General features: G+C 35.2%; 4 protein-coding genes and 2 long non-coding RNA genes across 11 annotated transcripts in view; 2 read left to right on the top strand and 4 right to left on the bottom strand.

Annotated features, from left to right (window-relative positions):
* Window positions 1-31,588: 31,588 nt before the first annotated feature.
* LOC149944129 (LIM/homeobox protein Lhx9-like) lies at window positions 31,589-67,481 on the top strand. The gene is made up of 5 exons (XM_090176289.1): window positions 31,589-31,821; window positions 59,810-60,184; window positions 62,390-62,631; window positions 65,302-65,582; window positions 66,995-67,481. Exons 1-5 carry the CDS (start codon window positions 31,589-31,591, stop codon window positions 67,328-67,330), a joined length of 1,467 nt encoding a protein of 488 aa, XP_090032415.1. The 3' UTR covers window positions 67,331-67,481.
* A 2,092-nt stretch (window positions 67,482-69,573) lies between these two features.
* Window positions 69,574-104,372, bottom strand: ida (anaphase promoting complex subunit 5 ida). 2 transcript variants are annotated; one of them, XM_090175609.1, is made up of 15 exons: window positions 104,356-104,372; window positions 103,957-104,283; window positions 103,544-103,893; window positions 103,317-103,488; window positions 103,061-103,257; window positions 102,919-103,000; window positions 102,771-102,854; window positions 102,438-102,505; window positions 100,016-100,129; window positions 96,549-96,681; window positions 95,089-95,285; window positions 93,980-94,093; window positions 89,314-89,722; window positions 85,438-85,568; window positions 69,574-70,108 (listed from the first exon to the last, which is right to left on the bottom strand). In XM_090175609.1, the coding sequence occupies exons 2-14, from the start codon at window positions 104,188-104,190 to the stop codon at window positions 85,452-85,454; spliced, it is 2,271 nt and encodes a 756-aa protein (XP_090031735.1). In that variant the 5' UTR covers window positions 104,191-104,283; window positions 104,356-104,372; the 3' UTR covers window positions 69,574-70,108; window positions 85,438-85,451. The 2 variants fall into 2 exon arrangements, with proteins under 2 accessions (XP_090031735.1, XP_090031736.1); XM_090175610.1 differs by lacking the exon at window positions 69,574-70,108 and adding an exon at window positions 82,913-83,057.
* Window positions 104,373-116,952: 12,580 nt separating this feature from the next.
* LOC149944127 (uncharacterized) lies at window positions 116,953-117,435 on the bottom strand. The gene is made up of 3 exons (XR_016480783.1): window positions 117,362-117,435; window positions 117,176-117,287; window positions 116,953-117,107 (listed from the first exon to the last, which is right to left on the bottom strand). It is a non-coding gene; the product is annotated as an uncharacterized LOC149944127 (long non-coding RNA).
* Window positions 117,436-132,332: 14,897 nt separating this feature from the next.
* LOC149944126 (uncharacterized) lies at window positions 132,333-135,087 on the bottom strand. Its single transcript, XR_016480883.1, has 4 exons — window positions 134,553-135,087; window positions 134,423-134,469; window positions 133,659-133,715; window positions 132,333-133,569 (listed from the first exon to the last, which is right to left on the bottom strand). It is a non-coding gene; the product is annotated as an uncharacterized LOC149944126 (long non-coding RNA).
* A 1,648-nt stretch (window positions 135,088-136,735) lies between these two features.
* LOC149944125 (uncharacterized) lies at window positions 136,736-138,003 on the top strand. Its single transcript, XM_090175715.1, has 2 exons — window positions 136,736-137,056; window positions 137,127-138,003. The coding sequence occupies exons 1-2, from the start codon at window positions 136,825-136,827 to the stop codon at window positions 137,930-137,932; spliced, it is 1,038 nt and encodes a 345-aa protein (XP_090031841.1). The 5' UTR covers window positions 136,736-136,824; the 3' UTR covers window positions 137,933-138,003.
* A 5,351-nt stretch (window positions 138,004-143,354) lies between these two features.
* The window catches only part of LOC149944124 (uncharacterized), a 5,139-nt gene continuing 4,314 nt past the window's right edge, over window positions 143,355-144,179 (bottom strand). For all 5 annotated transcript variants that reach the window (XM_090174876.1, XM_090174875.1, XM_090174878.1 and 2 more), the window contains one exon: window positions 143,355-143,912. In XM_090174876.1, the coding sequence (XP_090031002.1) occupies window positions 143,786-143,912 (127 nt within the window). In that variant the 3' untranslated portion in view covers window positions 143,355-143,785. The remainder of the gene's footprint in view (window positions 143,913-144,179) is intronic.

Below are 144,179 nucleotides of genomic sequence, written 5' to 3'. Positions count from 1 at the left end.
AAGGGCAAGACATAATGGTCCAGTATAGGAACCAATTTAAAAATAATAGGAACGTAGAATCCAAATAACACGCACCAGAATATCTTAAAAATTTCGACGAATCGAAATAGACCACCTTAATTTAAATAATAACTCCAGAAACCTTGACTTTTTTATCCTAAAAAGCGACAGCAATTAAACAGATAAATTAAATTGTAAAAAATCAAATGCCATATATTAAAACAGGGAGGCATAAAGTTATAACATTTCAATAACTGATTTAACCCTTGATTCGCGCGACCCTGAATCCCCTCGCCCCACCTCCGACTAGAATTAAAGTTAACATTTAAGTACCAGCGACTTTTCTACGATTAATAATTTTCTTTATTTTTAATGAGTAGCTTTCAATGTTTCATTAGTCGCGAGTCTGGATTGGTGGAAAGGCGGGAACCAATCAGCGTTCGGGAATTGACGTTTTTATTTGCACAAAAGTATATAGTTAATGGGTTATAATGGCTCTCAAAGGGTGCATATTTATCGGAAAAAATAAAAACTGAAATTAAACCGTCTCGACTTTGGCGAAGAGGCGGTGCTTTGAGCTGAAGGAAAAACGAGCGAAATTTCGATTTGGGATTTAATTGGCTTAAATATTTAATTTCGTTTCCCGTTTAAATATAGAGAGGGTACATCTATAACCCTTTCCCTCATTTCAGCAGCGACAATTTTTGGTGCGAGACTGAAACCTATTACTTTTTACTTTTTTTTTCGAGCTATTTTTCTACAACTCGAGAAAATTGACTTTCGTAATTATCCTCTCAATTCGTAAATTAAAACTACGAGAAGGTGACTTATTATATTGCAGTTTTTGTCTGTGTCATCAGTTTGTAAATATCATGCCAAATCAAGGTTGGCTGATTTAAATCAAGTGATTTAAAAAAAAATCATTGATTTAAATAACACAAGGTATTTCAATGGTGGAATAAAAATAGGTTCTTAAAAAATTAAAATACTTATATTAATATTAATTAGTAATTAAATTTAATTCAGATTTCATTTAATTCAAGATTAGGTAACTTATAAAAGAAAAATATCCGTTAATTATACAGGAAAAGAGATATTAATTTAAAAAAATCAATAAAAAAAACGATTTAGATTAAAAAATCGATTTATTTGATTTTTATTAAAAGAAATAGAAAAGTGCCAACCCTGTGCCAAATTCCAATTAATTGTTCAGTTCAAATTTAAATCGATTTGATATAGCAAAAATTCATTGCTTCAAGTAAAAGTGGTCAATCCCACTGCGTTTAAGCAACGAAGTATTTAAATTAAATTATATATTTATTTTAAAATAAATTTTTGGATAAGGATAAGAAAATATTCTGGTAAATATTCGGATAATGAATATTTTTGTTGTTTATTTAGATTTTTTTAATTGTCTTTATTCAAACTTTGATTTAGTTAAATTCACTTCATTGTTTTATTTTTATTTCATCGAATTTTTAGAATGTCTTGGGGAACCATTTAAATAGTAAGTTGAAAGATTAAGATTCACGTGTTAAATTTATCCACTGATGTTTAAAATTAAATCTACGCACTGTATCTATTATATAGTCAAATATAAGACAACTATCACCTTTATTACTATCAATTAGTTTAAAATCCATCCAACTGTCATATCAGAAGTTTACCGACAAACTGAAAATGACTAAATTTTTCGTTTAAAAAGTATGCCTAAAAAACCTCAACGAAATTTCTTTAAAAATAGGGGGCCATTTGAGGCCATTTTTATTTAAAGGTTGGCCGTTATGGAAACCTCAATTATATCAGACAATTATCTTGTTCTTTATTTTTACCATGTAGATTTTTACGTTGAATTATAGTTTTAAAACCTAAAAGTAATATATTCTAAATCGAGACATGTTTTGAAAGCAAGTAGTGCCATTTCATCAAACGTATATGAAACTTGGTGCGGCTCAACAGTGAAATTAGGTAATTTACCATAAATATGAGATTTTATAAACCTATTAATGGATTAGACAATTTTTAAATATATATGTAGTAGTTAATCTTATTTTTAACTTTCTGACTGAATTTTATTTATAGTAATTTAGGCATGACAGTTAAAATGATTCTCATAATCTGGATTTATATAGATAATATAACATGTTCATCAACTTTATATTATCTAATCAGATAAGACCTATTACCCTAACAGATTTACTTTTTAATTTGAAAGAACCGTTAATCAAAGAGTTATATGTGCTACAGATTTTAAAACCTGTTGACTTACTAGTAAATAATAGAAACATTTCGTGTAAGGTTTTAATTTTAAGCTAACACGACTTTTGTAAAAAGCATTACCTCAGCTAAAATAAACGTAACATTTACTTTATTAAGATTACTATAAACCAGCTAACTGTTACCTGCAGATGGTAAAAAAAACTGGGTTTAAATGATTGGGATACAGTGTAAAATGTGATCTTGGTTGGAAGCGCCAGTAAACTAGAAAACAATGAAGAATTTTTACTCCGACTATGCTAAAGAAGGCGCTACACAACACTATGCGTACTTTCCCGCTTCTAATTAGTAACAGCTAGGAGCAATAAATAAAAACACCCCACACAAAGAGAACGCAACCCGCCAAAAGTCGGGCATTTTCTTGCGTACAGTTTTCATTGGTTAGACGCATTAGCGCCTGCTGCCGTCGGAAGGGGAAAATTCGAAAATTGTCTTCCCCCTTTCCGTAAAACGTTCAGCGTAAAGGCTCATCCAATGAATTTTGTACACAACACCGCGTTAGCGTGTTTAAAGGCTAGCTGCGTTCTCCTTGTGTTTGTTGCTCCTAGATGGCACGTTGCAATTGCCACGAGACCCCGAGCGTGCGTCGCGCGCCGTTACTAATTAGAAGCGGGAAAGTACGCCTAGTGTCGTGTAGCGCTGGCATCTTCAGTAAAAATCCTCGTGATTAAACCTCATGGCGACCTCTTGTTCGATATGTCGGGATACAGGCTATTAAGGTCTGGTTGGATATCACCTTACTAGCCGATATAAAGCTCTTAATTTATTCCACGAGCATCCCAACGAGACGACCAGGACTCGAGGGGACACTTTTATTTCATTCTCTTCATATCTCTCCGCCGATTCATAATTATTAAATTACAATAAAGCGAGAGAGAATTAAATATGGAGGGTATTTTAGCCGCCAGTCATCATATACCCATTAATGGCGTATAGAAAAGATATGGCTATATGGAATGGTAAAACACCCAATGATATCGCGGCGTGATATGCCCCGCTAACCGCGATGATGATATCGACATTTGACGATTAGTAATTCGACATTTTCGTTTAAAAAAATTAAAATGTTTTGTAGCTTTTACAAAGGTCTCGAGAACGATTTTTTTCCGCGTCATTAAGTATTTAAAAATGTTTAACTCAAAAAATATTATTCGGCGGAATGTTATCTTATAAATGTCACATTCGTCATTGCTGATTCAATATCTCGTATATTCGTGTCGACGCGCGTGGGCAGAAATTCGGGAAATTCCTAAATGCTTCTATCTCGCAAATCGACCTCTCAAAGCAGAAATAGTTGGCTAAATTAATTGATAAGAAAATGCTGCTTGTTTGAGAAAATTACGGAAGTTTTGTGAATAAAGTTCCACCATTGGGTAACATTCAAAAAGTAAAACCACTGAAACTTCGATAAATTACAGAAAATGCATTTATTTTAAAAGTGGTACCATAGCGTAAATTTGGAAATTGTAAATTGCAAAATAAAAATCTTTGGAGATTTCTTCTTAAGTAGTGTATTATTATAACTTTGATTACCATATATATTTTCTAACAAAAGAAAAATATTTTGAATATTCAATATTATAAAATCTTCGCATTCCACCAGATGTTTGCGTAAAAATTTGAGATTCAAAATAAGGTAACTTTTTAAAAACTAAAAATAAACTATATCAATTTTTTTAAACAAGGAATACCTCTGCTCATGAGAGGTATAACATATATTAAATCAATTAACTAATTTTTTAAAGACGATTTGCTCGACAAATAATTTACCCTTCTCTTGAAGTAAATTTCTGTTACATACCTTTGCAACACGTACGGATATCCAAGTTGAATAACCAAAATAAACACATAAACTGAAAACAATTTTTTGGGGACTAGCTAGAAAGAAAATCAGAGAATCTGCGTATAACTACAGTGATATAACGCAGTAAGAAAGTTTGCATGTTCGACGGATTCAAAACTGCGAAACGGATTAGATTATTCTCACGGATCTAAAAGTGTTGCAATTCGGTCGTACAATACGGTATAAGTCACGAATAATTATGCCAAATCAAATATAGCTTATGGGAGAATTAAGTAGAGTATACCACCACTTGGTACCTTGGTCACCTTTCAAATGGAATTCCAAGTTCAAAACCATCCCAGTGCGAATAAAACAACACCCCATTGACCCTATCAGAACCTAACACGACTTGGCACAAACGAAAATAATTCCAAGTTCGCTACAGTCTCACCGCGGCAACATTTTACAAATTATAAATAAATCCTTCGAGTCAAACACCGTGAATATTTAAGCGTCCAAATTGTCACCGTTTTCATTGGTATATTCCGTACAAAACCCAATATTTCCCACGCGAAAGCGACCCAATGCCTACGGTAGATATAAAGGTAAGCCACCATCATCGATATCCGAGACAAATTACATAAACAGCCCTAAATATTTACCACCACACTGATTAAAAAATGCCACACCGAAAATGACCCAAAGCCAACGGAATTTTCATCACAAATCATCAAAAACATTCGAGTCAAATAGACCATATATGATTAAGTCCAAAAGGCAAGGGACATCAAAGAAAATTCCCTTCGACGAAACCGGTACCTGAGCGAACTCAGTGAGCAGCGTCAATTAAAGTTTAAACATTTCCCACTCGTTAAAATAGATCGTTTGAAAAGTAACGAATTGGATGCCGAAAAAGTTCATCTTCCCAAGAAACGAATCGAACTTTGAGTCAATGTTTAGCGAGTTATCGCCGGAGAGCGGATTATCCGCGAAAGAGGGAGAGTATCTTCCGCGTTCATCAAGACGCCACTCGTCATTAACCCAATTGCGGCTCTCGTTGCACCGTAGGCGACTGGCGCGTGCCGCCTTAATAGGCGACCAATATGGTTCATTAATAGTCAGATACCCGAACGAGAGCGAAATCTCGGGACGGGGTAGGGCCCGGAGGCGATGCCCCAAATACGACGCGAACCGGTAAAGCACCACCACCGCCACCTTAAGTGATAGTTCTTTTAAGCGGGAGATGGGTCGACGCCCGTTTGGGAAGCGAGTGTCAGGCGAGGTGGGGCGAGAGGATATTTAAATGGGAGCGCCCAAAATCAGAAAGGCACCTCACCCGTGGATGGGTGGAACGCTAAGCGATAATGACTGAGACGTTTTGGAATATTGTTATTAAAAGCTTTGGGGAAAGAGATGATTTTAGAAGTTGTCAAAATAACACGCTTTTCCTTTTAGTGGCGACTTAATACTGAACAGTTGCCAGATTGGTCGTTTTATTTATACGATTACGTTCGGTTTTATTTCGTTATATGATAATTTATAACCTTATTTTTCTGTTTTATCCTGATTAACTAAATCTATTTTCTCAAAAAAAAGGTTGACATTTTAGCGATACATCAATTAAGATAACTTTATTTTTTGGTGAAATTCTGTTAAGTACTTTTTGAAAAACGTTAAATGACACATTTATGCGTAGAGAAGTGCCTCCAAAAACATTTTCCATAAAATAAATGACTAAATTAAATTAAATCTTACGCATTTGCATCGTTTCAGCTGTAAAATCATTTGAGAAATTCAGCCCAAAACTTTCAACTAAATAATTAATAAATCAAATTTCATATTGACAATAGTGGTATATTTCGTATTAAAAAGTGTAATTGGCGTCCACGATGTTAAGATCCATTTATTACAAAATCGTACAACTCGAGAATAATAATAGAAAGATTAACCTAGCGCCTGGAAACGTGTGGTTGAAACTGGTAGAGCTGCAGTGTAGTTTTATTGTGTACAATCTAGACCTCTACAAGTTCTTCGTACACGTTTTCGAGCAGTGGCTTAACCACTCTATTATTGTAACGGACGAACATATTTTGTTATATATAGCCAGTTTTGGCCAGATATTTTGCTATAATAAAAACAAAGGAAAACGTATTATGTATTTTCCGAAAGACCTAGGTAAAATTTCTAAAAAAAAAAAAGTTTCTTTCCAACTTGAGATATTTTCATTCAGAGGTAAACAGCTCGAACCGATCGCATTTTTGATAATATTTAAGCGCAGTAAATAAGCCAAATAAGCTATTTTTCAGCTCCAACGTAACACACAAATGTAAGACCTATATTTGGAATTTTTCTGGCGGTAACTAACACAACGGCAATTAGCCATTTCAGTTTATTTAGAGCCACCAACGCGAGTTCTAAGCTCATCAACGGGTGGATTTTCGTTTGCTATAAGTAGACGCTTTGGGGTTTTATATTGTCCAATGGTCAACTATAAGTAGACGCTTTGTGTTTTTATAATGTCCAATCGCCAACTATAAGTAGACGATATGGGTTTTTACAATGGCCAATCGTTTGCTAAGTAGACGCTTTGTGTTTTATAATGTCCAATGGTCAACTATAAGTAGACGCTTTGTGTTTTTATAATGGCCAATCGCTTGCTAAGTAGACGCTTTGTGTTTTATAATGTCCAATGGTCAACTATAAGTAGACGCTTTGTGTTTTATAATGTCCAATGGTCAACTATATGTAGACGCTTTGTGTTTTTATAATGTCCAATCGCCAACTATAAGTAGACGCTGTGTTTTTATAATGGCCAATCGCTTGCTAAGTAGACGCTTTGTGTTTTATAATGTCCAATGGTCAACTATAAATAGACGCTTTGTGTTTTATAATATCCAATGGTCAACTAAAAGGAAACGCTTTGTGTTTTATAATGTCCAATCGTCAACTATAAGTAGACGATATGGGTTTTTACAATGGCCAATCACTTGCTAAGTAGACGCTTTGTGTTTTATAATGTCCAATGGTCAACTATAAATAGACGCTTTGTGTTTTATAATATCCAATGGTCAACTAAAAGGAAACGCTTTGTGTTTTTATAATGTCCAATTGCCAACTATAAGTAGAGGATATGGGTTTTTACAATGGCCAATCGTTTGCTAAGTAGACGCTTTGTGTTTTATAATGTCCAATGGTCAACTATAAGTAGACACTTTGTACTTTATAATGTCCAATGGTCAACTATAAGTAGACACTTTGTGTTTTTAAAATATCCAATGGTCAACTATAAGTAGACGCTTTGTGTTTTTATAATGTCCAATGGTCAACTATAAAGACCCATTTTCATGATCGCTGGTAGCGGATAAAAATCATCAAAATTCGCATCCGCCACTCGCAAGCGTGAAAATAAAGCTAAAATATTTGTTTGAAACAGATCAACGCGGAAAGTGAAAAAGTGTGTAGCGGAAGCGGATTTTGTCGATTTTTACCCGCTACCAGCGAGCATGAAAATGGGTCTTAAGTAGACGCTTTGTGTTTTATAATCTCCAATGGTCAACTATAAGTAGACGCTTTGTGTTTTATAATGTCCAATGGTCAACTATAAGTAGACGCTTTGTGTTTTTATAATGACCAATCGCCAACTATAAGTAGACGATATGGGTTTTTACAATGGCCAATCGTTTGCTAAGAAGACGTTTTGTGTTTTTATAATGTCCAATTGCCCGTTAAGCAGGCTAAAATCGAGCATTTCATAAGCTTCTCGAGTTGGCCGCTAAGTGTCTCTATGTAAACCGAAAAGCCTAGTTGTCCGTACTGCTGTTACTCGAAGATATTCGCGTGATTGAAACTGGCTTATTCAATAAAAACTAGCTTTACTGGACCTGTAGATAAAAACAACGCTAATGGCCGGTAATACCCACAATGACAACTCCCAATTCTAGTTAAATCCCCGAATAAACGTCAATTACCTAAAATGACATATCCCAGGGCCATAAATTCATTGGGAGCAAACGCGCTTCAAATACCTTTCCAAATGGATGAGAGATTTCCAGAAAGCGAATCCGTGGGAGACGAAACCGCGGATCGAGTCGGGTCTACATCATTTCCGCAGTTGCCACCAGAAGAAAAAATTAAAAATAATAAAAATGCGAAAAACATTATTTTCCAATAAAGACACTGCAGATAAGACTGTAGGGCAAAACGAAACTGATAAGATTTGGCAATGGGAAACTATACTTTAAAGCGGAAAACACGTAAGTGAAGATAATGTCTTCTACCCCATTATGAATTTCACTTAAATTTTGGTATCAATAGGCACGCGAAAAACGGAATAAAAATTTTGATTTAACTAAAAATGTAGTATCTCTCCAAAAATTGCCTATTTTATTGTGATACCGAATGGCTCGCAAAAAACGAAAATTTTGACTACACCAAAAACGCGGAAGCTCTTAAAAAGTTGCCTATTTTATTTTGATACCAAAGGGCTCGCGAAAAACGAAAATTTTGACTACACCAAAAACGCAGAAGCTCTTAAAAAATTGCCTATTTTATTGTGATACCAAATGGCTCGCGAAAAACGAAAATTTTGACTACACCAAAAACGCAGAAGCTCTTAAAAAATTGCCTATTTTATTTTGATACCAAATGGCTCGCGAAAAACGAAAATTTTGACTACACCAAAAACGCGGAAGCTCCCCAAAATTGCCTATTTTTTTTTTATATAAAATGGTTCGCGAAAAACGAAAATTTTTACTAAACCAAAAACGCAGAAGTTCTCCAAAAATTGCCTATTTTATTGTGGTACCAAATGGCTCGCGAAACACGATAGTAAACTTTTAGCCTACACTAAAATGTAGACGCTCCCAAAAATTTCCAATTTTATTGTGGTACCAAATGGCTCGCGAAAAACGAAATAGAATTTAACACTAAATTAAAAATTCAGAAGCGCCCATCAAGATGCAAAAACATTACACACAAGATAGAGCGTAAACAAGTTATTAACAAGCTATTTATTTGAAGATTGTATTACGCATTTTCAAGTTTCACGGGATTTTAAAATCGCTTTTCTGGATTTTTGTCGTTATTTTTATCTCCCTGAGAAGTTTTTTTTTAGTTTATTTTATCTTGAATTGTAATGGGGTTGGACGTGCGCTGAATTTCGACGAATCTCCGACCACTTGCCAAAATAGCACATTTTCCCAAAGTAAATGAAATTCACAAAAAACACATTTCCACGAAAGCCCAAAAATAAAGCACAATTTCCCAAAATAAAAAATTTCACAAAAATTCACATTACTCCCAAAATAGCACATTTACGTACATTCGCCCCAAAAGTCACATTTCGCTCAAAATATCGCAAAATAGCACATCTCCCTACAAAATGGAATTTCACTCAAAATATCACAAAATACCAATCTCTCTACAAAATCACATTTCCCTCAAAATATCACAAAATAGCACATCTCCTTAAAAAATCAAATTTAAGTCAAAATATCACAAAAAAGAGCACATTCCCCAAAATAGTACATTTCCACCCAAAATAGAGCATTCGCCTCGAAAAAAATGATAACAGTAGTTACGCGATATTGGCTCCAAACTGACGATAGGTTCTGAAGAGAAAAATGTTTCTCATGCTGGCGACTTTTACACGAAGAAGATGGAATAGTGTTTCCCTTGGCAGGCCATCTCGGCTTGGCCCGTACTTGGTCTCAGGCTAACGCAGTTGCCGGGGGTGCGTAGCCAGGAGGGAAGGCAACTTGTCGTTAATCACTTTTTCACAGTTTCCGGTGATATCGAGAAAGTATAAAAATAAAAAAATATTTATCGTCTTCTGTCTCAATCTCTTTGACTGCAGCGTGGGTCTTCGAACTAGAGATGATTTTCGTATACTCCGAGGCGGTGGATAGTAGAGCATTGGCACAGGATGCGACGACTGGACCTACAATGATGGGAACAGATTTCTAGAAATTATATCTGCTTCTCTTTTTTGTTTTAGAAACTCGGATCTTCAAAGACTGCTTGGCGCTGTTGCCATTTGAGAAAAATGATACCAACTCTTTATCAGCCAGCGGCAAAAATTCCCAAAAATTAAAGCGATAGTCTGACTACATCGTTTAGTTGGTTATTATACCATCAGCCTGCGATTCGTCGTTTATTCGCGGCTATTAAATGAAAGGGGAATTCCATATCTCTGAGGGTGGTAAATGACACCAGGCGCGATTCGGTTTGTTGCTAATTTCAAATTCTGAAGCATAATTAGACCTCACCGATTTTATCAAAAATGTACGCCTAATGCCCTACACAAAAAAATTCAAGGTGCCAAATATAAAAGTAATGATTTGGTAGCACAAATCAATTAACTAACAAGGAGAGTACCCGAGGTGTTTATTGCCGATTTTGTTCAAAGTCGGGCGTAATGTAGACCTATATGAGATATGAAATTTCCCAAAAGGAGACGTTGCACTACCCATTCGATTTGCTATGGCAACCGAAAATGTTTTTGATCACTTAAAACAAAAAATCTCCATTTAAAAATGCATGGGATTTTCTCGGTTTCACAGGATACTTCCTACGAATTTTTTTTTAATTTGAAAATTTCGAAATGGGTAATTTGGACCACATTTAGGTAAATTTCATCAAGTTTGGGTAAATTGGAACCTTTTTGGGGTAAAATTGTAACGCTTTTTGGGTAAAATAAGGAAAAACTCTTACTTTTGTTTTAAGTGGTCAAAAGCATTTTCGTTGGCCATGGCAAATCGAATGGGTAGTGCGACGTCTCCTTTTGGGAAATTTCATATCTCATTACGCCCGACTTTGAACAAAATCGGCAATAAACACCTCGGGTACCCTTCTTGTAAGATATCACGGATCTGAAATACCTTGTCAATGATGTCAATGTCATATTTCTAAGGCGATGATGTTCCAGGCCACTCGCGGTTTTAAAATATATCACCAAATATCTCAATGTTTCTACAGTTCCGAAATCCCAAGGTTATATTTATGATATCACAGATCCAGGGATTATATCGCAAATCTTAAAATCACAGCCCAATAATATTATGGATGATAACACAGACCTTAAAATGACCAACGTGGTGTAATCACAGATTTAAAATCATCAATGCAATAATATCATGGATGATATCACAGACCTTAAAATGACAAACGCGGTGATATCACATATCTTAAAATCACAGTGTAATAATATCATGGATGATATCACAGATCTCAAAATGACAAACCCTATAATATCACACATTCAAAATAACAAACACTTTGAAATCACAGATTCTAAATATCAACCCTATAATATCACACATTCAAAATGACAAACACTTTGAAGTCACAGATTCTAAATATCACCCCTATGATACCACAGATCTTAAAATCAGATAATAACACAGGTCTTAAAAAGTCAAACGCGATATTTATGATTTATCAGGTCTTAAAAAGTCAAACGTGATATTTTAACCGGTCTTAAAATGACAAACTCGATAATATCACGGATCTTAAGATGAAAACGCGATGATATGACAGATCCTAAGATGAGAAACGCGATGATATGACAGATCCTAATATGAGAAACGCGATGATATGACAGATCCTAAGATGAGAAACGCGATAACATGACATATCCTAATATGAGAAACGCGATGATATGACATATCCTAAGATGAGAAACGTGATGATATGACATATCCTAAGATGAGAAACGCGATGATATGACATATCCTAAGATGAGAAACGCGATGATATGATGGATCCTAAGATGAGAAACGCGATGATATGATAGATCCTAAGATGAGAAATGCGATGATATGACATATCCCTCGATGAGAAACGCGATGATATGATGGATCCTAAGATGAGAAACGCGATGATATGATAGATCCTAAGATGAGAAATGCGATGATATGACTTATCCCTCGATGAGAAACGCGATGATATGATGGATCCTATGATGAGAAACGCGATGATATGATAGATCCTAAGATGAGAAATGCGATGATATGACATATCCCTCGATGAGAAACGCGATGATATAATGGATCCTAAGATGAGAAACGCGATGATATGATAGATCCTAAGATGAGAAATGCGATGATATGACATATCCCTCGATGAGAAACGCGATGATATGATGGATCCTAAGATGAGAAACGCGATGATATGATAGATCCTAAGATGAGAAACGCGATGATATGACATATCCTAAGATGAGAAACGCGATGATATGATGGATCCTAAGATGAGAAACGCGATGATATGATAGATCCTAAGATGAGAAATGCGATGATATGACATATCCCTCGATGAGAAACGCGATGATATGATGGATCCTAAGATGAGAAACGCGATGATATGATAGATCCTAAGATGAGAAATGCGATGATATGACATATCCCTCGATGAGAAACGCGATGATATGATGGATCCTAAGATGAGAAACGCGATGATATGATAGATCCTAAGATGAGAAACGCGATGATATGACATATCCTAAGATGAGAAACGCGATGATATGACAGATCTTAAGATGAGATCAGCGATGATATGACAGATCTTAAGAAGAGAAACGCTATGATATTCAAACTCTGAGAAACGGGATGATATCAAAACTCTGAGAAACGCGATGATATCAAAGGTCTTGAAACGACAAACTCGATAATATCACAGAGCTTAGAACGACAAACGTAATGACATCAGAAGTTAATAAACATTTGATGGTATCACATTTACAAAATATAATATTGATTTTAAATCTCAGGCCAAGATGCCAAGTTAAATCTTTCACACCATCAAAAAATAGTAGTCATCAATTCACCACTGACACAGAATCTCTTCAATTCACCACCACAATTCTCGATAAACTAACTTCTTAATCCAGTTACTGGTTTACTTCGATCGGACATCCTCGATTCGATTTGAAGAGTGCAATAAGTCAAGGACACGAGAGCCACGGACAGGGCCACGAGGAAGATGACAACTGGGATGGGATCGTTGAGGGAGCCCTTGTGGATTGGGTTACGGCGGAACTGAATGAACAATATGTAGAAGAAGGATAAACACGGACGCGTGAGGAGGAGAAATAGGGGTCCGTGGACACAATGGGAGTAACAGGGGCGCAACTGCACGCTCGGGTGGCCCACTAGACCGAAGACTCCGTTTGCATTTTATCCCGCGGAGAGAGAACGGAGCGCTCAGTCGGAAAATTGCTAGGAAGGGGGACTGGTATAATAGTGGCAAATCGACTACGTAACCGAACACTTCATTTACCATATGTTTAGCAAAGAGGAGAGAGGCCTATCTTGGCAAAGGGGAATTTGCCGAGGCTTTTATTTACGATTTAGTTCCTCGTGTTGGACGCGAAAATTTATATCGTTGAAGCGTCCTTTTCACTTTTTCTCGGCATTTTAATGGGTTCCGATAAAAAGAAATTACAGTTTCGACTCTCTTTTTATATTTGTACCCCGTGGGTACGAAGGTATCCGTGACCTTGAAATTGACACGCCATCGTTTTAGCTAGACAGGACAACCGCTGGAAATATTTATCGTGATTTTAAAATGATTGAATTTTATTTAAACGACCATTTAACGTAATAATGAATGAACCATTTTTGGAAGCATTTAATTATTGATAGTAATCGTAATCTTAAAATAGAATTTATGCAAGTATGGTTGTTGTGTTTTGGCTTTTTATTGATTACGCAAACTAAACTTCAAATTAATATTATTTAAATTTAATTACAACGTGAAATTTTGGTGGCTTTGAATTGGAAACGTTTCTATGTTTCATCATTTCAACGTTTATATGTATTGTCATTTTCAATGATAATTATCAGACTCGGAAGTTTGAAAAAAAAAATTAAATTGGACAAATTACCAGACTCAGAATTTTGAATAATGAAAAAAAGAAAATTTATTATTATTTAAAATTATTATATTCAAAAATTTTAAAAATGATAAAAAAAATGTAAATTATCAGTCTCCGAAGTTTCAAAAATGGCTATACTCGGAAATGAGCAAATTGCATTAAAATCGGAAATTTGCCATATTGTAAGACATAGAAATTTAAAAAATATCCAACTGGGAAATTTGACAAATAATAACATATAACATAGGAGTAGTTCTAGATTATCAGACACAGAAATTGGATAAATTATCATACATTGAAATTGGCTAAATTATCATACATTGAAATTGGCTAAATTATCATAGTTTGAAATTGGCTAAATTATCATACATTGAAATTGGCTAAATTATCATACTTTGAAATTGGCTAAATTATCATAGATTGAAATTGGCTAAATTATCATAAATTGAAATTGGCTGAATTATCATACATTGAAATTTTCTAAATTATCAAGCACTGATTTTTTTAAATTATCAAGCATTGAAATTGTTTAAATTATCCGGCATTTAAATTGGCTAAATTATCAGACACGGCAATTTTCTAAATTATCAGGCATTGAAATTTTATAAATTCTCAGACAGGGAAATTCGTCAAAGTATCACACTGGAAACTTTCTATCGACTCCTCTAAGCATTCTAGGTTCCAATAACGGATTTATAAACTTGTTGAATATATAGTTTCCATGTAGAATTTAAACGACGTCTGAAATTTAATATCTGTGGAAAGCGATCGAGTGCACGCGTGTCATCGATCAAAAAACGTCGATATCGACCGCAAAATTTCTTCTCAGAAAATTGCGCGAGCCCGGAGCGAGAATATTTATTTCATCAATATAAAATACAGTCAAAATGGGAAACTAGTTTATAGCACACGCAGCGGCTGTTTATCAAGGTTAAAAGAGATTTATTTTTTGCTGATAAATAACTAATTTTTGAAGCTAGCCGCCCAAAAACTTGGAAAGTGAAGAACTATTTAATAAACAAGAGGGTGGTCCCGTGATTCGTCAATTTTCGGAGAAATTTAATCATCTGGTAAATATGTAATAAATAATATTCTGTTTATCGCCGTCGCTTTCATGTGGCGACGAACCAGTAAAAGTTGCCGCCAATTATCCTACCGACTTATAGGTTAATAGTTATTCCGCTTCTACTTGGCTCTTATTAATTTTCTAAATATCGGAAGTTTAATGAGTCTGATACTTCTATGATAGTGTTTACGAAATATGTCGAAAATAAGTTCAAAAGGTTGCCGTAAACAATAACATTTAAATGACAGTGATGAAAAGCGTTTGTATCATTACAAACCTGCATTCAAAGATGGATATGGTATATAGAATCTATATGATCGAATAACTATTTAGAAGAAAGTTGTGGGGAAATTCAAATTTTTTAATAATATTTAAAGCTATATTCCTTGTTTGGTTATTAAGATGGCTTTCGGTGTAACGGTAAGATAAAATGTCAAAAGCTTTGCATACATGCAAAAAAAAATGAAATTTGCTGATGAAGGACCGCGGTTTGAAAGCTCCCGAAAACTTTAATAAATACATTTCATATCCATGAAGTATCAGCTCCTTTGATATTTATTTATTTTTAATGTATAATGAATTTTGATTTTCGAATTGTGACCTGATAGCATATTCCATTGGTAATGTTTTAGCAATAGTTTATCAAACATGTAGATAACATCAAAGTGTAGTATCTACTTTGATGAAAAGAAACAGTTGAAATTCTGGAGGCGAAAGGTTTTGATCCCGTACACTCACAGAAAAAAATGTTTTTAGATAAATCAGCTTGAAAATCTCGAAATCGTAGCGGAAATCAGCCTAAAAAACAGACATCAACACGAAAATCATGCTTTGAAATCTCAAAATCAGCTTCTGATTTCTGAAATCAATTTCGCAAAATTTGCAAATGTCGGACCCTTGGTATTGATTACGCCAAAAATAAAATTTTACATTTTTAAAAAATAAAAAGGCAACTATGACCTATAAGATATTTAAAATGAAAATTTCCCGGTCTGGTCTCGGGTAATATATTACGAAACAAAGTAAGGAATACACCGCATATTTTATCATGTGCTTTGTTCACATTTTTATGTTTGAATGTTATGTATTTAATAATCTTCAGTTATTCATGAAGAAAACATGAATATTATTTAATAATCTTCCGTTATTCATGAAGAAAACATGAATATTATTTAATAATCTTCCGTTATTCATAAAGAAAACATGAATGTTATTTAATAATCTTCGTTATTCATAAAGAAAACATGAATGTTATTTAATAATCTTCCGTTATTCATAAAGAAAACATGAATGTTATTTAATAATCTTCCGTTATTCATAAAGAAAACATGAATGTTATTTAATAATCTTCCGTTATTCATAAAGAAAACATGAATGTTATTTAATAATCTTCCGTTATTCATGAGGAAAACATGAATGTTATTTAATAATCTTCCGTTATTCATAAAGAAAACATGAATGTTATTTAATAATCTTCCGTTATTCATAAAGAAAACATGAATGTTATTTAATAATCTTCCGTTATTCATAAAGAAAACATGAATGTTATTTAATAATCTTCCGTTATTCATAAAGAAAACATGAATGTTATTTAATAATCTTCCGTTATTCATGAAGAAAACATGAATATTATTTAATAATCTTCCGTTATTCATGAAGAAAACATGAATATTATTTAATAATCTTCCGTTATTCATAAAGAAAACATGAATGTTATTTAATAATCTTCCGTTATTCATGAAGAAAACATGAATATTATTTAATAATCTTCCGTTATTCCTGAAGAAAACATGAATATTATTTAATAATCTTCCGTTATTCCTGAAGAAAACATGAATATTATTTAATAATCTTCCGTTATTCATAAAGAAAACATGAATGTTATTTAATAATCTTCCGTTATTCATAAAGAAAGCATGAATGTTATTTAATAATCTTCCGTTATTCATAAAGAAAACATGAATGTTATTTAATAATCTTCCGTTATTCATGAAGAAAACATGAATATTATTTAATAATCTTCCGTTATTCATAAAGAAAACATGAATGTTATTTAATAATCTTCCGTTATTCATGAAGAAAACATGAATATTATTTAATAATCTTCCGTTATTCCTGAAGAAAACATGAATATTATTTAATAATCTTCCGTTATTCATAAAGAAAACATGAATGTTATTTAATAATCTTCCGTTATTCATGAAGAAAACATGAATATTATTTAATAATCTTCCGTTATTCATGAAGAAAACATGAATATTATTTAATAATCTTCCGTTATTCATAAAGAAAACATGAATGTTATTTAATAATCTTCCGTTATTCATGAAGAAAACATGAATATTATTTAATAATCTTCCGTTATTCATAAAGAAAACATGAATATTATTTAATAATCTTCCGTTATTCATAAAGAAAACATGAATGTTATTTAATAATCTTCCGTTATTCATGAAGAAAACATGAATATTATTTAATAATCTTCCGTTATTCATAAAGAAAACATGAATGTTATTTAATAATCTTCCGTTATTCATGAAGAAAACATGAATATTATTTAATAATCTTCTGTTATTCATAAAGAAAACATGAATGTTATTTAATAATCTTCCGTTATTCCTGAAGAAAACATGAATATTATTTAATAATCTTCCGTTATTCATAAAGAAAACATGAATATTATTTAATAATCTTCCGTTATTCATGAAGAAAACATGAATATTATTTAATAATCTTCCGTTATTCATAAAGAAAACATGAATGTTATTTAATAATCTTCGGTTATTCATAAAGAAAACATGAATGTTATTTAATAATCTTCCGTTATTCATGAGGAAAACATGAATATTATTTAATAATCTTCCGTTATTCATGAAGAAAACATGAATATTATTTAATAATCTTCGGTTATTCATAAAGAAAACATGAATGTTATTTAATAATCTTCCGTTATTCATGAAGAAAACATGAATATTATTTAATAATCTTCCGTTATTCATAAAGAAAACATGAATGTTATTTAATAATCTTCCGTTATTCATGAAGAAAACATGAATATTATTTAATAATCTTCCGTTATTCATAAAGAAAACATGAATGTTATTTAATAATCTTCCGTTATTCATGAAGAAAACATGAATATTATTTAATAATCTTCCGTTATTCATAAAGAAAACATGAATATTATTTAATAATCTTCCGTTATTCATGAAGAAAACATGAATATTATTTAATAATCTTCGGTTATTCATAAAGAAAACATGAATGTTATTTAATAATCTTCCGTTATTCATGAAGAAAACATGAATATTATTTAATAATCTTCCGTTATTCATAAAGAAAACATGAATGTTATTTAATAATCTTCCGTTATTCATGAAGAAAACATGAATATTATTTAATAATCTTCCGTTATTCATGAAGAAAACATGAATATTATTTAAAAATCTTCGGTTATTCATAAAGAAAACATGAATGTTATTTAATAATCTTCCGTTATTCATGAAGAAAACATGAATATTATTTAATAATCTTCGGTTATTCATAAAGAAAACATGAATGTTATTTAATAATCTTCCGTTATTCATGAAGAAAACATGAATATTATTTAATAATCTTCCGTTATTCATAAAGAAAACATGAATATTATTTAATAATCTTCCGTTATTCATAAAGAAAACATGAATATTATTTAATAATCTTCCGTTATTCATGAAGAAAACATGAATATTATTTAATAATCTTCGGTTATTCATAAAGAAAACATGAATGTTATTTAATAATCTTCCGTTATTCACGAAGAAAACATGTATATTATTTAACAGGAATCCATACCTCTACTTGGAATGCTTATCGCGGCAAATTTTCGTCTCGATGTGGCTGACGGTTTTTTTGACGTCACTATGTTAACTTAACAAACAACAACGTGAGAGGGGAGCGCGCGCCAAGGGGATTAATTCTCTCGTAGGAGGGGACAAAGCAATCCGGTTAAGCATTCCAAGTAGAAGTATGGATTTATGTTTTTAATAAAATAAGTTCTTATTAAAATTTAACGTTAGTATGTTCCCACCATTTGTATGACAAAAGAATACATATATTTTACATTTTACAGTTGTTAAAAGTGTTTTGCAATATACGTAATCATTTGAATATAATTACTGCTGAATTTATAATTAGAAATAGTACGTACAGTAATAAAATTTGAATATAGATTTGATTAATAGAAAGTGAATTTGAAATTTGTGGTCTGTAAGTTTGTTTCAGTTCATTCATGCCATCAAAAAAAAGGGGGGGGGGGTTTCCGCCAAAGTCTATTACCAATATTTGCATGTCAATTCCGACACCTCTCTAATTTTACATAGTTGAACTCCTCCATTTGATGAATTTATAACTACAGCACTGATCCGTGCCAATTTAAAAAATTACGTTTTTACATACATAATAAGCATAATAGGTCGATTACAAAAATCATTCACTTTAAATTTTGACATTTTTATCGTTGCATAATTTCTCAAAATTTCCGAAAAAATTCCAAACATATTTTCTTCTATTGTCGTGAAGCAAATACATAGGTATCTTGTGTTAAATAACGTGGTTTTCGAGGTTTTTATAGTTTATTTACATTTTCCATACATAACCGGTCGGTTACGAAACTCATTGACTTTACATTTTGGCATATTTCTCAACATTTCAGAAAAAAAATTCCAATATTGAAAATGTTTTGCAAAGTATTTTCTAACACTACAAATATTTTCTTTGAATGTCTTAAAAGCATATTATTTTAAATGATTTGAAACGGATTTCCAATACCTACAATATTTTCTCTAAATGTCTTAAAAGCATATTATTTTAAATGATTTGAAACGGATTTCCAATACCTACAATATTTTCTCTAAATGTCTTAAAAGCATTTTATTTTAAATGATTTGAAACGGATTTCCAATACCTACAATATTTTCTCTAAATGTCTTAAAAGTATATTATTTTAAATGATTTGAAACGGATTTCCAATACCTACAATATTTTCTCTAAATGTCTTAAAAGCATATTATTTTAAATGATTTGAAACGGATTTCCAATACCTACAATATTTTCTCTAAATGTCTTAAAAGTATATTATTTTAAATGATTTGAAACGGATTTCCAATACCTACAATATTTTCTCTAAATGTCTTAAAAGCATATTATTTTAAATGATTTGAAACGGATTTCCAATACCTACAATATTTTCTCTAAATGTCTTAAAAGCATATTATTTTAAATGATTTGAAACGGATTTCCAATACCTACAATATTTTCTCTAAATGTCTTAAAAGTATATTATTTTAAATGATTTGAAACGGATTTCCAATACCTACAATATTTTCTCTAAATGTCTTAAAAGTATATTATTTTAAATGATTTGAAACGGATTTCCAATACCTACAATATTTTCTCTAAATGTCTTAAAAGCATATTATTTGAAATGATCTATAAACGTTAATAAAAATCATCACTTTAGGAGTGAATAGCTTCGCAAATTCTCCCCGCTAGCAGGTAATTAACGAAAACCACAAAAACGTGTTCTTCTGAAATCTCGCCGAGAAGCACCGTCGAAAGAAGAATAATTATAGCCCTTTTAAAGTAAATTAATTTGGGGAAGATGTTTTGGCAAGCACCCTTAATGAAAAAATAAAAAATAAACCAAATATGATGACTTATAAAGAGTACAAATAATAACTTCAATTTATTTTTTCTGAAATTTTCCAGTTTTAAGATTTGAACAGCGTCGTGGTCTTGTCGGGGCCATGCCCTATGGCCATCGACAATTTTATTCTTGGCGTGTAGCGACGGCGCAGATATTGTCACCGTATAATGAATTTGCGTCGGGGAATTTTTAATGTTCTCGTTAATATTCGGATGACAAAAGGGGGGAGGGAAACAGGGGGAAGCGGGAAACCACGATGCTCGAACATTGGCGGTTTTTCTTATGTGTAAAATGACATTTTACGTTTTTTTTTAATTCTTACCTCAAATGTCAAAAACAAGTTGACCTAATTTTCAACGACAAAATCATTTTTCATTTTTAGAAAATTTTGAAATAACGACGTATATTTTTTGGCCGTTTTTTTAAAACCAAAACTTATCAACGTATATTCATCTTGAATTTACAATTAGTTAAAAATGTCGCCCAGATTTGTATGGATGACTCAATGCTTTAATTAGGAATATATAAAACGTTAACGGTAATTACGTACACTATTCAGATTGGTCAATAACGTGGCGGTCGTGTTCATTATTTTCGATTTAATGCGAAAATTTAAACTGGGAAATAATTTCCATGAATTTTAAATTTTTGTAAATCACTATTCTAGTGAAATTTCTTTTAAAACCCTACAAACAAAGACTAATACTTTAGATCAACTTTGTTGTCCAACACAGTTTTCGAATCGAGTTGGGAAAAAGTATTAACAAATGTCGTGGTAATTTTGCGAGTAAACATTCACAGGTGTACTACAAGTGTGAGTAATATAAACATTTTATTTTTGTTTAATCAAAAATTGTATTATTTGCACCTCGCTCATAAAAACGATTGTTTTTTAAACGTGTTCAATAAGCGCAACAAGTTATCAACATCTACACATTCAGACTGAGCAACCGTGTTGGAAATGTTGGCTCGCTTGAATAAATTATCTCCTTATCAATAGACGACTCCCGATCTGAAAATGCGTCTTCATCTCCTTCTCAATAGACGACTCCCGATCTGAAAATGCGTCTTCAGCTCCTTCTCAATAGACGACTCCGGATCTGAAAATGCGTCTTCATCTTCTTATCAATAGACGACTCCCGATCTGAAAATGCGTCTTCATCTCCTTCTCAATAGACGACTCCGGATCTGAAAATGCGTCTTCATCTCCTTCTCAATAGACGACTCCCGATCTGAAAATGCGTCTTCATTTCCTTCTCAATAGACGACTCCCGATCTGAAAATGCGTCTTCATCTCCTTCTCAATAGACGACTCCGGATCTGAAAATGCGTCTTCATCTCCTTTTCAATAGACGACTCCCGATCTGAAAATGCGTCTTCATCTCCTTTTCAATAGACGACTCCCGATCTGAAAATGCGTCTTCATCTCATTCTCAATAGACGACTCCGGATCTGAAAATGCGTCTTCAGCTCCTGCTCAATAGACTACTCCCGATCTGAAAATGCGTCTTCAGCTCCTTCTCAATAGACGACTCCCGATCTGAATATGGCATCTTCAGCTCCTTCTCAATAGACGACTCCCGATCTGAGTATGGCATCTTAAGCTCCTTCTCAATAGACGACTCCGGATCTGAAAATGCGTCTTCATCTCCTTCTCAATAGACGACTCCCGATCTGAAAATGCGTCTTCATTTCCTTCTCAATAGACGACTCCCGATCTGAAAATGCGTCTTCATCTCCTTCTCAATAGACGACTCCGGATCTGAAAATGCGTCTTCATCTCCTTTTCAATAGACGACTCCCGATCTGAAAATGCGTCTTCATCTCCTTTTCAATAGACGACTCCCGATCTGAAAATGCGTCTTCATCTCCTTCTCAATAGACGACTCCCGATCTGAAAATGCGTCTTCATTTCCTTCTCAATAGACGACTCCCGATCTGAAAATGCGTCTTCATCTCCTTCTCAATAGACGACTCCGGATCTGAAAATGCGTCTTCATCTCCTTTTCAATAGACGACTCCCGATCTGAAAATGCGTCTTCATCTCCTTTTCAATAGACGACTCCCGATCTGAAAATGCGTCTTCATCTCCTTCTCAATAGACGACTCCGGATCTGAAAATGCGTCTTCAGCTCCTGCTCAATAGACTACTCCCGATCTGAAAATGCGTCTTCAGCTCCTTCTCAATAGACGACTCCCGATCTGAATATGGCATCTTCAGCTCCTTCTCAATAGACGACTCCCGATCTGAGTATGGCATCTTAAGCTCCTTCTCAATAGACGACTCCCGATCTGAATATGGCATCTTAAGCTCCTTCTCAATAGATGACTCCCGATCTGAATATGGCATCTTGAGCTCCTTCTTAATAGACGACTCCCGATCTGAAAATGCGTCTTCATCTCCTTCTCAATAGACGACTCCGGATCTGAAAATGCGTTTTCATCTCCTTCTCAATAGACGACTCCCGATCTGAAAATGCGTCTTCATCTCCTTCTCAATAGATGACTCCCGATCTGAAAATGCGTCTTCAGCTCCTTCTCAATAGACGACTCCGGATCTGAAAATGCGTCTTCAGCTCCTGCTCAATAGACTACTCCCGATCTGAAAATGCGTCTTCAGCTCCTTCTCAATAGACGACTCCCGATCTGAATATGGCATCTTCAGCTCCTTCTCAATAGACGACTCCCGATCTGAGTATGGCATCTTAAGCTCCTTCTCAATAGACGACTCCCGATCTGAATATGGCATCTTAAGCTCCTTCTCAATAGATGACTCCCGATCTGAATATGGCATCTTGAACTCCTTCTTAATAGACGACTCCCGATCTGAAAATGCGTCTTCATCTCCTTCTCAATAGACGACTCCCGATCTGAAAATGCGTCTTCATCTCCTTCTCAATAGACGACTCCCGATCTGAAAATGCGTCTTCAGCTCCTGCTCAATAGACTACTCCCGATCTGAAAATGCGTCTTCAGCTCCTTCTCAATAGACGACTCCCGATCTGAATATGGCATCTTCAGCTCCTTCTCAATAGACGACTCCCGATCTGAGTATGGCATCTTAAGCTCCTTCTCAATAGACGACTCCCGATCTGAATATGGCATCTTAAGCTCCTTCTCAATAGATGACTCCCGATCTGAATATGGCATCTTGAGCTCCTTCTTAATAGACGACTCCCGATCTGAAAATGCGTCTTCATCTCCTTCTCAATAGACGACTCCGGATCTGAAAATGCGTTTTCATCTCCTTCTCAATAGACGACTCCCGATCTGAAAATGCGTCTTCATCTCCTTCTCAATAGACGACTCCCGATCTGAAAATGCGTCTTCAGCTCCTTCTCAATAGACGACTCCGGATCTGAATATGGCATCTTGAGCTCCTTCTTAATAGACGACTCCCGATCTGAAAATGCGTCTTCATCTCCTTCTCAATAGACGACTCCGGATCTGAAAATGCGTTTTCATCTCCTTCTCAATAGACGACTCCCGATCTGAAAATGCGTCTTCATCTCCTTCTCAATAGACGACTCCCGATCTGAAAATGCGTCTTCAGCTCCTTCTCAATAGACGACTCCGGATCTGAAAATGCGTCTTCATCTCCTTCTCAATAGACGACTCCCGATCTGAAAATGCGTCTTCATCTCCTTCTCAATAGACGACTCCCGATCTGAAAATGCGTCTTCAGCTCCTTCTCAATAGACGACTCCCGATCTGAATATGGCATCTTCAGCTCCTTCTCAATAGATGACTCCCGATCTGAAAATGCGTCTTCATCTCCTTCTCAATAGACGACTCCCGATCTGAAAATGCGTCTTCATCTCCTTCTCAATAGACGACTCCGGATCTGAAAATGCGTCTTCATCTCCTTCTCAATAGACGACTCCCGATCTGAAAATGCGTCTTCATCTCCTTCTCAATAGACGACACCCGATCTGAATATGGCATCTCCAGCTCATTACCAATAGAGAACTCCCCATCTGAAAATTATGTCTACAGCTTCGAGTGTATAGATAACTCCCGGTCTGATAATGACGTCTCCAGGTTCGACTAAATAAACAACTCCCGTTCTGAAAATGGCGTCTTGAGCTCCGGTTCGCATCTCTTAAAAGGCTTAAACCAATTGACCTTTTCAATAAACCACCATCTGAATCAAATACACGAATACCAACAACACCTTGTCTAATTATTATACAAAACCAAGCAAACCACGTGGCAAATATCGAGATATAATATATACAATTACCCCTTCGTTGGCTGGCGAATAAATAATAAAGGCGAGGCCTTAGCTACCGCTAATAAAACGGATCACGTACGGGGCCATTGCGAAGAAAGCGCGCGTATCAGGGTCAACTCATTAGACCCCGCTAATGAAAAACTCCATCCAAAATCCTCCCCTTAATCTTACAAAAGACGACGTTCGAGTCGCAACGCCATTAATCAGCCCCGGAATTAGATTGGAAAGCGGCATGCGTATATTATACACGAAAGAGTCGTGTCCCAACGGTTCCGACTGGCCCAGCTATACGAAGCTGATTTCCATATCGGAGGCCAACTGTGTCCTGTGGTACCCGAAATTCTCTCACTCTCCGCTGCCGTTGTTTTTCCAATAACCAGATATTGAAATAATCCTTAAAGGCTGGTTTACACTAGGGCAAAAACGCCACGACGGTGAACGTCGACGCGAAAATTTCCCGTTAGGCCTAGTGCAATATTTTTGCGTCGACTGTCACCGTTGTGGCGTTTTTGCCAGTGTAAACCAGCCTTAACTCGTTCGGCGTCGGAAGATCACGTCGGAGGAGTCGGATCTCAATTTCTCAGGACTCGGATTCAGCGCTGCCAAGACTGGTTTTCAAAATAGAGCTATTTTACACCAGCTTATTAAAAATTTCCACTTCGATATCGACGCTTTTGTCCCGTTATTCTCATTAGGTTTGCCAAATAACGAGTTTCCGGGTTCAAACCGAACGCGCGAATATGCGTTTTCAATTAAATTGAAGGATTTTGGTCGTCTAAAAATAAAGTTGGACAGTAAAGTGACCTTGATTTGAGTTCTGATTTGTCATCGTATAGAAGATGACGAGGAAGATTCTTTGACGCCCATTATTTGATCAAAGCGTCGGGAATTTATCTATTTCGGTTATCAGAAGAGCATTTGAAATTACAAATCGATTTGCAGATTTTGATATTTGAAATTGATTTGAAGATTTTGATATTTGAAATTGATTTGAAGATTTTGATATTTGAAATTGATTTGAAGATTTTGATATTTGAAATTGATTTGTAAGATTTTGATATTTGAAATTGATTTGTAAGATTTTGATATTTGAAATTGATTTGAAGATTTTGATATTTGAAATTGATTTGTAAGATTTTGATATTTGAGATTGATTTGGAAGATTTTGATATTTGAGATTGATTTGAAGATTTTGATATTTGAAATTGATTTGAAGATTTTGATATTTGAAATTGATTTGAAGATTTTGATATTTGAAATTGATTTGTAAGATTTTGATATTTGAAATTGATTTGGAAGATTTTGATATTTGAGATTGATTTGAAGATTTTGATATTTGAAATTGATTTGGAAGATTTTGATATTTGAGATTGATTTGGAAGATTTTGATATTTGAAATTGATTTGTAAGATTTTGATATTTGAGATTGATTTGAAGATTTTGATATTTGAAATTGATTTGGAAGATTTTGATATTTGAGATTGATTTGTAAGATTTTGATATTTGAGATTGATTTGGAAGATTTTGATATTTGAGATTGATTTGAAGATTTTGATATTTGAAATTGATTTGAAGATTTTGATATTTGAAATTGATTTGAAGATTTTGATATTTGAAATTGATTTGGAAGATTTTGATATTTGAGATTGATTTGAAGATTTTGATATTTGAAATTGATTGGGAAGATTTTGATATTTGAGATTGATTTGGAAGATTTTGATATTTGAGATTGATTTGAAGATTTTGATATTTGAAATTGATTTGAAGATTTTGATATTTGAAATTGATTTGAAGATTTTGATATTTGAAATTGATTTGAAGATTTTGATATTTGAAATTGATTTGGAAGATTTTGATATTTGAGATTGATTTGAAGATTTTGATATTTGAAATTGATTTGGAAGATTTTGATATTTGAGATTGATTTGGAAGATTTTGATATTTGAGATTGATTTGGAAGATTTTGATATTTGAAATTGATTTGGAAGATTTTGATATTTGAGATTGATTGGAAGATTTTGATATTTGAAATTGATTTGGAAGATTTTGATATTTGAGATTGATTTGGAAGATTTTGATATTTGAGATTGATTTGGAAGATTTTGATATTTGAAATTGATTTGGAAGATTTTGATATTTGAAATTGATTTGGAAGATTTTGATATTTGAAATTGATTTGAAGATTTTGATATTTGAAATTGATTTGGAAGATTTTGATATTTGAGATTGATTTGAAGATTTTGATATTTGAAATTGTTTTGAAGATATTGGTATTTGAGATTGATCCGAAGATTTTGATATTGCAGATTGATTTGAAGATTTTGATTTTGCAGATTGATTTGAAGATTTTGATTTTCGAGCTGGATTTGAAGATTTTGATATTGCAGATGGATTTGAAGATTTAGATGTTTGAGATTTATTTGAAAATTTTGATATTTGAGATTGATTTCAAGATTTTGATATTTGAGATTTATTTGAAAATTTTGATTTTTAAGATTGATTTCCAGATTTTGATATTTGAGATTTATTTGTAAATTTTGATATTTGAGATTTATTTGTAAATTTTGATATTTGAGATTGATTTGAGATGGATTTGAAGATTTTGATATTGCAAATTGATTTGAAGATTTTGAAATTACAGATTGATTTCAAGATTTTGATATTGCAGATTGATTTCAAGATTTTGATATTTGAGATTTATTTGTAAATTTTGATATTTGAGATGGATTTGAAGATTTTGATATTGCAAATTGATTTGAAGATTTTGAAATTACAGATTGATTTCAAGATTTTGATATTGCAGATTGATTTCAAGATTTTGATATTGCAGATTGATTTGAAGAATTTGATATTGCAGATTTTGGAATTTGAGAGTAAGGAGAGATTTTGCAAACTCAACGCGGAAGGAGTAATTTCTAGTTTTAATATTTTTTGTATAGGAACTTAATTAACATTAATTCTTAATTGCACATTAATTTATTTCAAAGACTACTACTACGAAAAGTATTATTTAAATGTACTATTAATGTTTTAATTTAATAATAATAATCAGCTAGGCTCCTCTCGCTGCGAGGCGAAAGTGCTAACCACTCCACCACCCCACTGAATCATGAACATTATTATTATCATCATTATTAAACATTGATTATGGCATATTTTTAAGTATTATTTGAACTTCATTTACTTTAAAGTAGCCGATACCTTAGTATTTATAAAAAATAAATAATTTTAAATCGTGATTTTTGGAATATCCGATTTTCAGTTCGAGGTCTTTTGGGAATTTTTTTCAGACATTGTTTCTTTCAAAAGTCACGTATCTGAAACTTGTTTGAATTTTCGCTCTCAGGTAGCGACCGGTACGTAATACTTTGAATCTGAAGCCATCCTATCGTCCCGCGCATCTTCATTACGTTCACATCCCTCCCTGTTGGCGTCCGTATAATACGGCATCTCCCTGGGACCAGAGAGACAGAGCCTTCTCATCAAACCCGCTTAACATTTCGAACATGTCCCGCGTGTGAGTTGGATCTCTTCGCCGAGATGCCCCCCAGCTACGAACGCGCTGTTTTTTTTTAATTCTTCTTACTAGAGTGGTTCGCTATTGAAATCACCGGCGAAACAATAGCAGTCTCTCATTTTCTTCTCGGCGTATACTTATTTTATTTTTCCGTTCTTCAAGCCTTGGTTTCATCCTTGTAACGGGTTAGGCGAGGATGAAAACCTGTTACCTTTTGTGGGTGCGAGCTAAGAGAGACACTAGTTCTATACGCGCCCTCTTTGGCATTATTTTAGGAGTGTTAAAGGGGGGGACGAGATTAAAGTGTAAATTACACCTATATCGATTACGTTTCTTTAATGTATGTTTGATCTACGTGAAATGTATAATAACTTCCTGGTTTACTTTGAATAAATAAGATCAATCACGAACAAAGAGTGGACCACACAAAATCATCTTGAACACTCGCGTGAAATGCGTTAATTTCTGGTATTTTTATACGATTTGTTTTCACGTTTACGGTTAAAAATGAAGTAAAATATAGATTTATTTGATTTAATTTTCATTTTTAATTTTCATTTGTTTTTGATTGTGGATTTAAAAACTAAAGTATGGATTCGTGTGATTTAAATTAGATTTTTTACGTTAGTTGGTTTGGTTTTTGATTGTTGATTTTAAAAATAATATAGTATGGATTTATTTAATTTTTAATTTTTTTTAAATAAAACATTTTCAAGATAATCGCCAAGAAGTAATATTTCCGAGAGCCAGGACCTGCAAGTTACTGTTTATATAGTGCTGGTTGAAATAATGGAAATTTTTTCACCTGTACGTTGACATATTAAGGTTTTGCCAATTTTCTTAAAAATATTTGAGTAAAAATCATAAATTCCAAACGTAAAAATTGAACTGCCCACAGACTTTACATATATAGTCGAGGATTCTAAATAACTTTTCGAATCCCGTTCGCAAACGTAAAACCATTCTATACTTAAAATAAAACTTCATTATTTTTATTATTACAAATAATTTGGTTTGCTTTGAACGTCTTTTGTATATTTTCACAAATACATTGAATATTTAAATTAATTTTATTTAAATCAAGTTACCCGTTTGTTTTGGAATTTTGAAAAAAAAAGGTGTACAATAGATTATGTGGCGTATGAAAGGCAATAATTGATAGTGAAATTGGTTTATAATTTGTACGTTCGAGGTAATAAAACTTCTCGATATTTTTTAGCTTCACTGTTTCAAATTTTAATTAATAGTACAATTTGTAATGTATTTTTGTTAATACGCAGGAATTTATACAATTAGAAGTTCCATTTAAATTATGGAATACCTCCGCGTGTGGTGCCATACCAGAGTGACTGAGAAAAATCATATCACCTCGGGCAGGAATCGAACCTACGACCTTTGGGTTACCGTCCCAAAGCCACTACCATTGACGTAAAATGCTACGGCACCGTCAACAACGGGTTAGATGTATCCCGAAAATAATGTGAACCAGATTAGCTTAGCTGATTATTGATAATTCGTGGCCTCGGTAGTCCAATGGTAGTGGCGTTGGGACGGTAACCCAAAGATCGTAGGTTCGATTCCTGCCCGAGATTATATGATTTTTCTCAGTCACTCTGGTATGGCACCACACGCCGAGGTATTCCTTCGTTTAAATGAAACTTCTAACAGTGCAATTTACTTGGTAGAAGTGATTTCGCAGAGTAGCTTGAAATAAGTTTTCAAGATTAGGGTATATATAAAGAAAACATTAACGCTTAGTGCGGTTAATTTTGGCTTTTAATAATCTTAATTAGGTCACAATAACCACTATTTCACAAACTCCCAATTAGTTTATCAATTTCGTGATCGCAATTTGCGTGTTCGATAAACAAGGAACCCAAATATTACTTTTCTTTCTCAAAGAACATTTAAAATATAAAAACTATCTCCAAAAAATGCAGTCTATGGCCCAGTATCCCAGAAAGGGATGGGGTTGATGCAATTACAGAAAGAGGCGCAATTACTTTCAAAAAAATTCAATATTCAACAAATCCCCGCATTTAATGATCACCCACAGAAATAACCCTCGAAAATAATTCAATCCCATAAAATAAAAAAAACCAACTGTTTCTTACATTGAAATCTGAGAGGGAAATTAAAAGTAAAAAAAAAATCTAAATTTTAAATCCCCCCTCTCTAATAACCACCATCTCCATCAAAACCAAAATTTCATCATATGGAATCGGGGAGAATAAAGAAAAAGACTTTAATGAACATTATAAAAAATCTAAATCTACCGAGTTGGGTGGGAGGCGAAAAAGATACCTTTTTCAACCCCCCCTCTATAATAAGAGTGCCTCCAGCCTCATATAGCACACGGCGTGATGAGCAGGGGGAAGGAAGGGGGGTGGGAGTCCCATTCCACGCCGTGGGGGGGGCGAAATGCCAAAGGGGGAAACTTCGAGTGCGCGAGGCAGAGAAAGAAAGTTGGGAAAAAGCGCGCGATTATATATATATATTTTTTTGTTGCTTATTTCGCAGTGGCGAGGGTTCGGGGGTGAAAACGGTGACAGCGTGGCTGGAGCGTAGAGTGGCGCGCGCGCAAGTCAGGGAGCCGTGAAAGGCGTAGGCCCCGCCTTGGGAAAATCGCCCCTGGGGTGCCGCTCAACACTGACGTCAAAAACAACGGGGGAGGAGTTTTTCGCTAGCGGCGGGTCGCGCTTCGTGGTCGGCAGCGGGAACGCCGGAGACACCGCCGACGCACGTCGCTGACTCGACGACTACGAGAGTCGGGAATCGTCACGCACCTCATCCGAGCCAGCCGATTTCTCTCGGCGGCGGTAGCGGCTCATCAGCCGACGGCGATTTCGATCCGATTGGACCGGTAAAAAACGCTCCCGGTGTCGGGGATACCAAAAAAATAACGCTAATTAATCCCGAATATTCCGGCGAATCTCCCGATCGCTCCGCGAGCGTACAATCGTCACCCGCGGTGATTTGAATTTTGAAATAATTTCCGTGATCCGCGGTGTTTTTCGGTTCGGGCGTCCCTCTAACCATAGCCCTGACGGTGCCGGCCATCTCCGAGAAGCTCTCGGGCTTCGTTCGAGGCGACCCTCGGGAGGCGGTCGCGGCGGGAAGCGCCACGACTACCCGCGGCGGCGACACCGTCATGCCGGCGATCTCGGCGCTCGACTACGAGCACGCCCTGCAGCAGCCGGCGCCCCCCGCCGCCTCGTGCGCCGGATGCGGCGGAAAGATCCGCGACAGGTACTATTTGTTGGCCGTCGATCGGCCCTGGCACGTCGCTTGCCTCAAATGCTGCGAGTGCAAGTCGCAGTTGGACACGGAGTTAACGTGTTTCGCCCGCGATGGGAATATCTACTGCAAGGAAGACTACTACAGGTAAGGCGCACTATTTTTATTACTTATTATTAGTATATTAATACTCTTGAAATGTGTATAGAATTTAAAGTTGTCATTGTGTGGGATGCCATATTAATATAACGGATATAAGATCATTTTCTTCATTTATTTAAAATATTACCCACGAATAAATATTTCTTAGTTTCGCGAAGTTAATATAATATACAAAACCAAGCAGCGGGGACTTTAAATACTGTTTAAGTTTACTTTCTTACTTGGTTACTTCGATTTGTATACAAAGTCCTTTTTCACCTATCACAAGAACCCAAACCTTAATGTTCGCGTTTCCCTGCTGCTTGGTTTCGCGCTGGTTGCAGCCTACTTCCAGGGGCTAGTAGGCCACACTTTGAAGCTCTCTGGCGCTCTTTTCACTCATCGTAGGGAAATGGGGAAAAACCGGCATACTTTTCAACTCACCCCCTACAACTCCTTAAATGTTTTGCATAACCTTTTGAAACACCCTGTATAATGGTACTTATAATTAACAGTAGTCGAAAAATAGGTCATATCCCTGTATTGGTGTTCAGCCCGCAATACACCCCTGATACCATATACTGATAAATGCTACTTTGAAAATTTAATTTAATGTTTATTAACTAATTAATTAATTAATTTGTCCATATCTAATATTTAGTAATAGAATTATCGTATTAATGTTATTGTACAACATAAAGTGGATCACCTACTCAACGTTTTTCCTCAAAATTTGGAGTTGATTACTGTTTTAATGCTTTTAATGATTGATAAACTCTAAAAATCAAAGATAAATTTCAATCTCATTTTATCATGTTTGATTTATAACTCGCATTTGATTTGTAGCGATCGGCAAATCAAGAAATAATTCATAGAACGGACATAAATAGAAATTTGACAACAATAATTAGTGAGAAATGGTTTAGATAAAAAGTAACATTTCACGAATCATCTGGGAAATATTGGAATACATTTTAAATCACGAAATATATTTTAATATATTTTATAAATATTCTAAAAAAGGCCATTGAGTTTTATCTCCCTTTTGGAAACGGTATACATTTAAAATCCTTAATTATATCACTTCAAACTATTGTCACAAGCGAAGAAAATGTAAATTTTAATGTCTGGAATAAGCTATATAATCAACATATATTATACGTTAATATTTCGAAGCGCTCTCGACTATACGCGGGCGGCCCTTTAAACGATGGAATCTGGCAAGGCCGTAAGGTCTCTCTGCAACATAATAGCTCTTCCTAAAGTTTCCTAGGCTGCATCCAACGAAAACCCTTTTTTTGGCATCCAGGGTCGCACTACCAGAAGGCCCCTCTGCTTGCAGTGCGCCAAACTGAGTTGTGTTTTGTCTCATAGCGGATCTGACAAACGTCGATTTTTTCATACCCAACGCGAAAATGATGATGGTACAATGAATATGTTTTATTACTCCGGCTTAAATCGAGATATTGAATCGGCGTTTGATACGCTGTTACGCCCGCATTGTGGTCTGCTCATTAACGAATGTGATATTGATTTTCATTTGCCCTTTTCTGAGTTTTTTCTGACAAACGTTGGTGTGATCACCTTTTGTTATACGTTGCTAAGACGTCTAGGAATTATATTGCAAACATATCTATATTAAACATTCGCCTGTTCTCGGACTAAAAGTGTACTCTTTATACCCTAAAACGTTTTATTCGCTTGTTCCGGGGATGAGAATTACTCCGGCCCATAAACTATATTATCTTGTTCCGGAGTATTAGGGCTACTCTTTTTACTCCTTCTGAAAAGGAGGTGTAAAGGAGCAAATCAGATTTGGTCGTCTGATAGCCAGAATTTATCTGCTAAAAACGAGGCTAAAACGGCCACAGGCAGCCATTTTGGAAGAACATTTTTACTCCGACTCGAACTATTTGCCACTGCACAGAATCGGAGTAAAATGACGTCATAGCCTTACTCTTCTTACCCTACTCCGAAATTAAATATATTAAAAATCAGATAAGATATTACAACTTAATAATACAATATAGTTATTCAATATATCAAAGTTCAAAAACAAAAGTCAGAAAACAACTTTATAGGCTGTTTCAATAAGTAATATGATATAAAAATTTAAGTCACCATATACAGTCAAAGCTACGTATTTTAATCCAATTTAATCATAATATAATAATTTATGGTGACAATAAAATTAATTTAACTTCCTAAAGTTGAATGCAACAGGTCAGATAGAATGAAAAAATTATAAAATTCTAATTTATAAACATTATATATCAATCCTATATGGCAAAATACTGATAATTTATTATCTATAATAGGTAAAATTGTAAATGAAATATAATTTAACAAAGTTTTCCCTGGGAATTACCACCAAAATGGAAAAATCTTAATTCTAAACGCGAGCGGATTTTATCGAAAATGTTTGTAGTAAAATCTGTTTTCTAGATTTAATTTGAGATTTGAAACTGGGTTGAAACTTCGTAAAATACGTTTAAAAACCTCGATGAAGAGATGGAAATTTTTCCGTCGAAGTTGACAAACGTGTGTGGAAAAAGTTGGGAGCTGTCGCCACATGTGTCCATTTATCTACGCGAACACCTCGTGTTTTCACGTAGCATGGTACGATAGTTTTATCACGCTACCAGCATTTAAAATAAATATTACAGCCATGTACACTTTACCAAGAACCCATTCGTGTACGCCTAAGAGATAATTTAAAGCGTGTTCATATTTTAACATTTATTTTGGTAATTTGTTAATATTTTGACATTTATTTTGGTAATTTGTTTTGGTGATTTGTTAATATTTTAACATTTATTTTGGTAATTTTTCATTTCTGTTTTATATAATTTATAAATGACAGTTGTAAAAAATAACATTAACGATACATGAAACATATTATATTTTTTAATTCTCAACATGACCTATTTTTCTCGACACGTGTAAATTTTCACATTTAGTGCAACCAGAAGTATATCAATTATCTCTTATAGATAAGTATTCTTATCCCGCTGATATTTTCAAAATACTTTTCGGAATCAGAGGTACCATAATTATTGTACAATTCCATATTTCTAGCTACGAATTATGGTCGTACCATAATTTAACCAGTGTACCATATGGTACGCCTTTTTGCAATCATTTTAACATACCGTGCCATACTAATTATGATAGGACACATTTTATTGTCAGTAATTTTCCAACTGACAAACATTTTGCAATCATGTTCAGCCCAAAAAGGTTATTAGCCGCCGTCGTTTAAAATAAATCTTGACGTTGACAACGGCAATTTTTGTCGTTTGATCTTTAATATTAACTCACAAAATTCTCGAAACAAGCCTAAATAATGCTAGTGAAATAATTTTGCAAAGAATTCAATAATTTTGGAGTTGGTATACCATCATTTCCATTTTTACATCTGGCAACGCTAGTTCGTGTGAAAAATCGTTATCTAAAACTTTTACATCCGAAAAGTATGCTTTATAATTAAATAAATATGCCTAGACTGTATAATGTTTACATTTTACATCGTAAGGTGGAGTAACGCCTGCGCTAAATTGAAAATTATCCAATATAACGGTACCACTTGTAACACTATACACCCAAATACGAGCCTAAACCTTTCTCCTATATATCAAGCGAAGTTAATATTTGGCCTACTTTCGGCGATAAATCGCGTTAAACCCTCCGCGGTAAAAAAAAAGCCGCCGGTCGTAACGTGGGACGAAATTCAATTCAAGCGTGCATTCATTGAATAAGTAGTGACGGCCAGGGAGCACACCGCGAAAGCACGCTGCAAATCCCACGTGGCTCTCCATCAACATTTATCCGAGCCCTACCGCGCCATCTAGGGTTACGAGCGCGCACTAAAAGAGGGGAAGAAGCGGCCGTCGTCAACGCCACTTCGCGAGATCCCGTTTACCGCGAGCCTTCCGGGTCGGGTTCCGGCCCGCTGCCAACCGGCATTGACCAGTAGGATGGGGTGACACTAGGAGCCCTCGGTTGACCATATTTCAAAGGGGGCACTCGGCGGAGTGACTTCTTCCCGGAGAGTTCCCTCGGCGAGCGTTCGAGCGTGGCGACTGAGAGGACGGGGAAATAAAGAATAGATGCTTATCGCGCTGAGAGTCTATAACACGGGAGATATTATTTTCCACGGGCCTTTTTGTAACCCTCCGCCTCCTTCTAGCACTCTTCACGCTCGACCGAGCACCGCGCGCAAAAAGAAAAATTGATATACACTCTTTTTGCACGTCTTGGAAAATTGGAGGCTTTTATCTCTATAGCTGACAATGCGTGTGGATTTTTTTAATTTCTTCGCACGCTTTCGAAATAATAGTTATTATTCCGTATTTTCTTTTTCTATCTAGTGGTTATTTTTTAACTTTCTTTCTGAAATCTCTCGTGTGAATGTGTGGAGGAAGCTCGTTATGTTGGTAGGAGGTGCTTGTTTATGATAGGTTCCGGTTGCAATCAATTTGAAGGCGCTAAAATACGACAATATCGCAAAAATCAAGTATACCCTTACGACAATAAGGAATCAAATTTGATTCAAAAATTACTATCTAAAATTAGGCAGGTTCAGATACGACTTTAATCGAAAATTACTATCCAAAATTAGGCGAGTACAGATTCCCCTTTGATCGAAAATTACTATCCAAAATTAGGCGAGTACAGGTACGACTTTGATCGAAAATTACTATCCAAAATTAGGCGAGTACAGATACGACTTTGATCGAAAATTACTATCCAAAATTAGGCGAGTACAGATTCCCCTTTGATCGAAAATTACTATCCAAAATTAGGCGAGTACAGGTACGACTTTGATCGAAAATTACTATCCAAAATTAGGCGAGTTCAGATACGACTTTGATCGAAAATTACTATCCAAAATTAGGCGAGTTCAGATACGACTTTGATCGAAAATTACTATCGAAAATTAGGCGAGTACAGATTCCCCTTTGATCGAAAATTACTATCCAAAATTAGGCGAGTACAGATACGACTTTGATCGAAAATTACTATCCAAAATTAGGCGAGTACAGATACGACTTTGATCGAAAATTACTATCCAAAATTAGGCGAGTACAGATACGACTTTGATCGAAAATTACTATCCAAAATTAGGCGAGTACAGATACGACTTTGATCGAAAATTACTATCCAAAATTAGGCGAGTTCAGATACGACTTTGATCGAAAATTACTATCGAAAATTAGGCGAGTACAGATTCCCCTTTGATCGAAAATTACTATCCAAAATTAGGCGAGTACAGATTCCCCTTTGATCGAAAATTACTATCCAAAATTAGGCGTGTACAGATACGACTTTGATCGAAAATTACTATCCAAAATTAGGCGAGTACAGATACGACTTTGATCGAAAATTACTATCCAAAATTAGGCGAGTACAGATACGACTTTGATCGAAAATTACTATCCAAAATTAGGCGAGTACAGATACGACTTTGATCGAAAATTACTATCCAAAATTAGGCGAGTACAGATTCCCCTTTGATCGAAAATTACTATCCAAAATTAGGCGAGTACAGATACGACTTTGATCGAAAATTACTATCCAAAATTAGGCGAGTTCAGATACGACTTTGATCGAAAATTACTATCCAAAATTAGGCGAGTTCAGATACGACTTTGATCGAAAATTACTATCGAAAATTAGGCGAGTACAGATTCCCCTTTGATCGAAAATTACTATCCAAAATTAGGCGAGTACAGATACGACTTTGATCGAAAATTACTATCCAAAATTAGGCGAGTACAGATACGACTTTGATCGAAAATTACTATCCAAAATTAGGCGAGTACAGATACGACTTTGATCGAAAATTACTATCCAAAATTAGGCGAGTACAGATACGACTTTGATCGAAAATTACTATCCAAAATTAGGCGAGTTCAGATACGACTTTGATCGAAAATTACTATCGAAAATTAGGCGAGTACAGATTCCCCTTTGATCGAAAATTACTATCCAAAATTAGGCGAGTACAGATTCCCCTTTGATCGAAAATTACTATCCAAAATTAGGCGTGTACAGATACGACTTTGATCGAAAATTACTATCCAAAATTAGGCGAGTACAGATACGACTTTGATCGAAAATTACTATCCAAAATTAGGCGAGTACAGATACGACTTTGATCGAAAATTACTATCCAAAATTAGGCGAGTACAGATACGACTTTGATCGAAAATTACTATCCAAAATTAGGCGAGTACAGATACGACTTTGATCGAAAATTACTATCCAAAATTAGGCGAGTACAGATACGACTTTGATCGAAAATTACTATCCAAAATTAGGCGAGTACAGATACGACTTTGATCGAAAATTAATATCCAAAATTAGGCGAGTACAGATTCCCCTTTGATCGAAAATTACTATCCAAAATTAGGCAGATTCAGATACGACTTTGATCGAGAATTACTATCCAAAATTTGGGAGGTACAGATTCCCCTTTGATCATAAATTACTATCTAAAATTAGGCAGATTCAGATACGACTTTGAATCTTTGATCGATAAGTACTATCCAAAATTAGGTGGATTCAGATACGGCTTTGATCGATTTCACATTAACTAAATATTTTAGACTAGTTTGGCCAAAATTATCATTGTATAAAATTAGCTTTCACAATCTATCTTAGCTTAAGCTATGCTATGGTGAAATAGGTACGTTCTGTGGTCTACTCTGTTAATAAATACTACCAACATATAGAATGGTTTGAAGTTGGCCTAAATTTTCTTAGCTCAATCCCAGTATAGAAATAGATTAATTTTTCAAATCATCTTTTTTGAACACAATTGGTCAGTGTCAAATATGGCTTGAAGAACCACCAATTATTTAAAATGGTCAATTATCCCAACTTCAATTTCATTCAAAAAACCGGTTTCACAAAGTTATTTCTGTCCGTTCATACAGAACTAAGTTGATTATGTAAATAAATAAGTGAAATCGATTCCAACAAGTCTGCCCTTTTATTAAAATGGTCAGTCATTATAACAAACTAAAACTGTAACTTTCGAAACATTACCATCGTCGATCGTTAAAAATATACCATAATCAACTTAAAAGAACACTATTTTCACTCTCCAAGCCAACCATCCGACAAATCAAACGTAATCGTCAAATCCGGGATTCTATCAACAATAAGTCAAGCAACCTCCGCCTCGTAAACACACCCTAAACAAGTACCAATGAGACGACAAAAGTGATGTCAGTCTAGCGTATAAAAATTTGGCGCAAAAATCTTCGCGTGTTTAAATAATAGAGCTGTTTCGTATTCCGGCTGATGAAAAATGGGATCCTCGCACATGGCCTTCGTCTAAGATTTCGGCCGTGTCGCCACGAGATTTCTCAATTTCAAAAAATCGGCGCGAGTGTCTCCTTTTTGCACGGCTGACTTACGATGACGAAAAATGATACGTTTGATGTTTACCAAAAAACTTTTCTTAAAAATTGTCTCGAAATAGATAGATTAGCGGTCTGGTACTGATCAACGTAGATTAGCTAAGGCCGAGGGGGAACGCGGGGTGGCTCAACATTATCCAAGCATGGATAAATGTTGTTTTCAACCGCAAAAAAAAATATATATATGTATTTCTTCGTATTCCGTAATTACATCGACGGTCGATTCATTTGGGGTTTTTGGATTTCAGCTGCCGCCTCGCCCCGGTGGCCTAACGAGGTGTCAAGCGAGTGTGTACTCGAGGATAAGTTACTCAAGTACATGGATAAATCCTTTCGGCTCGGTTGCACGCAACATTTGTTTTTATTTTAGCGTTAATGGCCCTAATAAAGGGGAGTGACGTAATTACCCTGTACACGTCGTGCTAATTTCCAATGCTCTTCTACCGTTTTGCATGGTTTATTCACGCTATTTATTTTCTGTTGGATTTGGATTGAAGGATAATTTTAGTGTTTCTCGCTTAACTTAAGCCGGTAGGTGGTGCTTATCCTAACATGATTAGAAATTTATTTTTCAAACGCACGAAAGATTATTAGTGATAAATATTATTATGTTCGGTGTATTTGCTCGCAAGTTTAGTCCATATTATTAAGTTCAATGTATTTTCCTGCAAACATAGTTCATCTTAATATGTTCAGTGTTCTTGCCTGCAAACGTAGTCCATCTGATTATGTCCAGTGGTTTTGCCTGCAAACGTAGTCTATCTGGTTATGTCCAGTGTATTTGGCTTTCCGGGTCCCCCATATCATTATGTTCAGTGTATTTGCCTGCAAACGTAGTCCATCTAATTATGTCCAGTGTATTTGGCTTTCCGGGTCCCCCATATCATTATGTTCAGTGTATTTGCCTGCAAACGTAGTCCATCTAATTATGTCCAGTGTATTTGGCTTTCCGGGTCCCCCATATCATTATGTTCAGTGTATTTGCCTGCAAACGTAGTCCATCTAATTATGTCCAGTGTATTTGGCTTTCCGGGTCCCCCATATCATTATGTTCAGTGTATTTGCCTGCAAACGTAGTCCATCTAATTATGTCCAGTGTATTTGGCTTTCCGGGTCCCCCATATCATTATGTTCAGTGTATTTGCCTGCAAACGTAGTCCATCTGATTATGTCCAGTGTATTTGCCTGCAAACGTAGTCCATCTGATTATGTTCAGTGTATTTGCCTGCAAACGTAGTCCATCTGATTATGTCCAGTGTATTTGCCTGCAAACGTAGTCCATCTGATTATGTTCAGTGTATTTGCCTGCAAACGTAGTCCATCTGATTATGTCCAGTGTATTTGCCTGCAAACGTAGTCCATCTGATTATGTTTAGTGTATTTGCCTGCAAACGCAGTTCATCTTATTATGTTCTTATTATGTCCAGTGTAATTGCCTGCAAACGTAGTCCATCTGATTATGTTCAGTGTATTTGCCTGCAAACGTAGTCCATCTGATTATGTCCAGTGTATTTGCCTGCAAACGTAGTCCATCTGATTATGTCCAGTGCATTTGCCTGCAAACGTAGTCCATCTGATTATGTCCAGTGTATTTGCCTGCAAACGTAGTCCATCTGATTATGTTCAGTGTATTTGCCTGCAAACGTAGTCCATCTGATTATGTCCAGTGCATTTGCCTGCAAACGTAGTCCATCTGATTATGTCCAGTGTATTTGCCTGCAAACGTAGTCCATCTGATTATGTTCAGTGTATTTGCCTGCAAACGTAGTCCATCTGATTATGTCCAGTGCATTTGCCTGCAAACGTAGTCCATCTGATTATGTTCAGTGTATTTGCCTGCAAACGCAGTTCATCTTATTATGTCCAGTGTATTTGCCTTCCAGGGTCCCCCATATCAATATCTTCAGTGTATTTGCATGAAAGTCTCGAACAAATTTTCAGGTGTTTCGCAATCACACCAAAGTTAATATTAACCTGTTTCTGAAATTTCATTGTAAATAAAGTCTAGTTAAATTTTATTTTGGGATAGTTTACGTATTAAAATACTGCAAGTTTTATCGAAATTTTGTCAAGTGCAGAACTATAGAAAAACAGAATGTCCAGTGCAGTTGTTTAGTGTTTTTTGGGGAGCAATAATTTGATATTCGTGTAACACTAAGAATTGCCGACTAAATTTATTATTATTATTATTAAAGCGACAGTCCATAAGCAAGGTTCCAGTGCCGTTGTTTAGTGTTTTTTGGGGAGCAATAATTTGATGCTTTAGTGGTTTTCGGAGTAATAATTTGATGCTTTAGTGGTTTTCGGAGTAATAATTTGATTTCGTGTAACACCAGCTAAAAGTGACAATCCATTGGCCAGTTTCCAGTGTAAATGCTTTAGTGGTTTTCGGAGTACTAATTTGATTTCGTGTAACACTAGCTAAAAGCGACAGTCCATAGGCCAGTTTCCAGTGCAGATGCTTTAGCGTTTTTGGAAGCAATAATTTGATTTCGTGTAGCAATAGCTGAAAGTGACAGCAGTCCATAGACAAGTTTCCAGTGCAGATGCTTTAGTGATTTTGCAATCAATAATTTGATTTCGTGTAGCAATTATAATTGAAAGCGACAGTCAGGCAAGTTTCCAGTGAAGATGCTTTAGTGTTTTTGGAAGCAATAATTTGATTTCGTGTAGCAATTATAATTGAAAGCGACAGTCAGGCAAGTTTCCAGTGCAGATGCTTTAGCGTTTTTGGAAGCAATAATTTGATTTCGTGTAACACTAGCTGAAAGCGACAGTCCATAGCCAGGTAACAAACACTGACGTGTACAAAATCAAAAAGCATGAATGAAGCCAAACAGCAACTTCATTCACGGATGAAACATGAACGTAATTTGTCCAATTCATCCCGTTTTGATTTCCTGGAGCTTAAGTTCCGGTAGCAATAAATAATTAAAAGGTTTAACCCCCCACACAGATAAACACAAAGAGAAGCCGAACAAAAACGGACTATTGTGCTCTTTTCAATCGCTAACGAACGTGTGGCGCAGAATTATAGCCCTCACGAAAACAGTTCCGCTTTGTGGACATGATGCGCGCCGTTTTTCACGTTCGTTGGTTTATTCTATTTTCTGTTCAAAATATTTTTGTCACCAGCGAATTCTGATTGGTCGATTGCGGGGAAGAGAGCTCCCTCTTTTCGGTTTAATTGGTTCATTCCATCAGGCGAAACTAAAACAAAGCCTCTTTTGTGACGGGAAAGATAGCGTTGGAAATTATAATAGCCGAGGAGTAAGATCCATTTCGAAGGTATTCTTTTGTGTCGTAGTTGCCAAAAAAATAAATAATGATTTTGCACGAGCTCGGTCATCGTTTTTTCGTTTCATTTTTCTGGTATCCTGCTGACGGTGAATCAAAGAGATGAATACACGTAACTATTTCAGCGTTTGCTCACCAAAGCTTCGCCTTCTCCGTCCTACACAATGGGATGCACCTAATTGGATGAGGACGAGTTCGCACCACGGATGGATTTCAAAGGCTCACTTTTGGGAGGTTCATTCTCCTTTGAGTCTAATAGTTAACTCTCCTCCGAGGCTAAAAGTTTACTTTTTTAAGTCAATTTTCTTTTTTTGAGTCTAAAGGTTCATTTTCCTTTGAATCTAAATGTTTATTTTATTTTGAGTCTAAAGGTTCATTTTCCTTTGAATATAAATGTTTATTTTATTTTGAGTCTAAAGGTTTATTTTATTTAAGTCTAAAGGTTCATTTTCCTTTGAGTATAAAGGTTCATTTCCGTTTGAGTCTAAAGGTTCATTTCGCTTTGAGTCTAAAGGTTTATTTTAATATGAGCCTAAAAAAAGGATAACTAACTTTTAAGACTCAAAGGATAACTAACTTTTAAGACTCAAAGGATAACTAACTTTTAAGACTCAAAGTATAACTAACTTTTAAGACTCAAAGGATAACTAACTTTTAAGACTCAAAGGATAACTAACTTTTAAGACTCAAAGGATAACTAGCTTTTAAGACTCAAAGGATAACTAGCTTTTAAGACTCAAAGGATAACTAGCTTTTAAGACTCAAAGGATAACTAACTTTTAAGACTCAAAGGATAACTAACTTTTAAGACTCAAAGGATAACTAACTTTTAAGACTCAAAGGATAACTAACTTTTAAGACTCAAAGGATAACTAACTTTTAAGACTCAAAGGATAACTAACTTTTAAGACTCAAAGGATAACTAACTTTTAAGACTCAAAGGATAACTAACTTTTAAGACTCAAAGGATAACTAACTTTTAAGACTCAAAGGATAACTAACTTTTAAGACTCAAAGGATAACTAACTTTTAAGACTCAAAGGATAACTAACTTTTAAGACTCAAAGGATAACTAACTTTTAAGACTCAAAGGATAACTAACTTTTAAGACTCAAAGGATAACTAACTTTTAAGACTCAAAGGATAACTAACTTTTAAGACTCAAAGGATAACTAACTTTTAAGACTCAAAGGATAACTAACTTTTAAGACTCAAAGGATAACTAACTTTTAAGACTCAAAGGATAACTAACTTTTAAGACTCAAAGGATAACTAACTTTTAAGACTCAAAGGATAACTAACTTTTAAGACTCAAAGGATAACTAACTTTTAAGACTCAAAGGATAACTAACTTTTAAGACTCAAAGGATAACTAACTTTTAAGACTCAAAGGATAACTAACTTTTAAGACTCAAAGGATAACTAACTTTTAAGACTCAAAGGATAACTAACTTTTAAGACTCAAAGGATAACTAACTTTTAAGACTCAAAGGATAACTAACTTTTAAGACTCAAAGGATAACTAACTTTTAAGACTCAAAGGATAACTAACTTTTAAGACTCAAAGGATAACTAACTTTTAAGACTCAAAGGATAACTAACTTTTAAGACTCAAAGGATAACTAACTTTTAAGACTCAAAGGATAACTAACTTTTAAGACTCAAAGGATAACTAACTTTTAAGACTCAAAAGGACTTTCAAACTCAACGCAGAAGGAATTGTTCCGAGTTTTCACCCAGTTTATATTAGGTAACTACTGTAAAAATGACCAAAAAAGTTGTTATTTTTAAGACTTAAATTCCGACTAAATCATATTGAAGTTGTTTCGGCAAGAGAACCAAATATTTTAGCAAGAAATCTCAACAGAAATGAACAATTGTTAGCTTGAATAAAAAAAAGACTTTTAGAATATTTCGGTTATTAAATAAGGTGAACGGTAAATCCGTATAGCTAATCAATTAACTGTAGATAACTCAGAACAACACCTATAAAGTGAGAAAAACAGCGTGTACCAGGTCGATGTGAAATGGGGAAAATGTAATAAATAATAAACCTAGAGTAAACATCGCGTTCAACCCTATGAGCTGGAAACGAGGACCTAAAACGAGACAACACCCAGCATTTCAAACAGATTCATCAAGTGCTCGTCTCAAAAATTTAAAAAAAAATCGCCCCCCCCCCCTCCCTGGAAAAAAAATTAAGTAAAGAAAGCGTGGTGGCTGGTTAGAACACCCTTTCGAGAAAGGAACCCAACTGATACTGGTCCTCGGAAAATAAAAATATGAAAGTCGTTTTTAAGATTAGGAAATAGTTTTCAAGGGTGTTCTCGCGCGGTCACGTAACGGGCCTAGACCCTCTCGGTACATAGCCCATTCACAGCGCGATCGACGCCTTGACACCAACCAACCTTCTAGACGTCCATTGCAACTCCTCAACCGTTCATTCATATACCAAGAACGGTTTTAGGTTACTGAGAACGTACTTGCAAACATCGCAGGCCCGCGCGCTAGCGTAGACTTAAAGGCCTAGGTTACCTTCTAGACGCCCATTGCAACTCCTCAACCGTTCATTCATATACCAAGAACGGTTTTAGGTTACTGAGAACGTACTTGCAAACATCGCAGGCCCGCGCGCTAGCGTAGACTTAAAGGCCTAGGTTTTCTTCTGCCTGTCACCCTTTAAATTAACTTTCCTTCCAAACAAATACCCTGGTGGTTGGCCAACGTGTTCTGCTGTTGGCCTACCACCAGTGTATTTGTTTGGAAGGAAAGTTAAATTAAAGGGTGACAGGCAGAAGAAAACCTAGGTCTTTAACCAACCAAAAGCAGGTGTTCTACGAATGGTAGAACCGTTACAGAAAGCTGACTTGGCCCTAAAATACATTCTAACCTTGTAGTCCAAAAAATGATAAAATAAAAGAATTGATTGAATTGAAATATGACTTTTAACGAACACATTTTCTTAAGCCTAAATGAAATATGACATATCGTTTAAGATAGGTTTAAATAAAGCACTGATTAATTCGAATATTTGGCACGTTCCCCGTTAACCCGGCTAACGATACGAAGTTGCGAATCGAGTGTATCGTATCTTTCACTCGTAAACAGCGGAAATATCGAAGAGTCTGAAACCTGTTTTCTAGAAAGTTGGGATTTTTTTCAGGTAGACCTACATCGCGTATAGAAAATTCAATTCATTTTAACGGCAAAAAGTTGAAAGAAAGATAGGTTTTTTTTGGTGAAGAGAGAGAGAGGCCCTGTCTGTCGCTCTCCTCCCAGATTGTAATAAAATTTGATTAATGAGTTTATCATGGGCGAGAAGGGATGTATCCACGATATGGGTGTCACTCGATTTTCTCTTTGTAAATCGATATTTATGGCTTATCAAGCGCGCGTCGCGATCCTGCGTGGTTACCATCGACACCACGAACCCCGAATTACTCCTACTGACAGAAACGTACTCGTAAGCAACCTCAAATTATAGGTTTCATTTCACAGAAATTGTTTTTTCAAATTGCCGGATTTCCGAATTTTACGTTCGCCATAATTACTTAATAAAAGCATTATTTTAGTGTTGTTCATTTTCCGGAAAAATAAAATCCGGAAAAATTCCCGCAAATCGGAAAAATTAAAAATTGAAACATAAATTACTTTTTAAGGGTTTTTAAGGTTTTTAACTTTTTATCGATATAAAATGTCTAATATCAGTAAACATACTACAAAACATTAATAGTGTTACATTGTTAATCAGTTTAAACTAGTCTAAAGGTTTAGTTTTACTTTTAGATTCGAAAAAATTAGGCGGAAATTCCGCTTTATTTAAATTTGCAAACAATATTAGACTAATCATGGAATTAAAACTTTTTTTATTTTTTCGGAAACTTTTCCGACTTACAACATTACATTATTTTATTTGTTAAAACACGCGAAAAAGGAGAAAAATCCATGATAAAAAAGGGACAAAAAAGCTAAACCCTAAACAAAAAATAAATAGGCCCTTCAATAAAACATCGCCAAAAAGTAATGTTTCCGAGAGCCAGGACCTGCAATATACGGTTTATATAGTGCTTGTTGGAATAATGTAAACTTTTTACCTGTACGGTATGCAACAAGTGTTTCTTTTTAACCTCCATGTAGTATTTTTGACATATTTCGGCTTAGCAAAAACACGACGTTCTGTTTACAGGTGAAAAGTATACATTTATTTCAACAAGCACTAAATAAACAACTAGTGTTGTAAGTCGGAAAATTTTCCGTATTTTTCCGAAAAAAATTTAAAAAACGTTTTCATTCCATTATTAGTCTAACATATTGTTTGCAACACGTTTCAAAATGTTTTATGTTTAGGCTTAGCTTTTTCGGTTTAGTCGTAAGTCAGATTCCCTGCGTGGTACTGATGAGCTCTAACTAGGCTGTGACTCGAAGATCTATTTGTTTTATCATTACTTTAAATTTGTTAGGGTTTAGCTTTCTTGCCCCCTTTTTATTATGGACTTTTCTACCTTTTCACGTAATTTAACTTAATTGTTAATTCTTACAAGACCTTCTTAAAATTAAAATAATAATAATAATCTTGCCAACTTAACTCGCGCTGACGATATTGTCACTAATAGGCCCTTCAATAAAACATCTTCAAGGAAATCGCCAAGAAGTAATATTTCCGAGCCCCAGGACCTTGCAAGTTACTGTTTATATAGTGCGTGTTGAAATAATGGAAACTTTTCAAATGGAAACAGAACGTCGTGTTTTTGCTATGCCGAAATATATCTCAAAAAAATATATCTAAAAAAAGCTACCTTGTTAAAAGGAAACACTTGTTGCATACCGTACAGGTTAACAATATTATAATCTACAGGGTATATTTCATTGGGCAGTTCTATTGTATTTGAGTAGTTCCAAAATTGAGTGCTACCCATCAGATTTCAGTCGGGGGGTGGTGGTCTAATAAGATTGCTTTTGAAAACAACTTTTCTGGCAAAAGTAACGTAATTACGAATTTTATCCTAATTTTGGTTAGTTTTGGTTAACTTTGGGTAGCTCTAAATTAATTAAATAGGCCTTAAAATAAACCTTTGAGAGTCACTTGTCCAAAACAGTTTTATTTGGTATGAACGTATGAACAGTTTGAACACGTTTTAGACAGTTCAATGATTTTCTGAACACGTTTTAGACAGTGCAATTATTTTCTGAACACGTTTTAGACAGTGCAATGATTTTCTGAACACGTTTTAGACAGTGCAATGATTTTCTGAACACGTTTTAGACAGTGCAATGATTTTCTGAACACGTATTAGGCAGTGCAATGATTTTCTGAACACGTTTTAGACAGTGCAATGATTTTCTGAACACGTTTTAGACAGTACAATGATTTTCTGAACACGTTTTAGACAGTTCAATGATTTTCTGAACACGTCTTAGACAGTGCAATGATTTTCTGAACACGTCTTAGACAGTGCAATGATTTTCTGAACATGTTTTAAGCAGTGCAATTATTTTCTGAACACGTTTTAGACAGTGCAATGATTTTCTGAACACGTTTTAGACAGTTCAATGATTTTCTGAACACGTTTTAGACAGTGCAATGATTTTCTGAACACGTTTTAGACAGTGCAATGATTTTCTGAACACGTTTTAGACAGTGCAATGATTTTCTGAACACGTTTTAGACAGTGCAATGATTTTCTGAACACGTTTTAGACAGTGCAATGATTTTCTGAACACGTTTTAGACAGTGCAATGATTTTCTGAACACGTTTTAGACAGTACAATGATTTTCTGAACACGTTTTAGACAGTTCAATGATTTTCTGAACACGTCTTAGACAGTGCAATGATTTTCTGAACATGTTTTAAGCAGTGCAATGATTTTCTGAACACGTTTTAGACAGTGCAATGATTTTCTGAACACGTTTTAGACAGTTCAATGATTTTCTGAACACGTTTTAGACAGTGCAATGATTTTCTGAACACGTTTTAGACAGTGCAATGATTTTCTGAACACGTTTTAGACAGTGCAATGATTTTCTGAACACGTTTTAGACAGTGCAATGATTTTCTATAAAGATAATTATCGATAGATATTTACCTATATTTCTAAGCCTAGTAGCGATAGCGAGTTCAAATTCAGTCACGATAATATGCACGCACACACACACACAATGCGATACGTATAACTTCAGGCGATATTTTGGAAGGCGTCAAAATGTGATCGTGGGCCCGCGATAAAACTGGCGTGTTTGTTATTCGGAACAATGAACAATTTGACTCAATACACTCCGCCGAAGCGAACAGCACTTGAAAACTCGTCGAGCACTTCGTATCCCCGGGGATTCGCACTCCGGTAAAACACAGCGAGATATGACAGCGGCGGAGGTGTCGAGAGGGTGAGAGGCGGACGTGAGCGGCACAATGGAATTGCTTTCGGACCTCGTTGGCACGCGCAGGGCCCCTCCAGTCGCCTTCCACCTGGATCAGAGACCCCACCCTACGTGGCTACACAACCTTTCCAAATCGATTGTTTCTTTGTAAAATCAATCCAAAATTGTTAAAGATGTATAGATACGCGTGTCGTTGGAATTCTCAATTCGCGTAACCCCGGGGTTGAACCACTCTCTCGACGCGGGAGACTCGCGGAACCAGAATTTATTCACCCATTGAACAACTTTTCCCTAGTTCTTTAAAACATTTTTATGGTTTTTTTTAAAGGATTGAGGTTTAAATGTGCTAAATTTATGTTACTTTCTATTGAATTTCATTTCATTTGATTTATAGCTTTAAAATGTTGCGTAACTTCTATTAGGGCTTTAATATGGTAATGACGCTAAATTTAATGGGTAGATTACGATGAGCTAATACAGGAATACATACGTCTACTTGGAATGCTTATCGCGGCAGATTTTCGTCTCGATGTGTTTGACGGTATTTTTGACGTCACTATGTTAACTTAACGAACAACAACGTGAGAGGGGAGCGCGCGAAAAGTTGATTTATTTTCTGTCGTAGGCGGGGCCAAAGCCGTCAGCGTGATCTTACCACACGCGATACGCCAGGATAAGCATTCCTAGTAGAGGTATGGATTCCTGGCTTATATCGAGCGCGGAAAATTTCTTTAAAATCCATTAAACCTTTAATTATATCCTCATTAGCAAAAATCCAAAAAAATTTCAATCATTTTTCAAGGTTTATTAAAAATTAATTCCTTAAACATTCAAGAAAATATTGTTGAGCTCCAACGAAAAGTTATTTAAATCAATTCTCCGATCAACTAATTCGATCGCGATGCAGTAACCAATCAGACAGATTCAAATAAGCCAATCCGATTGAGTTGGCTAACGTTTTAGACTCCTCCCACTCGGTCCGAGTGACTCGGATACATTGGAAGCGTCATTTACTGGTTCGAGACGGTACTAAAAGTTAAAGTCCGCGACGATAGGATAAAATTTTCACTTTTTATAACGCCAAATATACGAGAAATTAATAAAATTGGTCCCGCTTGGAATATGCTAATGAGGAACCTTGAAACGTATGAAGAATAAGATATTTTAAATAAATAATAATCAGCTAGGCTAATACCCAAGGCACCACCATAGGCCTAAGTCATCAAGCGACTTTTAAAACCCTTAATTTAATATTCACCTCCCCCAAAAACAAGCTTCGCAAAACGCTTAACAAATCCCGAACGCAATAGAGAAAAATGTTTAGAGAAATCTTGAAATCTACTTGAAAATCCCGAAATCTGTCTGAAAATCAGTTATAAAATCTCTAAATCAACCTAAAAACACCAGAAACCAACGCGAAAATCACGGTCTGAAATCTCAAAATCAGTTTCTGATTTATGAAATCAGTTTGAGATTCCAAATCCCATACGCAAAATTTGCACATGTCAGCCGGTACAAATTACCGGGGCCCGTGCAGCCTCGGGGGCCCCGGGTTTGTACAAATGAGGTTCTTTTCTCCGGTGTTTCTATCCGAAAAAGTATAGCTATCTCTCTTTGGAGCCTGGATTTAATATTTTACCGGGGCTCTCGACGGCCCTGAATGTTTGACCCCTAGTCTTAAATGCTTCCTCAACCGAAACAATCCGAAAAACGTACAAAGCTTATCAATATAGCTACCCGTACAATATCAATAACACCAATTGATAATTTCTTTAATCACGTTAAATTAAAAATTAATTAAAAAACGCGTTCGTTATCGTTCGATTTTAATCTGCAAGAGAACGCGGCGAATAGTTTGAGCGTGTCACCTTATCGGTTTTGTGACCGGCTGAAGACGTAGGCGTAGCGCCCTCCTTGATAACAAACTGAAAGCTCAATTTTCGACAAATCCGCCTCGCCGACTTAATCTGATACTTCAACTATTACTCTAACCATTAACCCCCCCCCCTCCCCTCCCTGCTCTCCTTGTTCCTGGTTTTCCAAGACCAGCGCTCACCGCCTTCGAGGGCGGGCGCCTATTTCAGTCGCCTTCTCGCGTAGTGTCCGGTGACTGCGGGTCCCCGTTGTAAGATCGAGATAGCCATCAGTCATCGAACAAGGGGACGCATCATTAGGAGTCGATTCGGCAGCGCCACTAACCGGAAGTCAAAGAACGCCGGAAGCGCCCGTCAAAACTACTGCGGAAGCAGATTTTAAGCAGAGTTGAGAACCTCGACATAATTCTCTCTCCACCCTCAACCTTAAGATATATCAATATTTGTTTTAAATGCCATAGACGAGATGGCGAAAGGTTGCCAGTCAATAGTCGCCTAACATTTATAGGTTAATTATAAAAAACAAATCTCAAAGTTATAGGATAATTGAATGAGATAATTTTCAAAATTATAATTTTGAAAATTATCTCATTCAATTATCTATATATAGAATAATTATAGGATACAAAAATCAAAATGATAGGACGAATTTGAGATTCGTTTCATTTAATATCCTATTATTTTGATATTTGCATCCTGTAATTCCTGTAATATCCTATAATTTTGATATTTGCATCCTGTAATTCCTGTAATATCCTATAATTTTGATATTTGCATACTGTAATTCCTATAATATCCTATAATTTTGAAAATTATCTATTATATTTATCCTTTTTTTTAGATTTGTTTCCTGTAATTTTAAAATTGTTTCCTGTAATTTTGAAATTGGTTTCCTATAATTTTGAGATTTGTTTCCCGAAATTTTGAGATTTTTTCCCTGTAATTTTGAGATTTGTTTTCTGTAATTTTGAGATTTGTTTCCTATAATTTTGAGATTTGTTTCCCGTAATTTTGAGATTTTTTCCCTGTAATTTTGAGATTTGTTTTCTGTAATTTTGAGATTTATATAATATAATTATGCTATAAATTTTAGATTCGTTTTCTATAATTATCCAATAAAATTTAATTTATAGGACATTAATAGGAAACAAATCTCAAACTAATAGGAATTATAAGATGCAAATCTCAAATTAAAAGGAATTATAAGATTCAAATCTCAAATTAATAGGAATTATAAGATGCAAATCTCAAATTTATAATATAATTAAATGAAACAAATCTCAAATTTATAGAATAATTATAGGAATCAAATTTCAAAACTTTGGGAATTATAGGAATCAAATTTCAAAACTTTGGGAATTATAGGAATCAAATTTCAAAACTTTGGGAATTATAGGAATCAAATTTCAAAACTTTGGGAATTATAGGAATCAAATTTCAAAACTTTGGGAATTATAGGAATCAAATTTCAAAACTTTGGGAATTATAGGAATCAAATTTCAAAACTTTGGGAATTATAGGAATCAAATTTCAAAACTTTGGGAATTATAGGAATCAAATTTCAAAACTTTGGGAATTATAGGAATCAAATTTCTAATTTTTGGGAATTATAGGAATCAAATTTCGAAACTTTTTGAATTATAGGAATCGAATTTCAAACTTTTGGGAATTATAGGAAACAAATTTCAAAACTTTGGGAATTATAGTAAAAATCTCAAAATTATAGGATAAATATATAATTAAAATATTTGGTTTAACAACGACCTCCCTATAAACGTATTATTAAATCAAGCTCGTAATGAAATAATTAAGTTTAGTGTAATTTGTATGAGAAATTCGAGCGATTTCAGATCAATATTAGAGTGCATTATTCAGCACGTTGATTCTGTTCCTCAGTGATAAAATTGGAATTTCAATCGTGCATTCTTTCAGCATATATTTCCACGTTAAATTTTGTTCGTGGGCTTCAGGCGATGTAATAATAATAATCAACTAGGCTAAGTCATCAATCGACTTTTAAAGCCATTACTCTTAGAAATACTACTAAATTAGACTCGAAATATGATTAGAAATACTAATATTAGATTCTAAATACTATTAGAAATTCTACTATTAGACTCGAAATACTATAAGAAATACACACTATTAGAATCGAAATACTACTATTAGACTCGAAATACTAAATGAAATACACACTATTAGACTCGAAATACTACTAGAAATAATACTATTAGACTGAAAATACTACTAGACATACACACTATTAGACTCGAAATACTACTAGAAATACACACTATTAGACTCGAAATACTACTGGAAATACTACTATTAGACTAAATGCTACTATTACACGCTAAGTACTATAATTTGCGCGTCTAAATACTATTGTCCGATTGTTTAAAAAGTTTAGACATTTCTCGGTGACATTGTACTGTAAATTGTGGTAGTGAAATGGCTGCACGGTGGTTAATACGGTCTAACATTTCTAGCACAAGCAAAATGGCATAACCCTGCTGGTTGGTACGGCAATATATACAAATTTGGTTAATAGAGCGTTAAAGACGCGCAATTAGTGCCGCAATCAAAACAGTGAACAACGCGAAAACGTCAAATTAAAAAGCGCATAGAAATCCGCTAGTTTCTTCAACGAGTATAATTAAACGGAGCACGATTTCAATGAAGACTTCCAAATGGCGTTTAAACAATTTATTAGGGAGTAATTCGTCTCAGTTGAATATAAGGCGATCCTGATATTCGCCGCTGCAGGGGAACCGAAAAGAAGATTCAGTGTGTGATTAACAAAAACGCCGCTGTCCCAAACTCGGTTGACGGAGCGGTTAGCCAAGTTTCTCTCGGAGACATTAGAATTAAAATGTATCATCGTTCGCAGCCCGCGGTAATATTCCCATCGTTTTCAAACCGAGCAAAACCAGTAAAATTAGATTGCCTATAGTTTCGGCTCAGTTTTCTCCATGGGAAAATTAAGCTCGTCTTCGCACCTATGGCGGGCTACGTTGTCGAGGATTGTTGCCAGCCAAGTGGCCGCTTGTTTGGGGTAGAATTGATAATACGCGAGAGCGTATTAACAAAAAATTATCGCTCATGAATAATAATCAAGACTATTGGGTTTTTGAAATAGGTGACGCGCATATTTTCAGACTCATTATTAATTATTAACGACGATAAGTATTTTAAACAGTTTAAAATTCACGGAATGTTTGTTTAATAACAGAATTTTCAATTTTTTTGGAAATTTCGTTGGTTTTTTTTTATTTTTAACCGAAATTATTGATATTTCGTTTGATTTCTGGTTTTTTTTAACCCAAAATTATTTTATTTTGTTGGATAATAATAATAATAGCTAAGGAACCACACAGGTCTAACGACGTAAGTCAACTGGTGACTTGTGAAGCCAATTACCGGAGGCCGGAGGAGGGTGGTGGCAAACCCTTCAAGCCAAGCGAGCAAACAGCTCCCTACACTTACTATTACCGTTAACCTTACCATTACCGTTAACCTTAGCAAGTTTTTATGGAAAGGGAAAACCGAAGAGCTCGGTGGAAAACCCCTCTGACCAGCAAGCTGGGATCGAACCCGGCTCCTCTTGCTGCTAGGCCACCCCACTTACATTCTTGATTTTTCTCGAAAATTCTTGATATTTTTCTGAATTTCTTGATTTTTCCCGAAAATTCTTGATATTTTCTGAATTTCTTGATTTTTCTCGAAAATTCTTGATATTTTTCTGAATTGCTTGATTTTTCTCGAAAAGTCTTGATATTTTTCTGAATTTCTTGATTTTTATCCCGAAAATTCTTGATATTTTTCTGAATTTCTTGATTTTTCTCGAAAATCTTAAAATTTTGTGATTTCTTGATTTTTAGGAAATTCTTGATATTTGACTGAATTTATTGATTTTTCGACAATCATTTTATTTTTGCATGCGTATATTTAAAAAATATTTTCGATGTTTTGATGTGAACTACAATTTTCAAACTTCTAAAAGTATTTTTTCAAACTTTATAACGATAAATCACGTGTTTACAAATAATAACGTTAAAATTAACATAACTAAAATAAATATGATTTATGAATTGATATGTGTGAGCATTTGTTTCGGATACAAAACTGCCTTCATTTGATCGCATTTATTAATTGGTCGATGTCACTTCGCTTGATTTATAGACAAATTTTTGCCGAGAACTATAAGCAGTCATGTCTGCGTACGCGATGCGTTTATTACCTAATAAATACACTCTTCTATACCAGATTCCAGCTGATACTGTAAATATACAAAGCAGATTATCCGAATCTGTTCCATTGCGCCGAATCCCATTCGACCGAACCCAATCCCATTCGACCGAAAAAGCCGCACTTCTCCGGGTTTAGGATTCGGTTTTATCCGTTTCAGCATCTGTCAGAACAGCATGCAGTGTTACCTAACCTAACCTAACGTAACAGACTTAAAAATATATTAAAACGCTTCCATCAAAAATCAAAAGAGTAGAAAGAAAAACTATTTTTTTTTTGCGGTCGCTCAATTGTGAATATTGCGTCGGTCGATTAGAAAAATACAAAACCCGCCTTTGGGCTAATTTCATCAAAAACGGAATTCGGTCGAATGGGATTCGGCGCAATGGGAAGATACCGATTATCCCTCCCACGTTTGATACCACTGCATTACTCATACGGAACAAAATCTACAAACAAATATCAAACTCAGGGTTATATGTTTATGAATCAGATTAAAATATCAAAATCGGGGTTATATATCTATGAATTAAATTAAAATATCAAAATAAGGTTATATATCAATAAATCAGACCTAAATATCACAGAGTTAAATATCTTAAATCCGTACATAATATCAACATCAGGGTCCTATAAATATGCTAATTGTTTTTTCAAAAATCAGGGTTACTATACCTATGGTATAACAAGATTATATATAATAATGATAATATAAAATATTATTTACGTGAAAATGATAAATGTTCGACAGACCCACCGACCGCCATTTAAAAAAATATTGTTTAAAATCAGATTAATTGCGCATTATTACAAAGCTAACTTCCTTTCCGATGTCTTTCTTAGAAAGCAATTTTATCTTACGAGCGATTACACAATCTATCCAAAGAGCTTTATTATTCAAACCATCCCAATAATTCCCAGAATTTGATAGAAAAATCTCGAGATAGCCATGATTTAAAAGTGACTAAAAAGATCCAAGGTGTTTTAAATCAATTACCGCACAAGGATGATTGAACCTATGGGGGAAATACCTAAAATAAATGCAACATATTTAGTGAAAACAACAACTTAAAATAATCTTTATTGACTGGTTTTGAATTTCATTCCCAAAAAACTATTTATAATATTTCCATTTAGACACTTATTTAATTTATTCTAATTTATAAATAATAATAAATTAATAATAATGACTTAATTTATTCTAATTGATAAATAATAATAAATAAATACTAAATTTATTCTACTTTATAAATAATAATAATAATAAATAAATACTTAATTAATTATAATTTATAAATAATAAATAAATACTTAATTAATTATAATTTATAAATAATAAATAAATACTTAATTTATTATCTTTTACAAGTAATAAATAAATGATTTATTCTCATTTATAAGTAATAAATTTATTCTAATTTATAAATAATAATAATAAATAAATACTTAATTTATTATAATTTATAAATAATAAATAAATACTTAATTTATTCTCTTTTACAAGTAATAAATAAATTATTTATTCTCATTTATAAGTAATAAATTTATTCTAATTTATAAGTAATAAATTTATTCTAATCTATAAGTAATAAATGTATTCTAATTTATAAGTAATAAATTTATTCTTATTTATAAGTAATAAATTTATTATAATATATAAGTAATAAATTTATTCTAATTTATAAATAATAAATTAATTGTAACACGGCCACCTGAATAATTGTCTTTAAAAGTCGCTTGATGACTTAGGCCTAAGGTGCTGCTTTGGGTATTAGCCTAGCTGATTATGATTATTATAAAAAGCCACTTTTGTTGTTATTATTATTATTTATTTTAAGTTATTTTGGTCTACTTGCGCATACAAAGTAACAAATTGAAACAAAAAGGAATTTCTTTTGCACAATATTAAAAAAGTTTTAAATAATCGGTGTAACAAAATATTTCGTTAATTACATTTTTGTTTACACAAAAAAGTACCGTAGTTTTTAAAATTTGAATACAGTTTAAAAAGAAAGCATTGATTTAAAAGACTTTTATGATAAATATATTTTTTCGCGTAACACCGCGATAAAATCCGGTACGTTACTTCGCCCTACAAAAAGAAGATTGATGATAAACTTCTGAGCGTACAACCGCGAAACTATACCAGTACCCGAAGACAAATGCGGTAAATCACCGCGCGACGCGATTTTAAAGATGAGACAAAATGCTCTACGAATTCCCAGGACGTTCTCATCTTACATTTATATATATGAGACCTTTTAAAATCCAAAACGAGATTGAAATTACCCCGCAGTTAAAAAAAAGGGAATATTAAAATAAAATAAATCAACTTTCCAAATCGTTTGAAAATTAAATACCTCAGTATATATAAATCTAATTCAAACAACCCCGCGAGATGGGTGCCCCGGAGATGTTCCACTCTATTAAGGGATATTTAGATACGCGTTGGGTTTGGCCGCTGCGAAACGGGTGAAGGATTGTCGTTTCGAGTTTGATATAGATGGGTGTTACACTACCGGTCTTTCACGGCACTTAAAATAGCCCTAAAGAGATTCGCTGAGAACACTTTCACACGGGAATGATGGAGACAATCGTATCATAGTCTTCTTCCGTTATCTCCGGAATAATGCGCTAATCAGGTTTTTATTGAAGAGTACTTCGCCGCGAGTTTTAGAACTTTGGATTTCGAAGGGAAATCGTCGACGTAGCCGCCAGTCTAATTGATTTGCGCGATGGGTTCCGCACTTTTCACTCGGAAATTAAGAGTGCCTCGGACCAAATTCTACAAAATACGACGTCTTGTTCAACTTATTGCAGTTTTCCTTGGACATTTTTACAGGCAGAAATAATGAAGTAGATTAAGTTCAAAACCCTCTCCCTTATGTGTTGGACTCGAAATACTAATAATATTCTTAAACTTAAATTACTATTATAAATAGTATTATTAGACTAGAAATACTATTATAAATAGTACTATTAGACTATAAATACTATTATAAATAGTATTATTAGACTAGAAATACTATTATAAATAGTACTATTAGACTATAAATACTATTATAAATTGTATTATTAGATTAGAAATACTATTATAAATAGTACTATTAGACTATAAATACTATTATAAATAGTATTATTAGACTAGAAATACTATTATAAATAGTACTATTAGACTATAAATACTATTATAAATAGTATTATTAGACTAGAAATACTATTATAAATAATACTATTAGACTAGAAATACTACTATTAGACTAGAAATACTACTATCAGACTAGGAATATTATTATCAGACTAGGAATAATATTATCAGACTAGAAATAATATTATCAGACTAGAAATACTACTATTAGACTAAAAATACCATTATTAGACTAGAAATATTATTATTAGACTAGAAATACTATTATTAGACTAGAAATATTATTATTAGACTAGAAATACTATTATTAGACTAGAAATTAAATTATTTGACTAGAAATACTATTATTTGACTATAAATTCTACCATTAGACTAGAAATACAACTAATATAAATATTACTATTAGAATTGAAATACTACTAATATAAAATATTACTATTAAACTAGAAATACTATTAATAGGCTCTAAATACTTTTAGAAACTTGAAATACTATTAGAAATAGTACTATTACACTCGAAACTAATTTCTGGTAAATATTTATTTAAATCTTTTCTTCTTATACCTGCGCTAACTATCAAGCGAAACATATTTAGATCAGAAGTGTGTAAGATATTTTTGGCCGGAGAAGTGTTCATCTGCCTTTATTGCTCATGTTAATCGCTTGAAACGCGTATCTTCGCAAGCTCCCGCTGATTTCTCAAAATGCTTTTGGGAAAGAATGCGGGACGAAATTCATCGTATGGCGAGTTTCCCAAACTATTACAAAGGGAAAATTATTTAACAATTATTACATATTCCTACGCAATGTAATGTTTAAATTTTACATGGTTAGAAAAACGAATACGCGCGGGCCCAACGGAATAATTCATTTTATAAACTAACGTGGCCTTCTTGTTTAAATGTTGCTCTTACGTCACAGTCTCTTACTTTCACAAGTCTACGAGCGCGCGCTACAGTCGCGTGGAATATAGGTTTTTCTAGCGCGCACGTGCAAATTGCTCGTGCTAAGAATATACTAATAAAGCTGTTACTTGTGACGTAAGAGCAACATTTTAACAAGTTGGGCAAGACCACTTTTTATTTTATAAAATCAACTATTCGCTTCGGAATTTAAAAATTGACCAAAAAAGTCAGGGAAAGGTCAGGGAATTTTAAGAATTTGTAAAAATTCAGGGAAACGTCAGGGAGATCAATTTTATCTTTTAATTTTACTCTAGATCTATGACCAATTCTATTATTATCATTTATTTGTCAATTTTTTTCAACATTGCAATAACCTTTTTACTGAAACATAAGTCCATTTAAATTAATTAACTTCTGATAAAAGTAAGATATAAAAAGTCAGGGAAAATCTCTTAAAATGGTGAGAGAAAACAAGGAATAGTCAGGGAATTTGTATCTCAAAGTTTTGTGACAACAATGGTACATTTTAATTTTTACGGTCTAGATTGATACTTCTCTAGTAAGAGATAATTTATAAACTTTTGTTCATATCGAGTGATAAAAATGACGATAAACTCACACGCGTACGTTCTAGAGTGATTAAAATGAAACCGTTAGATGTCGCTCTCTCAGTGTGAATTTGAGTCGTCTGACAAGTGCGTTTCTCTCATTGACAGGTTATTCGCGGTGAAACGATGCGCTCGTTGTCAGCGCGGCATCTTCGCCAACGAGCTGGTGATGCGAGCGAGGGACCTGGTGTACCACCTGCACTGCTTCACGTGCGCCTGGTGCAACGCCGCCCTGGCCCAGGGGGACTACTTCGGGCTAAGGGACAACCTCGTCTACTGTCGGACGCACTACGAACTGTTGCTGCAAGGGGAAGCCTACGGCACGGCGCCCGGATGCAACGCCTCGCCGCCGCATCTCGGCCACGAGGCCAGCCACCATCACGCAGTCGTCGGATTGCAAGGCCCGCCTTCCAGATGCAACAGCCCCTCGTCCATGATGCCCAACACCATCACCGCCCTACAAATCTCACCCGGATGTGATAGGTAATCGAACGTCTCTTCTATTTTCATGTTGCGCGTTGGAGAGTGAATTATTTGCGTCGGTGAATAATTTATTATCGGTGGGGGTATGAATTCAGGGTGTTGGAGAACGATTTATTGAGTAAGATTTCATCGCGTTGGAAAATGAATATTCGCGTCGGATAATTAATATTCGCGTCAGAAAATGAATATTTGCGTCGGAGAATGAATATTCGCGTCGGATAATGAATATTCGCGTTGACAAATGAATATTCGCGTCGGAGAATGAATATTTGCGTCGGAGAATGAATATTCGCGTCGGATAATGAATATTCGCGTTGACAAATGAATATTCGCGTCGGAGAATGAATATTTGCGTCGGAGAATGAATATTCGTGTCGGATAATGAATATTCGCGTTGACAAATGAATATTCGCGTCGGAGAATGAATATTTGCGTCGGAGAATGAATATTCGCGTCGACAAATGAATATTCGCGTCGGATAATTAATATTCGCGTCGGAGAATGAATATTCGCGTTGACAAATGAATATTTGCGTCGGAGAATGAATATTCGCGTCGACAAATGAATATTCGCGTCGGATAATTAATATTCGCGTCGGAGAATGAATATTCGCGTTGACAAATGAATATTCGCGTCGGAGAATGAATATTCGCGTCGACAAATGAATATTCGCGTCGGATAATGGATATTTGCGTCGGAGAATGAATATTCGCGTCGGAGAATGAATATTCGCGTCAGAAAATGAATATTCGCGTCGACAAATGAATATTCGCGTCGGAGAATGAATATTCGCGTCGGAGAATTAATATACGCGTCGGAGAATGAATTATTCGCGTTGGAGAATGAATTACTCTTGTTGGAGAACGAATTATTCGCGTTGGAGAATGAATTACTCTTGTTGGAGAACGAATTACTCTTGTTGGAGAATGAATTATTCGCGTTGGAGAATGAATTATTCGCGTTGGAGAATGAATTACTCTTGTTGGAGAACGAATTATTCGCGTTGGAGAATGAATTACTCTTGTTGGAGAATGAATTATTCGCGTTGGAGAATGAATTACTCTTGTTGGAGAACGAATTATTCGCGTTGGAGAAAGAGTTACTCTTGTTGGTGAACGAATTATTTGCGTTGGAGAACGAATTATTCGCTTTGGATAATGAATTATATTAAAATTTTTGTCACAACTTTCATCTTCAAAGGTTTTTACGATTAAGTGGCAAAAATGTCGTTTTTCACGGTACATTTGGTCGGTGAAAGCTGATAGGGAAGCCGAACAGGACTGAAGGCACACCCGACCATGAAAATTGATTGAAACGCTCTTTCTACGATAATTCCCCCCTTCGGGTTCCATAAGGATACGGCCAGAATTATTCGCTTAAAAGGTCGCTTGCGCGTAAATTGATGTTAATATTTTAATATTCAAGGCTGAAATATTTCGTACAGACTAGATAAAATCGATAAAATATTAAGTTGAAAAAATTATGTAAATTTTAACAATTGTGAATTTCCGTTGCGGCTTAAAACTGGTTTGCAATGGACATAAATTCGAAATCACATTCAGTGTTTGCGGAATCGTTTTCTTTTTACGCATCGTATTGTGATTTTTCTAAAAAAGTTTCGAAAACGTTTATGCGAGGCGAAATACATCATAATGTGATTTTCCAAGACTATTACATTGTGAAAAATATGGTTACATAAGTTACTATCCCTACGTAGTGTAATTTTTACATTTACCATGATTAAGGCATGGATTTCACTAGGATAAAAACACCACTACAGCGTGTGTCGAGGCAAAAATATTGCATTAGGCCTAACGAGGTTATTTTTTTGCATAGACGCAAAAATATTGCATTAGGCCTAACGAGCTTTTTTGCTTAGACGTAAAGATATTGCATTGGGCCTAACGAGCTTTTTTGCTTAGACGCAAAGATATTGCATTAGGCCTAACGACCTTTTTTGCTTAGACGCAAAAATATTGTATTAGGCTAATAGAGTTTTTGAGTCGACGATCAGCTTTTAAAATGTTTCATTTCAGTTTCAGTACTATACTCGTAAAACGTCTAATGTAACCTATATTTTGTGAAGTTTGAACTGTAATAATGCTCAACATGTTTTCTATGTTATAAGTCTATATGAATTTAATTCGTTTATTTTTATAAATTTGCGTAACATTTTCGTGTGTTTTTTCGTTTCGTTCGTAACAGGCCTGGTGAAGATAGCGTGCAGGGTTTAGTCAACCACCATCTGCAAGTGTCGTCAGCGGCGACGCCCTACTCTCACGCCGTGCTCTACCCGTCGTCGGGCGTAGCGGCGCAGGCCGGCGCCGGCGGTGGCGCGGCCGGGCTGCAGCCGGGAGCAGCCGTCGTCACCAACACCGTCCGCAAGGGGAGACCTCGCAAACGGAAGAGCGGAGACCAAACGCAAGGATTGGTCAATTCTACCCTAGGTCAGTCCCGTTCTTGTCTATATCTCCAACAAATTACCGTTACTCTAGATTTTTTTAAAGCCACAGGCTGTTTACGGTACCATTATTTTTGTAAACTAACAGTAAATTTAAATGCTACAGAAAAGCCAACTCTTGTTTGCCATATTGTGGCTGATTTTTAAATTAGTACTTTATAATTTAATGGATTTTAAATGTTTCGTTTCTAATTAGGCACAATTTTAAATGTTTCGTTTCTAATTAGGCACAATTTTAAATGTTTCGTTTCTAATTAGGCACAATTTTAAATGTTTCGTTTCTAATTAGGCACAGTTTTAAATGTTTCGTTTCTAATTAGGCACAATTTTAATGTTTCGTTTCTAATTAGGCACAATTTTAATGTTTCGTATCTAATTAGGCACAATTTTAATTGTTTAGATATAAATTTAAATTGTTTAAGCACAAATTTTATTTGTTAAGTTGTTAAGACGTAATTTTAAAACTGTTTAGACGAAATTTTAAATTAATTACATACATTTTAAATTGTTTCAACGAATTTTTTAATTGCTAAGACACAATTTTTTAGACAATTTTCAATCATTTAAACACAATTTTAAATTATTTAGATACAATTTAAAAAATTAGACAATTTTTAATTATTTAGATGCAATTTGAATTTTTATAGACACTTTTTAATTATTTAGACACAATTTTAAATTATTTAGATACAATTTGAATTTTGTAGACAATTGTTAATACATAGACAGAATTTTTTAGACAATTGTTAATACATAGACAGAATTTTTTAGAGACAGAATTTTTATTTATATAGACACAAGTTTCAATTGTTTATACTCAATTTTTAGACAAATATATTAGGCACAGATTTGATTGTTTAGAACTAAGTTTTAATGATTTAATTATTTAGAGTGAATATTTAATTATTTGGATACAATTTTTAATGATATTTGGGTACAATTTTTAATTATTTAGATCGAATTTTAAAATTATTTAGAAACATTGTCACGATTAGTAGCTAGCGCTCATAATAAATGAAAGAAAATTAATGTCAAAACACCCTGAAATTCTAGCCGTTTTCGTTCACAACGTCCATGGCTTAACTTCCCTACTCTCTAAATATAGTCTTAACCCTTTGTATCCACCGCAATTAAAACAATCTAGACAAACATTTCTTCAAAGTGTTATTTTTGGAGTCGAGCCCGAGGTTTTCGACATAAGCAAATTTTTTGCGTACGTGATTTTGAATCTCAAAGTGGTTTCAGAAATCAGAAAGCGATTTTGAGATTTCAGAGCGCAAATTTCGGGTAGATTTCTGGTTTTTTAGACTGATTTCGAGATTATGGAACTGATTTTAGCTCAGATTTCGAGATTTTGGAACTGATTTTAGCTCAGATTTCGAGATTTTGGAACTGATTTTAGCTCAGATTTCGAGATTTTGGAACTGATTTTAGCTCAGATTTCGAGATTTTGGAACTGATTTTAGCTCAGATTTCGAGATTTTGGAACTGATTTTAGCTCAGATTTCGAGATTTTGGAACTGATTTTAGCTCAGATTTCGAGATTTTGGAACTGATTTTAGCACAGATTTCGAGATTTTGGAACTGATTTTAGCTCAGATTTCGGGATTTTGGAACGGATTTTAGCTCAGATTTCGAGATTTTGGAACTGATTTTAGCTCAGATTTCGGGATTTTGGAACTGATTTTAGCTCAGATTTCGAGATTTTTGAACTGATTTTAGCTCAGATTTCGAGATTTTGGAACTGATTTTAGCTCAGATTTCGAGATTTTGGAACTGATTTTAGCTCAGATTTCGAGATTTTTGAACTGATTTTAGCTCAGATTTCGAGATTATGGAACTGATTTTAGCTCAGATTTCGAGATTTTGGAACTGATTTTAGCTCAGATTTCGAGATTTTGGAACTGATTTTAGCTCAGATTTCGAGATTTTGGAACTGATTTTAGCTCAGATTTCGAGATTTTTGAACTGATTTTAGCTCAGATTTCGAGATTTTGGAACTGATTTTAGCTCAGATTTCGAGATTTTGGAACTGATTTTAGCTCAGATTTCGAGATTTTGGAACTGATTTTAGCTCAGATTTCGGGATTTTGGAACTGATTTTAGCTCAGATTTCGAGATTTTGGAACTGATTTTAGCTCAGATTTCGAGATTTTGGAACTGATTTTAGCTCAGATTTCGAGATTATGGAACTGATTTTAGCTCAGATTTCGAGATTTTGGAACTGATTTTAGCTCAGATTTCGAGATTTTTGAACTGATTTTAGCTCAGATTTCGAGATTTTTGAACTGATTTTAGCTCAGATTTCGGGATTTTGGAACTGATTTTAGCTCAGATTTCGAGATTTTGGAACTGATTTTAGCTCAGATTTCGAGATTTTGGAACTGATTTTAGCTCAGATTTCGAGATTATGGAACTGATTTTAGCTCAGATTTCGAGATTTTGGAACTGATTTTAGCTCAGATTTCGAGATTTTTGAACTGATTTTAGCTCAGATTTCGAGATTTTTGAACTGATTTTAGCTCAGATTTCGGGATTTTGGAACTGATTTTAGCTCAGATTTCGGGATTTTGGAACTGATTTTAGCTCAGATTTCGGGATTTTCAAGCTGATTTCAAGATTTCTTAAAAGATTTTTCTCGTTTCGATTTCGGCAGGGGTATCAGTATTGGAGTCTTCGGGTCACTGCGGGGGCATGGGTCACATGGGTTCCGGTCTGAGTGACTCCTCCAGCCCGGGAGGAATGGGCGGTCAGATGGCCAACGGTCACCACGGTCCGAACGGCTCGCACGGCCAGCGCACGAAACGGATGCGAACTTCGTTCAAGCATCACCAGCTGCGCACCATGAAGTCCTATTTCTCAATCAACCAAAATCCAGACGCCAAAGACCTCAAGCAACTGGCGCAGAAAACTGGACTCTCCAAAAGGGTTCTACAGGTACGACGATACTATATTTCTATTTAAGCCTTAAGAGGTTGATTTTTAAATACTCTCAATTCCAGGGTGACCAGACTTCCTATATTTCCTATTTTTTCCTATATTTTCAATGCATTCCTATAAATTCCTTTAATTTTACCTTATTTCCTTTATTATCCTATAATTTCACCAATTTCATTCATTTTAATGGTTGTACTTAATTTTTATTCTCAATTTTATCTGTAATTTCCACAACGTGAAAATAGTATTCGGGAGTTATCATAAAACACAAGAATAATAACGTTGGTTTTTCCGTGTAGTATAGCCCAAAACCCATTTTGCCGTCGTGTACCCACATGTTTCCTATATTTTACTAAATTTGGACAATTTATTATATCTTCCTTTATTTTGCCTATGGTGTTTCCTATATTTTCCTTAATTTTACCTATTTTTTCATATAATTCGCGTTGACATTTCTTATTTTTCCTATAAATTTTCCGATTAATTTCCCTGGTCACCCTGCACTTCTTACCAGATGGCGCCAACAGTCTGAAATGTATTAATTTGAAATTAGCTGAAAACCGCCAAAATAATTATGTTTTTCGAGGTTTTGTTTATAGTATTTATATAAATATTCGCTTAAAATATTTTTAGGAAATACATAAATTATTTCCTTATCGACTTTAGCGCCATCTAGTATCAATAAAAGCGTTAAAATCGAACCTCGCATGGCTTCGCACCGAAGGTTTGTTTCCTGTAAGCAATTTGTAAATTAGTCAACAAAAGTTCTTAATGCGTTGGCAAAATTTTTAGTCTCAAATTTTACTGTTAAAAAATGGTAATTCGGAGGTTGTTATGTTACTTTTAACCATAAATCGCAGTAACTTGCGTTGATTTTAATGAACTTTCACTATTTCGACTTATTAACGTTAATGTTGATTATCAAAAGGGCATATGGTTCTAAAGCGCAAAGGTTACTACGATATAAATGCGCAAAATGGCCAATGGTTCTAGAGCGCAAATGTCATAACAATATAAATGCGCAAAATGGCAAGTGGTTCTAAAGCAAAGGGCTTTACGCTATAATGTACAAAATTGCATACGTTTCTAGAGCACCAATGCCAATACAATATTAACGCGCAAAATGGCATATGGTTCTAGAGCGCAAATGTCATTACAATATAATTGCGCAAAATATGGTTCTAGGGCGCAAATGTCATAACAATATAATTGCGCAAAATAGCATATGGTTCTAGAGCGCAAATGTAATTACAGTATAATTGCGCAAAATGGCATGTAAGTCGAACAAATGGCATAACTTTACATAAATGCGCAAATAGTTTGTGGTTCATCAAAGAAGTAAATATCGTGTGGTTTGAGAGAGGCAATTGAAAAATGGAAAGTAATAAAAACTTGTTGTTGCATATTTGCAGGTGTGGTTCCAAAACGCGAGGGCGAAATGGAGGCGGAACAACTTGAAATCGGGCGACGGATCTCAGCAGGGTTCTCAGGGTGGTTCCATCCCGGGCGGCCACCAATCGGGTATGCACCACCACCACCACTCCATGTCGGGCATGCCCGGGAGCCCGGGCGGCACTAGCTCATTCTCGGAAGCGAGCCCGGCGGCGCCGTGCGGGGGCCTGGGCCCGGACACCCCGGGGCCCCACTCGCACCACGCGGCTTCCATGGACTATAACGGAAACGGCTCTCTTATGGGCCACCACGTCACCGACTCGATGCCGTTGACGTCTTTCCAGGAACTTTTCTGATTGGGGCTCAACTCTTAACACTGTAGTGGCGACGCGAAGCGGTATTACAACGAAATGTCGGCAGGCGGCGCGCCGTGTCCTCCTTCGAGGTTGGCGCCAACGGCGAATTGAAGGCAAAATGACCCTTATTCCATGACTATAAGGCGACTGACTGGTGATATATTCTTTTCTTATCATACGCATTTTATCGTATCTTCACCGAATTCGTGATTTTCCGTTTGAAAATATTTGCTGGAAGAGGTGTGCTACGCGAGCTGATGGGGCCGTTATTAATTTTTATATTTATGTTCACTTACATCGGACCGAATTAAAATAAAAAATTGCCAGAGAAATCCTAATATTAAGATAAATATAATGATTACAAATTACAAAAATTGGCATGTTTATCCAAATATTAAAGAAAAATTAGGTTAGTAAAAATTGGCATATTAATCTTAATATTAAAGGGAATATAACCTCAGGTATTTGGTGTGGAACACCAACGTTTGAAACTCTGGCCGCTCTTGCCTTTGGCTTTAAAAATGTTTGGCGCCACTGTACAGGGAAACTTGAAAAATTAAAGGGGTCTTCCATAAAGATTGCTTTGCAGGTTATATTCCCTTTAAGGAAAAAATTATGATCATAAAAAATTAAGTAAAATTGGTAGAAGAATCCTAATATTAAAAAATAATAATTAATAAAATTTTACATATTAATCTTAATATAGAGGAAAAATTATGATAATAAAAAATAAGAAAAATTGTCATGGAAATCCTAATATAAAGAACCAAACAATGAATATTTTTTTTAAAAATTGGCATATTAATCCTAATATTAAAGAAAAATAAAGAATAAAATATGGAAACATTTTCATATTAATTCTAATAAGAAATATTAGCATATTAATCGTAATATTAAGAAAAATAATGAATACAAAAAATTGCCTTTTTGAGGGTAACTTTCCAGTGGTTACGTGAATATTAAAAGAAATTAACAATGAATAAATTAAATTTTTGCAAATTTCGAAAACTGCCAAATTTGAGGCCAGAAAGTACTACCATTGAAGAAAAAAAAATCTTGCATAGAGGTTAAGAATGTGCAATACGTGTAGAATATACGTCAAACATATTAAACTTATTCTCCGCATTTGCTAGGCCTAACCACTTCTACTTCCATAATGTCAGCATAAATATATTGCCTCAGAAAAAGTTTGATACGCTTGACGTATTCGTCTATTCTTAACCTCACTGTTCTGACGCAAGCGCGTTTTGCACACCTACCTTTGTAAAATTTACAAATGTTTGGACAGGTAATTAGTGCTAAACTTTACGAAAACAAACTTAACCAGGCATAAAAGTGCCCCATTTGACCCCTGTGTGGCGACTTCGCGATTACGTCAAATTAACTATAAAAAATAATTTTAACGCCTAAATCTTAACTAGCCAAAAAAAAGCGTATCAAATAAGCGACCAAACTATATCATAATTGAAGGATTTCTACAGCAAGCGTAGCAAATTTTAGCAAGGTTCCTAAATGCTACAAAAAACCCCTTTTACAAAAATGACAATATACATTTAGGAAATAGAAATCTGCATTCTTAGCAACGACAAAATAATGTTTCATGTCAATTAAGGTCAAAACTTCAATCACTACCCTCCCCTACTCTACACCTTCGTATATTTATATTGAAATTTTACATTTAATGACAATAAGCTAGTGTTTGTATGGTCTATTAGGGTTAAAAACATACGTCACTTACGTGAACTGGATAAAAAATTCAAACCAACCTCAGGGAATATAAAAAAAACGTTAATTTTTAAACTTTAATTATTATTATATTTAAATTTGATCGTGTTAGAATTGGCACTTCGGTTATTATAAAATTTTAAACTACCTTGATATAAAATTGTAAACAGGAAAAGGCGGTAACCCTGATAGACCAATTAAAAATTAAATAAAAAATGAATTTTGTTTAATTTTAACAACAAAGAAATTGACTTTGCATTTTTTTTTATTAAATTAAAAATTTAACGCCACTTTCTAATGCAATTTATTGATATTTATCTTGTATCCGCAACGAAAACTATAATTATTCTTATTTAAATATAATGACTTTTTTAATTTGGTTTGCTTTGAATTGGCCTCGCTAAAGGAACTATTTTGTACATTTTCATAAATTCATTGATTTATCTGATTTGAATCAATAATTGTTTTGTAAAAATATTAACGATTTAAATCAAAACTGAATTTAAAATTAATCCCCAAATCAAATAGGACCCCAAAGTTGTAAATATGTAAGATCTGACTGTGCTAAAATATGTAATACTCAAAAACCTTAGACAAATAAACTACTGGACCCGAATCTAGATTACGCACTTGGTTCTTATAGAGCAACGCCACGGTGTCCGATATTGCAAAACATTTCACCCAAAAAATTAGGACAAATATGTTTAGCTAGACATCCAACGTTTATACGCACCTGCTTTTTATTTTGAGTGGAAACGTTTCGAGATTTTCTCGTTAGGAGCGTATTAAGCCTAACGATTTAAGGCACGTTTTTTGTTAGGGCGGAAACGTTTCGCGATTCTCTCGCTAGGAGCGCTGGCGGGCGTTACAAATTTCATTTCGTTACGATCCGCGTCCATTAGTTTATTTGTCTAAGAAAAAACGACGCTTCAGAATCTCCCATTAATGCGAAAATCGAATTCATTGACTTTGTACATGAAAATTACACACATTGGAAAAAAAAGGATCTCTGAACATCAACTTTGTTAATTTTATTTTCCCGACGTTGTTCATCTGTAAATAGAAAAAATAAAAACAATTCGGACTGAATTGAAAAAGACATTTGTACATTTGAAGAAAACTTGTAAAAAATAAAAACTATACGTTTTAAATAACCAATTGTATTTCTTGTGGATTTATAACAGGGTTCGTACGAAATTTTCGGAATTAATTTCCCTGATTTTTCCCAATAAATGAAAGGTTTGAAGTAAAATCTTGCTAAATATTTAATATGTATTTTTAATACATCTTTCAAAATTTTATTTTTCTGACTTTTCCGTGATTTTATGGAAAAATTTTCAATTCCCTGATTTTCCCTGACTTTTTTTAAACATTTTCAAATTCGTTGACTTTTCCCTGACTTTTTGAGACCATTTTCAAATTCCCTGATTTTCCCTGACTTTTTGAGACCATTTTCAAATTCCTTGATTCCCTGACTTTTTGAGGCCATTTTCAAATTCCCTGTTTTCCCTGGTACTTTTAGACCATTTTCAAATTCCCTGATTTTCCCTGGTACTTTTAGAGACCATTTTCAAATTCCCTGATTTCCCCTGATTTTTTTTAACCATTTTCAAATTCCCTGACTTTTCCAAGTCGTGTACGAACCCTGCATAATAGAGAGGTTAACCCAGGCGTCGAAAACGTGTCGAGGGAAATTGTAGGAGCGTAGACGTACCTTAGTGTGTACAGCCTGCACCTCCTACAAGTTCCCCGGTTCACGTTTTCTGGTGCGGGCTTAACCTGTCTATTATAGTATAAGAAAATATTATATCTTATTAAAATAATTTATGGGGTTCACTATTACAACAGCGGTTTTGTAAGAAGGATCTCGGACAATCACGGTTGTCAGTGGTGTACTAGTGAGAATAGGTGGATTTAGTATGTCAAAGCCACTGTCAACTAGGGTTGTCGCCGTCTACGACACTTTTTATGTAAGTGACGACAAGCGTTTTTACGACCAAAATGAAATTCGATATTTAGATTTTCAAGAACGGAAAAAATTGTTTCAAACGCCTCCGAGCTTTTTTCCAGTGATGGGCATACTCCTCTGATTTTGAGCGGTTTTGTCATTTTGGACGAAATTGAGCGGTAACATTTAAGAACGACAAGAGAGGAGCGCAAATTTCACCGCTCAAAATAGAGCGACAAGAGAGGAGCGCAAATTTCGCCGCTCAAAATAGAGCGACCAGAGAGGAACGCGAATTCCTCCGCTCAAAATAGAGCGACAAGAGAGGAGCACAAATTCCTCCGCTCAAAATAGAGCGACAAGAGAGGAGCGCAAATTCCTCCGCTCAAAATAGAGCGACAAGAGAGGAGCGCAAATTTCGCCGCTCAAAATAGAGCGACAAGAGAGGAGCACAAATTCCTCCGCTCAAAATAGAGCGACAAGAGAGGAGCACAAATTCCTCCGCTCAAAATAGAGCGACAAGAGAGGAGCGCAAATTTCGCCGCTCAAAATAGAGCGACAAGAGAGGAGCGTAAATTTTACCGTTCAAAAAAGAGCGATAAGAAAAGACCGCAAATTCACCGCTCAAAATAGAGCGACAAGAGAAGAGCGCGAGCGGCGGTTTAACAAAAATGCCCATCATAGGGTATTTCTACCATCTTGGTTTCTTATTTCTGTATTTACACTGGCTCATAGTAAAATACTACTGTTCTATTTTAATATTTTTTATAGTAGCTAAAATATTAAAGAGCGTTTGAAAATTAGTCAATAAATATTAGCTGCGGGGATTTTGAACGCCTGTCCCCGACTCTCGCGTCGATAATGACGAATATGGAACATTCATTATCGCCAAAAGCGATTTGGGATTAAAGAAATTTCAAAGATCTCCGAAAAGTTTCGATAACCTTACGACACCAGGACTTTATTTACCATTCAACTTTGGTAAAGTACATTTTGATTCTCGAAATTGGCAAACTGGCGCCATCTTTCGAATTTAGGTCACGTTAAAAAAATTTATATTTCGAAAAAAGCCACTTTTTAAAAAATAACAATTTGTTGGAGCACTGATGCCATCTATCGAATTTAAGTCGAGTTAAAGATTCAATATTTCTAAATAACCAATTCGTTGGAGCACTGGTGCCATCTATCGAATTTAGGTCGAGTTAAAGACTCAATATATCTAAAAATACCAATTTACTGACGAGCTGGTGCCATCTACCGTCTTCCAAATCGTTAGCAAAATAAACAGGACGTTTTGATCGAATAAAGAATGGCAACCAACCTTAAATTTCTTAAAAATCGGAATTGTGGGTCGAATAAATAAGAAATGAGTTCAATTCTTATAAATCTGGGTCAATTTAGCCTTTAAAAAACTAAATAAACATTCCAATAAACCCGGGATATTTAATACAACGTCATTGCCCACGAGACATTTCAAGACTCAATCTGAGCAAATATAACTGAATAAATATAGCAGATACTCAAAACAAATTGGCAAATTCTAATATTCGAAGCTAAAAATCTATTTCCCTTTCAAACTTCCGCAGGATGAAGGTGTTTCTCTTAGTCGCCATCTTCGCGAGAGCCTACCAACTAACCGTCGGGGTCAAGTGTCCAGACGGGATCTTGACCCCTGATTGCACGTGCTACGTCGAACATTGTCAAGATAGAATTCACGTGCAGTGCAATTTTTTGAACAATACCCCGAGTTTGGCGCAACAGATACAGACATATCGCAATGTCGCCGTTGGGAGTATCAAAATATTTGACATCAACACCAACCATTTACCGGAGAACCTTTTTCAAGAAGTGTGCGTTCAGGTAAAATACCAAATCTTCAATTAACAATTTTCTTTAATTAATGTACCGTTTAGACTATGCAATTTTATTGGTGGCAAATTAGTTGTACCAATTAGTTGGTCACCCTACGCGATAGTAGAACACGTCTAATAAACTGATATTTAGAAATTAGATTTAGCCCGTCAAAATTACAATAATTAAATAATCAGCTAGGCTAATACCCGAAACGAGTCTAGGTGGTATCTCCGAGGTAGCGCCTAAGATCTAGCTTCTGCTACAGACAAATTAAAAAGTCATAAGAACGTTTTTCTTAAATAAATTTATCAAAATATAAGCAAACGATGCAAAAATTATATTAAAATGCAAGTATCATTATTTATAAAGTCAAATTTACGAATAACGATGAGGAAAAACTAATAGCGTCTGCTTTAGCCACTACATATCTAGGTTTCAATGGCGAACCAAATGGGGCGTAGCGATAGTTTTCGGTTGCCATTAGAGTAAAAAATTTCAAATTTCAAATTGTACACTCAAAAATCAGTCAGCTACCTGAAATACGTTGTTCCACCGTTTGCTGTTCACGCTGGTTAGTCAACTGCTAATTATTCTACGAATTTGGTGTTCAAGCTAGTTGGTCTTTAAAGGTTGTATAGTCTGAACGCACCTTAAACATTAAAGCTAGTGGCGGCACCTGTCTAGTTGCATTTGCTCGCACTAGATGTCGTTAGCGTACTTATCAAAACAAGTTGAGTAAGCATCAAAATGTAGCCTAAAAGGTGTGGCCAATTGCGAACTTCTCACGTTGTTTGGTTTTCGGAATCACTTGATTATTAACTTCTTAAACATTTGATCTCGGGCACGGCCAACTTTGATCACGCGCTGTTCGCGCTATAGCGGCCAACCCATTCGTTGAAGTTTCTATGTTAACCTACGAGCCAAAGACATCTGTATGAGTTGAACGCCCCTAAGCGGAATATTTTGTTTGAATAGTTTTTTTTATACAGACCAAAGGCGGGGAATTCCAACTTATTCATATTAAAATTTTATTATTGTCATTTTTACGCAATTACCTAGGAAAAAACTAGTAAATATTAATAAATTAACATGTATTATTACCATTTAATTGCAAAAGTTGCCGATATAAATGTGATATTTAAAATTAAGCCTATAAGACGCGTTAATAACACTCTTTTGGTATTGAAGCCAATATAAAAAATCGGTGAGGTTGGAGAGCCAAAATGAATCAAGCGGGAAAATCCTTGTTCATGAAAATAAAGCGATTAGGTTGGCTGCTGTAGCGCGAACAGCGCGTGATCAAAGATGGCCGTGTTTCAGGAAGCCAATAGATCACGGACAACTCGCTCCTGTCTAGTTACATTCGCTCCCTCTAGATGTCGTTAGTGTATTAATCAAAACAAGTTGAGTGAGCATCAAAATCTAGCCTAAAAGGTGTGGCCAATTGGGAGCTTCTCGCGTTGATTGGCTTTTCGGAATTACGTGATTTTTAGCTTATTAAACACGTGGTTTCGGGAAGCCAATAGATCGCGGACAACCCACCTTTGCTTTAAATCCCCGTAAGGTGCTGCCATCTAGAAGCATTTTTTGAATTTTTTTTAATTTTTTTGATACAGCCGCCACTTGTTTTAAAACCAAATATTTTACCGTACAGGAACTACAAATCTTCCGAGGAAATTTGAAAAGTTTATCCACCAGTGGAACACCATTTCCATCCGGTCCTTCAACCAATTGTTTAAAAAGTTTGGGCGTTTTTATGGGCTACGAATTTAATTCGTGGAATTGGGAACTGTTAAAATTGACGGAACAGCTCCGTGTTTTGAAAATTCTAAGTAGTCCCGTTAATAAAGTTCCAATCGCTTTTGGCAATATTGCGAATGGGAAATTGGAGAATATCTCTTTGTGTTTCGCCAATATCGATTATATCGAAGATAAAGCTTTCGCTAGTTTCGAGAATATTATGGAATTGAGATTGTCGTCGAATAGTTTGAAGACTTTCTCACGAAGTTTGCTACCGGCTACAGCTAATAATTTGGAATTATTTGACCTCAAGTATTTATTTCCGATAATTTACCAATTGACAGGTTAAGCAGAGCGCCATAGAAGTTTGAACGACCACGTCGCAACGGTCGCGTGTACCTAAAAGCGAGCGGGAAATAACTCGCTGAAAATGTGTACACCAGATTACATATTTCAAGAGATTACTTAATAAATTACAGATTACAAAAAATTACGCGGGATTACTTATTTCGAGTAATCCAAATAATATTATTGGAGCTAATTATGAGATTACGCGAGATTACTGAAGATTACTAATATTACGCGAGACTCATTAATATTACTGATATTACGTTTGATTCATTATGATTATTGGATATTACTGATATTACGTTTGATTCATTATGATTATTGGATATTACTGATATTACGTTTGATTCATTATGATTATTGGATATTACTGATATTACGTTTGATTCATTATGATTATTGGATATTACTGATATTACGTTTGATTCATTATGATTATTGGATATTACTGATATTACGTTTGATTCATTATGATTATTGGATATTACTGATATTACGTTTGATTCATTATGATTATTGGATATTACTGATATTACGTTTGATTCATTATGATTATTGGATATTACTGATATTACGTTTGATTCATTATGATTATTGGATATTACTGATATTACGTTTGATTCATTATGATTACTAGAGATTACTGATATTTCTTGAGATTATTATGAAATTACGGATATTATTATGAAATTACGGATATTATTATGAAATTACGGATATTATTATGAAATTACGGATATTATTATGAAATTACGGATATTATTATGAAATTAATGATATTATTATGAAATTACGGATATTATTATGAAATTACGGATATTATTATGAAATTAATGATATTATTATGAAATTACGGATATTATTATGAAATTAATGATATTATTATGAAATTACGGATATTATTATGAAATTACGGATATTATTATGAAATTACGGATATTATTATGAAATTAATGATATTATTATGAAATTACGGATATTATTATGAAATTAATGATATTATTATGAAATTACGGATATTATTATGAAATTACGGATATTATTTTGGAATTACGGATATTATTATGAAATTAATGATATTATTATGAAATTACGGATATTATTATGAAATTACGGATATTATTATGAAATTACGGATATTATTATGAAATTAATGATATTATTATGAAATTACGGATATTATTATGAAATTAATGATATTATTATGAAATTACGGATATTATTATGAAATTACGGATATTATTATGAAATTACGGATATTATTTTGGAATTACGGATATTATTATGAAATTACGGATATTATGAAATTACGGATATTATGAAATTACGGATATTATTATGAAATTACGGATATTATTATGAAATTAATGATATTATTATGAAATTACGGATATTATTATGAAATTACGGATATTATTATGAAATTAATGATATTATTATGAAATTACGTATTTTATTATGAAATTACGGATATTACTATGAAATTACGGATATTATTATGAAATTACGGATATTATTATGAAATTAATGATATTATTATGAAATTACGGATATTATTATGAAATTAATGATATTATTATGAAATTAATGATATTATTATGAAATTAATGATATTATTATGAAATTACGGATATTATTATGAAATTACGGATATTATTATGAAATTAATGATATTATTATGAAATTACGGATATTATTATGAAATTACGGATATTATTATGAAATTAATGATATTATTATGAAATTACGGATATTATTATGAAATTACGGATATTATTATGAAATTACGGATATTATTATGAAATTAATGATATTATTATGAAATTACGGATATTATTATGAAATTAATGATATTATTATGAAATTACGGATATTATTATGAAATTACGGATATTATTATGAAATTACGGATATTATTATGAAATTACGGATATTATTATGAAATTAATGATATTATTATGAAATTACGGATATTATTATGAAATTACGGATATTATTATGAAATTACGGATATTATTATGAAATTACGGATATTATTATGAAATTACGGATATTATTATGAAATTAATGATATTATTATGAAATTACGGATATTATTATGAAATTACGGATATTATTATGAAATTAATGATATTATTATGAAATTACGGATATTATTATGAAATTAATGATATTATTATGAAATTACGGATATTATTATGAAATTACGGATATTATTATGAAATTACGGATATTATTATGAAATTAGAAATATTATTTTGGAATTACGGATATTATTTTGGAAATACGGATATTATTTTGGAATTACGGATATTATGAAATTACGGATATTATGAAATTACGGATATTATTATGAAATTACGGATATTATTATGAAATTACGGATATTATTATGAAATTACGGATATTATTATGAAATTACGGATATTATTATGAAATTACGGATATTATTTTGGAATTACGGATATTATTTTGGAATTACGGATATTATTTTGGAATTACGGATATTATTTTGGAATTACGGATATTATTTTGGAATTACGGATATTATTATGAAATTACGGATATTATGAAATTACGGATATTATGAAATTACGGATATTATGAAATTACGGATATTATTATGAAATTACGGATATTATTATGAAATTACGGATATTATTATGAAATTACGGATATTATTATGAAATTACGGATATTATTATGAAATTACGGATATTATTATGAAATTACGGATATTATTTTGGAATTACGGATATTATTTTGGAATTACGGATATTATTTTGGAATTACGGATATTATTTTGGAATTACGGATATTATTATGAAATTACGGATATTATGAAATTACGGATATTATGAAATTACGGATATTATGAAATTACGGATATTATGAAATTACGGATATTATTATGAAATTACGGATATTATTATGAAATTACGGATATTATTATGAAATTACGGATATTATTATGAAATTACGGATATTATTATGAAATTACGGATATTATTATGAAATTACGGATATTATTATGAAATTACGGATATTATTATGAAATTACGGATATTATTATGAAATTACGGATATTATTATGAAATTACGGATATTATTATGAAATTACGGATATTATTATGAAATTACGGATATTACTAGTTCCTCCCGGGATTACCCGAGGGATTACCTAACGAGTGTACACCAGATTACTCAAGTTATTTCCCCCTCACCTAAAAGTTCGCAAAGAAGTTACCTGCATTTCACCGAGTTGCCACAAAATTTTGATATTCAAATTCTCTGACTTTTTAAGTCCAATATTTTAATTATATATTTAACTTTTATCAGAAGTTAATAAATTTAAATGGACTTATATTTCGGTAAAAAGATTATTGAAAATTAAAATATTTGCCAAACTTTCCAGGAAATAAATTATAATTTTCGAATTTGTCATAGATCTAGAGAAAAATTACCTTAAAAAAGTGTCAAGATAAAATTGTATTCCCTGACCTTTCCCGGATTTTTAGGGCCATTTTTAAATACCCTGACTATTCGCTGACGTTTGGCAACCCTGTTTCAGTTAGTCAAAGACTGTTTTCATTTATATTTAGGGATAATGACAGTGTTGATGACGATTTTTAGCGTTGTTTCCAATTCCATAAAAGCCAAATTTTTGACGATCACATACCCGTTAGTGGTAACGTCCTCAACTATGGATTTCTGAAATAAATTTCGCGAAAAGCATTATGAATGCGCACAAGCCGTGCGCGAACGTTTTTAATCTCTGCCACGAGCCCTTAGCACCGTAGCCAAGGCTTATTCGCAATTTTATCACTTTAAAACTTAAAATGAACACTTATCTTTGCAAAATGATTAATCAGAACCTAAAACTGGCTATTAGAAATAAGAGTTGTGTTTCTGAAGGTATTTATTTTTCAAATTTGATATTTAGACGCGTTTTGTGTGGAATTTATCAACCCGAGCGTGCGGCGAGCATTTTTACGAAACTTGGAGCGTGGCTGCTTGGATTAATAATAGAAGCTAACGCGTTAGCTTCTATTATTAATCCAAGGTGGCTGCTCTACCAAGTATTAGACGGTAAAATAAATTCCAACGGCTTCCCAGCCTCGGAAGGGTTTTTGAATTTGGGGGTAGGAAAAAAGGGGAAACGTTTCGTGACAGTATGGCTGCCAGCCTCCCCACTTCGAGACTTTAATTGTCACTGAAGTCATTTCAATCGTTTTTCTCGTCTATTACGATTGATCTCAATTAATAATTTGTATTTTAATTTAAAGAATTCAAGTTATAGGTAAATTTACAGTTAAACAACCATTTGGTCTAGCTTTTATTCCCGAAATATAATGGTCAGTTTACTTAGATGGCGCCACGTGCTCTACGAAGAATCACGATTTAGATATTTGTTACTCGCGACAGTTAAAAATTGGTCTCTGCGCATGCTCCAATACCAACCAATCCGGTGTTCCCTCCCTGGCTAGTGTCCAGTTTTTAAGTGGCAATGACGGTTTAAAATTCCACCCCCCTTTATTTTACCGTCTATATTTTAGATGTAGAAATTTTGAAAAAGAAGATGTCGCTACTCCCCGATCGTCGTACGTTCATTTTCTTCTCTCCAGGACAATGCCGTAAAAATGGGGCTCTATGCTAGACCTTTACTTATGGCGACCTTATGATAGGCTTATGGTTCGACCATAAGTAACATAATAAAATTAAGTATGACACTTCCTATTGTTTTAATGCTAATTCCCAACGAAACCTTTTTTCAACATGGACATTCTCGCCAAGCTCCGACTTGCATTGCACCCACCCAAATCTTAAAAAAAAATTGGAAAAGTGACATAATTACCAAAAGTGTGTCAATCGAACCTTTTTTTAATAAATGTTACGAGCGATTAAAAAAGGGGAGTGGAAAGAAGTTAAAAATTATAAATAATGCCACCTGGTGAGGGCATCGAGAACTAAGGAAGCACTGAAGAAGGCTAGAGGTATGGACCAAGAATCTATGGGGACTCACTGTTCCCGATATTTTGACACGGTAGGCGTGACCTAAATCGGAAGGCTTACTGAGGTACACCAGCCGCTTTGGAGCGCCTCAAGAATTCTGTTCAACTATCACTACGATAATCTTAGTCGGGGCTTAGGCGACAGTACGTGCGAGAAAGTTAAATTAGGCTTAGTTCATAAAAATTTTAAAGTTTAGAAATGAAATGGATTCCAGTTAATTTGATTAAAAAAACCCTCATTCATACGCGGTTTACTGGTTATTTTTACTCAACACAATGGTTAATTACCATTACTTAAACTTTGAAAGAACCAATTTCCAAAATAAAATGTCAAAAACTTACTAAACCTCATCATTTAACCGACAACAACGTCGCCATTTTGTCGAAATTGAACTTGAACGCTCCAGCTTCTCTACGAAACTACGCCGGAAATCGATCTCAGCGACGCCAAGTTTGTCCACATTGAATTAAAATTAACCGTGATTTTCCTATTCCCAGTATTAACGCGTGCGTTTTAAAGCGTGAACAGCGAGTCCCCTTAGATTCTTGGTCCATGCTAGAGGCGTTTGGATTTTTGGCCACTCGACGAAAACGCTACTGCCATCTATCTTCGTTTTAATACGAAACACGAAAGAACAAACCTGAAAAATTGTGCACTGTCCATCCCAACCTAGCCTTCTATGTGGTCTATCTCGATAGCGGCATTCAGTAAACCTTTAGCATTCGAAAGTCTAGGAACTTGCACACTTTTGGGAATTATGTCAATTTTGAAAATAGGTACTTTTAGCAACAAAATTAGGGTTAAATTCTCCGAACTGGAACCAAATAGGGACGAATGTAAAACCAAATGAGATTTTTATTCTAAAACTGACTTGGTAAGCTATGTCTTACAATTTAATAATGTTACTAAGCTTGTGGCGCTATCTTATGTACTATATTAGAACTATTTTATCGTTAATCCTCAGATTTGACTAAATTTTGTAAACAGTCCTTGAGCAGATGTATAAATATATTTTACGCCTACGATGATTTCCTTGAATTTCATGAAAATAGGGGACTTTAGGGATCAAATCCTGATATCAGGGTACATTAGGGACCTTGAAGAAAATTAAGGACTTTTGGGTATTTTAAGGACTTCGTGGGAGCCCTATACTTGAAGTAATACTAACAAGGAGAGTACCCGAGGTGTTTATTGCCGATTTGGTTCAAAGTCGGGAGTAATGTAGACCTATATGAGATATGAAAATTCCCGAAAGGAGACGTTGCGCTACCCATTCAACCGAAAATGGTTTTGACCACTTAAAACAAAAAATCTTCATTTCAAAAAGCATGGGATTTTCACGGTTTCACCTACGAAAAAATTTAAAATCACAAAATGGGTAATTTGGACCACATTTAGGTAAATTTCATCAAGTTTGGGTAAATTGGAACATTTTTGGGTAAAATGAGGAAAAAATCTTATTTTTGTTTTAAGTGGTCAAAAACATTTTCGGTGGCCATGTCAAATCGAATGGGTAGTGCAACGTCTCCTTTTGGGAAATAGGTCTACATTATAGCCGACTTTGAACAAAATCGGCAATAAACACCTCGGGTACTCTCCTTGTGAGTAGTTAAACCTAGCTTGCCCGACAACTCTGAAAATCAGTTCGGTGATAATTTGACCACTTTAAACAAAAATAAAAAATTTTCCTTATTTTACCCAAAAATTGTTACAAATTTACCTCAAAATTGTTCCAATTAACCCAAAAATGATGAAATTTACCTAAATGTGGTACACAATACCCATTTCGTTATTTTAATTTTTTTTTAAAATTTTCGTAGCTGGGACCCTGTGAAACCGAGAAAATCCCATGCTTTTTTAAACGGAGATTTTTTTGTTATAAGTAGTCAAAAACATTTTCGGTTGCCATGGCAAATCGAATGGGTAGTGCAACGTCTCCTTTTGGGAAATTTAATCTCTCATATAGGTCCACATTACGGCCGACTTTGAAAACATTCTGCAATAAACACCTCGGGTACTCTCCTTGTAAGTTCAAAGAGGGGTTTTTGCAAATTTTTGGGGTGGAAATACTAAACGGTAACTACCAGACGTAGAAACCACAAATGCCTTGAATGACCTTGGGGGTGGGACCACGGTTTTTAATACGCAGTGCGCCTGCGTGGTTTTTCTTCAAACAATGTTATTAAGTTTGGTTTGGTGTGCCACTTCACGAGTTGGGAGGTCGGCCGGCGTTAGAACTTAAGTGTCTTAACTTCCTAAGCAATATACGGACAGATGGTTCATTAATAATTTAAAAAATGTATATTGTATTGTTATTTTACTATTAATTACTATAACTATGCGAGTAGGCTAGTATACTAGTCTTTAATATCCCACTAGTCACTATAGGGTTACTAAAGTTGTGGAAACTGTGGTTCATTTAAATTGAAGGAATATTTTTCAGCATTGAAAGTTAGTTAATACTCATTCTCAATTTAATTTCCTAATCACCCGAATAAAACCAGCTCCTAATACAGTATGCTCGATAACCCGACTCGTTAAAAATATTACTCGAGGTTTTTTCTGAATTTCTTGACTCGAATAAGAGAAACTTATCCCTTAATCAAGTACTCGAATACTCAACTCGACTTCAATATAGAAACTTGGCACTCCGTAGCTTTGGCCATGGCCGCCATTGTGGTCATATTTTTCTCCCCACGATAAAAACTATTGAAAAAAAACTGTGACGTAGCACTGCCAAGTCCCTATTACTCGACTCGAATACTCGATGAAAAAAATTCGTACTCGATACCCGACTCGATTGCCTAAAACCACTACTCGCACAGCCCTACAAATGTATCTCGTTCAATTTAAACCAATTTTTGTTTGAGCAAATTTTTTTTTAATAATATTCAGCATTTATAATTTTAACACTATAACGTTGGTCGTTCAAAACTCTAGAACGCTTTGCAAAATTTATTTCACAAATAAAAATTGTTCTGAATGTTAGGAAGAACTTAATAGATGTGCTACCAATGGATGTGTTTACTAACATGGCGGCTTTGAAAAAGGTGGATATCAGCTACAATAACATTAAAAATCTGCCCGAGGATGTGTTCAAACCTATTTGGAATAAGCTAGAGTCACTAAACATCAATGGTAACACTAAGACTCTAATTAAGCAAGTGGCGGCTCCTGTCTAGTTGCATTTGCTCGCACTAGATGTCGTTAGCGTATTTATCAAAACAAGTTGAGTAAGCATCAAAATCTAGCCTAAAAGGTGTGGCAAATTGGGAGCTTCTCGCGTTGATTGGCTTTTCGGAATCACGTGACTATTAACTTATTAAACACGTGGTTTCGAGAAGCCAATAGATCGCTGACAACTCGCCTTTGCTTGAAGTCCCCGGAACGTGCTGCCACCTAGAAGCGCTTTTAGAAGCATTATTGTAAACTTTTTTTAACTTTTTTTTTAGAGCCGCCACTTGCTTTAAATAACTTATAAATTATACCATAAGTAATATAATACACATAAGTATGACACTTCCTATTCTCACAACGCCAAGTTCTTTACGATTATTTTAGTTAATTATTTATAGCCATCAAACTAACTTGGCAGTAATTTCGCCAGCAAAGAGAGAAAAAATTGTTCAGTGTTATACTTGCGTTATTATGTTACTTATGATTATACCATATGTAACATAATTACACATAAGTATGCCTCTGTATAATATTTACATTGAAAAAAAATTCAATGAGACCTTGTTTCACGCGGAACAAACATTGAGCGGACCCAAAAATGAAAAAATGCTTATAATCCTTGAGCTATTGAAAAGGTTACCATGGAAATGAAATCATGTGATCGCGAGGCACGAGCTAAACTTGACATGGGCAAAGCCAGAAACGCGCGAGGAATTATCACTAACTTCCGTTTCCCATCAGTAAAGTTGATGACGCCTATGTCGTCACGGAGTTGTAAGTGACGTAATTTACGTCATATCCCGTGAACAAGGTTTCAATGCTTTTATGGCATACTTATGAATGATTATGTTACTTATGATTACACTAATAAGAACTTTATTTTTAGGAAACCCCTTGAATTGCGACTGCAATATGAAATGGCTCATTACAGCGATTAAAACCTCATCATTTGCCAATGATTTTGACAAAGCTACATGCGCCACACCGGACAATCTAAAAGGAATTGCCATTTCTAACTTGGTCGAAACCCAACTTATATGTTAAATCAGAAGTATATAACATATATTTTACGAGATAAGTATTCCTCTACCTATCCAGCTTGAGACGTGTACCTACGCAAGCTCTCGTTGATTTTTCAAAATAAGTTTGGCAAGAAAAAAATAGTGCGGCGCGAAATTCGACAAGCATTGATTTTCTAATACTATTTAATCGGAAAAATATGCTTTATCAATTCGCGACCGAAACGACTCTAGGGGGCGTAACGGCGCAAGCATTGTAACCACCTGTTTAAAGGCAATAAAAGGCGCTAGATGACTCTTGGGTTTAGGGTGGTGCTTTGGGTATTAGACTAGCTGAAAATATTTATAGGGCTTTGGGTATTAAACTAGCTGATTAAAATAATTATGGTGCCTTGGGTGATATTAGACTAGCTGATTATAATTATGGTGCTTTGGGTATTAGACTAGCTGATTAAAATATTTATGGGACTTTGGGTATTAGACTAGCTGATTAAAATAATTATGGTGCCTTGGGTGATATTAGACTAGCTGATTATAATTATGGTGCTTTGAGTATTAGACTAGCTGATTATTATAATTATGGTGCCTTGGGTGATATTAGACTAGCTGATTATAACTATGGTGCTTTGGGTATTAGACTAGCTGATTATTATAATTATGGTGCTTTGGGTATTAGACTAGCTGATTATTATAATTATGGTGCCTTGGGTATTAGACTAGCTGATTATTATAATTATGGTGCTTTGGGTATTAGACTAGCTGATTATTATAATTATGGTGCCTTGGGTATTAGACTAGCTGATTATTATTATTATTATTAGGTGGCGCCTATGATCTAGCGTCTGCTACAGCCAAATAAAAATTAATAAGAACTTTTTAAATAAACTTATCAAAATATAAGCGAACGATGCAAAAATTATATTAAAATGCAAGTATCATGAAGTCAAATTTACGAATAACGATGTAGAAAAACTAATAGCGCCTGCTTTAGCCGCTACCTACCTAGGTTTCAATGGCGAACCAAAGGAGGCGTAGCGATAGTTTTCGGTCGTTAATTATGTAAATTACCCTACGTGGTGTAATGATTTGGCGGGAAAATGACGCCAAAAGGAATCAACGTATCTGCGAAGATACACGTTTCATTTTAATGGACTAGATTGGTACTTATCTCATATTAAATCTAATAAACTTCTGGTAAAAATTATCCTGCGTATAGCTTTACCGGTATGTAAATACAATATAATATTTATCTTTGTGTACATTAAAGTGTAGGGTTGAATAAATACCTCTGTAAAGATCTTCAGGGTACTAACAGAGCGTCGCTTTCGAAGTTACGGTCTTTTTCCTCTAGTTTGCGGTACGTCACTGAACATTGATTCCTACTTTTTAAGTCTCCCAATTCGTTGTAGAATAGTGCCTGAATGTTATTAAAATTAATTTTTAACATTCTAAATAAACTTTAAGGAAAATTTTACAGGGCCACAATATCATTTGAAAAATTCTCAAAGAGCCTCAATTATTTCCACTAATTTCTAAATTATTTCGATTTATCAATGATTTCCACTAATTTCTAAATTATTTCGATTTATCAATGATTTCCACTAATTTATCAATGATTTCCATTAATTTATCAATGATTTCCATTAATTTATCATATTACCAATAATTATTAATTTATCGGTGATTTCCACTAATTATTGATTTATCGGTGATTTCCATTAATTTATCAATGATTTCCATTAATTTATCAATGATTTCCATTAATTTATCAATGGTTTCCATTAATTTATCAATGATTTCCACTAATTTATCAATGATTTCCATTAATTTATCAATGATTTCCATTAATTTATCAATGATTTCCATTAATTTATCAATGATTTCCATTAATTTATCAATGATTTCCATTAATTTATCAATGATTTCCATTAATTTATCAATGATTTCCATTAATTTATCAATGATTTCCATTAATTTATCAATGGTTTCCATTAATTTATCAATGATTTCCATTAATTTATCAATGATTTCCATTAATTTATCAATGATTTCCATTAATTTATCAATGATTTCCATTAATTTATCAATGATTTCCATTAATTTATCAGATTACCAATAATTATTAATTTATCGGTGATTTCCATTAATTTATCAATGATTTCCATTAATTTATCAATGATTTCCATTAATTTATCAATGATTTCCACTAATTTATCAATGATTTCCATTAATTTATCAATGATTTCCATTAATTTATCAATGATTTCCATTAATTTATCAATGATTTCCATTAATTTATCAATGATTTCCATTAATTTATCAATGATTTCCATTAATTTATCAATGATTTCCATTAATTTATCAATGATTTCCATTAATTTATCAATGGTTTCCATTAATTTATCAATGATTTCCATTAATTTATCAATGATTTCCATTAATTTATCAATGATTTCCATTAATTTATCAATGATTTCCATTAATTTATCAATGATTTCCATTAATTTATCAGATTACCAATAATTATTAATTTATCGGTGATTTCCATTAATTTATCAATGATTTCCATTAATTTATCAATGATTTCCATTAATTTATCAATGATTTCCATTAATTTATCAATGATTTCCACTAATTTATCAATGATTTCCATTAATTTATCAATGATTTCCATTAATTTATCAATGATTTCCATTAATTTATCAATGATTTCCATTAATTTATCAATGATTTCCATTAATTTATCAATGATTTCCATTAATTTATCAATGATTTCCATTAATTTATCAATGATTTCCATTAATTTATCAATGATTTCCATTAATTTATCAATGATTTCCATTAATTTATCAATGATTTCCATTAATTTATCAATGATTTCCATTAATTTATCAATGATTTCCATTAATTTATCAATGATTTCCATTAATTTATCAATGATTTCCATTAATTTATCAGATTACCAATAATTATTAATTTATCGGTGATTTCCACTAATTTATCAATGATTTCCACTAATTTATCAATGATTTCCGCTAATTTATCAATGATTTCCACTAATTTATCAATGATTTCCACTAATTTATCAATGATTTCCGCTAATTTATCACAATTTCTCAATGATTTCGATTAATTTCCCCAAATTTTTCAATGATTTCCGCTAATGTATCACAATTTATCGCAGGCGCGGTTCTAGGGGGTGGCCCAATGTGCCCGTGCCCACCCAAAATTTATAATTTATATAAACTTCCATTCGATTTCCTCCCCCACCCCTATTCTTTCCTGAAGTATGGGCCCACCCCTATTCTTTCCTGAAGTATGGGCCCACCCCTATTCTTTCCTGAAGTATGGGCCCACCCCTATTCTTTCCTGAAGTATGGGCCCACCCCTATTCTTTCCTGAAGTATGGGCCCACCTAAGAATCATTTTCTAGAACCGCGCCTGAATTTCACCATGATTTCCAGTGATTTTCGGAAACTAGCTCGGAAAACTAGAGAAATTCTAACAATTCTGTGAACCTTAAAATAGGGACTAAGTAACATAGATACAACAGTATGACACTTGTCACACTTCCTATTGAGTGTTGTCGTTTGAAACCCTGCGACGTCACCATTGTAATTTGCCTATTGATAAAAAACGGTAACTGTCATGGCGGCCACTATTAACACTACAGCTGTGACGTTACAAGTTTTCAAAATCGTATCAGACGACAACACTCTATTCTCTCGACGCTTGTTTTTAATGGACTGACAAGTGACAACTCTTTGCAAGTTGCCAAGAAAACGCAAACAAACATTCTTCAAGGAACACGTCAAGTAATATATTGTTTATATAATGCTTATGGAGATAATGGAAACTTTTCACTACGAAAGCTCGTGATAGACGCAAAAATATCTTATGGCAAAACCTAGTAAACGCCAATTTAGAAAATTTCGAGTTAGTAGTAAATTTGAATAGTACACTTACTGTAAAAATTGGAAGCCCAAAAAATTTCGTCGACAAGATATATCAACTACGTACCATTTACATTACTATAAGAATTTATGTAAATTAAAATCCAAATACTTAATTTTCTTTGATTTTAAAAAATGGCGTTTAGTAGGTTTAGAAATGGCTCTTGGACCAAAATTGGTACCTGAAAGCAAGTGGTGGCTCTTTCATTGCCACTCGTATTATGAAAAGGCCCCTGTTATTAGACATGGTCATGAATCTATCGGATTCTTCGAAAAATGCGACTTTACTGGAGAGCGTGGTGCCATCTATTTATGGCAAAGGAAGCTAAAATTTAGAATAGCCAAATGATAGCGTCGTCAGAGAGCCATTGTAGAGTATTATAATTAGACAACTTATACTCTATTTAGTGGACTTTAACCTAAATTATATATCCCGTGTAAAAAGATTGTTTATAATTGCTGTAATTTATGTTATTGACCAATTTACAAACGATCCAATCAATACGAGGGATACTTTTATGTACCGCCTTTTTGATTTCGTAGCTAGCGACATCTATTGAGAAAAAGAGCTACTTCACGTCGAGCCGCCACTGGCTTTAAAGCAAGTAGTTCTTTTTTCAACAGATGTCGCTAGCGTCGACTTGAAAATCTATTTGGTCCGAATTTCGCGTCTTTTGGTTTGCTCGAAGACATATCGGTACGAGCTATTTGTAAGTTTTTAAATTTCTTCAAATTTGTTTAGGGTTTAGCTTTTTATCCCTTTTCTTAATGGACTTTTCTACTTATTCGCTAATTTTTTCATCCTTTGAAAAGAAGATGCTTAAGCTACATTTTGACCCTAAAGGCGGGACATAAAACTACCCCTCGCGTTGATTGGCTCGTTTGTAAATTTGACGATAACTTATAGTAATTTTTAACAATATATTTTATAAGGGATATATAATTTAGGTTAAAGTCCACTAAGTGGAGTATAAGTTGTCTAATTATAATAATTATAAATCGTTCTCTGACGACGTTATCGTTTCGATATTTTGAATTTTAGCTTACTTTGCCATTAATAGATGGCACCACGATCTCCAGTGAAGTCGTTATTTCGAAGAATATATTCTATATTCATTGCCATCTTTAAAAACAATGGCCTTATCATAATACAGGTGGCAATGATAGAGCCGACAGTTGCTTTAAGTGTCTTACGATAGGGCTAATTACCTGCCAATACAACGAATTTCTGGCACGATGAAATGATTCCACAAGCATAAAGAGACGTTCTGACTTTTCCAACAAAACGATGGCTGCTTTTATGGCTTCGTCTCGTTTGCTTTTATCGTTACTCTTAGCTTGAACCGCAACCAGACATTTGGCGTACAACACTTGTAGCTGCGCTGTGTCGTGCAAACTTCCGTGAGCCAGAATGGGAATAAAAATTCGTTCCAATATGTATAACGCTTGCCCATGTTGGCCAGTCAGATATTGCACCGCCGCCAGATGTAATTTGACCAAGGCCCTCAGGTGTTGCAAATGATTTTCTTCGCATATTGACAATGCCAGGGTCAAAGGCGTTACGGCAGTCGCTGTTTGGTGGCATTTAATGTAAAGTTTGGACCGTAGAAGCAATATTCTGTCACAAATAAATTTAACAGTTACAACGAATTAGCTACTATTTTCAATTTATAATTTAATTCCATTCGATGCTTGATTGTTAATTCAATATGTGAACAGGCCAAAGAATTCTTTGAACAGGTGCCAAGAAAAAAAGAGTTAGTGATGCTAGACAAATAAAGAATGATACAAAAATTTAGTTTGCCTTCCCGCTTCTAAAAAACGTGCTTTTATATCAAACTCCGGTTAAATTCGCAATTAAAATTAATATTAAAACAATTTACGACGCAATTTCATTTGGAAACCTTTTTAAATGTAGATATCTAATATTTGGTGATAATAATTATTACCAGGGTTGTTCCAAATGCATTTTGATTTTTGAGTTAGAAAAAGTATTTTACATATTACATTTTGCATTTTGAGTTTCCAGGAAACTACTTTGCATTTTATATTTTGCAATTTGTGGGTTTGATATGTGGAAAAATATTTTCAAAATGTTTTCAACTCTGCTACCATCATCGCAGCTTTTGTAGAGAAAGTTCGTCTGCTATTTACTCCCAAGTAATCATAGATGCCCATACTCAGTTACTCACTTACTCAGAAGCAGACGAACATTCGTACCATGCCTCTGCTTTATTTCCCACGCTGGCTGCGAGGATGGTTTTGAAATCTCTATTATTAATTAATAATTACAAACTAAACTGTGGTAACTAATTAACTGCAGTTAGTGGTAAAAGTAAACCGAGTGCATTTGTAAAAAGACATTTTGTATTTTAGAAAACAATTTTAAAAATCACTTTTTGTATTTGAATTTTGAGCTACAAAAATCATTTTACATTTATAAAAACCAATTTTCAATATGCATTTTGCATTTCGAATTATGGAGAAAGTATTTTGCATTAACTTATTAAACAAGTTGTTTCGGGAAGCCAATAGATGGCAGACAACTCGCCTTTCGTTTAAGTCCCCGGAAAGTGCTGCCACCTAGAAGCGCTTTTAGAAGCATTTTCGTACATTTTTTTTATTCTTGGAGTCGCCACTTGCTTTAATTAGGTGTAGATGACTCTTCAGTTTATAGTTTAAATTGCCTGGTATTTCTCAAACTCTTAAAACTTATTATATTAATATGAATGGAATAAAGGTACAGTGGCATACTTATGAGTAATTATGTTACATATGCTATTAATTATTATTCTAAACTAGCGTAAATAAAATAAGTCTATACTCGGAATAAATTAAACCACGAGCAGGACCACAGGTAGGTTGATTTCTACTTTCTAGTATAAAAATATTTTACTTTTATAAATAATCGCCGGCTCACGCCGCCGCCGATGTATTTTAAGTCAACGCCGCCGCCGCCGACTAAAATTTAGCGGCGTCGGGGTCTACTTTGTAGGCCTACTTTAAAATTGCCTGACCTGTGGCACTGGCAACAATGTTAAGACTTCCTCCCCCCTCACTTATGAGGAGACTACCCGAGGTGATAATCGCCGATTTTGTTGAAACTAGGACGGTGGGTATGTAGACCGTATGATAACATGAAATTTCACCAAGGAAAAGTTGCAATGGGCATTAGTTTTGCCATGGCAACCGAAAATGTTTTTGACAACACAGTATGTATATTTTCCCATCGAAAATAACATGGGAATCTGAGTACTTCTAAGGGTCCCTGTCCCTCCCCCCTGTAAAAAATAATAATATTAATTCTAATTAAAATTATTAATTTTGATCAAATTCAAACAAGTAAATCAATTTTATTAATTTTGATCAAATTCAAACAAGTAAATCAATTTTATTAATTTTGATCAAATTCAAACAAGTAAATCAATTTTATTAATTTTGATCAAATTCAAACAAGTAAATCAATTTTATTAATTTTGATCAAATTTAAACAAGTAAATCAATTTTATTAATTTTGATCAAATTCAAACAAGTAAATCAATTTGATTAATTTTGATCAAATTCAAACAAGTAAATCAATTTTATTAATTTTGATCAAATTCAAACAAGTAAATCAATTTTATTAATTTTGATCAAATTCAAACAAGTAAATCAATTTTATTAATTTTGATCAAATTCAAACAAGGAAATCAATTTTATTAATTTTGATCAAATTCAAACAAGTAAATCAATTTGATTAATTTTGATCAAATTCAAACAAGTAAATCAATTTGATTAATTTTGATCAAATTCAAACAAGTAAATCAATTTGATTAATTTTGATCAAATTCAAACAAGTAAATCAATTTTATTAATTTTGATCAAATTCAAACAAGTAAATCAATTTGATTAATTTTGATCAAATTCAAACAAGTAAATCAATTTGATTAATTTTGATCAAATTCAAACAAGTAAATCAATTTTATTAATTTTGATCAAATTCAAACAAGTAAATCAATTTGATTAATTTTGATCAAATTCAAACAAGTAAATCAATTTGATTAATTTTGATCAAATTAAAACAAGTAAATCAATTTTATTAATTTTGATCAAATTCAAACAAGTAAATCAATTTTATTAATTTTGATCAAATTCAAACAAGTAAATCAATTTTATTAATTTTGATCAAATTTAAACAAGTAAATCAATTTTATTAATTTTGATCAAATTCAAACAAGTAAATCAATTTTATTAATTTTGATCAAATTCATTTTTTATCGTCGATTTGGCGATTAGTTGGCAAATACAACTTTTTTATCTTTATCTGATCAATTTTTACATATTTTGATCAAATTGACCATAATTCATCAAAATATCATAAAATTAATTTCATTTGTCAATTTTATCTATTTTTTTGGTTTTGAAATTTTTCACAGGAGGGAACCTTAGAAGTGCTCAGATTCCCATGTTATTTTCAATGGGAAAATATAAAAACTGTGTTGTCAAAAACATTTTCGGTTGCCATGGCAAAACTAATGCCCATTGCAACTTTTCCCTTGGTGAAATTTCATGTTACCATAAGGTCTACATACCCAAATAGTTTCAGAAAAATCGGTAATAATCACCTCGGGTAGTCTCCTCGTTAGTGCCGGACGAAAATTCGACCTCCACGATGCATGCAGATTGATGGGTGGCATTTATAGATTTTTTGGTGAAAATTGGGAATCATAAAATATTTGTAAGTAATTGAAACTATTAACTATTAAATTAAAAAATATGAAGAGGTAAAATATCTTGAAATATTAATTCTAAATTTTCGTCCCTTTTACTTGTTCAACCGGAGTTGGGTAGAAATGCGTAGCAAAACTAAAGGCCAATTCAGACGAGCCAACATTTTTGCAAGACATTGTTGCACAACACGAGTCGCAAACCAGGTTGCTCCGTGCTAATGGAGAAACTATTTCCACAACGTATTGGCTACACAAAAGCTTTTGTTGGACAAGTTTAGAAGAACCAGGGGCCAAATAATGATTTATCATTATTTGGCCCATGGAAGAACCTTGGATTAATAATGTTCGGCCGGTTTTTAAGACCGAGGCTTAGCAACAAATATTGAATTATCTAAATTTTGGTACACACTTTTGATTATACAAAACTAAATCCTAATATGAATGTTAAATACCTTTATTTATATAAATTTATATATTTTATAGTAGAATAAGTGTAATTTTCTTAGCCCTTCCATAAAAACGAGTTGAGAATAACGATAATAGTTAGTATAGTGAGTTGTTGGCTCACGTGGCATGGCATGGAGGGCTTGCCACCACCAAAAATAAATAAATGTATATTTATTTTTTCCGCCACCCTCCTACGCATTTTAACAAGTCCACTTGATTTAAAGGCATTAAAAATCGTTAGGTGGTGCTTTGGGTATTAGCCTAGCTGAACTGAAAATCTCGACAACTTTTGGTGGAACGTGTGAACGAAAATGCGTAGGTGTTTTGCGAACCAAAGTCGAAAACAAAGTTGGAAAAATGTTGCCTCGTGTGAATATTTAAAGTTTCATATAATATTTGTTCGCTATTACCCGACAATTTAGAGTTGTGACGTCACAAAGTTGGAAAATAAAGCCCAGTATTCCCAGGACAAAGATGTAATTCACCTTTCAGTAATAACCAATAATTTATAATCAGCAAGTGTTTGTAGCCCCTGAACTCTTTCTGCTCGTGTTACAACGATTTCAGTACTTGATTAGTAAGTTTTTTTTATAAGCATATCATTTCTTAATATAACCTACCCTAATGAGACAATTTACTCTCAAAAGTAGCCCAAAAAATAAGATTTTACTGAAAGCAGGCAGTTGGTTTTGCAAAGAAAGAAAATGCACACTACTCACCGAACATGAAAATGTGGTGATGGTTTTTGTTCTATTTGGCACGCAATAAGCAATTCTTTTAATAAATCATGGGATGTTATGTAATTTCCGGTATGAAAGTTTAGCTCAGCTCGTCTGAATAACCAAAAAACAAAAATATTAACGTATTTGAAAATTCAATTTGTTAAGTACCACTCCGTTTTAGGGTCTAAAATGTAGTTAATTAAGACTGTGGGGACGTAAGAAGAAACGTTTGCAGCTAGTGGCATGACCGAGGGCGTAACCGTGTTAGACGTTCCATAAGCAGACGGTGTGTGACACGTCGTCAAAGGAATAAATACCAATGGTTGTGGTGAAGACTACCAATGGAATACCTGCTTGTGCTAAGACTTCCAATGGAGTAAATACATGTAAAGACTACCAAGTAATAATTCCTTTCGTCAAGACTACCAATGGAAAAAATACTTGCGGTCAAGTCTGCCAATGGAATACCTGCTTGTTGCCAAGACTGCCAATGGAGTAAATACATGTAAAGACTACCAAGTAATAATTCCTTTCGTCAAGACTAACAATGGAGAAAATACTTGTGGTCAAGACTACCAATGGAATACCTGCTTGTTGCCAAGACTGCCAATGGAGTAAATACATGTAAAGACTACCAAGGAATAATTGATTTTTGTCAAGGCCTTACAAGGAATAATTGATTTTTCTCAAGACTACCAATGGAACAAATACTTGTGGTCAAGTCTACCAATGGAACAAATACTTGTGGTCAAGTCTACCAATGGAACAAATACTTGTGGTCAAATCTACTAATGGAACAAATACTTGTGGTCAAGTCTACCAATGGAATAAATATATGTAGTAAAGACTACCAAGGAATAAATGGTTTTTGTCAAGCCTACCAAATGGAATAACTACTTGTGGTCAATACCACCAATGGAATAACTACTTGCGGTCAAGCCTACCAAATGGAAAAACTACTTTTGTTCTAGACTACCAATGGAATAATCAGGCACCGTCTGCTAAGATGGCATTTATCTCAGTTTCACCACTAACGGCGAACGTTACTGCTTAGACCCACTTTTCAAACAGTCCAAAATTAAACATTTCGATATTTGATGTCATACCGTAGCTTTCCTTCATTAGGATCGAAAATTGAGATTCCAGAAATGGATTTCTCAGCTTCTTGCCAACGACCGTGTAGGATTGCTCTTTCAAAAACAATGGTTTCTTCACAGAGCATCCAAATGGCGGCATTATCACTATGAACTGGAAACAAATTTCTTGCGTGTTGTAAAATTAAGCACGCGGCATTGTACTGCCCCTGAAAATACAATATGTTATTGTTTATACAATATTATACAAACGAATGCATTGAGGTACCTACAAGAATGGGAAGACTCAAAACCCATAAACACATACTTTGTAGCGAAAGTTTATCCGCTTTTATGCAGATGGTCGCCATCTATGTTTACGTTTTGTGATTAAAAATCAGACGAACTTTCGTTAAGAAGTATTAGTGCTTCCAATCGATTCTCAGATAACAATTGCGTCATATTAACTGATAAAATAAGTGTGATATATCAGATAAAATTATCGGCATTTACGCTTAGATCAGTTGCTATGGCTCAAAAACACCTAATAGAGTAGTAGCACCCTGTAGCTTTGTCCATGGCCGCCATTGTGGGCGCGAATTTTTTATGAATAGGAAAAAGCATGGGTGACATCGTGTGACGTAGAACTGCCATTACTCTATACTAATCACAGTTATCGAATTTACATTTTCAGAAGATTATATATCAATTAAACCATAAGCCTATAACCTCTAAGTTTGAAACGCGCATAGCGCCCTTTGTACCACCACTGGACGGGCGAAAAAGAAGAAATCAGGCGATAGTATCGGCACCTGGTAGAGATAAATTGAAGCTTCTTCCTTCCCCCTTTCTCTCTCTACGCACCTGTCTCTTACCAAAGCAGCTGGCATCATTCATTGCGGGATGCGTTACGTTTCTCTTTTCCGCCACCGGGTGGATTTGGCGCTGTACTTTCGCCAGTCGTTTGCTTTAACCAACACTGCCTTTCGATTCAAACTTAGGGTTGATAGGCTTATGATTAAACGTATAAATCAGTTAATTGTTCAACTACCTGAATCTATTGCGATGAATGATAGTAGATCAGTTCAGACCGGTTACTTGCAATAATGTATCGGATACAATTTGAGATCAAATTACTGGGTAAGGGGTATGTAAAATATCAACCTGAACTGACTAACTGATTATCTTTGGATATCTGAACAGTTGTCCATTGGAAGCACTATAAGTACCACCATAAATGTATAATTTTGTTCCATTAGTGTGACACTTCCTATTCTTCACATGCAAATGTTTTACTGAGACAGACTGCATTACGGGCTCGTCGCCGTTTTGCGTCCAATTGCTCCGTTACTAGCTCTCAGTAAAATTTTCCCCAAAGTGACAAACTTATGGAAAATTATTATAGACTTATGGTACCACAGATGATGGTAATTCTTGGTACCTGAATGTATTCTTGGCATGATTAATTTGAAAAGATGTACGATCGTATTTACTTTTAGACACAAGTTCCAAGCTAAATTTCGCAATGCGAGGCAGGTTCCTTCGCCTATATGGTAAACCCTACCCTTTGAAGGGTCCATCGTATTCATATAAAGCAAAGTTTGACTGCATAAATCAGCCAACGAACTATTTTCAAGGAATACTTATCAAGGTTATGTACTACATAAAACCAGGGTGTGAACAGAAAAACGATCGTGTTAATAACTAATTCAAAATTTAATTTTAATACGGATTTGAAATTTTCAGGTCACGTTGCTCGTGCAGGGGGACATTCGAAACGGAAAATTTTAATGACCTAGAACCATTCAAGGTAATTTAAAATTTATCTCGAGAACCATTAGAGATACAAAGTTGGTTTCAATTCGAAAAGTGTTCCCCGTCATATTTGAGGTCCCAATAGCTTTCATCATACCTATTTTGACCAATAACAAGTCGACGGATTTTAGAAAAAAGAAGAAGGTTGTGATGAAAATAATATACCAGAGACCATGTTGAAGGGCTAAAAACTCGAAATGTACTCATTCTAGAGTATCCAAATTTGCTAGATATTCTCATCTGGTAGGGGTTTTAAAAATTGCAAACTCCGATGACCTTCAATTCATGGTTCAAGGTCATTCAATTTTTTTCTCGAGAACCAATGATTTAGAGAAATGGTTCCAATTTAGTCCGTCAACCTGGTCTCTAGTAATAATATTTTCATCACAACCTTCTAGTTTGGTCTAAAATTCCTCGATCAAACTAGGTATGGTCAAAGCTATTTAGACCTAAAATGTGACGGGGAACACTTTTCTAATTGAAACCAGCTTTGAATCTTTAATGGTTCTCGAGATAAATTTTAAATGACCATGAAGACATGGTTTAAGGTCATGAAAATGTCCTTTGTCAAGTTACACGTTCTATGCATGGACTAATTAATGTATACACAGGGATGGTCCGCATAGGAAATTTAGCGGCTAGCGATTGCTAAATGTGCCCTCGAGCGGCGATTGAGCGAACTAACGACAAACTGAGTCAAGGGGGATGGAAACGGAAGGAAAAGTTTAAGGGAACAAAAAAAAAGCAGTCGCCTTGCCGGCGATGTTGTAAGCTCCACGTGCGTTTGGTAAATGAATTCATTTATATTAAAAATTAAATTGATTGATATTAATTTTTCGGCCCATACATTCGAGACGTTATTCTCAATTTCTCCAGACAAAAAGAAGATTAAAAAAGTGGATTTAAGTGATTCCAATAATGGTAAATCAAAGATTTTTTGGACAAGGCTTAAAAAAGATGAACAGGAAAGGTATAAAGAATATATCTTTCATGTGTTCTTTATACCTCGAATCACACACAGCTTTTTCCTCATAATTAATTTGTAAAACTACTTTAATAAATTAAAGCTCCTAAATCATACACCTTATTCAAATGAACGAAAAAACCGTTTGTTTTTCAAATCATAAGCAGACACCAACATCGATAGACTCCAAGACTTGCAGATAGAGGGCGGCATCGTTTTACCGTTTGATGACGTTTTGACTCGGCTAACTTTGCTTAAGGGGGGAGGAAAAGAGGGAACAGCATTACCAAGACTTTAGTCGCCGCTTTTATGGGAGAGTGGCGTTGTGCAGACCGTCCCTGTGTATACATTAATTAGTCCATGTTCTATGTGTCCTGAAATTTTCAAATTCCTAGCTAAAACACATTTTGAGTTATTGGCCCGGTATCGTTTTTTGTTTACACCCTGTATAAGTATACACTAGGAATGTCTAAGGATCAAATGGAACCGAGCTCCGAAACGGGCGGGGCTTAAACAACGTCGAATGTAAGACGTAACGCAATTTTTCAAATTTAATTGGCTGGCTGCCATCAGAAAATAAACGTACCAGAAAAATAATTTAGAAAACGGCGATTAGTTCACACAATGAATATGTTGGAAAATTGATCTAGTTCCGCGTAAAATCACGTATATAGATGGTTAAAAAATAAGCAAGTTAGCTTCTAAACGAGACAAGGCTTACTGCCAGCTAGGAGCCATAGATCAACGCTAAGAGCTGGGCTCGAGCTCACCTCACCGAATTCGTATATGAGCTTACGGATGGTCTCGGGCTAACATAGGTCTCACCAATTATTGGCCGGGTATTGGGCTCGAGCTCGCAATCTAAATTTACTCACCGATGTGAGGTCTCGAGCTCAGTAGATCTAAAACCTACAAACCGTCTTGGGCTCGGACTCACGGGCAGTCTCGGGCTCGCGCTCACTATATTTACAAATCGACGGGTGGTCTCGGGCTCGGGCTCGCAACAGTTACAATTCGACATGTGATCTCGGGCTCAAGCTCACTATAGTCAAAGTTAATAAATTTTAGGCTATAAAAGGTTGCCTCGATACGCTGTGGTTGCTAAGGGCTAAGGTTGGTAACTTCGTTGCTAACGAACATTGTGATGTCACTGAGATGAGATCCTATTGAAAATCAATGGGATCTCATCTAGGTGACGTCAGCAACAGATGAATTTTAGAGGCAATCCAAAAATTATTTCAAACCGTTTCTCGATCGAGACCCCGTTGCACTATAGTTACTTAAATATAAAATGGTTGCCTCGAGCTCGGTCTCACTATGTTTTAAAACTACTAAAGGCTCAAGCTCGAGCTCAATGTTTCAAAATACTCAGACAAGCTCAAGCTCAACATGATATTATTAAACCCTTTCGACAGCTCTTGACTCTAGATTTGCTCAAGTTGCTCAACCTGATTTTTCGTCGCACAATATATTCATCAAATAGCCCAATTAGTGTTTTCGAGCTCCATTCCGGCATCACTGGCACACCTGGAAGACAGTCGGAGCCCGAGCCCGTTGACCTATGCTAGGAGCCGAGTCGGTTTCTATGAGAATCATTATGCCACCGTAGTCTACCTTAGATATTCCAAGTGTATTCATATTCGCGACCGAAACGTGTCTAGGTGGCGTAACGGCGCTGGCTTCTCCGAGGTAGCGTCTATGAACTAGCGTCTGCTACAGACAAATAAAAAGTCATAAGAGCGCTTTTCCTTAAATAATCTAATCAAAATATAAGCAAACGATGAAAAATTATATTAAAATGCAAGTATCATTATTTATAAAGTAACGAATAACGATGTGGAAAAATAGTCTTAGTCGATAGCTACGCCGCAAAATTTTCGTTTTGAAAACGAAAACATTTGAGAGAGTTGGCCGATTTCGGTCTATCGAAATCTGGCAGCCTTGCCTGCCTTCCGGCCTGTATCTCCATACCGAAAATGGCCGACGATTACACAGCCGAAAATATTTTACTAAACTGATCGGCGGCGTTTTTGACCGTTATTTTGAATTATCGACCAAGACTATTAATAGCGTCGCCTTTAGCCGCTACTTATCTAGGTTTCAATGGCGAACCAAAGGGGGCGTAGCGATAGTTTTCGGTCGCGAATGAAGTTTTTTTTAAACTTAATAAAATTTGCATACCTATTTCCGTACAAATACCACAATGAAGCTTTCTGGGCATAGGCCGGGCCTAAAAGCTCCGATATAGAATGGTGACAATTTAAGATATCGCTTTTCAAGGTCATTTCAAATACCCTAAATTGAATCAATAATTCATTAATGATTTGTTTAACATTTTATACATTGTTTCTAAGAAAAAAATTAATTTAGTTAGACTATAATAAAACTAAGAACATGCAGAGTTAAGTTTTCAAAATTGGCGCAAAGTTAGAACAACAGGGCTAACAGGCGAGTTTCAATGTCTGGCCATGGAATAGGAATCTTATTGCTTTTTCCATTTCGTTGCCATCGGGCGCTCTAGATCCCTATCAGAGCAAATTTTGATGCGTTTCAACGCTCTCGGTTCAATTGGAACACAGACCACCAACCCCAAGAAGGACTTGCATCAACTCGAAAAAAAGGTGTCTCAAAAGTGAAGCGGCTTTTTTGTGAAAATTCTTTATTTTACGAAATTAAAATAAAAAAGTTGTGCGCGAGCCAGCTTCTGCAATATATTTTTTATTGCTCGTCTTTCTACCTTCAAAACTGCCTTTAGTTTAATGACCCGCTCTTATAAAGCCGCATCACATTCGAAACAATTTTTTTTTAAATTACTACCAAAGATACATGTCCCATTTGGGGTAGGTGGTCGGTGATTGGAGCAAGTTTGGGCGTGTCTCAAAGCTCTCGGTTCAAATAGAGCAAGGATTGGCGTGTTCCAAAGCTCGCAGTTAACTCCGAGCAAGGTTGGTCGTGTTCCAAAGCTCTCGGTTAACTCCGAGCAAGGTTGGTCGTGTTCCAAAGCTCTCGGTTAACTCCGAGCAAGGTTGGTCGTGTTCCAAAGCTCTCGGTTAACTCCGAGCAAGGTTGGTCGTGTTCCAAAGCTCTCGGTTCACTCCGAGTAAGGTTGGTCGTGTTCCAAAGCTCTCGGTTAACTCCGAGCAAGGTTGGTCGTGTTCCAAAGCTCTCGGTTAACTCCGAGCAAGGTTGGTCGTGTTCCAATGCTCTCGGTTAACTCCGAGCAAGGTTGGTCGTGTTCCAATGCTCTCGGTTAACTCCGAGCGAGGTTGGTCGTGTTCCAATGCTCTCGGTTAACTCCGAGCGAGGTTGGTCGTGTTCCAAAGGTCTCGGTTAACTCCGAGCGAGGTTGGTCGTGTTCCAAAGGTCTCGGTTATCTCCGAGCGAGGTTGGTCGTGTTCCAAAGGTCTCGGTTAACTCCGAGCGAGGTTGGTCGTGTTCCAATGCTCTCGGTTAACTCCGAGCGAGGTTGGTCGTGTTCCAACGCTCTCGGTTAACTCCAAGCGAGGTTGGTCGTGTTCCAACGCTTTCGGTTAACTCCGAGCGAGGTTGGTCGTGTTCCAACACTCTCGGTTAACTGCGAGCGAGGTTGGTCGTGTTCCAACGCTCTCAGTTAACTTTTAAGCAAGGTTTGGCGTGAACCATTGCTCTGAGGTAAACTCTAGGCATTTTATGCGTGTTTCTTTTCAGTTCGGGAATGAATAAAGCGCTCGAGTCTTCGAAACATGTTCTATTCCTCTATGGATTGTGGTGAGATCCATAACATCGCGAGCAGGTTGTTTGAGGATCTCGCTATAAGGCGGACTCGGCAATAAATCTAGGGATGGCAGTAGCGTAATTACAATTTTTTTTTTACTATAACGGTAAATACTCTTATTCTCGGGAGTGTAATTAAAAAGTTATCTGCTATGACAGGAATTTACAGTAGGTTGCAACTGTTTCCACTAACATGTGTTGTATGAGTGTACCAATTTAAATTTTTACTTAACCAGGGATTTAGTTTTGTTAATGTTATTTTAGATTGTTTTAGTACTTTTTGTAATCTTCCACTATAAATATTTAATTATTTTTGGTAAATTTTTTACCAAGAGCCATTTTCAGATTGACCACACATTGAAACCTGCTTATTTACGTTGAAATTGACCACCTTATTAATATTTTGACTTGTGTAGATTTTTAAATAAACTGTTCAACACTAGAACCACGAGCAGGAATCCATACCTCTACTTGGAATGCTTATCGCGGCAGATTTTCGTCTCGATGTGGCTGACGGTTTTTTTGACGCCCCTATGTTAACTTAACAAACAACAACGTGAGAGGGGAGCGCGCGCAGAGGGGATTTTTTCTCTCGTAGGCGGGCCAAAGTCGTCAGAGGGATCTTACCATACGCGATACGCCAGGATAAGCATTCCAAGTAGAGGTATGGATTCCAACCACGAGATATAAGGTGGGTCACTTATGTTATTATTAAAAAAGATAATTAACTTTCCCTCTTAATGGCACCCACTATGACCTCACGCGAATTGAAGCTTTTATTATACTTATATAATAGATTGGGGACATTGCATCTTGTCAAGATGGAGGCTGACCATGTGAAAAAACTTACTCAGCGGGCTCTAGGCCAGAAAGCGCTTTTGATTGAGCCAATGCCTGCACTCCAATGGATGATAAATACTAAAAGCAGAAAATTTAATTAATAAATTTGATGCATTATAGAAATGGTGGAAATTTTTACTTCGACTATCCTGAAGATGGCGCTACATAACATTAGGAGGCTTTCCTATTCCTATTGAATGCTCGCTTGTGAGACACGCTTGGTGACACTTTCCAGTTAACACATGACACCCGAGCATCATTAAGTAGAAGTAAGAAAGCCCATAACGAAGTGCAGCCCTATCTTCACCATAGTAAAAATCTTCATCATTTAATTTGATCGCACCCATAGAGACAGCTCATTTGCTTTTGTAATAGACCTTTCGATTAGATTTGATTGCTTTTCTGGAGATAAATGATACAGCCAAGACTATATCAACAGAAAGTAATTACAATTCGGAAAAACTCAAGATACAAAGAAAATAATATCTCACCAGAGCATGCTGTAAACATGTGTTATCGCTAGCTTCTTGGGCAGTTCTTATAGCTTCTTTCAATGCTGCCAAAGCTTCATCCCTGTTCAGAGTAAATTAGTTATTCATTGAAAAATTTCACTAAGTTGATTAAAAAACTTACTTATGGCCAAATTTAGCGTGTAGAATGCCTAAATTAAGAGCTGCATAACGAAAACTCCTGCTCACATCATCATTATTTATAGCAGGGGTCTTGCTATCTTGAGTTAGAGATGTACAGCGGTCAAAATAATGGTGCAGACTTTTGACTGCACCTAAATACTCTTTCACACGTAGTGAGTTTAAATAACTCAAATAATGCTGCAACAAATCACATTTTAGTTCTAAATTAGTTTCTAATTTAAAATTTTAAACATTACCGCTTCAGCAAAATCTGGATTTCCCCGCAATAATTCCTCTACTTTCTTTTGAAGCTCTGCGGGGGGATTTGCTTCTTGTTCATTAATTTGAAATAACGAAGCTTGTTGGGAAATGAAAAATTCCGTTTGCTTTTGAGATGCTAGTATTTGAGTATATTCCTCAGATTCATCACTAGAAATTAAATTATTGTTATGTAAAATTTAATTAAAATAAAATTGCAGCTTACACATCAGAGTCCAAATCTGTCTGAATATTAGACTCTTTGGGTTTTTTAAAAGCAGAATCGTAATAATGACTGAATGATTTGTGGAGTTTAACAACATTACTAAATGATAACTTGTCAAAAGTCAAAAGCATTCGTCTTATGAATAGTCCTAAGACACTGCTTTTATGCACAATAGCCGATTTGTGTTGAGGTTCTACTAGTAAAACTTCTAATGATTGCAAAAAGTCCATAATACTGGCTACACCACTGTCTCGTAGCTCTTTCATTCCTTTCAAAAACTGTTCGTATGTTTTAGCATGCATAATTGGTTCAACGCTAGTTAGTAATTCCATTAGTTCAACATCTGGATTCTATGGTTACAGAATATATTAGACAATTTAATTTTAAAAACTGAGGGCTATTTGCATAATTACTTGGATGTATTTTAAAATTGTTATGGCGAAATCTCTTTTCTGTTTATTGGTTTGTTCCCAGTAATCACCATCTTCAATTTTTGAGTCTCCAGCCGCAACACTGCGATTTTTATTTTTGACAATGCAAAACTCCTTAATGAGAGCCAATAAGGCTATCCTGTGTGCTGATACATGGTCTCTTGCGGATTTCTTTGAACTAACTCCAATATTGGTTATTGAAGTCTCTGGAATCATGGTTTATTTAACGGAATGAAACCAATCTTGACAGGCAGTAAATTTAGTCAGTTAAGTTAGTCTTGTGAATATGAAAAACGAAATCTTCACTATCTACAAATAAAAATGTATAATATGGCAATTGTTGAAATCGTAAAATTATTCATTCCTTATTATTTAAATTACGTTTGTCCGGATATGGACGATGGTAAATTAGGATCGTCCGGATATGGCTTTAGAAAACCACCGACCAAACTCACAATCAAATGTCAAAGCAGACTGATTAGAAGACAGCTCTTTATTCGAATGCCGGGTTAAGGGCTGAAAATAAGAGCTAGATGGTAGATACTTATTTAAAAAAAAAACTAACGCTGGCTGTTTAATTTATTTATTTATTTTATTTGAACAATAAACACCAGTCCTGTGAAGCCGTTGCCGACATAAAAATCGGATAACAAACTAGAACGCTTAATCGAATGGCTGACAGTGACAGACCACCGATTAGATTCTTGGCTAAAACGACAGTAACACCATCCACGCCGCACGCACGAAGCTTATTTTATCTAGTGATCAGGTCTACTTTGTGAATAACGTAGGCACTCATGCCACTAACCATTTACAGGTGTTGTTGATTCATTAGTGGTCTTTTCCACTTTCTTTAACGGTTTTAGCTGTAAGTACAAAGCGAGAGAAGGCTGCAACTATCCAGAATGTGGTTTTCGGATTCATATTTTTCGAAAGTTAAATACAGCATTTCTTTGTTATTTTACGAGATGATAGATTATCTTTTGAATAATTGTTGTAACTTATCTTTATTATTTAAAAAAATAGTTTATCGTATTAAGGGCTAGTTCAACGGGGGTGCATCTCTGGAACTCGTTTTTGAAGAGAAAGTCGAAACGCGAAAAAAGAGCAAGCGGGCGATCTGACCAGTGACGTCACTGGTCAGATTTTGAAGAGAGCGATTTTGGGGGTGGCTGCGTTTGTCTCTTTCTAAGTCTGTCTTTCAAAAGTTGCCTGTTAAAGCTTCTAGCGCTTATAGAGTAATGGCACTCCGTAGCTTTGGCCATGGTCGCCATTTTGGTCGCGATTTTTTATCGATAGGGAAAAGCATGGGTGACATGCCGTGACGTCACACTGCCATTACTCTATACGCACCTTTGTATATGGCTATATAGTGCTTATATGAAACTCAACCTTTTTAATGCAATAATTTCTCAAATAAAACTTTTATTTCAATGCCCCAATTTGGGTATTGAACAAAATATAAATATTAAAATCTTTAAAACAACAGTCATGCGACTGTAAGAATCAAACCAACATGCATTACCATATTCCTATGTTAATTATATATCATTTGCCACTTGTTTTTTACCTTAATTTAATGTACCAAATTATATAAAATAAGATATGCACTTTCCTTCGATTATTGATAGCCCCTGCTTTATTGTTTTTTTTTAGAGATAAAAGAACTTAAACCGAAGCCTGGAATTCAATACACGAATATAAATTAAAACGTAGATATTATATTAAAAAAATTAAATTCGTTGTTAAATTCTTTTCTTGCCACCGTCGCCACGTGGTTTGTAGAAAATCGCAACCATTAGGCCTAACTGAGCCCGCACATATTCTTATAAATATCGCCCAATAAAATAAGATTAATATGTACCATCTTTACCAAAGACTATATAAGCTATTCGAGATAAACAATTACTGTGCAACGGTTTCCCTCATAATCATTGCGGGTAAAACAACTATTTCTAACAGTAAACTGTGAAAAGATTTGTTTTATTTGAGTAATTACTCCTAAAATATTTAATTAACCATTCTTCATTTTTTATTTTAAAAAAACTAGCTTTCTATGATTTGAAAGAAACGCGTTTTCTAGTGCGTTCTTAGCGATTGGAAATTATGGTAAAAAGAAAACTATTTCTAACACTAACCTGTGAAAAGATGTTTTCTTTTGTGTATTTACTCTTACATGATTTAATTACGCAATTTTGAGCCATTCATCAACTTTAATTAAACATAAGTCACTTTAAAGATGTCAAAAAAACCGCGTTAGCGTCGAGCTAACGTCGGCCATTTAATCTTAGGCGAAATAGATCACCCACGGCCAACTTTGATCTCCCGCGCTCCCTCGCGCTACAGCGGCCATGTCATTAGTTGACGTTTCTGTGTTAACCTACAAAGACTATATATACGCTTCGCTAAATAGACTGGCGTGTTCAATGGCTCAGCTTGCATACGATAGCAGACGCTGGTCAAAATTTTTCCCGCGCTTCAGCTGTGCTACTAGTGGCGCCGCTAACGGCTGGTCAAAGGCTTCTCTCGTGTTTCGAAAGTGTTAACAGGTTTTTTGTATGGAGACGCCTGTCTAGTAAGCGCAGCGTATATATAGTATTTGGTTAACCTATGAGCAAACGATGTGTATGACATGCCCAAGGAGAAACACACCTTACAGATACCAACAATGTCAAATTAATCGCTAATGAAAATAACCCAATTAGACTAAACATCAGAGAGTCCATCGAAATCGTAAAGTTAAAAATTACTAATAAAATGATCAACAATATCGACGGCCCTGCTCACGAGATTGCTCTATACTATAAAGACCTGTTCAATCAAGATAAGTTTTAAATATGCCGTTTAGTTCGCCTTTACGGGTTATAAAGTTTGCGTACACACTCTATCTACTACTACCCTGCATCATATAAAGATTGTGCATATATTCGAACTACTATTACCCTGCTTACTGTCAACTCTTCTGAAATATCGACAAAACCAGAGGCCTGCACGACGTCCTATTTTGCGCGTCTTGGCGAGCTGGCTCGTACCGATCTCAAAGGAGCTTCTAGCTCGCCGAGTTTTAAGCGCGCTAAATCGAGTTAAACGAAACTCGGCGCGCTAAATCGTAGCTCGCCGAGTTGAAAGTGGCTTGGCGCGCTTAATCGCGGATCGTCGAGCTGAAACTAGCTCGGCGCGCTAAATCATAGATCGCCGAGTTCAAAATAGCTCAGCGCGCTAAATCGTAGCTCGGCGCGCTAATCCGTACCTCGGCGAGTTGAAAGTAGCTCGTCGAGTTAAGATTGGCTCGGCGCGCTAATCCGTACCTCGGCGGGTTGAAATTGGCTTGGCGCGCTATTTTGTAACTCGGCGTGCTAATCCGTAGCTTGGTAGGTTAAAATTAGCTCCGTGGAATAAAATTAATAAATAGCTATGCCCAATAATTCCAGCTTGACCCTAGTAGCGTTGGAGATAGTTCGGACTGTAGATTGCGAGCTCGGCGATTATGCCGCCGTTCTTAAACACGTAGTTATAATTGTAATTAACTTATATACTAGTTGTGGAGTATCCGAGTTATAATTGGTATAAGGGAATAGAAACTCGGGTTTTTTGGTTTCAATACACTCCGCTCCCTCTATGGCTTTAGATATTTTTGGCGCTAGTGAGTCACTTCTTGATAAAATTGTTAGCATAGAAAAGCATAAAAAACTGAGTTGAGGTTATATTTCCTTTTAAAGTTTTATTAAACGCACTGCTATATGCTATTTCATGGCTTGAAACAATTTTATTTACAAAAGAAAGCTTACAAACTGTGACTAAAGAACGATCGCGGATTGAAAGCTTTCTTCTGTAACTAAATTTGTATTAGCTAATATCATAAGTGTATAATATAATAGCTTCCTAGTATTAGTTAGCATTGTACATAGGCTATTCGTTAACAGAGATTTCTTCCAAGACGTCCAAGTCGCCATCTGAAGGCGAAAAATCAAAATAAGAACTTTCTTGTGAAATTTGGTTTCGTTTCAACGAAAGAATCGAACGCGAGTTGTTGCGAAGAGATAAGTTTTTAACTACAAATATTTTACGACAATACTGCAGTTTATATTGAAATTGATAAAATATTATTCCATAACGTTGACACATTATTTGTCTCGTTTAAATTTTTCCCAAATCAAGGATTACGCTCATAGACATAATAAAGAAATAGACCCAAGATTCTACGGGGGGTAAATACGGGAGCGATAACTAGCAGACAGCCGGTATTTGTTCCGTATTCCTGTGGTACCACGTTTAAACGACGCCTGTCGATTAGGCTAGAAAATACAAAATCATCACGTGACACGTCACACATGTTCGTGTTTGTAATCTTTTAGGTACTCTGACGTGATTCGCGAATATTTTGGCTGTGAGAATTTAAAATAAGGTAAATTTTTATTATAATTTTTAAATAAGTCAATTAATTCTTTCAAATAAAAAGCAGCAGATGATCTTATAATTAAAAACAAAAAATTCTGTTTGCGAAATGATATTTTGTCAAAGGCTTAAGTAACTATCCGGTTTGTTGTGGAACTTGTGGTTATGGCTTGTTATGGGAATATTCTGAGATTCTAAATTGTAAACAAAAGTAAATGGAATTTTGATTAAAAGGATGATTCTACCTTGGATTAATAATGATTCTACTAAAGGTATGTAGCTATTGTCCTTGAAAAAAAATTAGCTTTGACAATTTAAGTCTGATGGCTTGACCCTTCATTTCTAGATTTTTGTCCTTCGCTAATTTGTGGAGTCTGAGCTTGCAATATAAATTAATAACTTTCTTAATGATGATGTTCGATTCCAACTTCAGGATCAAACATGTTCGTGATGATCTGGTAAGATGTCCATGCCAACAATATTTCGTAATACAGCAAGTTCTAACAAGACTACATTTCTTTTATAGAGAGAGGAATATCTCTTCATAACAACTATACAAAATTGGCTAAAAACCAAGGAGATCTTACTCAAATTATAATAATGCAACGGTACTGGCGCCATCCGCCAGATGGCGACCGTTCCGTCGCTAAAAAACTTATAGTGAATATGACGTCACGCAACGCAGTTTAAATTTTTGTTTTAAAACCCCCGGACCACGTGTTCAGCGGACAGTAGTCAGCAGAGAGAGAGAGAGAGTGTGATTTATTCCTTTATTCTTAACGAGACCAGCCAGCCTCGGAAAAACTTTTATTAATTATTATTGTAAGATATGTCGGTGAGATATGGAAGGCTACAAGCCAATGGGCTTGATTATATTGTAAGTTCATTTAATTAAAACTTCTTTGTTCACAACTCCTTGCTTCTGGTTCAATCTCTTCATTGTTGTGATTGCGATAGGTCAAATACCGTAAACGATCCCCGACTTAAGTAAAAATAAATTGTAACCGTTGGCTTCGATTATCCGTTTTAATAATATGTAAATAAGGATAGAAGCCGGTTACATTTTGGCACCCGAACTGGGGCTCGAAGTTGGTTTCGATAAAATCGCAATTTGAACAACGATTGGAATGGATTTGAATGATTTTGCTCAAATGTTAGGGGCAGCGTTACAGGCGAGCCGAGGCCCGCCTGAGCCGCCGAAAGACCTAACATTTAGCGGAAAGCGTCACGAGAACGCACCCGAATTTCTTATGGCCTTACACGATTTTAAAATTTATAAAGGATTGTCAGACCACGCGATAATGCGAATGTTACCTTTAGTATTAAAAGATCGGGCCTTGGCGTGGTATCGCCAAATTAATGGTACTTTAGAGGGAACAACGTGGGCGCAATTTCAAGGCATATTTCGAGATTATTTTTTCCCTTCTGAACAAGAAGAGAATAGCATTATTGACATGCTACAATCAGTTCAAGGGCCTAATGAAACAATTGATAATTTTTTCGGAAGAATTATTAAAGTAAATCAACAATTGTCACATCCACAATCGGATGTTGCCTTGATGGCGATCTTAAAACAAAATATACGCCCTGAAATTAGACTTCAAATTGTAACAACCTCTATTCATAGTTTAGCTTCCTTACAAGTAAAATGTAACTTAATAGAGTCCGCCTTAAAAGGGGTAAACCCTCGAAACTTTCCCAATAAACATGATTCGAAACCGAGTCATCATAGCCCACATTCTCAGAATTCATATCGTCCGCATAACCAAAAACCGCGCAACGATCAGCGTAATTCCAATTCGCGTAGCGAAAAATACAATCAAAATGCGTCTACAGGAGCGACGGCTCCAAGTCAAAACGACGTATTTTCCAAAACGGGACCACGAGGTAACAACTCAAAGGTCAGATGTTTTAATTGTAACGGCATCGGTCACATTTCGACAAAATGTCCGTCACCCTCAAACTCAAGCGGGGAGCGCAAAAACGGGTACCGCGCCCCCGACAAAAATCAAACAAACCCGAAAAGATTTTAGGCGCTTTTCAGAAAAAATCGGTTGACCCCCCTATAGCAATTAAGGTCAATTTTTTACACGGTTCTCGCATTGCTCGTCTAGATTCAGGGGCAGACGCCTCGTTTATGAGTTTAGAGCAATGGCGAGAACTTCAAGAAAAATTAGGTAATAAATTAGATCTTCCCACTCAGGACGAGGTCGAATGTATCATATTAGGAGATGGTAAATATACGTTCACTAAGGGCTCGGCAGTAGTGTCGTTTTCTATAAAAGGAAGACACTACGAGCATGAATTTTTAATCGTACCATCTCTTCTATGCGATTTCATCCTGGGTCGTGATTTTTTACAGTCTCCGCGGTTATAGATTTCGGTCAAGGTACGTGTACCCTCGGAAATCAGGAGATTGTTTTTGAAAAAAATAAAGTACAAAAGGGACCGCCACCTTTAGTTATAGAGGATATTAAGAAAGCAGTCAACCAAAGTCATCTGCCATACTCCCGCCGTATGGATTTAAAAGCCCTATTATTACGATTTCCCGAAGTATTTTCTCGAAAAGAAGGGAAAACGAGTCTAGTTTATCATGAAATACACACGGACGACGCACCTCCAGTCGCTAGTCGACCGTACAGGGTTAGTGAAGAAAAAAGACGTGAAATTGAAAGACAAATTCAACAGATGTTGAAAGACCACGTCGTACAACCCTCGACTAGTCCCTGGGCGTCTCCCGTTGTATTGGTATATCAGAAAAACGGTAAAATTCGATTTTGTGTCGATTACCGCAAATTAAATAAGATCACGAGAAAAGACCCGTATCCCCTTCCGAGAATCGAAGAAATGCTTAGTAGAATGAAAAAAGCTAAATTCATAACAGCATTAGATTTACGATCAGGTTATTGGCAAATCGAAATGCACCCAGATAGCGCGCCGAAAACAGCTTTTATCACGGAGTCCGGTAAATACCAATTCAACGTAATGGCGTTTGGGCTCACAAACGCGCCATCGTCATTCCAGCGGTTGGTGGACGAACTATTCCGTGATGGCGCTCAGTTTGATATATGTGTCTATCTGGATGACATTCTCGTAGTTTCCGATGACTGGGATCAACATCTAATTAATTTAGAATATGTCCTAGCACAATTAAGAAGTGCCGGTTTAACTTTAAAAATTGAAAAATGTGATTTTGCAAGAACCGAAGCTAAAATAATGGGACATATAGTTAACGAGACGGGAATTCACATAGACAAATCTAGATTCGAAGCCATCGAAAAATTTCCCGCACCTCGTAACGTAAAACAAATCCAGCGTTTTCTCGGTCTTACAGGCTGGCATTCACGTTTTATTCCAAACTACTCGATTTTGGCTGAACCATTGAATAAGCTAAAACGGAAAAATATTCCTTTCCGATGGGGACCCAAACAGCAACGCTCGTTTGAATCGTTAAAAGACGCGATATATCGCGCTGGCCCACTCTCGACTTATAGGTCAGGAAGTCCGTGCATATTGACTACGGACGCTTCTGACCTGGGAGTGGCCGCGATGCTAAGTCAGATTCAAGACGGCGTTGAGGTCCCGTTGGCGTACGCGAGCAGGCTTTTAAGCGCTGCCGAGTCGCGTTACACAACGATGGAAAAGGAATGTTTAGCTATTCATTGGGGTGTCAAAAAATTTCGATGTTTTTTGGAAAGTATACCGTTTACTGTGTTGACGGATCACAAGTCACTACAGTGGTTATATAACGTGAAGGACCCAAATGCACGCCTAGTAAGATGGGCTATGTTTTTGCAATCATTTCAATTTAAAAATTTTTATAAAAAAGGAGTAGAAAACGTAGTAGCGGATGCACTTTCTCGCGCACCGATCGGTCTGGCAGCCATGGAGCTTCGTAATGTCAATCCCGACAATCAGGGGGGTTCTATAATATTACCTCCCCCTCCTCACGCTATGTTCAATGTGTTTGACTTATCAGACGTCAAAGCCGCTCAATTTGAGGACGCGGAAACTAAGGAAATTATGGATAAGTTAGCAGAGGGAAATGAGAAATTGGGAAGACTTTTCGAAGTCGTAAATGGCGTGCTATACCGTAGGCCGTGGGGAACGTTACCCCGAAAAATATATCTACCGCTACGTTTTCGCAAAGAAACTCTCCGATTACTACATGACCATCCAACGTCCGCACATAGAGGGCGCGATAAGACTTTAGCCAAAGTACGCTTTAGGTATTTCTGGCCCAAAATGAGGCAGGACGTGCAACATTATGTACGTGGCTGTCTTGTTTGTCAACAATATAAAAGTAGGAATCGAAAAACTCCAGGTTTAATGATGTCCACAGAAACAACGGGTCCCTGGGACATGGTAGGGGTCGATATTTTAGGACCCTTACCGATGACTGTCCGACGTAACAGGTTCCTCATTGTTTTCGTGGACTATTTTACGAAATTCGTGGAGTTGGTTCCGGTGAAACGTATCACAGCGGAAATATGCTGCGATGCATTCACAAAACTTGTATTGCGTTGGGGTTGTCCAAAACGTATCTTTAGCGACCAAGGCCGACAGTTTGTATCAACTCTATGGGACGGTACTTGTAAACTTTTGAAGGTCAAAATGAAAACTACTAGCGGGTATCATCCCCAGAGCAATATAGTAGAGCGGTTGAATCGCGTAATCGGCGAAATGATTTCCATGTATGTCGGGAACGAACACCGACGATGGGATCAGTCCTTAGAATTCTTGCAATTCGCCATCAATTCTGCGCCGCAGGACACGACAGGCCGTTCTCCATTCTATCTAAATATGGGCCGTGAACCGCGCCTGCCCTGGAATTCCCTGGACAGTGATGACGATCCCACAGAAATCATTCGCCACGAACGTTCTTTCAAGCAACTTCATGATGACCTCGAAAGAACTAAGATGTACATGAGAAGAGCACAGGAACATCAAAAGAAGTACTACGATCAACGACGTGAGGACATGGAGCTTCCAGTGGGTACGCTCGTGTGGCTGGAGACACACGACCTTTCCCAGGGTGCGACATATCATGCCGCGAAATTAAGCCCGAAATGGGAAGGGCCATATCGTGTCATCCGACAAGTCACCCCACTCGTGTACGAGTTGGAAGACGCCTTGACCAACATCAGCCGAGGCTTAAAGCACATCAGTCAATTGAAATTATATTGGACCAATTTCAATGTTATCATTCCTGATGAGGCAGACACCGCCGTTGACGATCCACAACCTTCTGGTTCCGTACAACCAACTCATGTTCCGGTTGCACAAGACGTCGAAGCCGAGGTTGACGACTCTATGGCCGAACAGGATGGCACCTGGGAACCGTCTTCAATCCTAGAGGTTCCGACAACTTCAGGAGAAACAAGCATCAGAGACGTCGCGGCAATACCATCAGCATCTTCGGACAGTGAATCCGACTCAGGGTCGTCTTCATCTCTGCCCGGAGACCCTGATGATCCAACACCAGAGGCCGATATTCCGCAGGGCGATCAACGATGGTTAAAGCCCCTGACTCTGGGTTGGATTCGGGAACTGTGTTACCGAAAAACGGTGACTAAAAAAGGACCCGCATTGGATATCTATTATTATCCACCCTTACACCCGCATTGCCGTTTGCGTTCATTAACAGACGTCGACCGATATCTAAAAACTAATAAACTAACCAATCTCGAAAAAACGGACTTCTCATTTACCCGAGAGGCCGTATCGAACCCTCCCTGGGAGAGGATACGAAAGGCCGGGAGTAAAATATAATGAATTGTCTACAACATTATTTTTTTTCTCTCTAGGGCCTATGTGCTACACATGAAGTAGTGGCTTATTGCCACGAAAAAGCTGAGGAAAATTCTATAATTGTCCCTGCTATATTGGATCTAAGCGTTCCGTTCGAAGCTATCACCAACACACTGGCATCAGAACTCGGCTACCACGCGTATACATCAACTCTCGAAGAAGATGTTGTAAATTTTCACCAACGAGCCAAATCTTTTCCACGGCAGCTCCTTCTTGGACGTATCACTAATTTCATGATTGAAATATTTTCGCGTCGTACACTCTTAGACAACGTCCTGGTTATTGAAGACCATCGTTCCTTCCTCATATTCGGGCCCTGGGTATTACGAGCTGTCCAACTCCAATACTGTCCGTGCTCCTACTGTTTGGATGGCAACGGAGGATTCCGTCACTACCCGAAACTGGGGACTACTCTGTCCCACCAATCAAAGAAATATCAGTGGCTTGATACCCATGGTGGCACTGTCAAAATCGAGCAAGATGCAATCACTAATTTGAACCCCGACGATGAACAAGACATAGTCGACGCCGGTCTTCTCACTCCTCCTCGCTCCCCAGAAGTACTAAACCTTGATGTCGACATAAATCAAATGGATGATTTCTTACTAAATCCCTTCCAAGAGGTCCCGGAGGAAGCCGAAGAGATAACTCCAATGGACGCCATGGAACCAGGGAATCGCTCTTATCCGGAAGACCCCACAACGAATAGGGGAAGGAAATCGGTCATAGACCAAATCAAACAATCGCTAAAAAACTGTAACCCATCAATCATCCCAAAGCCAACGGAAGTGCCACGCCAGGGTCACACATCACCTTCTCCAAGTCAATTCCAACCCGGATCAAGTACAACTAGAGCTACGCATAAATGTGGTGCTTGCAATTGTCAATTATTACTGAACAACCATAATAAACCTCAACATCAACAAACAGGCCATTCCGGATCCCGGCCATCAGCCATGTCCCAGAACATTATAGACGAGTCGCTCATGACATGCTATAAATGCCGCGAAAAAGGCCATCGCGTACGCAACTGCCCCCGCCTTGCCAAGAAAAAACGCTTTATGTAATTGAGATACGATCATATCATTATTACTATTTGTGCCATCCCGACCATTCCATAATTCATAACTCGATCCTCCGCTCAGAACTCCTTGTTTCTTCTTTTCTTTTTGCGGGGAGGATGCAACGGTACTGGCGCCATCCGCCAGATGGCGACCGTTCCGTCGCTAAAAAACTTATAGTGAATATGACGTCACGCAACGCAGTTTAAATTTTTGTTTTAAAACCCCCGGACCACGTGTTCAGCGGACAGTAGTCAGCAGAGAGAGAGAGAGAGAGAGTGTGATTTATTCCTTTATTCTTAACGAGACCAGCCAGCCTCGGAAAAACTTTTATTAATTATTATTGTAAGATATGTCGGTGAGATATGGAAGGCTACAAGCCAATGGGCTTGATTATATTGTAAGTTCATTTAATTAAAACTTCTTTGTTCACAACTCCTTGCTTCTGGTTCAATCTCTTCATTGTTGTGATTGCGATAGGTCAAATACCGTAAACGATCCCCGACTTAAGTAAAAATAAATTGTAACCGTTGGCTTCGATTATCCGTTTTAATAATATGTAAATAAGGATAGAAGCCGGTTACAATAACATAATTAAACCTACACGAAATGATCCTTGGTCAAAATTTAAAGGTGAGAAGTTAGTATCACCGGTTTTTTCTATTTCACTTTCAACTGGATGTAATTTCTTTAAATTAAATAAAAAAATTATTTAGACTTTTGTTACTTGTTTTAATTCTATGGAAACCAAACCAGAGTTGGAATGGCTTTTGGTGTGACCCACCTTTTGCCATTTACAATTTGTATATCCCGTTCTAAAAAGTGATCATTACAAATTAAATCATGATTTGAATGTGTCGCGATTTACAGCAATTGTCCATTGAGAAAGTATTGTAGGTTTAGATAAGGGAAACCTATAGTTATAAAAAGATTTTAAATAAGAATGAATATTCATTGAAATAATATGATGGCTTAATCCTACTTATAAAGCGCCACTAAACTTAAGTGGCGCTTTGGACTAGGCGCCCACTGGCTCTCTGTTTCGTATCCGTCCTGCCTTCCACAAGGCATTGTCTCCGTTACGAAGCAAAGGCTTGTGGAATCCAGGACAGAGACGTTACGAGGAGTAGTGAGCGCTTGGCCTAGGCCATGTAGTACCTAACGCTTAGGAATATTTATCCGGTTTAAAATCAGACGCAAAAACTTTAGGGGTGAATTTGATAAACGGGTAGTACTTTTATGTTAGCTAACATGTTTCATAATTCGTTTTGGTGATTTTTTTTTATTAAAAAGTTATAGAAAAAGTGTTTTCTACTAAAAATCTTGTTTTTATTTGGTAAAAAAAGGTTAATTTTAGTGTTTTTACGCATTGCAATAACAAGTAAAACAATACCGGAAAAGGTTTCATTCCATAAGTAGGATTAAATTATCATATTATTTCGATGAATATTCATTCTTATTTAAAATATTTTTATAACGAAACCTACGATACTTTCTCAATGGACAATTGCTGTAAATCGCGACACATTCAAATCATGATTTAATTTGTAATGATCACTTTTTAGAACAGGATATACAAATTGTAAATGGCAAAAGGTGGGTCACACCAAAAGCCATTCCAACTCTGGTTTGGTTTCCATAGAATTAAAACAAGTAACAAAAGTCTAAATAATTGTTTTATTTAATTTAAAGAAATTACATCCAGTTGAAAGTGAAATAGAAAAAACCGGTGATGCTAACTTCTCACCTTTAAATTTTGACCAAGGATCATTTCGTGTAGGTTTAATTATGTTAATATAATTTGAGTAAGATCTCCTTGGTTTTTAGCCAATTTTGTTTAGTTGTTATGAAGAGATATTCCTCTCTCTATAAAAGAAATGTAGTCTTGCTAGAACTTGCTGTATTACGAAATATTGTTGGCATGGACATCTTACCAGATCACCAGGAACATGTTTGATCCTGAAGTTGGAATCGAACATCATCATTAAGAAAGTTATTAATTTATATTGCAAGCTCAGACTCCACAAATTAGCGAAGGACAAAAATCTAGAAATGAAGGGTCAAGCCATCAGACTTAAATTGTCAAAGCTAATTTTATTTCAAGGACAATAGCTACATACCTTTAGTAGAATCATTATTAATCCAAGGTAGAATCATCCTTTTCATCAAAATTCCATTTACTTTTGTTTACAATTTAGAATCTCAGAATATTCCCATAACAAGCCATAACCACAACAAACCGGATAGTTACTTAAGCCTTTGACAAAATATCATTTCGCAATTAGAATTTTTTGTTTTTAATTATAAGATCATCTGCTGCTTTTTATTTGGGTTTTGAAAGAATTAATTGACTTATTTAAAAATTATAATAAAAATTTACCTTATTTTAAATTCTCACAGCCAAAAAATTCGCGAAACACGTCAGAGTACCTAAAAGATTACAAACACGAACATATGTGACGTGTCACGTGATGATTTTGTATTTTCTCGCCTAATCGACAGGCGTCGCTTAAACGTGGTACCACAGGAATACGGAACAAATACCGGCTGTCTGCTAGTTATCGCTCCCGTATATTTTTGGCAAATCAAACTCCGCGTAAGGTGTCTATTTCTTTATTATGTCTATGATTACGCTAGCCAACAAACCCATCGACACCCGTGAAAAATTTAAAACAAACGTCGTCCATTTATCTCAAATTCACTGTTTCCAGACGGCCATAAATATAATATATCGGACAGCGGAATACGTTATACTTAACAATTCTTACACCCATACGCCCCCCTTCAGGGAATTGATGTTAAAATCATTTCAGCAGCGCTTTTAAAGTTAAAAATCAAAATGTATACAATAAACTAATCTAGCGGGTTGCGCTGTGGAATTCCGCGCCGAGCAACTTTCAACTCGCCGAGGTACGGATTAGCGCGCCGAGCTACTTTCAACTCGTCGAGCTACGATTTAGCGCGCTGAGCTATTTTGAACTCGGCGATCTATGATTTAGCGCGCCGAGCTACTTTTAACTCGCCGAGCTACGATTTAGCTCGCCGAGTTTCTTTTAACTCGATTTAGCGCGCTTAAAACTTGGCGAGCTTGAAGCTCCTTTGAGATCGGTACGAGCCAGCTCGCCTAGACGCGCTAAAACGCGCAAAATAGGACGTCGTGCAGGCCTCTGGACAAAACGCTAGTATGTAATTGCCTGAGCCGGGAGTAGTGGCTCACTCCTGTAATCCCAGGCGTCCGGGAGGCAGAGTTTGTGGAAGGCCGTGTGAGGACTACTACCAATCCCCCAACGGGTGGTCGGGATACTTCCGCCACGGGTGTCCCCACCCCTGTCCCCGCATATCCCCCCGTTGGCGTGGCCGTTACACATATCTCACCCTGATTAATCAGTTATTGTGTGTGTGCTGGTGTCTAAGGCCTCGGGTCGACACCGATGTTTGTGTATCTCAAAAAAAAAAATGTAATTGCCTGACGACGACGCTAGACTGGGCGTCGAAACGGCCGTAGCGTAGCTTTTATTTGTTTTAATAAAATAATTTTTATTGTACAATAGTGGTCTCCATGATTTTAATCTAGTTTAACTAATAGTATAATATTTTTTTAATGATTCTAATTTTTTAACGGTGTTTATAAATTATAAAATAGTTAAACAGAAACCAAGAACATCCTCTAGATGCTGCCAGCAACATAGTATTGTTGTTTAATACTTGAAACACATGTAAATAAATAAATAAAACAAAAAGTGAAAAGAAGATTCACTGTAGCTTCAGGGTAAATATATTATTTTAACACTTTTTATTAAATAATATTAAGTTAAAAAATATATTAGAAGCGCAATAAATTATAATTTTAGGTTTCAACAAGTTTTAAGCTTTCGTCTTTTTAAACCTAGAATAATATTGTATATTTAGTAAGGGCCGGTTTGTAATTTTATCTGACTGAACTTTTTTCCATAATAAAGGTACAAACCTGAACAGAAATCATCCTCCTTGAAATGCAGGCTGCAGACCATCTATTTTTTACCTATTTAGTTCCAAAGATGTACCTAAGCATATTTTATCTTCAATTATATTAGTTTTAAGATTCTTACTCTTAAAACTAATTAGATTTACAGAAAATACTACCTAAGAACGGTTATAAACTCGTTAATTTGCTATATATATATACTATTAATAAAGATTTGTTATTATTAAAGATTTGTAAATTTTAAGAAAGACATTATTTACGCGTCAAAACGCTCTAAACACCTCTACAATCTTCAAAACTATGTATTCTAATATGGCGCCTTCGCGTAAAAAACGCGTCTCTTTTTCTTCATTTAATATTTATAAGGTAATATTTTTTTAAATTATGAATTATACAAAAATATATTGCGAAAAGATAGTTTAACTTACTATACCTTGTTTTTTCTAAATAGGAAAGTGGAAAACCGAAGAAAAAACATTTTTCCGCGATTTCGCTTGTATTCCCCGCCTTTGGTGATAGTAGGTTTTTGGTCGTATGTAGCGCCCCTATCGGGATTATTCATACACGCAAATTAACATTAGATGTGAGGCGATTGACGGGGCCGCTAAATCGCGGTACGCGCGATCGAAGTTGGCCGTGGCAAAACGAACAGCATGGACCAAAGGCAGGGTTCTTCACGCGACAAAATTTCAAAAATCGTTCTATGGTTGCCGACTTGTATACAGACTTCGGTTTAGATACAAAAGTAGTGTGGTTCCAGAATATAATGTACCACAATGAGATCATATGAGTGAGAGAAGAAAAAAAATATATAAAAAAAATTATTTACAGACAATGCCCGATAGGGACTAGAGTGTAACAGAAAAAAGGGGGCAAATGTTAGTAATACATGATTAGGGAACAGTAATAAACAGGTTATTAAATACAAAAAGAAAAAAAATATCTAATACTTATTGAAATGGTCTATTAAAGAGGTCCGAAATTTGGAATAGTTTTTAAGGGAAATAATTTCTTGGGGCAAAGAGGTCCAGTCGTTTATAGCGGTGTGAGCAAATGAATTAAGTCGAGTGGTAGTGAGAGCTCGGGGCTTATTTAGTTTTAAGGAATGACCTCTTGTGCGCGAATAAAAATTATTAACAAACCTATAATTTACAATAAAAAGTATGTTAAGTTATTAAAACGTCTCGAGAACTATTCTGTAATTTTTGGGAATAGTGGTCATAGCTGCAGCAGCACAGTCGATTTCAGGTTGTAGTTGAGGGGTCCGTCAGTCATGAGAATCTGGTACTGAGTAACTGAACTCGATAGCGAATCGAAGATAACGATCTCGATTGAGATGTGGCAAACAGTGGTATCTTGTAACTCGTTCGCTACGGGACAAGGTTCGTAAAGAAAAGCACTACGGGGATGTCGATTTTCGATAAAAGGATAGAAGTCGAACGAGTGATGTAGTTCTTTTATTAGTTCACAAAGAGATCGAGGATTTTTGAAACGATTTCTGCAATTCTTATACCCGTACCATATGTGTGACTGTATGTAAGCAAAGATAATATAACTACGTGCCCTAGATTCGAAATCAAGCTCCTTGCACGTAAACGCAGGATCTTACTGAGTTCCCGGTGGAAGTCGGAAAAACTGCCTCCATGGAGCTGGCAGAGCTACCGACATCTAGTTAAAACGTACAGTTTTAGTGAAAATTGACGGATTTTGAAATGACGTTTTAGCGCGCGACACTACAGGTACATGTCTTGGGCACACAGCCTTCTTTGCGTGCTTTTTTGTCCATAACATGTAGAGGTATTTTCACGCGCAAAATGAATTTTAAAAGCCGTCAATTGCGCCGTGGTTTTTGACTTTCGGTTTTCAAGATACCAGATATTTTTGCATTATATTGTTTTAAAACAATAATGGATCATGCCTGTAGCTCTAAAAATGTTTCTAAACGAAAGAAAACTAAAGGTGACTCAGGTGAGTAATATAATCTTGGGATATCTACAGTGGTGTAGTCCTAAAATAAAAAGAACCGGGGCGCTAGCTGGGTACAGCCAACTTCGATTGCACGCGAAATCGAAGTTGACTGTACCGGCCCCTATAAATGTACGTCCAACTTCGATTTTTAGCGTGATCGAAGCTGGCTGTACCTAGGTAACGATTTGAAATTGTTATGGTATTTTTCTGCGGGCAAAATTTATCATAAATTCACACACCCTATATTCCAGAAAAATTATATACGAAATAGAAGCAAGGGGTGCCCTGGCAGGTTGAAAAAAGAGGCAGGGCCCGCCCTGGCAAAATGGAAAAACCAAGGCGGGGCGGGGCCCTGCCTTTGAAAAAAGCACCGGGGCGACGCCCTGCCCCGCCCTGGCCCGACTACACCACTGGATATCTATTGAAATTCCTTATTTCTCACCGTGCTATGGAGCCCGATTTTTCCGACTTCCGGCGCGAACTCAGTAAAAGCCTCACGAGAAAACGCGCTATCGAGAAACGCCGTGATTTCGAATCTAGGGTACGTAGTTATATTATCTTTGATGTAAGTAGATTTGATAGCATCATCAAACATAATTCTGACTTCCAAAAATAGTTAAATTATATTAAATACCCACAGTATTTATATTTATGAAATATAATATTTATTTATTTTGCATCTGCTCAATAAGCCTCGAACAACGAGGACGGGCTTTTGTTTGAGCATTGATACGGACAAGTTGAGTTAGAGACGCGTTGACAGTAACAAAATACAAATTTATAAAATTTTATTACGATTTTGAGGGAATCTACATCACTCAAAGATACATGGCGGCGAAAAGTGTGGCGGTTGGGGATAGAAATAATTGCTTCCAATCATTGATGACACTTGACGAAAAGTGATTTTGGCGCTGCGTGGACGGTGGAACCAGTGGTGTAGTCCTTAAATAAAAAGAACCAGGGTGCTACCTGGGTACAGCCAACTTCGATTGCACGCGAAATCGAAGTTGGCTGTACCGGCCCCTATAAATGTACATCCAACTTCGATTTTTAGCGTGATCGAAGCTGGCTGTACCTAGGTAACTATTTGAAATTGTTATGGTATTTTTCTGCGGGCAAAATTTATCATAGATTCACACACCCTTTATTCCAGAAAAATGATATACGAAATAGAAGCAAGGTGCGCCCTGGAAAGTTGAAAAAAAGAGGCAGGGCCCACCCTGGCAAAATGGAAAAACCCAGGCGGGGCGGGGCCCTGCCTTTGAAAAAAGCACCGGGGCGACGCCCTGCCCGCCCTGGCCCGACTACACCACTGGGTGGAACAGACTCGGGGCTTGGAAAGTTTAAGAGAATGACCTCTAGTTTGTGAGAAATTGAGGGAATAGAAATCAACAAAATTTAGAGTTAGGCTGTTATAAAAAAATCATGAAGTAAACAAAGGTCATTAACACGGTGGCGCAGATGCACAGAGTCAATACGAAGGAAACCATAGATATAAGAAATGTATATAAAGGTCTAGATAAATTTCGGGGCGTCTAAGCCTAACATAAAATACGGAATTGACACCTAGCAGACACCGACGAAGGCACGTGACCAAGAGCGCGAGCTCTCTTAGCATTTTAGTACTAAGTGCTTGACCTTTCCGCAGGCCGTAGTCTTTAGACACCATCTGTTGGTGACTTTTAGTATAATTTTTAAGCACGAGACAACGGCTCTCGCGACGATAGCACGAGCTTTCTTACCGAGAGATAGCGCCCTATAAGGATAGCCTGCAGAAATTACGCGTTTCTGCTAGCTGTCACCTCCGTATTCACTCTCTTTGAAATATTTTATCTAGACCTTTATATACGTTTCCTATATCTATGAAGGAAACGCAGACGAGAAGGGGCTGGAAGAGTAGAAATTTTGTGGGGAAGCTTCGCAAAAGCATTCCGAGCTTTTTGGAGAGCGATGAGTTAGCAAATCCATGCAATCAGAGCGCGTAGACCTATCAGATGCTACAAAAATGATGCACAAATGTTAAACATTTTTAAAGAATATAGAGAGGAAGGAATAACAATGGCTCTTATTGCAGCTAAAGATAGAGCTGAAGAGGCTGAAATAAGCCTGGAGTTTAAAACAGCCCACGCACGAAAAAAAAATATCATATTAAAATTAAGATGACGCGCCAACGGATCCAGAAATGTTATTCAGAAATCAGAACACACAGTGCCGGATTTAAGTATGTGCTAAGTGTGCTGGAGCACAGGGCCTAGCGATTTGAAGGGGCCTCGCCGGGGCTAGGTTTCCATTCTTCTTGAAAAGTTTTACATTATGCCTTACCGCCTACAAATTGTTCGTAGTAGTTTGCACAATTTTTCCGGGACTGCATGATTTCCTCTCCCCTTCTTGGTGAAGCTAGTTCATAGACTGGCTCGTAGTTATTGGTCTTCGTTGTACCGATCACAGAAATAAATCTGTGAGAGGAGCTGCTTTCCCGGTTGTTCTATGGGAGTGACGAGTTGCGCTGTCAAAATTCAGTTCCTGGTAAGTGACTCTTTTCAGTATAAAAACTGCAGAAGTAAATTTGTTAAATAGATTATTGAATATAAGGATTTATTTCCACTGAGACAATCATGAATAATAAAGAGACAAATATACAAACTTCACAAAAGGGCAAATCACAATTTAAACCGGCCTTTGACAAGTTTTTTTATTTAGAAGTTTAAAGACGGCAGCACTATCTTTATCTCATGCTTTAAATGAATGTAATTCATAGGAATTTGTATATATATATATAAGTATATATTGACCCCACCTACAATTTAAGACTGGTGACGGTGCTGTTCAAAACTATGCACGCCGCACGGCCACTATTAAAATAATTTAAATCATCAAAATAACAATTTAAAAAAAATGATAAAATAATAATTTTAAAGGGAATAGAACCTCCAACGCGTTCTTTATGGAAGACCCCATCAATTTCCTTTATTCCCTTCACAATCAGCGTTTATCAGCGCCGCAGGTGTGATAAGCCGTGGAAGGCAGCGGACAATATTGGAACCCTCGGAGGGCGACAGAAATACCAGAGGTTATATTCCCTTTAACAAGTCTTTTTAAACATTTTAGTCGTCATTAGTCTCTCTGTATCCAACATTTTAACAAAAAGTAGTTAGTTGTTCGAATTCTACCTCGCGCTGTGAAGAAGAACGAATAACTACATACATTTCGAAGGTGGACGATACTAAATGTTTATAACGTATATGATATTGTGTAGATTATTCGGTTTTTTCCCTGGGGCTCCCGTTTTAGCGCAATGTAAGTGTTCAAATAATAAATAACTGATTCCCTGAAACTGCTTAGTTGGTACCAAAGCTATAAAGTCTCAATTTATTTCTTAAATAATTATAATTTTTTTCTAAACAAATAATAATAATAAATATTTGAAGGAGGCATGCCTAACGTTGGAGAAAAAACCTAACACATGATCATAGGTGTGATATTTCGGGATTGGAGCTTTCCAGAGAAATCATGTGTTTGAAAAAGTTTTTGAATATTGATAAAGGTCACCCGAAAGCAGTCCTTCAGATCTTAACATTAAATAATTGGCAAGATACGTTCCCTAATATTTGGACAGCCTTCCTGATTTTTTTTTAACCATTCCGGTAACGGTGGCTAAAGGTGAACGGAGTTTTAGCAAGCTTAAGCCAATTAAAACGTACCTTGTCAAGCTTTTTGATCTAGCCTTGCTGTTTATTGAAAATGATATTATTATTATTATTTATTTATGTAAAGCAAGATATTTTTACAAGTACAAAATTTATCTTCAAATAATTGCTTTCAACCCACTGTATATGCGTAAACGCGTGTGGGCAGCGGGGGTTGGTATCAAATACAACAATATATCAACCGTTCTGAGTACAAAATTAGTAACACTTATTACAATATTTAAGGTGAAATTACAATTAGTTTTCTAAACAATTACTAATTTCCCGATCATGGTCAATAATCCATTGATTTAGTTCTTTTTTAAATCGGAAAAAATTAACTTCTATTTTTAATCTTAAAGGTAAGTAATTAAAAAGTTTATATCCCAAGTATTTAGCCTGTTTTTGAGTTTTAGTTTTTAGAATTTTAGGGAGTGTAAAATTCATAGTATATGGAAGCCTTGTGCTCCTACAACTTTTAATTAAACATTGATCATTATTTTTCAATTTGAAAACGTTTGTTATGATGTTTTTAACGAATAATTGTTTCACAGTCATAACCTTAAAGGTAGAATATGCGATATTGTTATGAAACCGGTATGGAACATTTATACACGTTTTTACAAGTTTATTTTGGACTTTAACAAGTGAACTAAGGACATTTTTTGTGGCAGAGCCCCAAGCTATAATACCATAATTAATCATAGATTGTACAAGAGCATGGTACACCATTCGCAAAAATCGCAGGTCAAGTATGTTACGCAGTAATCTGAAGTTATACAAAAGGTATCTGAGGCTTTTACATAGATTATTGGTATGACTAGTCCACTTTAAATCAAAATCAATATTAATTCCAAGATACTTAATACTTTTGACATTTTCAATTTTTGGACAATTTGAACATAAGGTATTATTACTGATACAAATATCGTTACAATGTAATATCAGATTATCAATTAATTCGTTGGGTTTACGATATCCAAAAGCGATAAACTTAGTTTTTTCCGCGTTTAAACTTAGTAAGTTAGCATTTAAGAGGTAATATGTGCGAGCTAAACCATTTTTAGATTTATCCAAAACATCACTCCAAGTGTTGGCAGCAAAAACAAGGGCTGTGTCGTCAGCGAAGGCGGTTAAATAATCTGATACATTTGCATTACATAAATCATTAACATAAATGAGGAACAATATGGGACCCAGCACTGTACCTTGGGGTACACCACAGGTAACTGGTAAAGGCTTACTTAAAACTTCGTTTATTTTAACTCTTGATTTTCTATTTTGAACATAACTTTCGAACCATTTTAAAGGCAAACCCCTAATTCCACAATTATCAAGTTTTTGTATCAATATATGGTGGCTGATGGTATCAAATGCCTTTGCCAAGTCCAAGAAAACAGCAATAACCTTTTGATTTTTATCGAGAGCTTGATGGACATAATTAGTGAAGTTATATAGGGCATCGTTAGTACTCTTATTCGACTGAAAGCCATATTGATTATTTGACAACATACTAGTTTCCTCTAGAAAATTAACAAGCCTTTTTTTCATTGCTTTCTCAATGAGTTAACAGAGAAATTGGTCTGTAATTAGATAATTTATTTTTTTCACCCGCTTTAAATATGGGAACAATAAGTGCATTTTTTAAAGCATCAGGAAAAATACCAAGCTCGAAGCTTAAATTAATTATATGAGCCAGAGGATGAACAATGTACCTACTAATTGATTTTAAAGTTCTAGCATTTATGCCATCACTTCCGGGAGCGGAATTTTTTAAGCCTTTTATAAGGTTGAATATTTCTATTTCCGTAACGGGATTAAGGAAAATACTTCTTTGGTTTCGAGTAACTCCAGAAAAATTAACTTTCTGATGATTCAAATCTATTATTTTCTGGGCCATTTTATCTCCTATTTTTGTAAAATATTTGTTAAAACCGTCCGCCACCGCATGAGGTTCATTTTTTGAATCCACTGTTTTACCCTCGATATTGATATTAAATTCATTTAACGCTTGTTTATTCTTTTTATCTGGACAGACCTTTTTAACAATATTCCAAATTTTTGCAGGATCATTATTAGCACAAACAATTTTTTCTTTGTAATAATTGCACTTTGTTAGACGTAATAGTTCAAATAATCTATGTCTATAACTGTAATAAAACTGTGAAAGCTGTAGGTTAAACGGTTCTTTATTTAATTTCCGCTTTAAGCGGCCTCTTTTCCGGATACTTATAATTAAGCCCTTAGTAATCCAGGGTTTCAAAGGTTTAAATTTATTTGAAGTGTTAGAATTATCAACTAAAATGTCTATTTTTTTCCTAGATAAATTAATATAAAACTGTAGCGTAGAAATAAAATTATTCGTGGCGTTATCTAAATTAATATAGCTCAGTCATTGTCGTATGAGACGGTATATGAGGAGATCTTAAAAAATTTGCTAAAGTACGTGAGCAGCGATTTACTTAAAATTTGTTTTCCAGATAATTTAATAATAATAGTTTATTATTATTGTTATTATAAGGAGCTTGTAATCTATAAAGTATTTTTTTTTATAAGCATTGTTTAGGGCTGTGCCGCTGTGCGAGTACTCGATCAGCATCGAGTACCCGACTATTTTTGAGGTCAGATACTCGAACTCGAATAAGAAAATTTTAAGTACTCGTCGATTATCGAGTATCAGAAATTTGCCCTAATCGGGTACTCTAATACTCGAATAAGCCACCTGTAAAACTCGCCGAATTGTTTTTCCCGCCGAAAATATTCGGTAATCGACCACTCGTCGGGTATTCGACAATAATCTCTTTGTCATAGCTAGTCACCCGGGTAGAAAAACGAAATAAATAAATCCAAAGAGCATCCCTTACAATGACCTTGAATGATTGGCTGGCTTGATTCGTATACAAGTTTTTTAGTTTTGGTTTTGAGAGAGCTCGGAATTATCTCTGCCGTGAGTGCTTGAGTAATATTCTTTATTTTAGCGTTTTGTTAATTATTTTTATCTTTTTTAACTTGTTAGTTGTTACCTAACATCCATTTAAGTACAGTAATTAGTAGGCTATTTTAAATTTTTCTATTTATTACTCGACTACCCGAATAGAACTCGTCGATTAATCAAGTACCCAAACGATTTTTCTAACTACTCGAGTAATCGAACGGGTTTTACTGATTACTTGACTACTCGAACAAGGAAAATTGGGAAATAATCGAATACTCGATCAAAGTATTACCCAACTCGGCAAACCGATGAAAAATCTATTAATTCTCGAAGCCCGACTCGATTGCACAAAACCACTACTCGCACAGCCCTCTCAATTCCCCCTAAAATCTACTTGCCTTCCATTTGTTTACCACGGTGGTATTTTCGTTTGCCAAATGGATTCACATTTCGACAGTTTTTTTTTAATAAATAAATAAATAATCAGCTAGGCTAATACCCTTGGCACCACCTTAGGTCTAAGTCATCGAGCGACTTATAATGCCTTTAAACAGGTGGCTGGGTTACAATCCGTTGGAGGATGGTGGAAAGCCCTTCATGCCACGGGAGCCAACAGCTCCCTACACTTACTATAACCGGGTCCACCAATACTTTGGCTCTTGGTAATAACGGCGTTGTATGCCACTTTCCCGTTTCGATTTTACCCAAGAGATTAGAGTCATCAGCAAAAACGAGGAGCAAGCCATACAGTACGGATTCAGGCATTGATAAGAAGTGGACCCAGGACCGAGTCCTGAGGAACTATTTTTCTATTCCGATAGAGCTCTATTCGTGGGGACCTAGAAATACCTTTTGCATTTGGGGGACGAAAAAACCCAACTTGGAATAATAGCAACGGCGCGGCTTTGACATGGTTAGATAGAGGGAATTAATACCAATCAAACGACGTAGCAAAAAAATTTCAACGTATTAATTAAATTTTGATCGAGTGCCGTTGATGAGCAATCGACTTTTCGTGGAGTCCCTTACGGAGCTAGCGCAGCAGTGTATTCACCACTACACTGGTGAGGCTAAAAAGGCGGCGAAAAAAAACCATCTTTAATCTTTATAGGGGCAACTAAACCATTGATTTGGGAATATTAATCTAGAGATCCAATCAAATCTGCTCACCGCGAAACAAGTTTTTGAAAAATACGAATGTGCCGTCTGCTCTAAAATGACGAGCAAACGTTATCATATGACCCGTGGCGCCATCCATTATTTTGAAGAAAAAAAATCTTTTTGCTTGAAAACGCGTCTTATTTGAACGAACCATTGAGAGATAGACGGTGCCACGGGTAGAATGATAACGTTTTCTCGTCATTTGGGACGCCGATGGGAGCAGACGACAGTATTCTTATTTTTAAAAACTTGTTTCGCGAAATACTGAAATCCGACGTTTTGATTGGACCTCTAGATTAATATTCCCAACTCAATGAACTAAACTCCATTGAGAAACCAAAGGCAAATAAAAGCGCGTAAAGCGATAAAAAGGACTGTTATAAAAGGAGGAAAGATTCGTAATATAATATTTTTTACTGTTTTTTGTTTAGAAAAAAAAACTATTTTGATATTCCTTCTTAAAGTTGTTATCTACGATAATAATGTTTATCAAAATGCACTCTATATAATAATATATTAGAATTAAAACAAATATTAACACTAAACTAAAAGGACTAGGACGTCTCAAACCCCGGAGCCGGCATTCTCGACAAAGACTTGAGCGGAGCGTGGGCGCTACGATAATCGTGAATTACGGAGTTGTCGAAGAGTTGTATAACTTTAGTAATGTCGTATTTATGTTAATTGAACATTAATACCAAAAGAAAACTAAACGAATTTTATTAAGCTACAAACAGTTTATTAGTACAAATAGTACAATTACAACATTAGTAATTTAAGTCTTTCTAGTTTTTGGCGGATAAGCCGCTCTTATTGTTTACTTTTAAAAGCCGGGCAATGTTAAAGGGAATATAACCTGCAAAGCAATCTTTACGGAAGACCCCTTCAATTTTTCAAATGTCCCTGTACAGTGGCGCCAAACATTTTTAAAGCCGAAGGCAAGAGCGGCCAGAGCTGCAAGCGTTGGTGTTCCACACCAAATACCTGAGGTTATATTCCCTTTAAAACCTGGATCGAATATTATTCCGTCTAAAGTCTCTTTTCTTGTCCCCCCTCTCTCGCGGCGAAGGTCTCCCTCTCCTAAATAATATTTTATTAGTCCAATCTTTTTTATAACTTATAATAAGTCCACTCTTTATTTTTCGCTTAAATTATATCCTGAACGGCAGTGCCTTGTCCCCCCTCTCTTTTCTTGTCCCCCCTCTCTCGCGGCGAAGGTCTCCCTCTCCTAAATAATATTTTATTAGTCCAATCTTTTTTATAACTTATAATAAGTCCACTCTTTATTTTTCGCTTAAATTATATCCTGAACGGCAGTGCCTTGTCCCCCCTCTCTTTTCTTGTCCCCCCTCTCTCGCGGCGAAGGTCTCCCTCTCCTAAATAATATTTTATTAGTCCAATCTTTTTTATAACTTATAATAAGTCCACTCTTTATTTTTCGCTTAAATTATATCCTGAACGGCAGTGCCTTGTCCCCCCTCTCTTTTCTTGTCCCCCCTCTCTCGCGGCGAAGGTCTCCCATTCTTCCGGACATTACCGCGAATTTCCCTCTCTCTTCTCCGTCTCGTTCAGAGTCCCTTTCTCTTCTCCCCCAAGTGCGATACACACACATACCCACACACACACAGCCAACTTTCCCATTGAAGTCACCACAGTAAGAGCTCCACTCACTCGCTTCGCTCGTTCGCTCCGCTCAATTATGGTAACTATAGCGTCAACAAAATATACATGTTAAACATGTATTAGTTAATTATATTATCTTTAAGAAAAGCAATTTTGATATTCCTGAAGTTCCTATTTAAGAAAGTAATTTTTATTGAATGCACTCTATAAATTACCACATTTGAACGAAAACCTATATTAATACCAAACACTTGTAAGTAAGGTTTGAAATATAAAATAACATAATAAGAATATAAATTTACGTTTAAGGTTCATTACAGTTAGTTTGATCATCTTTAAGAAAAACAATTCTGATATTCGTTCGAAAGGGTCCAAAAGCTATTAAATTTTGTAATTGTTTGCCTTTCTACAATTTTTTTGAAGATTTCATTTTGAGTTCTGATTTCTTTTTGAATTTGCTCAGCCATCTTCGTTAGATTGTTATGGTAGATTTGTTATTTAAAAAACCATGCTGGTACGGAGTGAGATATGGTTGGAGGTGATTAACTATGGCGATACGAATACATTTTTCGAGGACTTTACAGATGGTAGAAGTAAGACTGATTGGCCTGTAATTCACAGCACTTGACTTTTTACCAGATTTTTGTAAATAGGGGTAATTTGACCCATCTGCCAATCAGCTGGAAGAATGCCTTTATGTAGGGAGGAAGTGAACAATTCATGAAGAGGACGAAAGATTGTAGAAGAGCAGGATTTAAGTAGACGATTCGGTATTGCATCCGGGCCAGAGCTTGCTTTTCTTACGAATTTCGCGCTGAATGTTCCTCGGAAGTTTGATACGTTTAGATGGGACAGAGAAAAGTGGGACACATTTGTGAACCAAATCAAATATTTTAAATTAAAAAAAAGACCAGGCATCTTCTATAGGTCCAATCCGATTGAGCAATCAAAGAGTTTAGTTTTACATAGTCCCCTTAAGAGTAGTCATAGTCTTTTTCAAAAGAAATCGGAGGACCGCTAGTGGAAGCAGTGTTTCCACTTTGCGGCGAAAAAGGGCGTTTTCGGCGAAAACTGTCTCGGTGGGCACCATAATTTTTAAAACCGGCGAAAAAGCGGCGAAAACCATTGAAAACGGCGCAAATTGCGGCGAAAATATTTTTCGATATTTTCAGTAAGAAAAATTAAAAAATCGTCGTCTCTGTAGTCCCTCTACTCTGCCCCCTATGTCTGCCCATTCAATTTTATATATTCCAATAAAAAATGTATAACATTTGACGAAATAAAATGTTTTTTTTTATATAAAAAAATATTGCCCAAATCTAAGATTGGAAATAAAGATAAGTAAAATATGCAGTGACACTCACTAAAAAAATTAAGGTAAATCTAATGGGGGGAAATTGCGGCGAAAACGGCGGCGAAAATCGACTATAGAACCGGCGAAAACTGGTAAAATTGCCCCTAAAATAGGCGAAAATCTCTACCGCAGAGTGGAAACACTGAGTGGAAGACAGTGGAAAAATAATCTTTACTGAGTTATGATCACTTCCACCAATAATGGGAAAATGAGTAACTTCTGGAGACATCATATTGGATGTAATCACGAGATCAAGAATATTAAGATGTTCTGATAGATTATCTAGTAAGCAATCGACGAAAAGTTGCTGATCTTTGGTAGCTTTTTTGAGCAAAGTCATTGCTGGCCATTTAATGTGGTGGAGGTTAAAGTCCCCAACAACCACTATTGTTTTGCGCAACAGTAGTAATATTAGTAAAGATAACATTCGAATCTTCGGAGGAGGTGGACGGAGGCCGATAAATGCAACCCATAACAGTCCAATTGGTTGCCGAAGGCGCTTTTAAATTAATCCAGATTGATTCCGGGAATTGGTCCTCTATTTCCAATTCATGGAAAATGATGGTAGATTTTATATATACAAGCACCCCACCACCAGAATGACCAATCCTGTCCTTCCGACAAAGGGTAAAATCATTAATCGACAGAAGAGCGTCACTACAGGTGTTATTTGCCCAGGATTCAACTACACATATACAGTCTGCATTCCAGGTAGGCGCAAACTTCCGAAGTTCCGATAACTTTCCCAAGAGAGACTGGGCATTGAAAAAAATTACATTGAGAGAGGAGGCAGCGGGTGATATAACAGGAGAAAGGTCGGAATTTCCGTGTTCGGTAGAGTTGACAGATTGATGGGCGGTGAGATGGTTTTTTGAAGCAGGGGGGTGGGGAGAGATGATGATGATTAGAATTCAAATGGAGGCACCTGTGGTCCTGTGCACGAAGTTGGATGGTGAATGCATTTATTTGAACCGTAGAAAGAACTTTGCATGTTGAAGCTTGAGCCTGGGAGTAGATAGGAACATTTGTTTTATCGTGAAGTTCAGGTCGTCAAACAGACATTGGTACTGTCTGCGAGGAAAGTTTCGCAGGAGAATCGAAGATAATTTTAGGAATGAGACGGAGAACAGATTGAGGGGGTGATTATTAATGGATGAGGTAGAAGGTGAGTTATCCCGAGATTTGATAACTCCATTATTAATAAACAAATCAGATTCCCCGGCATCTCTCCTGCGTCTTAGCTCAAAAACAAGATACCGACGTTCACCTCTTTGGCGTTTTGTGCGATCAGGAACAACTGGGTAATCAAACTTGTCATGGGGGTCTCGTCTTAGTTCCGATGTCCGCAGGGCCGTGCTCAGGGGGTGGCGAGCCGGGCGGTCGCCGAGGGCCGCTAAAATTTTCCCATCGGGATGTATATACCGGAGGGCCGCTACACTAACAATTGTCAGTTTCGCCCATGCATTTCGCCCGGGGCCGCGAGATCTCTAAGCACGGCCCTGGATGTCCGTTGGACAAATAGTTGACGATGGGAAACTTTACAAAATTGAATACGAAGAGGACGCCGGTTGGAGGATTCAGTGGAAAATTGACCAAGTCTTCAATTTTTAGCCTTTGACAGTCAGAATGTAAGAAACCTATGGGTTGCAGGATTTGGAAGATCCATTTTTATCTTCGGAAATGTTATCATCATCAAAAACATTGAACATAATGGCGTTGAACTTACGTTCGTTTATTTCAAGGCGCTCATCAAGTAAACGAGTTAGAGCGGCAGGGTCCTGCTCTGGAAATTTTAAATGAACGACATTCTCATTAGGAGCATTAGACTCGTTAGGGACATTCACACAATGACTCAGTTATAAATCCTAGTGTTTTAAGTCAAACAGAGATTTTTGGTATTAAAGTCCCTTCAGTCAAATGGGACGAAATTAACTCTTTCAAATGTTTAAATCGGCTTGAAAATACTCGTAAGCGAAAGCTAATTGTTGAAATGGAAACAGTACAACCGCACTGCCGTGCAAAGCACAAAAGCATTAACGACCAAAACCAAAATATGGAGAAAACCCGCGAAATTCAAACTTTAAAGTTTATATAGTAGACTTGGATTTTTCAACTCAAATTATATTCTGGTACTAAACAATTTACAGGCCAAACGATATTTCAGAAATATAATTAAAACCATGTCTTAAAACGCGAAAAAATGCGTTTTGATTTCACTTTTAAAGAAAATAAACACAATAATGCGTTTTTGGTTTGAAAATAATGCAAAAACCTAAAATAATGCGTTTTGCAACATTTCTCTAAGAACAAAATTAATAAATTCGACAATTAGTTCAAAATTGAATTTACCGTATAAAATAAGGAGAAATAAAACCAAAATCTGTAAATCGAAAATTTGATCGTTAATGCTTTTGTGCTTTGCACGGCAGCGCAGCTGATGAAGATTTTCAAAATAAATATACACAAGCAAGTTTTAGGAATAGGTATTACAAACACTTTGGAACCTCTCGAATCTGTTTCTTCTCCAGCCTTATCAGCTGTAAAACATTTTGTAGAAACTTAAAATCAAGGTACGAAAATGAACTGATAATTTATATTTCATAACGCTTACGTGACATACGTTTGTTATTATTTCTACGAGGAGTTTGAAAACCCATGACAGACTAATGGATTATCTTGAAGTTTACCAGGAAAGAGGATTATTGCCAGTCTCAACGTATTATGACGCTCCTCGTCGCTTGTTGTTTTCTTCCGAAGGAAAGTTAACAATTCTAACGCTTTTTAAAAGTGCAGAAGAACTAACCTTTTACAACAATGAAAATCAAACTCTTAACTGCCGGGATTTCGTCTTTTATCCCATTTAGTAAGCCGAAGCATCGTAATAGTAACTCTAGTAATTCTCACGTCAATCGATTTCGCGTTTCTCGCCATAAAATAATTGAAATAAAAAAATCTGATGGCTCCTCTACGACCTCTTCCTTGGAGGCCGCCATTGTTTTTAATCTGTATTTTGCCTCTGCTATTCTACCTCTCCCCTTTGTCCCATATCCTTCTTGCGCGGCCCCTCTCTCTACTTTTGACAATTTTACCTGTACGCCAGCTGATATTAGTCGTCTTCTCGGGAAGCTCAATATTGACAAGTCTCGGGTTCCGACAGTATTCATCCACTCTTATTGCGCAATTGTGCCCCTTCCCTTGTTTTACCCCTTTACCTTTTTATTTCGTTCTCCTTCTCAAATTGTTCGTTGCCTCCTTTTTGGAAGGAGGCAAATGTCAAAAAGGGTCCCCGTGACCTTCCATCTAACTTTCGCCCCATTGGCGTTTTAAACCAGGTTCCTAAATTGTCTGAAACCTCAGCTTTTGAACAGCTGCTTAGCTTCCTCTCTTCCTCAAAATTTTTCAGTAATGCCCAACATGGCTTTCTACCTAAACGATCCTGTCTCTCTAACATCCTGTCTGCTTCTAATCGTTGGTCAAGTTGGCTTCGCGGTCGACTTAATACTTCTGGATTTTAGAAAGGCGTTTGACTCCCTCCCCCGCGCCGCTATTCTTTCCACCCTTCAAAAGGCCGGTGTTTGTGGTGATGCGCTTGCTTGGCTCGCGGATTACCTTTCTTCTCGTAAACAGCGTGTTGTGATTCACGGTGAAGTCTCTGATTGGGCTGATGTCCATTGTGGTGTCCCCCAGGGTTCTGTCCTCGGTCCCCTTCTGTTTAACGTCTTAATTAACTCCCTCCCTTATGTTGTTCGTGATGCGCTGATTGAGCTCTTTGCGGATGACACTAAATTATTTCATTGTATCAAACAAGGGCGTATTTAACCCCCAACCCCCCCGAAATGCTGATGACTGGGGGGGGGGTGCCTAATAAAAATCAGTGAAACTTCCGTCAGCACCCCCCCCCCTTGAAATTTTCCCTCAAACCCCCCCCCCCCCCCCTGAAACAAAATCCTGGATACGCCCTTGGTATCAAATCCTCTCCCGATTGTCCGAGTCTTCAATCTAACCTTAACTTGTTGTTCTCTGGGCTGACTCGAAGGGGTTATCTTTTAACACCGACAAATGCTCCGTTTTAATAACCCCAATCACACATATTTTATTAGGGATGCCGCCGCCGCCGCCGTAGGCATGACACGGCACGGTAGAAATCATACTAAACTTAGAAGAATCCTCGCACGCGATTGCGAATAACAGCATCGATAAATAAATAGAGGAGATGAAGAACCGTCCAAGCTCTGCTTAGCTTTTTATGCCACACTCCCCCAAACGGGTGGACGGAGAGAGATTTTATCCTAGTAAAATTTTGTCACGTGATAAAGTTAGCAAGCTATCTGGCTCCCTCTGGCCATGAAGAAAAGAGGCTTTTAAAAAAATTAAAAAAACGATTGAGTTTGAAAATGACGAGGGTTAAGAAAACGTGTAAAGTAACTGAAGTTAAATTTATATATTAAGACAAGGCTTACCTTTATCGATGTTTCTTCGTTGCGCCTTTGAGGGTTTTTTAAACTTAATACTTACGTCGTGATAATTATGGTCCATATTGCAATTAATTAAAATTTAAATAAATGATAAAACTTGGTTTTCGCGCGTTGCTTTTAGATATTCTAAAGAGCACAAAGAAATAACCATAGAACACGCGGTACACAGATTACCAGGAATTTGTTTTTTGCAAACAAAATATTTATTATTGGTGCGGTAGTTAAAATTTTCTACAATAGAGGGCATGAAAAGCTTTCATTTCTTGTTAACGTGACAAATTTTTACCAGGGTACCCCCCTTTATGTCGTCCCCCAATTCTCCCTGCTGTGGGTGGAGATCCTTACGGCTGGGGAGCGACTACGCCTCCCCTTTTCATCTCCTATAATTGCTGCTAAGATTGCTAATTTCGCTTCAAAATGCCTCTGCGTTGTGTCATAAACGGTTGTATTAATAAAACAAGCCAAAAAAAATCTGAAACTGGAATTAGTTTTCACAAAGTTCCAGGTGTAATTAAAAATCAGTGTTCAAAAACTTTGGAATATTCAGTTAATCGTCGAAAGAAGTGGATAAATTTCATAAATCGTAAAGACATCACATTTGAAACTGCGAACAACAATTCTATTGTTTGCAGCAAGCATTTTATTAGTGGTAAGAATAATTTAAAAGAGAGGTTCAATTAAGTCTAAGGTAAAATACAGTTTGAAAATGTTTTACGTAGGTCAGCCAGCGAATTTAATGGAGATAAACAACCCAGATTGGGCTCCTTCTCTAATTAAACGAGAATCTGAAGAATTTTCAGTAGCCAAGTCAAAGCTGGAAAGATACGCTAGAAGTAAGAGGAGACTGTTAATGGATAGAACCAATGCTACTTCTGCCAGAACTTCAAACAAACACCTTGTAATATTAGACCCTGAAAAAGTTTTTGAAGATGAGAGTAGTTTAGATAGTTGGGATAACATGATTGACCAAAATAGTCCCCCATGCAAATTTCGATCCTACAAATTCAGCACACCTCGTCACAAATTTATTTCTTCGGATCTAGAGGCAGCAGTCATTGACAATAACAACCAGACAACAAATGTAGACAGTGGTATAGACAGTTTAATGATTGTAGATCATTGCGTAGACCTTTTAGATAATTCTTTGAATGAAAACAATATTGAAAACATTTATATTAACAATTTGGATAACGTAATCAATGATGAAAGTACCAGCAGTAAACCAGAAACGGATATATTTCTAGCTCTTAGAGGCTCATCCAGTGAGACTAGCCCAGATAATCCATCTGTTGAGTGTAAAACACAACGGCTTTACAACCATAATAACATAGCCACCCTAAAGTCAACTGAATGTCAGACTGAGATGCCTAAAATACCAATTATGAAATCTGCTGAATGTCAAACTGAGATTAAGAAACCCATTTTGAAATCCATTGATTGTCAAACAGATTTGTCAATGATAGATATTCTGAATTTAGAGAAAGAGAACGAATTTTGCTCCCTGGAACTCTCGTCATTGAAATAAAAACTTTTACAAACTGAAATTTCCGAACATGCGTTTAAAGACAGATGATTTAGTAAAATTTTATACCGGTATACACACATTCACTCTTTTAATGAGTATATTTAATTTCATTTCATATACTATTCCAAATTCTTATCGTAACAGTCTAACAACTTTCCAAGAATTTTTGTTATTTTTGATGCGCTTACGTTTAAATTTACCTCTGCAGGATTTAGTTTTTCGTTTTGATATTTCCCAAGCTTCTGCTAGTTGTATCTTTGTTAAGTGGTTAGAAGCTAGCTACAAACGACTATTTAATGTAATTAAATGGCCGGAGAGGGAAGAATTGCATAAAACAATGCCACCTGATTTTAAAGATTCATATGGAAATCGAGTAGCTGTCATTATTGACTGTTTTGAGGTTTTTATTGACAGACCGTTATCATAGTTATGTAGAGCGATTACCTGGTCACAATATAAACACCATAATACAGCAAAGTTTATAATTGGTTGTACACCTCAAGGCACTGTATCATTTATTTCTGAAGCTTGGGGAGGGAGAACTAGCGACAAGTTTCTTACTGAACATTCAGGATTGTTAGTAAATTATTATCGGGTGATTTAGTGCTAGCTGATAGGGGTTTTGACATTTCGGATAGTATTGGCAAAAATCCACTACAGGACCGGCGAAAACTATTAAAATTGCCCCTAAAATAGACGAAAATCGCGACCGCAGAGTGGAAACACTGGTGATGGGGGCAAAATACCAACACCAACAAATGTCCGTTTTTTAAATGTTTTTTTGGATACTTAATCATACTTTTTAACATCTACACTGCGGATATTCATACTTGTCTAGCAACAAGTATCGCCTTTGAATATGTCGATGATAACTCGCTATTAAACGAATCAACTAACGTACCATCTTTAATGGATATGATAGAGTCAGATATTACAAATCTTAAGGAAAAACTCTTAGATAGAAAGTTGTTACTAAATGTAAAGAAAACAAAATTTATGCTGATCGCACCTCAGCTTAAATCGGTACACCCAGATATAAAAGCTTTACCAAATCATAATATTGAAAGAGTCTCATCTTTTAAATACCTCGGGGTGATGATTGATGAAAAGCTCTCGTGGAATGAACATATCGAATACACTATTAATAAGGTGAAATCACGGCAGTGGCTTCTTAGGCCATTACAGAGATCATTAAATACGGAGACTTTAAATACGTTATATAAATCTCTAATCTTACCAATAATGACATACGGGATAATCTTCTACTTTTCAACTAGTTTAAAACAAATAAAAAAACTCAATTCAATCTATCACTATGGTTTGTAAATAAAGTTACAAGATTCTGCCCCTATATTGGTACAGAGACTCAAATTGGCTGCCTTTAGAGAGGATATATTTTTTAGCATTATTGCAATTTATGTATAAAGGTCATAACAATAGTCACCCAGACTATATATTGATATTGTTCCCAAAGGGTAACACAGTTCATAATCATAATACGCGGGGTAGTGGCAATAACTTCTATAGAAACTCAGAAAATTCAAAAAAAACTTTGAATAGTAAAAGTATCAAAGAAAATGGGATTAAACTCTGGCATTCTTTGCCAAATGAAATTAAGAATTGTGCAAATTTAAAAATATTTAATAGAAGTGTCTTGGATTAAATTAATTTAACGTGTCAGACCCTTTTGTAAAACAGTGTAACTGAAAAGGATATCTGAATAAAAAGCTTTTATTATTATTATTATTATTATTATTAAACTAAGTGTTGCCCATTCTTGCTAATCACGATGGGCCACATAAATATACTTTGTCTCCTTCCAATATTCCACGAACGAAAAATTTCTAATATCCTACTACACCACAAACGGAAACGTAACGCTATAAAACGTTAATTTTCAAAAATTAATATCTCCTCAAAATAATTTTGACACAGGAATGTTCGGTATCATATAAAGTATCCAAAAAAAATTGGACATGTCTGTTGATATTCAGCCATAATAGCAAATAAAGAGAGACAAAATTTTCAGTATATAATATACATATATTGGCAATGACATGATTTTACAGAATTCTATAACATCTTTTTTTATAGCTAACCTTTTTTATTTTGCCGGCGAGCATTACAAAAATTACATGGACATAAAAAAATTTCACGACCATTTAATTACAAATATATACAGAAGTTTTTTCTTATATCAAATTTTTTTTTATTCCATAATAGAATTAGTGGCTATGAGACTTTTTGAATTATTTTTAAATATTTCTTTTAATTATGAACTCTTGTTTTTTTATATAATTTAATCACACTTAAATTTGCCAGAATAATATACCGTAATTATTAATATCTATATATAAAAACCACCTTTATTTAAATTTTAAATACTACAAATTTATTTTATATTCAAATAAGCCTTTTTTTGTAAAGGTGTTTAAAATCAAGTTTGTTTGGCTTTTCTACTTGTAGAGTTTAAAGGCTAAAATTATTTGTTGAATTTTTTTAAATGTGTAGACCTACAATATGTTTTGTCTGTTAAACTAGTTCTTTAATATGACAAGTTTATAAACATCGTTTGCAAGATTTTTGAAGAAATAGTAAATTGTATTTGATTTTAGCTTCATTAAAATATTCCATAGCATCTACATTTTTAAACAAAAAAATTTGGAAGCTAAAATTAAATATATGTTGTAAACTAATTTTTACCACTTTAGCAACGTTGGCAATTTATTTTACACATCGTTTTAATTGATTTTAAAAATTACGTAGAAGTAATTAATTCTGCGCCTAAAGAGTTTGTTTTTTAAGAGCGTAACATTCGAAAACATATACATTGGTTTAATCGTAAGGCAATAGAGAGTTCTTTGTTACATTTTTTTAAAAGTTTGATGAAGTTAATATAAAAAAGGCAAACTTTTCTTTTATTACTTAAAAATTAAAATGAATCACAAAATTAAAGAAACGTGATATTTTTAGTGGTCACACCAAGAAATCTGAGATAAAATTATCTTTTTTGCAGTTATATATTGTATTTGCATTTCAAATTTGGTCTAAAAAGCACTAAAATTAATGATATAAAGGGCTGGCAAGCTATTATGAAAGACAGAAAATTTTACCAAAACACTTTGATAGTATCAGCAAAGTGAATTAACTTGACGACATAAATAACTAGTGTAGAGTTTTGGTTATAAGTTGTAGGTAAATCCAAATCTGTGAAATTGATGTAACACTGCTTATTCGTAAAAGTTTCTAAGGAAAATAACTTGCCAGCCCTGTTGCTAGCACCATCTATGAATACTTGCATGTAGAACAAATAACGAAGTTCACTAATTTGAAATTTCTGAGATTAGTTAATTTTTCTTTCACATTTAAATATATTTAGAGAGAATAGTTTTGTTTTCTTAAAATGACACCATGTTAAAGGAAATTTATTCACAAATACAGTAAGATAATGGGAGAAATTTAATAAGTTTTAATTGTTTTTCCCTTTTATTGAAACGAAATCAAGCTTTTTAATAAATATATTGCAAAACACGCTTAGTTTTTTAAATTACATAATTTTTTTCCCATACTGCGGTAGACATTTGTTTAAACAACTTCAATGCACTTTTATATTTTAAGGAGTTTTTTTAAAGGTTTATTTCTCTTTGAAATAGTGGAAGACCTAAATTTAAGTGTGCTAAATGGCAAATTTTTGCAAGAATGAACGTGGTTTGTCACTAGAATTAGTCTTGGTTTTGTATTAATGCACTATGAGAATGGACGTTTTGTTTAATTGGTTGCTTGGTAGACGCAAAAAGGGTTTCATCGCAGCCAATAGCCAAAATTGGGGGAGGTTATAAATGTAAAAGGTTGATAAAAACTGCCTTTTACATAGTCAAAAATAGTCAATCGCAACCCAAATAAGGCCATTCTAGAAAGAAACCTCGATTATTCTTGTGAGAAATACAGTTATCAGCTCGAAAAGTTTTTTTAGCTTCAATATATATATTTTTTTTATTACACGTAGCACACGCACACTTTGGAGTTTAAATTCCCCGATAAATTAAAAAATATCAACCCAAAATGTTTAAGCCTATTGCGAAAACATTGAAATGATACAGTTCTCTCTAAGTAAATTAAAAATTGAAACCTTTGAGATTTTTTTCTTGGATTTTTACGTTTTGAGGGTTATAATAAATTTTTAATTAGGAAAATATACTGTATAAATGAACAAAAAATGTCAAAAATAAAATAAAAAGTTGTTGAAATTAAATGTTATTTGATTAGATTAGTTTTAACCGTATTTTTGCCATACACAAATACACCATGAATATTTAAAACTCATGGTAATAATATGTAATTTGCAAAATATTGGGGTGCCAACAAATTGATTTAACAGCAAATGTTTTCGCAATAAGTTAAATTAACTAAAAGCTACTGCACTCATCCATAAAAAGAAATGGAAACATTAATTGAGCAGTATTTAAAAAATGTGAACATGATTATATGCGCACATTTTCCATGATTTTAAACTATATTTCATAGTACAGTATTAGGAATCACTTCAAAAATTGGGAAGAGATAAAAGGGGGTTTGTTTAATATATTAAAAAAATATGGGTTTGAGGGGACCAATTTTTTGTTGGAAGTATTGATTAAAAGTTAGCACAGCAATTCGGTTAGGTTGATTAATTGGATTAATTATATATGTAGCTGAAAGTATATATTTTTTTCCAGTTGGAACAAATTTTTTTTCTATAAACCCAAAACGTATTTCAATCGTTCGAGATATGACTGTCCCTGAGTTATACTAAAAGCGATATTAATCTTTCAATCCTTTTTATAACGCATTATCATCATTAATTTATTGGGCGCAAAAAACACATTTTTTTAAACACGCAATTTTTGTATAGGCTTGAACGTAACTTTTAAAGGTTATGTTGTACATATTTAAGTAATGGGTTTTTTTATAAATATTTCCACGTGTCCAAAAACCAAAAATAACTGCATAGGTTAAGATATATTCATCTGCCAAAATTATAAATAGCTATTCAATGCTTAAATTGCTCAAAATACCCTTGTTAAAGGAAATATAACCTCGGGTATTTGGTGTGGAACACCGTTTGCCGCTCTGGCCACTGGGCAGGGAAATTTTAAAAATTGAAGGGGTCTTCCATAAAGATTGCTTTGCAGGTTATATTCCCTTTAATTGTTGATTTTAAAACCATTAATTCCAATTTATACCAAAACCTTAATGCTCAACAGTCTTTTATTTAAAATTAAATTCAAATATTGCCTTAAAGAAAGCTTATTTCACAACAAACCAGACCCCTTAACGATATAATTTCAATTTAAACATGATATTAACTTATGATAAGATAAAAAAAATGAAAGTTCCGGTGAAATTAAACGGGTGATTAGTAAAAAAAACATGCAAATAAGCGGGGAGAAAGTAGTATTCCATCTTTAATACAAACACTTTTAAATAAAAGCAATTAAATGATAAATACCAAAGCAAATATAAAAACAATATAGTGAATGACCAACATAACCTTTAAATACGCTCCAAAATGGTAAATTACACTAAATATCTTTACAAATCTCTATATAGTTTTATATTTTTTTGAAACTGGCATTCCTTGCGTAATACTCCAATAATAGTTATTCCAGGTAAAAAATATAAAAACCCAGTAAATTAAAATTAAAACGAACTAAATTAACACTTACATCCTATATATATAGATATACCTTCGCTTTTACTCTAATGACGTCAAACATTAGCCCACTCAAAAGCATTACCCATACACTATCACTCGTTATAAAACAGTTTTGAAAATTGATTTTAACTCACGTAGTTAGTTTTTTTTTGCGCTACTTAGGATGTTACACCAAATTCTTTAAGCTGTTCTTCTATGTCCACGCGACATATAGGACATTGTTTGTTGGTCGTAAGCCACTGATCAACACACTCGCTATGAAATAAGTGCATACAAGGTAATCTCCTGTAAAATAATAGATAAAAATCTTTTAAAATTAAAGTCACTTTTTAAGATTATAAAATTAGCATCACAGTACAGGGTGACATTTGAGAAAAAAACCTAAAAAACTGGGTCGGTCATGGTTTTTTGGAATTTTTATTTTTAAGCATTTTCTAACTACAAGTGACAAAACTCACTCAAAAGTAGCACATCTATTTAAAAATAAAAGAAAAACTAAAAACGAAATCGAAATGGCGAGTGTGATGTGACCTTTGTACGAGATAAGTGGCT

Source organism: Leiobunum rupestre, chromosome 5 (assembly GCF_980474605.1).
Source record: "Leiobunum rupestre chromosome 5, qqLeiRupe1.1.hap1, whole genome shotgun sequence".
NCBI lineage: Eukaryota > Metazoa > Arthropoda > Arachnida > Opiliones > Sclerosomatidae > Leiobunum > Leiobunum rupestre.
This window is presented reverse-complemented; position numbering and strand designations above follow the sequence as displayed.

Excerpts from the sequence above, each read along its gene's own strand:
- LOC149944129 (XM_090176289.1), top strand. The coding sequence starts at position 31,589 with ATGCCGGCGATCTCGGCGCTCGACTACGAGCACGCCCTGCAGCAGCCG. Across the intron at positions 31,822-59,809 it reads TGCAAGGAAGACTACTACAG|GTTATTCGCGGTGAAACGAT; the intron begins GTAAGGCGCACT and ends TCTCATTGACAG. Across the intron at positions 62,632-65,301 it reads ATTGGTCAATTCTACCCTAG|GGGTATCAGTATTGGAGTCT; the intron begins GTCAGTCCCGTT and ends CGATTTCGGCAG.
- ida (XM_090175609.1), bottom strand. The coding sequence starts at position 104,190 with ATGATTCCAGAGACTTCAATAACCAATATTGGAGTTAGTTCAAAGAAA. Across the intron at positions 103,001-103,060 it reads CACGCTAAATTTGGCCATAA|GGATGAAGCTTTGGCAGCAT; the intron begins GTAAGTTTTTTA and ends TACTCTGAACAG. Across the intron at positions 85,569-89,313 it reads GAAATTCGTTGTATTGGCAG|GCACTATTCTACAACGAATT; the intron begins GTAATTAGCCCT and ends AATAACATTCAG.
- LOC149944125 (XM_090175715.1), top strand. The coding sequence starts at position 136,825 with ATGCCTCTGCGTTGTGTCATAAACGGTTGTATTAATAAAACAAGCCAA. Across the intron at positions 137,057-137,126 it reads CAGCAAGCATTTTATTAGTG|GTCAGCCAGCGAATTTAATG; the intron begins GTAAGAATAATT and ends TGTTTTACGTAG.